Genomic DNA, 142,847 nt, shown 5'->3' with positions numbered 1-142,847 from the left:
TGAGGTAATGAAAAGGATAAATATAACTTCCAATCACTTCGTTTCAGAAGTCACTGTGGTCCAGTTGCAAAGACAAACGGTCAGAACTTCTGGTGGACTCAAGTTCAAATCAGGAGTGAATTCAATTCCACTCTTTGCATTCTCAAATTGTTTATTGAGGTAATGAAAAGGATAAATATAACTTCCAATCACTTCATTTCAGAAGTCACTGTGGTCCAGTTGCAAAGACAAATGGTCAGAACTTCTGGTGGACTCAAGTTCAAATCAGGAGTGAGTTCAATTCCACTCTTTGCAATTCTCAAATTGTTTATTGAGGTAATGCAAAGGATCGATATAACTTCCAATCACATCATTTCAGAAGTCACTGTGGTCCAGTGGCAAAGACAATGGGTCAGAACTTCAGGTGGACTCAAGTTCAAATCAGGAATGAGTTCAATTCCACTCTGCAATTCTCAAATTGTTTAGCGAGGTAATGAAAAGGATAGATATAACTTCCAATCTCATCATTTCAGAAGTCACTGTGGTCCAGTGGCAAAGACAATGGGTCAGAACTTCAGGTGGACTCAAGTTCAAATCAGGAATGAGTTCAATTCCTCTCTTTGCAATTCTCAAATTGTTTATTTAGGTAATGAAAAGGATAGATATAACTTCCAATCACATCATTTCAGAAGTCACTGTGGTCCAGTGGCAAGTACAATGAGTCAGAACTTCAGGTGGACTCAAGTTCAAATCAGGAATGAGTTCAATTCCACTCTTTGCAATTCTCAATTTGTTTATTTAGGTAATGAAAAGGATAAATATAACTTCCAATCATGTATAGGCGGGCCGCCTCGTGGTGTAGTGGGTAAGTCACCTGCCTGCGACGTGGGTGTCGAGGGTTCACGTCCTGGTGTCGCCAGTCAACGACTGTATGGTGTCGGCAGTCGGCCGAAGGCCGACTGTCGAACACCACCAGGAACCCCCCCCTCCCAACTGTCTTCCGGTCAGCCGAAGGCTGACCGGAAATATTGTTTTGCTGAAAAAAATGACTAAGTCTTTATTTGAATGAAAAAAGGATTACCCATTTACTGAACTACTAGTGTAGTGATTAGTCAAACAAGAGCGGGGTTCGAACCCCATTTCCCACATGGCAGTCAAATCCACTAACTTGAGGTCTGTCTGACCCATTGTCTTTGCCACTGGACCACAGTGACTTCTGAAATGAGGTGATTGGAAGTTATATCTATCCTTTTCATTACCTAAATAAACAATTTGAGATTTGCAAAGAGTGGACTTGAACTCACTCCAGATTTGAACTTGTGTCCAACTTCAATTTCAACCCATTGTTCTTGCCACTGGACCACAGTGTCTTCTGAAATGATGTGATGTGATTGGAAGTTATATTTATCCTTTTCATTACCTCAATAAACAATTTGAGAATTGCAAAGAGTGGAATCAAACTCACTTCTGATTTGAACTTGAGTCCACCTGAAATTCTGACCCATTGTCTTTGCCACTGCACCACAGTACAGTTGGAAGTTGTATTTATCCTTTTCATTACCTCAATAAACAATTTGAGAACGGCAACGAGTGGAATTGAACTCACTCCTGATTTCCGCCTCATGTTCTGACCCAATGAGTTTGCCAGTGGACCACAACAAAAACTAGAAGGTGAAGAATCAGAAGTCAGATTTATTCTCCGACTCTCTTAGCCTTACTTGCTATGTCATTTTTTAAAGGAAAAAAAGCCTTACTATACTATGTCGTTTTTTAAGAAAAGAAGCCTTACTATACAATATCGTTTTTTAAGAAAAAAAGGCTTCCTCTACTATGTCGTTTTTCAAGAAAAAAAGCCATGCTATACTATGTCGTTTTTTAGGAAAAAAAGCCTTACTATACTATGTCGTTTTTTAAAGGAAAAAAGCCATACTATAGTATGTCGTTTTTTAGGGGGGAAAGCCATACTATACTATGTCGTTTTTTAGGGAAAAAGCCTTCCTCTACTATGTCGTTTTTCAAGAAAAAAAGCCATGCTATACTATGTCGTTTTTTAGGGGGGAAAAGCCATACTATACTATGTCGTTTTTTAAGAAAAAAAGCCTTACTATACTATGTCGTTTTTTAAGAAAAAAAGCCATATTATACTGTGTCGTTTTTTAAAGGAAAAAAGCCATACTATACCATGTCGTTTTTTAGGGGGAAAAGCCATACTATACTATGTCGTTTTTAGGGAAAAAGCCTTCCTCTACTATGTCGTTTTTCAAGAAAAAAAGCCACGCTATACTATGTCGTTTTTTTAGGGGAAAAAAGCCATACTATACTATGTCGTTTTTTTAGGAAAAAAAGCCTTACTATACATGGTCTTTTTTATACAAAAAAGCCTTACTATACATGGTCATTTTTTAAGAAAAAAGCCGTACTATACATGGTCTTTTTTGTAAATAAAAAGCCTTACTATACTATGTCGTTTTTAAAGACAAAAAAGCCTTACTATACTGTGTCGTTTTTAAAGAAAATAAGCCTTACTATACTATGTTGTCTTTAAAGAAAAAAGCCTATACTATGTTGTTTTTTTAAGAAAAAAGCCTTACAATACTATGTCATTTTTTAAGAAAAAAAGCCTTACTATACTATGTCGTCTTTTAAGAAAAACGCTTTACTGTACATGGTCGTTTTTTTTTAATAAAAAAGCCTTACTATACATGGTCATTTTTTAATAAAAACCCTTAATATACATGGTCATTTTTAAAGAAAAAAGCCTGACTATATATACATAGTATTTATTTTTTAAACAAATAAAAGCTTTACTTTACATAGACCACTTTTTTTTTAAAGAAAAAGCCTTACGATGTCCAGCCATTCAAGTCATTTTGCATGCCAGCTTTACGTTTGTACCAAATCTCGGGGTATTCTTTGCTCAGTTATGAAGCATGTCTAATAAGATGAATAAATATTTGACATTATCGTCGACAAGGAAAAAGAGTATCGCTAAACTTTCGTCAAAACATATACGTATATACATATACATATATATATATATATATATATATACACACACATATATACACATACATATATATATACACACACATATATATATACACATACATATATACATATATATATATATACATACATATATACATATATATATATATACATATACACATATATATATATACACATATACATATATATACACACACATACATATATATATATATATACATACATATATATATATATATATATACACATACATATATATATACACACATATATACACATACATATATATACATACATATATGTGTATATGTATATACACACACACACATGTATACATATATTCACACACATACATACATATGTATAAATACGGTTGGTCTTAACATTCAGACATTTCTTTTGTTAAAGAGCCTGATAGCTGAATGATGAAAAGAACTTTTGATTATAACGACACACTACTACGTTCACTTATACTAACTCTTTTCGTTAATTGTCAGTGGCTGCCTATTAAAAACTGAATATGTGAGGACAATCAACAAGTGTGTTTATAGTACCTCGTTCCTAAGTTCTTGCGGGAGGTCCGCAGCCCGGTCGAGGGGGAAGCCACTCACCAGGGTGGTGGTGAGCACGTGACGGCCACTCAACTCGTCAATCACATCGGGAACGTAGAAGAACGGGTGCTCCTTAAGAAGCTCTCTGATAAAAAGATATTTTATATATACTAAAGGAATGATTATAAAATTCACAGCATTTTTACAATATAAGAGGTGATTAAATGATAGGGTAATGTGGTCACATGCTAGAAAAAGAATTTTGGGATAACTTAAAATAGATTAGCTTCTTGAATTTGCAGGATAGGTGATATGATGACGAAAAAGAGTGATGAAATTAGCAAGATCGAGGAAAGCAAGAGTCCAGCCTACCAGGTATGGCAGTGCTTTGTATGTCTGACTTCTTGGGCAGAGGGTTTGCTCTGGCAGAATCTTCCTCTACATATTTTGTCAAATACTTTTAATATTTAACCATACATTGCCACTAATAATGTATTTTCCAACATAATAATGCATTGAAGTAGTACATCAAGTGACTTGATAGCAGACTATATTTTGAATGCAAATCCATCTAAAAAGTAACCAATAGATGAATAAAGAAATTAGAACCTAATCTCCCTTTCTCTTGGCCCCTCCCACTCCATAATCTCCAAACAGAAGATTATGTCACACCAAAAATCAGATGCAGATTTTTGCAGTCTGATAGCATTCTAGCCATAGGCATGCTATTCTCTTGTTATAGTGTGACTTATGTCAATATGTACTAGTGAATACAGCATTAGAGAACTAGATAAAATCATCAATTCTGGTTGTCATCTCACAACCAGGATTGGTTAAAAAAAGGGGGGTGGGAGCGTTTCCTGATCATTGTTTTGATTAGAATAACTATGAAATATTAAAAAAAGAATAGCCAGATATGAATGCCAAATTCCTTTTCAAAATATAAAATTACCATATTTTCTCGCATATAAGCCTTATTTGTAAAAAAAAAATGACGAGTGAATCAAGGGCATGGCTCACATGCGCACAAGATTTACAGCGTTGCTATACTCCTTTTCACCAGTAGATGTCGGCAAATTAACATTTGTTTTTGTTGGTTATTTTTGTTTTGCAGAAAGAAAACAACCATTACTGGATGAATTACTAACTGGCTTATGATATTGAGGATGATTTTTATTAAAGATTTTCCCTTAAAAGTAACATTTGTACTCCCCATTAAAACCATGAATATGGACGTGAAAAATGTGAATCGGGGGCGGCTTATATGCGAGAAATTGTAAAATTCAACGATTTTAAGGCAAATTTAAGGCTGCGCCTCATATGTGAGAAAATACGGTAGATGAGTGCAGTTTCCTTTTTTTACATGGTCACGATTTTATGGCGCCTATAAAACTCTTCACGAAAAAAACATTTCTTATGATGGAATTGAAATCCAACAAATATGGTAATTTTACTACTTTTTAATTTAAAAAAATGGTGTTAGACGTCCAATCCATTTGAACTGAGAGGGGCTGGCTATAAGGGTTTAATCGCTGCCATGAATCCCACTGAAACTTGGAAGTGGACTAAGCATCTAGCTATCATGGTGAATGAGATGAGAATAAAAATGAGGAACAAGAAACAGAAATAACGGCAAAATCTAATAAGATTAATCGCCCATTTTAAGGCCTTCAGTCAATCAGTTGCAGAGGTGAAGCAAACGGAGTAGATATGAAATGACATGACGTGGCCACATATACAGACAGAACAAATAGCCGGGCTATTTTTTTTTCAGTGACTCACTGAAACTTTTTGCAGCATTTGGACTCTTTGACGTAATCACATTCCAGCGCCAGCTCTCTGCTCATGACTTCCATCAGATGCTCAGGGAACAGACCTGCAAACCATGCACAAAAGGAATCCAATTATTTAAAAAAAAGGATAAGACAACTTTTGTTTAGATACGAGTGGACATCACAGTCGCGTTGACAAGCCTGGTGACTCTCACCTTCTGGCAGTGCTTTGCTTAAACTCAAAGCTGTCATGATGTTGTTAACGTCGCTAGCAATACTCTTGGACACCCCAGGATACTATATGGGATCAAACAAAACAATCAAATGACTTAAAACATTGGTGGAGGGCAATGTTCCCTCTAAGCTGCGCGTGTGTGCAATTGCGCACTACTCTCGTCTTCTCTGCGCACAGCAAATCATATGGAGCGCACAAAATAAAATCCCAATTATTATTTTTTTTAGCTGGGAGGCCGACATCATTTATGTGTAGTAGACATACACCTGCTTATGGCAGGTGTGATACTGGTGTGTGCCCATAGCGAGCAATGATGATGTTGCTCACACCGTTACTCAGTGTGCTCAGGGAGGTTGTCTTTCTGCCTAGACAAACAAAAAATTAGAGGGAACATTGGTGGAGACTTTAATTCTCTCTTGCACTAATTTGATGGCCTACTTTGGGAGTTTTTACCTCTAAACCTTTTACTTTTCACAGCCATGTGCCAATGTGGTAAACACTGCTTTGAAAGGGTTGATTTATAACCATCAGTTTTTCCAGCTAAAAATATTTTTTTAAAACACAAGATGTTTATGCGTATTCAAACCATTATTTTTCTTTGCCTTTTGTCTGAAAAAAATATTAGTTAATAGTAAAATAATTTCTTGTCAGTCATGTAAAGAACTAAATTGTTCAAAATTTGAAGCAATAAATTAGATTAGAAGGAAAACAATTACATTTTTCTTATACGAAATTAAGTATATCAGAGACTTACCTTTCATTTTTTTCCTAGTTGATAATACAAAGTAAAGCATAAACACTTTGTATTCTAATGAATATTGCTTTGAAGAGCATTTAAATTGTTTTTCTCCCCAAAAAATACAAATAATGAATACTCACCACCAAAAAAAATTACCCATGGCTCTGCAGTGTTTCATTTTTCAGATTTATTTATTTAAAAATATTCCAAATCAACTACAGAGAATATACATCTTTCCTAAATTATATCTTTAAAAGTTTCATGGCAATTCCCATATTGACCATTAAGTCCAATGAACTTTTACATGCAGTCTGTGTATATTTTAGTAAAAAAAAAGCTGAGTTAAATGTCAGGTTATATACTGGTTTTGTATTACCTGAACCTTCATGGCGACATTTCTGCCATCTTTCAGCCTTCCCAGATGCACTTGACCAATGGAGGCTGCTGCAAATGGTTTCTCCTCAAAGTATTCCAGTCGTTCACGCCAGTACGGGCCCAGATCGCCGCCGATCACTTTCTGCACATGATGACGACATTTCACAAATCAGACCACAAACTACACATTAACTGATAAGTTTACCAGCATCTGTTTGGTAGGCATGAAGTCAGCGCTCTGTCGAACCCGTTCGAAAATTTTGGCCAGCTGAGGGTTCATGAAGGCGTCATCTACAAGGAGACAACTTGTATGATAAATTTACAGTGGATGAAAGTTTCAGTGCCACAAACGGCAAAAGACCTCGAATTAGCGTCAATGGCATGAACTGTCAGCAAAAGAGTTTTAAAATTATATATATGTCAATGACAATGCACCCACCTTGAATACTAAGCATCTGCCCAATTTTAAGTGCAGCGCCCCGAACTTTGCACAGCGTGCGCACTATTCTCTCAGCATTCGCTTCGGACAGGAAGGTACTTGAGTCCAAGACTGACTTTTTATGGCCTGGAGAAAAAACAAAAACAAAGAAAAAACAAATGGAAAAAAACCCTCACATTTTCAATGCCTTGGAAGTTAAATGTAACAAATTATTGTATTCATTTGAGTATAACGCACACCCGTGTGTAACGCGCACCCATAATTTGTGTAAAGTTTTCTTTTCACTTTTTATCAGCTCACACCAAGGATTGCAACTGTAACTGGCAAATGCTGAACACATGTCGCCATGACAAAACATATATTCACAACATATGGTACCATATGTAAAAAATGAAGAATTTTGAAAACAAACCTCAAATTAGGTGAGATGAGACAAATTAAGCCATGAGAAATAAAATAAATTTGAATACTTCTAGATATAATAACATTTTAAAATGTAAACTTAAAAAAAAAAGTGATAAACTGGGAAGAAAAAATATATACATTAAATAAGTCTTACCCATGTGTAGGGTAAGGGGAATTTTTGTTTTTATGCTTGTTTAATAAATTTTTGGTGACCTCGCATCTTTTGCTGATCGAACAATCGCTTCTAGCCCTTTCCAATTGAAATGGATTGGACCCTTGCTGTCAAGGGTGTTTTTGAAATTAATATCCCTCATTTACCAACATTTTTTTGTGAAAATGTCGAGGATTTTTAGGCCATATTGCAACTCTTAGTTATAGAAAAACTGTGATGAAAACATGATTGTCACCAAAATTCCTCTTTTTTGTACCTTGTTGCCGTTGGGGTTTGAACGTCTTTTTGGCTACTTCGGCAATGGCGCCGATTCCAAGTCCAACAGCAAGGCCTTTCAAATAAAAGAAAATCAAATAAGTCCAGGTTAAATAAGTGCAAACATTTATTGTATACAGTGGACCACCAGGTTACGGCGGCCCTACGTTACTTTCATGTTATGAAGTGGCAGTGGCGGGCCGTCAGGGCCTTCAAGGCTTTCTCTGCTGGCCTAAGAAATATCTGAATCATATATTATATTTTCTCCATCAATACTTATTAAATAATTCCAAATTGTCTGTTAGCTTCCTTTCATTGCTTTTCCCCCTGGTTGCACTGCTTCCAGATGTGTGTTTTCATATTGAAGCATTTAACCAATCACATTTCAGCCATTATTTGTTGCCAGGGTCAGAAATCTGCCTCAAGGCCTTCACAATCAGTTCTGCAGGCTCTGCTGCATTAAACAAGCGTCGATAAGACTGTAATCCAAACATTTATGGATTTTTTCTCTCACGCAGCCAAAAAGGTTCAAAATTCAAAAGTGGCGGTCTGTTTGTGTCACTAAGTTGCCGGTCTGCTATTGGTCGGCGTCACTAAGATGGGTGAAAACTGGCAGAAATCCCTCCTATGATGCCTGAGATGCTGTCTCTCTCTCGCTCTCTCTCTCTGTTTATTGCTCGCTCAGTTAAGAATCTCGGATTCTTAATTCAAATTTTAATTCGATAGCTATAACAATAAATTCTATTGCCCGCCTTACGACCCAACTCCGGAACGGATTAATTTCGTAGTCCCGGGGTCCACTGTATATTCCATGAGAATTCATGTCTGATCACACTCGCATTGTTCAGTCAAGCCCCGCCTCTCTGAATTTAAGGTTTTTTTGCTAATCAATTAACTTCACCAACAAGTTCAAACCGCAAATTGCCGAAGCTTATTTGGAGAGGGCTGGCTTTTATAAAAGAAGGTAGATTATTGCCATCTGGCGGACAAAGACAGGTTCTACGTCTCCCATCAAAACGGCTGCGGATTGGACTTTTTAACTGGCGAAGGGCAGTTTTTCACCAGGATTTGATCATAAAAGCAAAGACCGTGTATAACGCGCGCCCAAACTTTGCGTCAGTTTTTTGGTACAAAATTTTGCGCGTTATACTATATAATAAATATGGTACTATGCTAAAATATGGCTAAAAATAGCGCAGTTTTATATTCATCAGCCACAGTGTGAGCATGAACACTGCACTTGGATTTTGGTGCAAAAAAAAATATCCGAGTTAAATTTTGTAACAATTAGGTGTCCCTAAAAATATGAAAATAAACAAGTTCTAAATATTAAATGTGAATCTTTTCTCGTCTAAACTTAACAGGACTGAACTCCACACTGTTGTGGATTGGAAAAAGATCATTTGAAAATTTAATTCAGTCTTTTTTTTTTTACATAGCATTTCTGGGAGCCCGCATAACACTGGTGTAACTCGTACCAATCTTTGGAAACCAGTAGTTAGTTTCATTTTGCTATTCAAAACACAGCTTTACCTCCAAAACTCATCAGGCGTCCAATACGAGTGATGGGCACTTTCCTCTCTCGCGCGTTCTCACTGAGCTGAAAGTAACGGAGAAAAAACTGAAGATGCATGTATAATATATCCTATTCATTAAAAATATACACCTACCACTTGCTTGTAGGATTCAAGGTGTGCTCTTTTGGCATGTCTCGCCTTTTCCATGTCTTCCGTTGTCAGTCTCCTCATTGACGAGTTGTCTTGAGCCAGCATTCTGCATGGAGCGCACGCCAAGCGCCAACTGCCCCACTTGGTACTGGTTGTGCGGGCCACACCGCCATGATTTGGCCTGGCAGCAAGGAAGTAATATCTGTGGAATTCCTTCTGTTTGCACAAAGTCTCCTGAAATAAGAAAATATTGTTAATTTTAAAAGGACGCATGTGCTTTTTGTGGTATTGGTTTGATGACATGATGGCTCGAGACCAAAATTGCCCCATTTTCTTGAAACAATATCATTGGCAGCCAAATACAAACCAGAGTTGCTTTAAAAAAAATAATAAATTATATCACGCACACAGGCATATTCAAATTTCCAACACTGAAATGAAAACAAAAAAACGTAGCAGTAAACTTTCTAGTGTTGCAATTGCTTCAATATTTCATAAATTAAGGTGTTTGCTCTCATTGATGGCTAAAAATGTCCAATTCATTTGGACTGGGAAGGGCTAGCATCATTTGAATGCTGATGAACCCTCCCAGTCAAAATGGATTAGACATCCGGCCGTCAATGGGACTGGAACATGATCATTTAATGTAAACTATCAACTAGTCCTGTTGATGGTGATCAATGAGTTAGAACATCATTCCATTATTTCACATCAATGAAAACAGATTTGGCGGCCCGGGGGCTTAAGTGGTTAGCACATCGGCCTCACAGCTCTGGGGTCCTGGGTTCAAATCCAGGTCGGTCCACATGTCTGGAGTTTGCATGTTCTCCCTGGGCCTCTGTGGGTTTTCTCCGAGTACTCTGGTTTCCTCCCACATTCCAAAAACATTCATTGTAGGTTGATTGGACACTCTAAATTGCCCCAAGATTTCAGTGTGAGTGTGAATGGTTGTCCGTCTGCTTGTGCCCTGCGTTCGGCTGGCCACCAATTTTGGGTGCCCCTCCCCGTCTGGTGCCTGAGTTAGGTGTGATAGGCTCCAGCATCTCCCACGACCCTAGTGAGGGTAAAGCGGTTCAGAAAATGAATGAATGAAAACAGATGGGAATGTCCAATGTAAAACTGCTTTATCTGCACTAGGATCAAGGCAATCACAGGGCACAAGGAGAAAAACATCCATCCACGCTCACACTCATACCTAGGGGCAATTTAGAGTGTCCAATCAGCCTACCATGCATGTCTTTAGAATGTGGGAGGAAACCAGAGTGCCCAGAAAAAAACCCCACAGGCCCTGGGCGAACATGCAAACTCCACACAGGTACCCCGACCTGGATTTGAACCCAGGTCCCTCACTGTGAGGCCGACGAATTAACCACTCATCACTCATATTTTAATTTAAAAAAAAACTATAAATTAACTATAACAAAATGTTCGCAAACTTTTTTTAACCAACAGAAGAATTCGTAATTATGTAATTTCAACCCCATCACTTCTTCAACTAGCAACAGCTGGCGGCGGTTGTCTCACCCTCACCAATCCGTGATGGAACCGTCCTCCGCCGGCCAGACGTCCCGCCGTACCCCGGGCCACGACCTGCGTGATCCAGGTCACACTCGCGCGCAACACCGCGTCGCTTTTCATGATTGACGTCCGCCACTCACACCTGGAACGCGCAAAAATTACTCCTAATTCTCCTCAAAAATACTTTTAAATCTAATAAAACCTGGATAAACTAATCGCCAATGTTCAGGGAAACTACCACACCTTCATTTGATTCGACGTCGTTATGGCTATGACTCGAACCCTGTCCCCCTTTGAGGCCGCTTTTCAAGCCGAGAAAGGGGCCAGATTCCAGGGTTGGATGTTGGGCAAGGGACAGGGGATCTCCGAGTGAGACACAGTCCGCTTTCGTCGGCGTCCTGATTGCGACTGCAGCCGTCAGCGATGGGCAATGTGCCGGTTTGACGTGTCCGGAGGAAGAGGTTGTCCCTGAAGTGGGTACGTGTGCTGCGTTCAAGACGTGCTCGTAAGCAAAGGATTATGCACTTCCACCTTTGCAATAGCATAAACTTTCCAATCCTGAGTTTTGCACAGAATAATTACCATTACGTGACGTACAGATTTCTGTGTATTGTGTGTAGTATTTATTCAACGTTTATTTTTGGGGTAGTCTGGAAAAATAAAGTTGTTGGGTGAAAAATCATGCAGGATGAAGATTCAAATGGAATCTATGAAGAGACATGAGATTTTGTCTGCTATTTATGTTAAGAACATTTTTTTCTGTCTTATAGTGTTGTTTAACCCGTTGGTTTCATTGACAGTGATAGACCAACCGGTGGTGCTGTAAAAATAAACAGTTTATAGATTGACCACTGAGTAACTCTGTATTATTATTGCCACTTACAACACGGAAACTAAGAAAACCAATCAACATCCTTACTACTGTTCTAATGTCTTTAATGTTATTCCATAAATGACCATTTGCCACCATTAACGACAGATGTCGGATGAATGGTAAGTGTGTCGGCCTCACAGCTCTGGGGTCCTGGGTTCGACTTCAAATCCAGGTCGGTCCACGATTGTGGAGTTTGCATGTTCTCACTGGGCCTTCGTGGGTTTTCTCCGGGTACTCCGGTTTCCTCCCACATTCCAAAAATATGCATGGTAGGATAAATTGCCCCTAGGTATGAGTGTGAGTGCCCGTCATGCCCTGCGATTGGCTGGCCACCAATTCAGGGCCCCGCCACTGGCCCGAAGTCAGCTGGGATAGGCTCCAGCACCCCCTGCGACCCTAGTGAAGATAAAGCAGTTCAGAAAATGAATGGAAAAAAAAGATGTCAAATCTTGAAAACTTTTTTAAAAACTCTTAAAACAATAAAAAGATAGAAAAACTGAGCCACAAGTCTGTTTAATTGTTTATATGAATGACTCGATCCTCCAGTGTCACAATTTGAGAACTGATTTCAACTTGGGAAAAAGTCGCAATGCGTTGCGCGTAGTCGTCTGCATCACCTCCTCCACTGGCACTCCTTTCACCATGCTGATGTACTTGGCCGAAATGACAATGTTCTTAGGCTCATTCCTGACCTGTGTGTTGAAAAAAAGAAATGACACATAAATTGTCATTTAATCTGCTATCCTGTCTATTTTCTTGAGCTTCTTGGTTCATTGTTTTCAACAACTTGGTTCTGATTCAAAAGAGATGTCATTTCACAACATTAAGCATGAAATTGCATGTTCTTGTCACAAGTATTAACTCATTCAATACCGAATTTGTGAACTCTTTCAGTGCCTGTGATGATAGATGCCAACACGCTGTAGGAGGCTCTTTTCAACCTTCTGTTGTGAATTCCAATTAGTTTTTCACTTATTTGACATCCAATCCATCAGCTCCGCCAGTACAAATGGATTAAATGTCTCCTCAAAGTCATAATCAATGGCAGTGTTAAGATGATCAAAACCCAATCATTCACTCCAATTGACATACTTTTTTCCCACACAGGAATTAGCTCATATAAGGTCCGGTGAATGAGTGGTTAGCAGTCGGCTTCACAGTTCTGGGGTACTGGTTTCGAATCCAGGTCGGTCCACCCGTGTGGAGTTTGCATGATCTCCCGGGCCAGTGTGGGTTTTCTCTGGGTACTCCGGTTTCCTCCCACATGCCAAAAAAACATGCATGGTAGGCTGATTGGACACTAAATTGCACCTATGTATGGGTGTGAGTGTGCATAGTTGTTTGTCTTCTTGTGCCCTGCGATTGGCTGGCCACCAATTCAGGGTATCCCCCGCCTCTGGCCCGGAGTCAGCTGGGATAGGCTCCAGCACCCCCCGAGGATAAAGCGGTTCAGAAAAGGAATGAAATAAGTTGTGATTTCATGAGTTTTTGATTTTTCTTCTTATTCTCTCTAAATGAATTAGTTCATTCATTCATTCATTTTCCAAACCGCTTATGCTGGAGCCTATCCGGCTAACTACGGGCAACAGGCGGGGGAGACCCTAACACAGGGGTGTCAGACTCGGGTTGGTTCGCGGGCCACTTTAACGTCAACTTGATTTCATGTGGGCCGGACCATTTTATATATAATATTTAGATTTTTTTTTTATAAATGGATTAAAAGAACTGTATTAAAATCCCTGAATATTCATTTTTTATAGATGTAAAACAATATTTATTTTAGCTTTTTAAATATATTTTTAGATTTTACAAAATGATTTTTCAACTAAAAACACAGAAAAAATGGATACAAAATTACAATTATTGATTTAAAAGGGGGAAAACCAGGACATTTAATATACATCTATACTCTTCATTTTAATTTGATCCTAAAACAGAAAGTCGGCACTCATGATTTACTTTCCTGGGCCACACAAAATGATGCGGCGGGCCAGATTTGGCCCACGGGCCGCCACTTTGACACACCTGGTTGCCAGCCAATCGCAGGGCACAAGGAGACAACCATACACGCTCACTCATACCTAGGGGCAATTTAGAGTGTTCAAAAAGCCTACCTTTCATGTTTTTGGGACGTGGGACAAAACCAAAGAACCCAGAGAAAACCCACCCAATTCCAGGGAGAACAAGCAAACGCCACACAGCAAGGTCCGGGATCAAACCGGGCCTGGAATCAAACTCTCACAACTGCGATGCCGACGCGCTAACCACGCGGTCAAAGGAAAAATTTCAATTCATCAAAATATATAATTGAAAATAAAAATAATAAAGAAAGGAAGACGGACAAAATGGCCACCATACAGTACATAGTAGAACTTGACCTGCTTCTCTGGGCCCAGTGCGGGTGAATCGGTTTCCAAACACATGTTTTCCAACGGCAACAGTTTCACAAGTTTCTGCTTCTTGGTAGACACAAACGAAGAAATTAATATATTAGTCCCCAGACGCAGACAAAATAGTGTCCAAATGGATCAATAAATAGGAATCATGAGTCATAGGTGTGTTAAATGTGTAGCAATGGGGCGTGAAAGGATCACGAAAAGTTGCTCCTTTCGCTCACGTCGTAATCTAACCCTTGATTAGTTTATCAAAAAACACACAAGCGGTTACAACTGCCTAGATTACAGTTGAAACTCAAGATGTCGAAAGGGAGGTTTAAGGACAAAATGTGAAAGAAACTTCTCCGAAATGATCAATGTGCCTTCTTATCTTATTCAAAATGAACTTTGTTTACATGGACTCATTGTCATATGAGCGTATTGTTGCACACCTGTTCACTACGCACGATGGACGGCGGGATGGAGAAGTAGTATCCCGCCTTGGCCCCCTCCAACGCCACGGAGGGCCTCCCGTCAAAAGCGTGAAGGAGCACTTTTTCCGCACCTGAAGAAACACCAGTGGCTGTTTTAACTCATTAGTTGCTAGCAGGGTTGGCTGACAAATGTATTTGGTGATCAAATGAAACATGAATTATTTAGTTTATAGGCGATTTAATCATTTTAAAAAAAATACTTAAAAATTGAGCTGAAAAGTTTGGAGCCTGACTCTTCGGATGCCATTGACGGAAATAAATGTCTAATTCCTTTGGAGTGGGGAGAAGGTGGGCAACGATTGAATTATCCAGTCCAAATGGCTTGAAAATGTATGTTTTTAATCAAAAAAACTTTTTTCATCTTTTAGCCACTTGGCTGGTCGTGAATCAGTTAATAGGACATTCATTCATTCTTAACCGCTTATCCTCACCAAGGCTGCGGGGGGTGTTGGAGCCTATCCCATCTGACTTCGAGCACCAGGTGGGGGACACGCTGAATTGGTGGCCACCAATCGCAGGGCACAAGGACACAAAGGACAACCAATCACACTCACAATCATACACAATTTAGAGTGTTCAGACAGCCTGACCTGCTTGTTTTTGGGATGTGAAAACCGGAGTACCCAGAGAAAACCCACGCTAGCCCGGGAGGTGAGGACACACCTGGGATTGAACCCTCGACCGCAGAACTGTGAGGGCGATGTGCTAACCACTTACTAACCTTAATATAGGGGTTCACGGGCCGCTTTAACGTCAACTTGAATTCACGTGGGCCGGACCATTTTAGATATAATAGTATTTGTTATAATATACTTATTTTTTATAAATGGATTAAAAGAACTGGATTCAAAATCCCTGAATATTCAGTTTTTTATAGCTCTAAAACAATGTTTATTTTAGCTTTTTTTATATATATTTTTAGATTTTACAAAATAATTTTTGAACTAAACACACAGAAAAACATGATTAAAAAATTACAATTATTGATTTAAAAGGCGGAAAATCAGGAAATGTGATATACATCTATACTCTTCATTTTAATTTGATCCTAAAACAGAAAATCGGCACTCATGATTTACTTTCCCGGGCCACACAAAATGATGCGGCGGGCCAGATTTTGCCCCCGGGCCGCCACTTTGACAGATGTGCCGTAATAGAACATTTATTTATTTATTTATTTGTTTTTTAAAGCATTTTTAAATGCCAATACTATTTTAGCCAAACAGATGCTAATATCTCAAATTGTTCCACTTCCTCGTCATCTATTGATTACCCTTTGGCTGCCGTCAATTGCCTACGCACTTTAATGGACCTTGGAATTGACCTTTCGCAAATTCCGCCTCCTTAACAACCATTGACCAATCATACATCATAGAGTAAAAAGACAATGGTCCATCAAGCTATACGCATGCCTGTATATTCTAATTGATGACTTTAAAATGCCATTATATATGAAGAGTATACAGTACATATGTAGTCATTAGTAACATAAGATATCACCTTGCTCTTTCAGGAGCTGGATTGTGGGTCTCCCTGCCGAACGTGAGTGAACATTTCTAACAAAAATGCAGAGAAAATTCTCTTAGCAGCATTTGGGGGCTTTTGGACATGTTTTTTTGACGTGAAGACTTACAGAGGGAGGTCTAGCTCTTTGGCTAGACGTGCCTGGTGGATCAAAACCTGCCTCTGGCTCTCTTTGTCTGACTCACTGGTCACGTACCTGGGTGTAAAATCCAAACCCACCTAGGAAAAATAGTTAAAATAGAAAATCTCCTAAGGTTTTTGTTTTGTTTTGTTTTTTTAAACCCAAGTGTTATTAACTACATTTAACTCAATTGCTGCCAATGACTGCGCAAGAGGTCCATTCCATTTTGACTGAGAAGACTGGCAGCGATCATTACGTGCCAACACTCCCAGTCAAAATGGATTAGACATCTAGAATAATTACCGCATGGCATCTAATAAGTTAACTTAGCTGTTGAATTTTTGGATTGTTTAAAATGTTTGGATTTTTTTCATAATAAAAACAAAAAGCAAGGGAAAATACGATAAGCTTTTAACATCGCTTGTCAAGTTAAATAAAAACACATTTAAAACAACAACAACATAGCGCATTTTTATTAATTCTGAAAATATTTAATAAAAAAATCAATATAACCCTATATATGAAAATAAAATGGACAAATATAATTATGAATGATAAAAACATATTTTAATTGAGACCTGGTATCCATGTGACATTACATTTTTGTTTGTATAGAACACACTTGTTAACCAAATGTTAATATTGTGGCCTACGTGATCTATAATCAGGTTTATAAACCCGGTTTGTATGGTATGAAGTTACTTTTTTAATCATAAATAGTCCCTTGACGTATAAAGTTATTCGTAAAATTATTCTGTTTGCATAATTTTGTCCTTTTATTTAGAGCCATGAGAAAATGCTCAGACGCATGCCAATTTTTATTTTAAAGATATACATGGCAAGGAATAAAATTATGAAGGAAATGTTATTTAACATTAACAGAGCATTAACCGTAAATGTTTTGCCAATTGCATTATTTTGCTTATTCTTACCTCTCCAATGGCCACAAGTTGGTCTTTGTATTTGTCAATTATGGGAAAAGCAGCATCCAGATCCTGTTTGAAAGACAAGATAAATATTTTATTAATGTTTGTAAATACGTACACTACTGCAAAGTTAAGTCTAACTTTGTCGATGAATTGAAATTATATGTTACATGTGAAAAAAATATATTAATGAGGCAGAGAAACTTGTTTTAAGTTACATGCAATTCATGATATCTTTATTTTTCAATTCTGTTATTTTATTTAAATTAACATCTGTTCCAAGCTTTGACTTTAGCAAAAATCCATGAAAATGTGTGCATTTTTTGGTCATTGCACCACTTTTAAAGTACAAAAAGTCTCTGAATTCTTTTGACAACATTGTTACGGTGTTGATTATCAATGAGTATCAATGAGAATACGCATGCAAAAGAGTGTAATGAATAAAAAGAATTATGATTAAAAAAGCCAAACAGATCGTATCTGTGCCCAAGTGCTGACGTGATGCTGCTATTGGTGCGTTCGGGACTCAGCTCTCTCACCAGTGGTTTCCATATTTTATCTCACAGGTTAGCGGAGAGCCATATGCATCCATCAAAAGAGCCACATATGGTTCCCTACCCCTGGAATAGGGGGTTTAAACCTGCAGATCAGGAGCCAATTGAGGCCGAATACCATCCCGAATACGGGATGAAATAAAGTTCTAACCTAACCTAACCTAATATTTTACAGGCCCTATTTGACATCCAATTTTAATATTAGTATTTTGTGATGAACAATTAAAAAAATATATATAAATGACTTCAAAGAAAATAACTACATTAATAGAATAGATGTTTGAGAAAAATCAAATAGTTACTATCAAAAAAAAGTTTAAAAAAAATAGAAAATTGAAAATGTATGATAAATTTAATCTAAAATAAACACTCCAACGCATTGTAATGAATTTAAAAAAAAAGAACAACTCAAAGAAGTGTAGAAGTCTCTTCAATTTGAAATAAATTGGATGACTTTTGCCAACAATGGGTGTTTTCAATTCCAATTTCACTCATTTACTAACTACCACAACGCATACTCTGTGTCCAGTGCAGGCAGCGAATGAGTTAAACTAATGACAACTTTTGAATAGATGTCCATTTGAGTGACCACTGTGGTTTAATCACGTTATTGAACATTTATTTGTGACTCATTCCAGTTTCTTAAAAACAGAGACAATTCCATATATGAAAATATTTGGGTTAAAATTCCAACCAATAATGAAGCACTCCTGTGTTCATCAGAGGACACTTCTTGAACAGGGTGGACTCCGAGGCAAGGGAAAACAAACCCTGGAAATCTAAAACAATCACAAAATTGTAAATGTAAGAATGGTCTATTAAGGCGAACAATGGCATCAAAATTGAAATTGAATGGAATGCCTTTATTGTCATTATACAAGCTTCACCATAAGGTGCACACATTATAAGTAGTCACCATAAATAGTAGTCAACATAAGTACAGTGGTACCTCGAGATACGAGCTTAATGTTCCGGGAGCTCGTATGTCGATATTCTCGTAACTCGAATGAACGTTTCCCATTGAAATGAAATAAAAACAAATTAATTCGTTCCAACGCTCTGAAAAAACAGTCTATGCAATTTCACGTAACATAACATAAACAAATTTAAATGAACTTGGATTACGATGCAGACACACTCAAAAATAAGTTTAATCTTACCTTACACTAAACTTCATTCTAATTTTGTATTAACGTTTGATACCTATCTTCAGCTCCTTGCTTCCGCTCTATTTGCCCCGCCTCCACCCTGACTTTCACTTTCTATGGGCTGTTTGCTTTTGTATTCCCTTCAAAATATTCCGAAAATGATGCACACAAATCTCCTCACAATAGGATAATGCACGACCACTTGCCAACGAGAAGTAATATATACTCCTCGTATGATAGCGATCGCTCCGCCATTCGCGCTGAGTATGGGAAAAAGCACCGCCCAGTGCTCCTAGATATCTGTTATACACGAAAGAGATGCGGCAAAAAAGACAGTGGGCTAAAATCATAAACAGCCTCTCATGTCTTGGCCACCTCGCTTTCTCGTATCTTGAAATTTGTGTCGTATCTAGAGATGATTATTTGCTCGAAATTTTGCTCGTATGTCAGGGTGCTCGTATGTCGAGTTACCACTGTACAGTAATCCCTCAAATATTGCGGTAAATGTAGACCAGACATGGCCGTGATAATTGAAAAATTGTGAAGTAGGATCACCCCTATTATAACTACCTTTTTTTCTAGAGAGAGAGAGATTTAAAAAAAAAAATTAATAGCAGAAAAAAATTGCGATAAGTGAAGTCGCGATAATTGAGGTAAGACTGTAATAAACAGTCAACATAGGTACAAAAGTAGTAACATAAGTAAGTAGTCAACATAAGTACATAAGTAAGTGGTCAGCATAAGTACATAAGTAATAGACATAAGTAAGTAGTCAACATAAATAGCCATAAATAAGTACATTGTCAGGTACAAAAAGTGATTAACAGCCTACGGAGTTTTAATGTTAAGAGTTACCTCTTTGACAATGCAATGATCTTGTCAAATTCCCCAGCATGCTCGGCCACGGCCAATAAAGCCAACAGTCCAGCCTGGAAATTGAAAACAATTGGCAAGTACTATTTCCAGTCTATATTTCAGACTGCGGTCAAGCCAGTGGATGTTCGCGGACGCTCAAAATAGTCTGTCCGCTTAGTCCAAGCATTACGGTAATTCCATTCAAAACAGAGGAGTGGTGTCACAGTGGTGATCTTCGTGTGTTTGTAGCGCTTTTAAACTCTCAAAAATACTCTCAACAGATTTTTTTCATAATTTCAAAACAAGGTGTGTCAATCCCAGCAGTACACATACTCAAAATTATGCAAATTCACAGATTACATTTGGAGAAAATTGGAAATGTAGTTGCTAAATGCGTACTTTGTCATCATTGCACTTCCCATTTTTGTGGTACTGTAATTCAGGATTTTTCCATAGTTCCCAGGCAAGATGGGTCAGTCTTAGTAGATGACATCTCTCACTACTCCAATATTTAAAATTATGCAAATTCAATAAATTACATTTGGAGAAAATTATAATTAAAGTTCCTGCATGCATAGTTCGGTCGTGGTTGCACTTCCCATTTTCGTAGTACATACTGTGATTTTTCCAGAGTTCCCAGGCAACGTGGGTCAGTGTTGGTAGGTGACATCTCTCATTACTCCAATAATTAAAATTATGCAATTTCACAAATTAAATTTGGAGAAAATTGACATTAAAGTTGCTGCATGGGTATTTTGGCTTGACCGGAGTACATTTTTGACACAAATAACCAGTGAGAAGACTCGAAAGAGCGATTGACCCACCGCTTTGGAGTCTTCGATAACAGTGTCTAGGTCCTGAAAGATAAAGGTTAGAACTTTAAGACGGAATAAAGATTAAAGCTTCCGATAAATGTTATGTATACCTTGTCAAAATCTCCCGAGGAGATGTGACAGTGGCAGTCGAGGTAGCCACGCATCTTGGTATCAAAACATCCGGGTAGCAAATACAAGTGAGCATGCGCAACACTTATTGACTGTTATCTCATACACAGTGACTCCCGCATGGGCGGTGCAACAAAGGACTGTTAGCTGAAACCACTTGACGCAAACTATTGGTATATAAATCAAACGTACTGATCTTTTACGTCATATATCCACGTTGACTTCCATGTTTATAAACAGAAATCTAGCGCTCAACGTTTCCTCTTTTTTTATTTTATTTTATCTTAACGAGTTTATTGGAGTGATTCGGACAGAAAATGACTGCATTAACTGCTAAGTTTGTCCTTCTTTGGCTGATATACCTACGGATCAACGAAGCCAAGTATGAACCAAACTGGGAGTCCATTGACTCGAGGCCACTTCCGGATTGGTACGACCAGGCCAAATTCGGAATTTTTATCCACTGGGGGGTCTTCTCTGTGCCCAGCTTCGGCAGTGAGTGGTTCTGGTAAAGCGTTTATTTTGGACAGTCTTTTAAATCAAGCAGTAAAAATTGAAATCAAATTAACTGACGGTGAGCGATGCTGACGCCAAGTTGCTTTTGAAACATTAATCTTGCAGGTGGTACTGGAAGGGCCAAAAGCTGCCGTCATATGAGGCCTTTATGCAAAGAAACTACCCTCCCGGGTTCAAATATCAAGACTTTGCACCCCAGTTCACCGCTGAGTTCTTTGACGCCAAGCAATGGGTGGACATCTTTTCTGCATCGGGAGCCAAGTACATTGTGCTGACCACCAAACATCATGAAGGTGCTGCATTCATCTCTCATCTCATTTTCTGAACCGCTTTATCCTCACTAGCCTCGCGGGGGGGTGCTGGAGTCTATACCAGCTGACGGGTCAGAGGCAGGGGACAAGGAGACAAACAACCATTCACGCTCACATTCATACCTTAGGGCAATTTTAGAGTGTCCAATCAGCCTCCCATGCATGTCTTTGGAATGTGGGAGGAAACCTCAATAATGAGGTAGAACAGTTGTTTTTGTATTGGAATTATGGTCTATTTATTCAATAAATATGTATGTAGTAAAATTTGATCTGAAATTGGGAATCAGCGACCTCCTACGTCCAAGCAAGATTCTTTCGAAGGAACACATGTTGACCACTTATTGGCAATTTCCACCAAAACATTTGTGTAACGATCGTTTCAGACAGTATTTGCATTAAGTCAATCTCTTATTGTACTGTGCCAAAATTACAAATTACAAAAATGACGGTTTACTGTACTGATGTCATTTGGCTGTTTGTACCCAGGCTTCACGCTGTGGGGCTCCGAGACCTCGTGGAACTGGAATGCGATAGATGTGGGCCCTAAGCGTGACCTGGTGGCGGAAGTGGCGAGCACCCTCCGTACCCACACTGATCTGCGCCTGGGACTATACCACTCACTCTTCGAGTGGTTTCATCCATTGTTCCTGCAGGACGCTGCCAACAACTTCTCCACCAATCGCTTCCCCCTCGCCAAAAGCCTGCCTGAACTCTACCAGCTGGTGATGACGTACAAGCCAGACGTGCTGTGGTCAGATGGAGATGGGGATGCACCCGAAAGTTACTGGAACAGTACTGGGTTTCTAGCCTGGCTCTATAACGACAGGTAAATATTGATTTTTTTAACCAATTCTGCAGAAGTTGCAGTCTGTAGTTTTTGTTGTTGTTTTTCTTGTCGTTTTTGTTACCCCACAGTCCAGTGCGGGACACGGTGGTGACGAACGACCGGTGGGGCTTGGGCTCCATCTGCAAACATGGCGGCTACTACACCTGCGCCGACCGCTACCAACCGGGTCACCTGTTGCCACACAAGTGGGAAAACTGCATGACCATTGACAAAAAGTCGTGGGGCTACAGGCGCAACGCCCCGCTGGCTGATTACCTCAGCATCGAGGAGATTGTGGAGGTGACTGTCTAGCCAAAGTTACCGTATTTTATCGCATATAAGCCACCCCCGCGTGTAAGCCGCACCCCTAAAATTGCCTTAAAATGATTGAATTTTACAATTTCTCGCGTATAAGCCGCCCCCTGATTCACAATTTTCACCTCCATATTCATGGTTTCAGAATGGAATACAAATGTGTTACTTTGAAGGGAAAATCTTGATAAAAATCATCACACGTGGTATTTCTTTGATACTGTATGAATCAAAAGCACATTATTAGGGTCAATATCATAAGGAAGTTAGTCATAAAAATGTGAAAATCCATGCTGGAACTCGTAAGCGGAAGCCACTCTTGCTACTAGGACTCGGCAATGAAGAAAAAAAATGGTTGTTATAATAGGGGTGACCCTACTTCGCGATTTTTCGATTATCGCGGCCATGTCTGGTCTACTACATTAACCGTGATATTCGAGGGATTACTGTCAGGGCATAATGTAATCAATTTTTCTAGCATTCGGTTTAAGATCTGTTCTTCTTTTTGGGACCTTTTGTAAATTTCCAAAATGGTCTTTCAAACCCAATTGGTAAGACTGTCTTTTTCTAGATGTTGGTGGAGACTGTGTCCTGCGGTGGCAATCTGCTGATGAACGTGGGTCCAACGGCAGATGGAACAATCGCACCAATCTTTGAGGAGCGCCTGCGTCAGATGGGTCAATGGCTTGGGGTCAATGGTGAAGCGGTTTATAACAGCAGCGCCTGGAGGGCCCAGAAGGATTCCGTTACGCCTGGCGTTTGGTACACAGCCAAATCGTGGCAGGACACCATCTTTGCCTTCTTCTTTGAGTGGCCAGCTAAAGGGACTTTGCTCCTTAGCGAACCTGGTTTTAAATCAGGACACACTCAGGTAAGTTTTGTTTTACAAGTGCAAAAAAAGTCTGTGTTTTGTTAGCTTTTTAGATTGACAGTTCCAGAAAATTTAAATTTTATCAACTGACCCATGAAAACGCCTTCATGGGGCTTAATTCGTGCTTATTCAGTATTTTGGGGTGGAATTTAAAGGAAAATAATATTTTTGGGTGTATTTTTTATATTTTCATTTAACTTTAAATGGGCATCAGCACAGTGCAACAATGTTAAAAAATCTATTGTTTAAGGTCTGACAGTTCTTTGTGCAGATTACAAAAGTGGTCGAAGTATTTCTCTTGTCATATCAATTAGTCTTTGTAAAAACATAATAGTAGTGTTAAATGAACTGGATTAGCAAAATTGAATAATAAATAAGGTGGCCAAGATTGTGACATTAAAGTCATTCTTAACGTTATAGTTAAAATTCCGAAATTAAAGTCAGTTGACTGACTTTGGAGTCAGATTCTTGGCCACCATTTTGTTCTTCAGTGTACCAAATTCTTTTCTGTACATATATGTACATGTCAATAATTGAGCATTTTAATGAAACAAAAAGTGCACAGGTTAAGTACAATGTTTTTTTTCTTCATATAAACAAAGACCTTATAGTTTAAAAAAATTGATGTGACAGTGAAAATAGATCAATTTTGGATTATGCATACAAAAAAAACTAATTCAGGCCTAAAACAACAAAACATTTCTTATACATGCATATTCAGGGTCGAGTGTGTTTTCTATAGTAGTATAGTCTATAATATAGTGTAGTTGTAGTTGTTACATAATGCACAGTTTAAACACTAAGATAAAAAAAATCCAAACAATCAAATGCAAAAGTATTTTTTTTAAAGAAAAAAAAGATTGAATCTAGTACTGCTCTGTATTACGTTCTTAAACACATTCACATTTTGAATGTAATCAATAATAATGACATTTTAAACCAAAAACTCCCGCTGGAAAAAGTTTCCCCAATTTTTTTCTTTGTTCTAAACTTAAACAAATACTAAAAAAGTGATCTTCTGCCTGTAATTCAAGTCAATTCATAGCTTTATTGATCAACAGATGAAGTTACCCTAAAAATAATTACTAGTCTTATTCGGTGACAGAAGACATTCATTCATCTACAAGAGCTTTGAAGGGTGCTGGAGCCTATCCCAGCTGACTTCGGGTACCAGGCGGGTGACACCCTGAATTGCTGGCCAGCCAATCGCAATGACCAAAGGCTAAAAACTGAATTGGCTTCAGCCTCAAAAACATCCCTTTCATTGAGTAATTCTATCACTTACCACGAGAGTGAGCCCTTGCAAAGGCTTTCAATTATGTTCAGTGCCCTTGATGCCAATAGACAATCAATGAAATTAAATAGATTGGACGTGTTTTGCCAACATAGCAGCCAATGAGTTGTAGTGTGTGAAAATGGACCACCTGACGCCACCTGCAGCGCCGCAGTGATTCATTTCAATGCCTTCTCGGGTTGCACAGTAGTTTTCCTGGAAGCGGTACTGATTGGTTGATATTTTTGTTCTCTGATCAGGAATTACATTTTAAAATTTGGTCTGTGGTTGTTTTGTTTTGGTCCAAAAACTACTTTAGGTGATGCTGTTGGGTCACGGACCCCTGCAATGGGAGCCCGCCGCCACCGGCGGTCTTTGGGTCTTCCTGCCTCAGCTGTCTATTAGACAGATGCCATGTCAGTGGGCTTGGACGCTCAAGCTGACAGGTGCCAAGTGACCAGGTAGAAGATGGTGCCTGACTTACGATGCACTGAAATGCTGAGAAGAACACAAGCTGCCAGAAAATCCAGTTTGGGTGAATGCAGTGGCGGGCCTTCTCTGCTGGCCTAAGAAATATCTGAATCATAGATTATATTTTGTCCATCAATACTTATTAAATAATTCCAAATTGTCTGTTAGCTTCCTTTCATTGCTTTTCCCCCTGGTTGCACTGCTTCCAGATGTGTGTTTTCATATTGAAGCATTTAACCAATCACATTTCAGCCATTATTTGTTGCCAGAGTCAGAAATCTGCCTCAAGGCCTTCACAATCCGTTCTGCAGGCTCTGCTGCATTAAACAAGCGTCGACAAGACTGTTGCTTTAAGCAATCAGATTTCGAGTTGGCAACACCACAATGCCTTGTCGCAGGCGTAGGGATACGTCATTGCCTTCTCGCAGGCGTAGGGATACGTCATTGCCTTCTCGCAGGCGTAGGGATACGTCATTGCTTTCTCGCAGGCGTAGGGATACGTCATCGCTTTCACCAATTATGAGGCTAGTCATTGGCCAGAGCTATCAAACTGTATTTGGAGCGGGCTGCACAAGCAAATATATTGTTGTGTTGATTTAAAGCCATTTTCAATATGGACTATGCCAGAAATACGACAGGACAGGCTCGACTTTCAGCATTATCTTCGGTGGCGATAGAAAAGAAGGAAGAAAGAAAGGAGGATGGCTATTGTGTACAGTTAAAAAGGATTTTTGGTGAGTAAAATATGGCTATATTCCTAAATAATATCTTAATTGTGGGCCCGGTTCTGATATCTGAAAAGCTCCAGTGTTTGTATTTAAGCTCCAGTGTTTGTATTTAATCAGTAAATGCTGCTAGGAAGTGGATTCTACCCCATTTTAGTGCAATTTTTGCCGTATTGCCATTGACGTCCATCGCTGTCTTTTCCCGGGAAAATCACCAATCACCATCATGCCTGAAAAGCTCCAGTATTTGTATTTAATCATTAAATGCTGCTAGGAAGTGGATTTTACCCGTTGAAGGCGCTACGAGAAAATGCACGGACCGCCACTGGGGGAATGCATTGCTTTTTACCTTTGCCGGAAGATGAAACCTTGAAAATTGTGAGATCATATTGTTGCAGAAGTCGGAAAAATACATTTAATATACTAAACAATGAATAAAAAATATTTTTTATCACACTTGCAGGATATTTTTGTAATAAGAAGACAGAAAAGGTGATTAAATGTTGTGTTCATTCGGTCACAAGTCAGAAAAAAATATTTGTGGTACTTAACAATGAATGAACATATTATGATCAAGCTTGCAGGATATATTTGTAATAAGAAAAGGAAGTATTTTGGAGTGGTAAAGTCAAAGGTCACAGATGCCAGGAGTCAAGAACAAAGACAGGGGTTATTACTAATATTTCATGGTTGTTATATGAAACAGAAGAAGTGATTCAATTTTGGAATCATAAGGACAAAGGTCAAAAGGAATCCCGTGATAATTTCTTACTTAAAGGGGGTGCTCACACTATCACATATTCCAGCGCATTGATTTTGACTCCTTAGACAAGGTGTTTTTAAGTGTGTGTGTGTGTGTGTGTGTGTGTGTGTGTGCCTCTTTAAATAGAAGATGTATGTCTGTTTTTATCTTAGTTTGATTTTTTTTCCCTTTCAAAATTATTCATTCATTTTCTGAACCGTTAATCCTTACAACGGTCATGGGGGATGCTGAAGCCTAACAGGCAAGGGACAGGGAATTGGTGGCTAGCCAATCACAAGGCACAAGGAAACAGAAAACCATTTGTACTCACACTCATACCTAGGGGCAATTTAGAGTGTTCAACCAGCCTACCCTGCATGGTTTTGGGATGTGGGAGGAAACCGGAGTACTCAGAGAAAACCCACGCAAGCCCGGGAGAACATGCAAACTCCACACAGCGATTGCTTGGCAACAAGTCTAGGATGGAGTTTGCCTTTCACCCAAAGTTGGCTCTTATAGAACCCAGCAATAATTTCATGGGAAATGCAAACTTTTCCTTTAAATTTTTTTACAGCAATAATTACATTTTTTTTTATAACTTTGACTTTGGTCTTCTTAAAATCAATTTATCTAGAAAATTAAAACTTCCCTTTCTCAATAATGTATGATTTCATTTTTGAGTTTGATTTATTATATAAAGGGGCATCACATATTCATAAACATACATATTCATGTTAATAAACATGTAAATATGGAAGATTTTGTAGTAATACAACTTCAATCCTAATGACGTATAACTGTTTTGCTCAAAAGTACATTTTTGCTTTTATTTTAAATATTTATTTCTTTAAATACGATTAAGCTAATATGCAAATTCAAATAATCGATAACCGGAAGTAACAAAATAAAAGCTGGAGGAGCTCGCACTGTTTACGTTACTGGACTGGATAGTAAACTAACTCAATGGCGGCAATGTGACAAAATGTTGCCGTCCTTTTCACTAAGTGCTGCTTTGTAAACGATAACCACGGGATAAAATGTTTAAGTAATGCTTCCAACAACCAACACATTTATAGGGGTGGCCATCGCCACAATTAATCGTCAACAGCTTCGCCTAGTTAAAATGGAATGGATGTCTATCTATCAGTGGGGATGAGAGGAGATTGGGGAAAAAATCATGCATTTGTGTATATAATTTGTTGGTTTCTCTTTGGAAGGCGGGGGTGCGACTTTTGGAAAACAGTCTTTTGGACTCCGAGGCTGTGCGTATCTTTTGCTATCCTCTGGTGGCGCTAGCCAGAATTGCAATTTGGAGGAGGCGTCAGGACACGTTCCCGCTCATCTCGGACGACCCCGTAAAGAAAGCGACCCCCCACGGACACTACCCTCACCACCACCCTCTCCTGTCTCGTGCGTCTATAGAACCGGGGTGGTCCAATGACGTTTTTGGGGTGCCGTCTAATATCTGGTAAGCCTCTATCTTCTTTATTTATTTTTTTATTTGTTTTTACCCCTGCTGTTTTTTTTTCTTTGGCGCATCGCTTCTTCCGAGCCGAATTTAGGCTTGTTGTGCTGGGGTCTTTCAACCCGTGGGGTGGGGGGGGGTCTGTCACCTGAGAGGGTGACCACCGTGCGGGGGACGTTGTGTCTACTCCCTCCCCACTGCAGCCCGCTTTTGAAGGGGGGGAGGTCCCTTTTCTGCAAATGTTCCATGACATGCAGATGCGGGGGGCGACCAAGGGGGTTCTCGGGTCCATGCATTTCCCCCCTCCACAACATCAACAACAACGCACACGCACACATTTACAGTGAGCCGGATATCCCCACATACCTCAGCACGTGACAGCTGATCCAACAAAACAAAGCGAAAGACGCCATGTTTAAAAATGAAAATTATGATTCCATCATAGCTTCATGTCTATTTTATGTCTATTGATAAAATTCTACACAATTAAAAGCTGAGCTGATACATTATATATATATATATATATATATATATATATATATATATATATATATATATATATATATATACATATATACATATATACATATATATATATATACATATATATACATATATATACATATATATATATATATATATATATATATATATATATATACATATATACATATATACATATATACATATATATATATATATATACATATATATACATATATATACATATATATATATATATATATATATATATATATATATATATATATATATACATGTATATATATATATATATATATATATATATATATATATATCAGTGGTGGGCCGCCAGGGCCTTCAAGGCCTTCTCTGCTGGCCTAAGAAATATCTGAATCAGATTATATTTTGTCCATCAATACTTATTCCAAATGGTCTGTTAGCTTCCTTTCTTTGCTTTTCCCCCTGGTTGCACTGCTTCCAGATGTGTGTTTTCATATTGAAGCATTTAACCAATCACATTTCAGCCATTATTTGTTGCCAGATCAGATCTGCCTCAAAGCCTTCACAATCAGTTCTGCGGGCTCTGCTGCATTAAACTAGACTGTTGCTTTTAACCAATCAGATTTCGAGTTGGCAACCCCACAATGCTTTTTCATATGCATTAGCATTTTGCTGGCTGGGATACGTCATTGCATTCACCAACTGCCAACCAATTGCTGTGAGTCGGCCATTGTGGGTGGAGTTTGCGATCTCTGGCTGCCTCACTATGGCTTTGGCCCGCCTACTAGCCAATCATAGTTGGTGAAAGCAATGACGTATCCCAGCCAGCAAAATGCTAATGCATATGAAAAAGCATTGTGGGGTTGCCAACTCGAAATCTGATTGGTTAAAAGCAACAGGTCTAAGGTCCTGTGTTCAAATCCAGGTCAGTCCACCTGTGTGGAGTTTGTATGTTCTCCCTGGGCCTTCGTGGGTTTCCTCTGGGTACTCTGGTTTCCTCCCAAATTCCAAAAATGGCATTGTAGGCTGATTGGACACTCTAAAATGCCCCTAGGTATGGGTGTGAGTGTGCATGGTTGTCCGTCTCCCGGTGCTCTGCGATCGGCTGGCCACCGATTCAGGGTGTCCCCCGCCTCTGGCTCTGAGTCAACTGGGATAGGCTCCAGCACCCCCGGCTACCCGACTGAGGATAAGGTGGTTCAGAAAATGAGATGAGATGAGACAAATCTGTATATTCAATGTTATTCCCTTATATCTACATCTGAACACATTTTACAAGGTGATCTTTTGGAAACATGCGTTCTGTATTGACAGATTTTTCAAAAGAATGTAGTATATATGCATCAATTGTATGTAATAAAATAAATATACGTCTCAATCAGTCACATTTATCAGTACATTTTCCACGATGTATACTAAATGTCATTTTAAATAATAGGGTATGAAATCAACCAGTCCTTTTTTACACACAATTTTCAGGATAAAAGATTATTTTCTTTATACCACCATCATAGCAACATTCTTTCATTCCGTAGCATTATGTAATAGTACCACACTTCACTCTGGTCTATTTTTACCTTTTATGTACATGATTTATTTACATTGCCCCTCTATAATATGTACTGTATTTGATCATACATTTGGGTGTACGTATTGAACATCCCACAAACACAATTTCAAATTCTCTCATTGGATCATTATGAATATAATGTATGCCATTTGAAGGTCTATCTGCATCTCATATGACTCTTTCCTGCCACACGCTCACACGTAATTCCTACATTTGCTGGTAATTATATACGCCGACAGGAAGCGAGGCCATTGTGGCAGTCTCTGTTGCCATGGTGACGTGGCTCTAGGTGTCAAGCTTATTTTCTGATTTTAAAGAGACGGTAGCAGTGGATGAAGGATGAAGACGAATAATGCCGTTGATGTGTGTGAGAAACCCTCAAACTATCCATTCATGACCCCCCCACTGTGTTGTGATTGTGTGCTTATTCTCGATGGGAGGGGGCAACATGGAAGATCCCGCTCAGCTGTTCCCAGCAACCGTGAATCCTCGTGAGGGATCGTTTGTATTTATAGATGACGGCTGGCTCGTCCTTGACTGTATGTTAGCTGCTTCGACCCCACCCGATCTGGCCAATGTTCAGACTTGTTCAACACGCCAGGACTAAGAATAGTGCTCTGAGGTACTCCTCTTTCAACACACGCCAGGAGTGCAGATCTATCCCATAATACAGTGTTTCCCAACCTTTTTTGAGCTATGGTATACTTTTTACATTGCAAAATTTTCAAGGCACATACCACCATCTGAAAATCTTTTAATTTAAAGCGATGTCGCCTATAGTAACAATAGTCATTCTCAGCAGGAATCACATAAAGGAAATGTGGGGGGAAACCAGAGTACCCTCAGAAAACCCACGCAGTCTCGGGAGAACATGCAAACTCCACACAGAATGGTCCGGACCTGGATTTTCAGTATATACATAAAAAATTATGTGTTTCATTTTTGATACTGCGACTGGCTAGCGACCGGTTGAGGTTGTATGGTGCATCCTGCCTATTGTTAACTGGGAGCCACACTCAATTCTGTGCTTGAGAAGTTGAACCAATTACCTTATTTTCTTGCATATACAGTGGTACCTCGACCTACGATCAGCTCTACCTACGACATGCTCGAGGTACGATGAAAATTTCGATCGAATAATTCGCCCGAGATACGATCAAAATTTCGAGATGCGACCAAGCCAGGTGGCCATGACATGAGAGGCTGTTTATCATTGTAGCGCACTGTCTTTTTTGCCGCATCTCTTTTGTGTATAACAGATATCTAGGAGCACTGAACAATTTATTCAGACAAGTTTCTCCTAGCACCGACCAGGAAACGCACAACGTGCATGCGCGGGCAAAAAGAGGGCTTCCTGGGTAATGAAGTATACTAGTATACAATCAATACGTGGGTAGGCTGTTATTCCTTCCTTAGCCTGCTAGCTCCGCGATCGCTCATTCAAGACTACTTCTCGTTGGCAAGTGGTCGTGCGTTATCCTATTATGAGGACATTTGTGTGCATCATTTTCGGAATATTTTGAAGGGAATACAACAGCAAACAGCCCATCGATAGCGAACGTGAGGGTGGAGGCATGTCAAACAGCTAACCCAGCCAGAACGAAGGTAAAAAAAAATAGAATTCAGTTTTGTTTAAAGTTATATTAAACGTATGTTTGAGTGTGTCTGTATATATTAATCCAAGTTAATTTAAATTTGTTTGTTCGTTTGAGTGCATTGTTGCCGTGGATAAAGTCCCCCCAAACTGTTTACGTGCAGACAACACCCTTTCGGAATGTGCAATTCAGCAGACGATCCCACAGTATCTCAGTTTTCAATACCTTGTGCGATTAGTTTTCTTAAGCTTTTCCCTTCAAAGTACACATTTGTACTCCCTATTAAAAACATGAATATGGAGGTGAAAATTGTGAATCAGGGGGCGCCATATACAAGAGAAATTGTAAAATTCAACGATTTTAAGGCAATTTTAAGGATATGGCTTATACGCAGAGGTGGGTTATATACGAGAAAATACGGTAATGGTATTTGACGGTGGCATCACTATACTACCTTCTTGTTACCCCTCCTCTCCAATCAGGACTTGTCACCACAGCAATTGAGCTTGCTGATTTCTGAGCCATTAAAGATCAGTCTGAGCAAGTGATCTGCATGTAGGTTTTAAAATTCACACTGTCTAATGTGCTCGACTAGACTATTGACTCAGTCGTGTGCATGCTTGACTGCCACAGTCAGTTTCAATTTTCTTTTGGAGAAGATCGAGAGTACAGTGACATCACATCCAATAGGCAAGTCGTACATGCATAACTTTTACAGTCGTTTTCTGTTATTATTTATTTATTTTCTTAAATGGTGGGGACGGGGGTCCCAGCGGGTGAGTGGTTAGCGTGTCAGCATCACAGGGGCGGACCTGGGTTCAAATTCAGGTCGGTCCACCTGTGTGGAGTTTGCATGTTCTCTCTGGACCTGCGTGGGTTTTATCCGGGTACTCCGGTTTCCTCCCACATACCAAACATGCATGGTAGGCTCATTGGATACTCTAAATTGCCCCTAGGTATTAGTGTGAGCATCAATGGTTGTTTGTCTCCTTGTGACCTGCAATTGGCTCGCCACCAATCCAGGGTGTCCCCTGCCTTTGACCCGAAGTCAGCTGGGATAGGTTCCAGCACCCCCTGCAAACTTAGCAGTTCATAAAATGAGATGAGAAAATGAGATGAGAAAAAACTTAAAATATACTAGATGTTTTTACAATGAAAAAAAAAACGGTATATATTCTAATATCCATAGTGGGCAGTATTTTACATAAATATTTTTTAATTTTTGCCCTTTTTTTCTTCCTGCTTTATTTAACCAAGCACGTTCCCCGTTTCCTGTTTCGAACTTAAGTACTAAAGCACACACATACTTTAAATGAATATAGCAACGATGACGTTATGTGTCTTTCACTGTACCAGCGTTGAGCACCTGTGGCACGCCGTCTCCAGCTGCACATCATCAGGCGACATTGTTTTGGTCACGACGTCGCCGTTCTGCGTCTTTGTGAATGGAGGCCGAGGACGTCGTGACGGGAAGCTCCGAGTGCCTTACAATTATTTATTTATTTATTTTCACCCCCTCCCCCTACTTCCGCCATGTCAATGGTCTCTTTTGAAGGGAGCTTCTCACTTTTTTTGATGAATGAAGAGCAGCTTTTGACAATGACGATGACATCTGACTCCCTCTCTCTAGCTCCGCCCCCTCCCCAGCGCCGGAGAGGAAAAGCGCCCTGAAACGTGGGCCGTTGTGTAATCCCTTTCAGGGCCCCTTTGCTATTTTTGTGCCGGGGTCTGCGCGTCACGCTTGGGTATTTTCTCCGGTGACTGGTTCACATCAATACAACGCTCCGAATGTGCGCCTCCGCCGCCACCACCGCTGCTCCGGACTGATGGGACGTTTACCCCCCCGCGTTTTTTTTCTCCTATCCCCTGTGCGGCGGGGTGAGGATGCTGGACGCGGGAGGAGACGAGGGACTTGAAATGTCAGGTTCGTATGAGGATTCTGGTTGAGCCGCATACGCGTGAATGTCATTGTGGTATTTATGGATACTGTCGTTTTAAAAGGGACGCCGTTTTTAAGGTTTTTTTTCCCCCTCACCCCCCACCTCGCACCGCTGCTGTGTCACGCAATTGTTGCACAGGTGCAACGCTATATAGAAACACGCGGCCGCGTCTTTGTGTGCGGGATTCATCCGCGGTGCACCGCAGTCGTCTTTTCTGGACCTCGCTGGGATGGAAACTAAGCAATGAGGTCAGATCGACCTTGAGGAGGGAGCTTCCAAAGCACCCCCCCACCCCCCGGTTGAATGTTATGTTAACCCGCTTTTTTTACCGCACGATACGCACTCAGCTTTGCTTAGTCGGTTCAGTCAGGGTTGCCTTGTTATTTAAGTGGTGTCTCCAGATATTTTTCATCGTGGTTGCCAGGTTGGGATATACTTCAAATACTGCGCACTCCAAAACGAAAATACGGAATTCCGTGATATCATGGGTAACATAGTAAACCTGCCAGTAGAAAACTAAACAAAAGGATTGATTATAGGGACAGACGTGCATTGTTGTGGGATGTTGAAAAAAGTGAATTGTATTATTATTCCAACAAGGTAAACAAAACACAATATTTCCAATGGCCAGTCGAAGTGGGGACAGCCATTCAATCTTTTTTTTTCATTTTCTGAACCGCTTTATCCTCACCCGTGTTGCGGGGGGTGCTGGAGCCTATTCCAGCTGACTTCAGGCCAGAGGTGGGGGACACCCTGAATTGGTGGCCAGCCAATCGCAGGGCACAAAAAGACAAACGAACATTTGCGCTCACACTCACAGGGGCAATTTAGAGTGTCCAATCAGCCTACCATGCATGTCTTTGGAATGTGGAAGGAAACCGGGGTACCCGGGGAAAACCCATGCAGACCCAATGAAAACACAAGTGGAGCGAGCTGGATTTGAACCCAGGTCCCCCACTGTGAGGCCGATGCACAATCCACTCATACGCCATGCCGTCCTGATCTTATGTTACATGTAGAAAATGTATTTGCCACTCAGTTTTTCCTTTTTAACCATTTTGTAGTTATTCCATCCAAAGGAATGTATCAGGGGACATCCACATTTTTTTCAGGAACTCTGGTTGTTACATCACAAGCAAAATTGGTGATCATATCTAGTTCTTCTAGCGCTCCACTGGCTTGTGCTTGTTGAAATAATGGTGGTAACAAGAGAAAAGCACGTCTTTGGATAGCATGCTGGCAGACAGCAAAAAATCTGCAGCTCGTTCTAGGTATGACATCCTCTTCTGTTTTCACATTTTTAGTGAGCGGGCAGCTGAGAAAGGAAGCATAAATAGGATCTAATTTCAAAAGTAAGCCTTTTCTGTTACCTTTTTTGCATTGATTTGTGTCCAAAATATGGTCTGCTATCATTTTAAAGTCACTTGCTGTAGTATTTCATTGCATCGTTAAGACCATTGTATGTTTCGGCCATTACATCTTGACACCCTCCCACTCAAAGAAGGTTCTCGCACAAAATTCAACATATCGATCAGAATAGAATACATGGCTTAATAAAGTCATCTTTTAGATATGCCATTCAAAAGAAGGGTTTTCATTAAAATGTCTGAAGTGTTTATCATCAAAATTGTCAGAATATCAAAATTGCTTCATATTTTTATCAGTTTATGTGAAATGTAACCGTGTACATAATTGTTTCAAATTGAGCTAAGGGGACAGCCTTTTTAATAATGTTAAGTAATGTATAATATTCCAAAGAATTGATATCAAATGTCATGAAATTGGTGATTTAAAACCTGGGTTATGGTAGGAAACTGCGATAAATTGAAACTGGATCAGTTTTGAAGATTGGCTATATTAAAAATTGATCTTGCCACAATTCAACGGGGAATTACTATTATTGTGAAATCACTTTATAAAGTTGAATCTCATTATAATGATCACAAACATCACTCCAGTCAGGTGACCCCCAATAGCCTTCCTTCTCACCTCCGTCATTTTCACGCGGGCGTCCGCATGCGGCGAGTCACCTTGGATTCGCATCCTCGGTCAATTGCGGTGGGATGAAGTGCATCCGAGCTTCACCAACAAAGGAGAGATGGCAAGAGAAGAGATGAAAAATATATATAGAGAGAGGATGTCCTAATTAAGGGGGAACTCGGAGGGTTTGAACCAGATAATCTTACATAACCTCGTTAGGGAGGAGGCAGCATTTGATACTGAGAGGATGAAGAGGAGGAGGAGGAGGAGGAGGAGGAGGAGAGGGGGGAGGTAGACGTGCCTTCCAGTGTTAAGGCTAAACCAATTCCCAGGATTCATGAGGGGAGGGAGTTTCTTTGCTGAGTGTGAGACGTGAGGGAATACCAGGTGATGTTGACCACTGTCTATGGAAGTGCATTACAATTCAACGCTTTTACGTCTGTTTAAAATGAGTTGGCCATTTATCACCGTAGCGAAAGAGTTAAGGGGAGCAGCTCGGCGTGATCACAATTATGAGCTTGTTTCCAAATTTTAAAAATCAGATGACAGCTGCACTTTTAACAGGAACATTTTGTGCAAACTACGTCAATGTCATTTAAACAAAGGGGGGAGGGTGACTGCAGTGGAAAGCAAACTGAAAAGACAACAGTAAATAAATCTAGGATTTGGAAGAGCGTCTGACCGCAAAGAAGGCGCCATCCCATCCCAACTCGCCCAAACTATTCCAGCAGAAGTTGCTTGAATAATCCACCTGGCAGAGATACAAATAAACCATTGCCAGACACACTTTTGACAAATGACCGCTGCACTGCTATTTCCCAACAGCACAGTGCATTAAAATGATACACTTTGATTGATTTTTCTATGTTATGTACATAGTTTGTTCTTTTGGCCTAAATAAAAAAAAAGGCTCTCACTTGAATAGTTTTAACCCACAGTCACCAGAGAGAGGTAATAAACTCTCAAAGGCTTGATTAGCTCATCTTATAGATAAACTATTATTTTTAATACAGTCGTATCTCTACTTATGAAATTAATTGGTTCCAGAACCTTTTTCGTAACTTGAAAATTTCGTAAGTAGAGGTGTACTTTATATGTAAATTCTCTCATTCGTTCCACGGTCCTCACACAACTACCAACTGAACTCTTTAACATTGGTCAAAGTGTCCCAATTTTGTATGAAAGATGTGAGGAAACACACAAAAATGAGAGAAAACTATAAGGAAATGATTTATTGATGTCTTAAAATAAATAAAGCATTTGAAAATGTGCCCTGCACCGCTGAAATAGTTCCCTCCGTGGCCGTTATTATGGAAGACCTAATACCCGTGTTTGTCCGTCAGATGGCGGCAAGGGCCCGTTCTACCAGGACCGAAAGCCATCCACTTTGTACTATATTTTAGACTTTTACCTGTGCCCTATGTGTGTGTGTGTGAAAATATATCCCGCGTTGCATTTGGACGGTTTTTAATCGCTTAATAAGGGGATTTGCAATAATTAATAAGGGGAGCATTTAATCGAGGTGGGCAGGTATGTAAGACAGACTCTTGAAACATGGATAGTGGTTGTTGTGAGACAGCCAATTGAATTGAATTGAATGCTTTTATTTTCATTATATGAGATAGAATGAGAGCGATGAAATGAGAGCCCAGTAGAGGATAGTGATTTTCCAAAGTGAGAATCAACGCATCCGGGACAATATTTTCGAAATAAAATGACGGATAAGGAAATACATTTACCCTTTGGGGGATTTCGTAACTTGGATCTTTTTCATATCTCGAGTCACTCATTTGGATATTAAAAATGTTGTAACCTGAAAATTTCATACCTCGAGGCATTTGTAAGTAGAGGTATGACTGTATAGATAATAGAGATAGAAATAGAGACAATAGGGACAAAACATTTCCTTATAACATGTCATTCACTCTAAATCAGGGGTCTCGAACTCAATTTACCTGGGGGCCGCTAGAGGCCGAGTCTGGGTGAGACTGGGCCGCATCAGGATTTCCACAAGAAAAGCACTGATAAAACTTTCCAACGTTATCAAATATCTTTATTTTTTAACAAAAAATAATGAATTAAATAAATTAACTTAAAGATGAATACAAAATAAATCAATCAGTAATATAAAACCAAATAATACTAATGAGCATACAGTAGATATACACTGGCTGGCTAAGTAGAGAAAATGAATTATTTTTATTCCGTTTCAAATGTTTGTATTAACAGCTCTTTAACCTTTAACTTTCTGAACTTGAATGGAACATTGAACATGAAATATTCTGAACACGGCTTCTTTTGCCTACTCCTTGCTGCTAGAGACCTGGCAGCGCTTCTTCTCACATAGTCACATTTGGCTTGAGGGAGGAAGCAGTGGAGACCCTCAGTAGAGCTTGAAGATGCTCATCAGTAAGTCTGGACCTGTACTTGGACTTATTGAAGTTCAAGGTGGAGAAGAGCTTCTCACACAAGTATGTGCTCCCAAAAAGGCACATGGTCCGCTTGAACCTTCGGGAAAGTTCAGGGAAGCTGGGGGTCAACTCTCTCAAAAATTGCCCAAGCTTGTCTGCTTCTCCACTCACCTCCCTGAACTTGGCTTTGAGTGCAGAGTTGCACTGCAGGTCAATGAGCTCCATTTGAAGCTCAGGAGGGGCATCTTGCACATCAAAGGAGAAGGGGTCCGCAAAAATTTGAAATGTGGCTTTGTGTGTCTTGAAGTCTGCAAATCTGTGATCAAATTCCTCCTGTAGCTTCGAAATGGCCTCAACATACTTCTCACCACCAAATGGTGTGCCTGCATCCACGAGAGCCTTGCATGCTGGGAAATGGCAAAGGTTTGTCTGAGAGAGCTGGGCTTTCCATAACACAAGTTTAGTGCAGAATGCTCTCACGTTGTCATAGGCAGCACTGACAAGTTGCCCCTGGCCTTGTAGCTTCTTGTTCAGTACATTAAGCTCATGTGTGATATCAACAAGAAAAGCCAAGTCCATGAGCCATTTGGGATCACTTGGCACAGGATCAATCAACTCACAAACGGCGTAGCTAGCTTTGACTGCTGCATTACTGTCTTTGGTAGCCTTCTTGAAGAGATCCTGTTGCCTCAGAAGACGTGTTATAAGACTGGCAACCTGCTTGGCTCTCTCATCTCCCTGGTATTTTTCGTACTCCTCAGCATGTCTCATAGTACAATTACGTTTCAAATTGTATTCCTTGTGCACCGCAACTTTTTCAGTGTAAATGAGACACGTCGGGGTGCCCCTGTGTTCAACAAAGAAATATTGCACTCCCCACTTTTCTTGAAACTGTCTGTGCTCATCACCGACCTTTCTCTTCACGGCAGGCTTTGAAAGAGACATCTCTGGGGCTCTGTAATATGTTTTTCCACTTGGAATGAGTCTCGGGTTGATCTTTCACATTCAGTCACGCGGGTTTGTGGCGCATGTGCACTTTCGCTCTCCGTTTCAATCGCGGAGATGGCTACAGACACTGACACAGGCTGGATCACGGATCATAGCGCCTCATTCAGTTCTATGCTGAGAGCAGCGGAGGAGTGTGCGCGCCGAGCGGAGTGATCGGCCTCACGGCTTCTCCTCCGCCCAGCTGATTGGAGGAATGAATGAGTGAGTGAGCGAGGCACTGGACAGCCCGGCCGATGTCCCGCCCTCCAGAGCCGTATAACTCACCGTGATTGGTTCATTCAGCTCCGAACCAAAGTTCCCTCTAATTTTTTTGTTGGTCTGAGCAGAAAGACAACCTCCCTGAGCGCACTGAGTACCAGTGTGAGCGACATCATCGGTACTCGGATGATTCGCCTAAAGACGTTTCGCCGACGGACGTTTGACAGACGGGCAGGTCGCCGAATGGACGTTCCACCGAACGTTCATTCGGCCGAACGGAGGTTTCGCCGAAACGGGATTCGAACGCTCGCCCCGCCGGATCGTGTGTGTACAAGTTTTTCAACCTCGGCCCGCGGGCCATATACGGCCCGTTAGGATTTTTAATCCGGCCCGCCGCCGGTGTTGTCCAAATTATAGTAAAAATCAATGTTCGTCTACCATCAATGGCAGTCCGGGAATAAGCACTCTTGGGCAGGCAGATGTAGCAGAACCGAGCCGTAAAATGACAGCAATCGGGTCAATTCCATCCTAAAACAGCATTTAATGATTAAATACAAATACTGCATGATATCGCGATGGAGGCAAAAAAACGTCTATAGACGTCCATTCGCCAAACAGCTCAAAATGCTCTCAAATTCGGTCAAATCCAGCTGAAAACAGCGTTTAATGATTAAATACAAATACTAGCATTGCTCGCTATCAGCACACCAGTATCACACCTGCCACAAGCAGGTGCATGTCAATGTTCCCTCTAATTTTTCATGTAAAACATGCTGTAAAACAAGAAAAACATGAGTGGACAGAGCTACTGCCACTGGCTGCCACTTAAACGGCGCCATCATGGGGAAGGGGGTAAAAAAAAAAAAAAAAAAAAAAAAAAAAAAAAAAAAAAAAAAAAAAAAAAAAAAAAAAAAAAAAAAAAATCGATCTTTCACATTAAGACGGGGGCCGCAAATTATCGTCCCGCGGGCCGCAGTTGGCCCGCGGGCCGCAAGTTTGAGACCCCTGCTCTAAATAGTCTGTGGGAATACAGTTGTGTGCATGCTATGGGAATCACATTCCACCAATAATCACTCAAATATTCTTATTAGTATTATACTACAAATGTACAGCAATGAAAGAAATCATACCCTAAAAATACCATTTACCATTTTTATTTGAGATTAATTGGGTCGTTGAGAGGGTTTGGACTAGAGAAAAATGGCATTGAAAGGGGTCGTCTTGACCTATTTTCTAGGGTTCGTTAATGTTTTATATAATTTGTATGAGGACAAGTCAATTTTGTCAACGATGGAGGACGAGCAGGCGAGGAACAAGGGAAGTGGATGCAACATGTGATAAAAACCTTCAAATTTAATCCAATAATAATAATATAGTACAAAGAAAGTGCAGCATATCCAAGCTAAATAGCAAAATTTGTTGCAAAGCACACATAGTGAAATTATAGGGGAATGGAACATGAAGGAATGAACATAAAAACTGTAATTTAAATTCATAGGTTGAGTATGAAGCAGAGGGAAAGCTGATTGGTCAGAATACACCATGACAAGGCAACAACAGCTGACAGAATTGGGAATCAGTGAAATCAAACCAAAAATCACGACACAAAACCTAAACTGTGAGGCATTTACTCAGAAACTGCATGTATTTTTTATGTGGGTTATTTATAATTTTATTAAAAACCTGAAGGCTAGGAATTCAATACCGTCCAATTGTGTATCTGTACAGTGTACTTCATTAGATGAAAAAGTATACTGCAAAGTCAAGTGAATACAATGACTTTATTTGGTTCTCTTTCAGTGGTAAACACAATATTTAATGCCATACAAGATTAGGCTAAAGGTTTCCTAGCTGGGAATGCTCTTTAATCCTCATCAATCTCCACTTTTTTATCATTGCAGATGAGACATCACATGTGCATTGTAAACATTGCTACTGACACCCAAAGGATATCCTGAAAAAACGATTACATCGCTGGATTCATGGAGTCGCTCGAAACCGCCGCAGGCTCTCGGGAAGGTCAGGACAGAGATGCTGCTCCGAAAAAATGCTCACCTGAAGCGGGTTTTATAAGTATGAATCCATCGGTGGAAATGGAGGGCAAAGGTTTGCACCATAAGCACCTGCAGGAAGGTCCGGCCAGAGAGACATGCGGTTCTAAAAAAATACATGACTCAGGGAAGCCACCGACAATCGAGGATTCAAATTCCTTGATTCAAGACACCGAAGTGTCGTCGTTTTCACCGCAAACTCCCAAAGCCGCCGTCAGGCAAAGGAAGTCGCACGGTTCGACTGAGCAAGAGACAGGGATGGAGCTACAATCAGACGCCGTTAGTAAGACTGACCCCAAACCGCAGAAGCCTGGCAAGTATGTTTGCAATTACTGTGGACGGGCATGCGCCAAACCCAGCGTGCTTAAGAAACACATCCGCTCGCACACCGGCGAGCGGCCCTACCCATGCGTTCCTTGCGGGTTCTCCTTCAAAACCAAGAGCAATTTGTACAAACACCGAAAGTCCCACGCACACTCTGTTAAAGCTGGAACATCACCATTCTCTCACGTCAGCGTGGATCAGGGGTCTTTCGAAGGCGAGCTGTTCTCTGACGCTGAGCAGAGCACGGATACGGACGAGGACACCTTCAGTGACCCACTGCTGCTGCTGGATTCCCCAGCGGAGGTGTCCGATCACACCGCCGTCAAAGTGCTCACCCTCATTTCTCACAAAAAGGCATTAACATCAGCTCAGGACGGCACGACCCAGCCAGCGGAAATCAACGCTGCCGAGGCAAACCGTGCAATTCAATCTTGCGCAGTTAAACAAAGGCTGGCGCTTCGGCTGTCGGAAAAAAGGAGCGGTGACTCCGAACACAATCTATCCCTTCCGAGTCAGTCCAGTAAAGGGAGCACGGATTCCGGCTACTTTTCGCGATCTGAAAGCGCTGAGCATCAAACCAGCCCACCGAACGCCAACGCCAAATCCTACCAGGAAATTATGTTTGGGAAATGTTACAGGCCCAGCCCCAAGCAGACCTCATCATCCCAGGCTTGCAGCATAGATTCTGAAGATGCTGCTAGTGGCCCAGAGAAAGGATTGTCCCGAGTTTTTACACAGGAAAAGGACACCGTCGAGTCAATCAGGATAAATACAAATTCCTTGATGAGAGAAGAGGTGAAAGAGGCGCAGTTCGAGGGTGCTTCTGACATGAGTACCCTCCTAAGGAGCAACAGCATGCCCACCTCCTCAGCGGTCAGCCTGACCATGCCCCAGGCCCTCCGCGGCAGCCACTCGTTTGACGAAAGAACGAGCAACGCCGGCATGAGGAGGCTCCGACGGCAAGCTGCTTTCGAAGTGCCGACTCACGAGGGCCACGCGGACAACGACGGTCATGCAAAAACAAACGAGCTGTCACCTACGGGACCAGAAATGGACAGTTACCCACCGAACGTGAACCTGCAGAGGCAAGCCATGGAGCTGGCAACACGGAAGCGCCGGAAAGAAAAACGGGAAGAGGAGGATTTTCCATCACATTACAACGTGCATCATGAGCAGTGCGAAGAAATGTGCGACGCTGGTAACGATTACGAGTCGAAGCCGGCCGCCGTCTTAAAAGGACGTTTGAGTAGTGACATGGATGTATCGGTCATCCCTGAAATGTGCACCCGAAAAACATTAGGACATGTAATTTCTGTTATCCAGCACACTAACTTCATCAACAGGCCTCACGGCGACCAGTCCGATTCCTACAAGAGTCTCAGGCAGAGGCAGGAGGCTTCCTCCGTTCAGCCCATGGAGCAGTCGTTTGAAATGGGAAGGGGTGATGGCGCACTTAGGCAGTCCTTTCAGTTGGGGGCCAAACTAGTGCGGCAACCCAACATACAAGTACCGGAGATCAGGGTCACCGTGGAGCCCGATAGTCCAGAAAAAGCTCTGGATGTGCCGGTAAAGGAACCGGAAAAGCACGTGGAAGAGTTTCAGTGGCCGCAGCGCAGTGAAACTTTAGCTCAGTTCCCCCCTGAAAAACTCCCCCCTAAGAAGAAAAGGCTGCGCTTGGCCGACATCGAGCACTCGTCAGGGGAATCCAGTTTCGAGTCGGCCTGCACCAGCCTCTCACGCAGCCCTAGTCAGGACAGCAACTTATCTTATAGCTCAGCCTTCTCCTTTGACAGGGAGGAGAGCCTGAAGCCAGTCTCGCCTGCCAGGCAGGATGAATTTGGCAAACCCCTGGAGCTCTTAGCTGTCCCAGGAAGTGGCCACTCGCTCTCTGTCCTCCATCAACGTCAGCAACATGAAATGCGACGCTCCTCTTCTGAGCAGGCACCGTGCAACTTGCGCAAGGAGTTCCCAGAAGCCCGAAGCGTATCATTTGACTACGGATGTCTCTCACCAACATCCAAAGTTAGACCTGGTGACCTGGCCAACGAGAGACGAAGAGGGAACTTAGTACGGCAAGAGTCACTGAGCATGGACACCGAGGCCTCGCACGTGCAAATGTTTTGTGGAAGCGCAACCATCTTTTCGAGTGGGAACACACTCCCTCAGCCGCCACATCCCGGCTTGTTGATCCCCGTCAGAATCCAGACTCACATGCCGAGCTACAGCAGCCTCACGTATACATCTGTGTCCCAGATTTTTGTTGACAATCACTATGACAGAGTTAGCCCCATGTTAGCTGCCTCTCAGACTCGACCTGCCACACACACCCTTTCGTTTGAAGCTTTGGATCTTTCCCCCTCTAAACTCAAGACCGGCTTCCCCCTCTCGCTCACTTCCCGGACCATCTCTACCACCAACGCATCCAGCGGCGGTGCCAACAAACGTATGCTCTCTCCTGCCAGCAGCCTAGACCTCTTCATGGAGGTCAAGCAGCAGAAGCGCGTGAAGGAGGAAAGGATGTTCGGGCAAATTGTGGAGGAACTGAGCGCGGTAGAACTGGGTAAGTGTCACTTGGAGGATGATTCGCACAGAAGCAAGTTCATCACACTTCAAAATCTGGCTAGCGACCAGGAATCCGCTATGGAAAGTAGCTCTTCAGATACCCGCTCGCCTCCGTATACAAAAGATACCTGCTCGGAGAAACGGTTGCAGCGGCAACAGCCGTCTCCCTTTCCTAGTCTTCGTACGGCGACGGGCGTGAGCTGGTGCTATCTCAGCTACACCAAGCCGAGCTGCTTTCACGATGGCGAAAGTGGCGGCGGTGCCCCTTTTTCCTCCGTCTACGCTACGTGGCCCGTCAGCTCCCGCAATCCCAATCCAGCAGAGCTGAGCACCGGCACCGCTCTGGCCCTCCTGCACTCCAGGCAGAAGGAATGCAAGTTCATCTACACAATGGCCGCCATGTGTCAGCCTGGCAACGGGAAACTGGTTTCCTCTCTCGTCCAGTGGCGGCAAACATTTGAACAGGTGAGGGTGTGAAATAGACAACATTAACAGGTAAATGCTATATTGAAGCTCTTAGCATCATTATAAATTTCTTTTACGCTTTTCTTCTTGTCCATGACCCCTTAACGTTCACAAACTGGGACTCCTAGTGGGTCTGGCTGAAACTTCCACCCCTGAAATATAGCAAATGCTGTCATTGCGTCTTGCTCATGTATGTGGAGGCCAGGACTTTTTGAGGTTTAGGGGCTTGGAGACCAAAAATCGTCACTTTCCCTTTAAAATGTTCTAATGGAAAAAATATAGCAGTCTTTCTAGAGTTTTGTTTTTCTTGTTTATATAGTGTATGTATCACTAAAACAGACCATTATAGACAAGTTCACAAAGAGCCCAGCTAGTTGCAAACCACAATGTTCCATGCAGTGGTGCTTTGCCAAGACCACGATAAAAAAAAATAAAACAAAGAAACAAAGACAGGGTTATTCCCAGCTGTGGAAATGCACTTGATGTTTGCCAACTTTGCCGTGTAAGACACAAGGAGTGCCTGGCCGAGTCACGTTACTGCCAACGTGTTAACAATACATTTGCTGGTCCCAAACAAATGCAGAGGAAACCGGAGCCCAAAGAGGCAGACGTCAACCTGGGCAAGAAAGTAAAAGACACCAGCTTCAGACTGAAGGCTGCCAAGGAGGAGTGGAAGGAGAGGGAAGCATCCAATACTCAAACTGTGCCGACTCGCGTCAAGATCTTTGAGGGAGGGTCAGTAAATCGGTGTTTGTCCCTCTGAAAGATGACTCCTCACTCACTATATTTTCGTCTTTTTAGGTACAAATCCAACGAGGACTACGTCTATGTCCGTGGCCGCGGTCGAGGGAAATACATTTGCGAGGAATGCGGAATCCGCTGTAAAAAGCCCAGCATGCTTAAGAAACACATCCGAACTCATACAGACGTGAGGCCGTACATCTGCAAGGTCTGCAACTTTGCATTCAAAACCAAAGGTAAGCGCTGAAATTCATTCAAGTCTAAAGTTTTCTGCGTAGTTTCTGGAAAGTAGTCCAAAAATGTGCGTGACAATCACAATGTGGAAATGCAGCTCCAGCGGAACAACATCGGGTCTATTTCCAGCTTCTACAGTATCAGCTGATTTGTTTTGGCATGTCATTTTTCTTCCTGCCGAGTCTTTGTTTGCTCACACGCGCCAGAAATTGAGGCCGATCCCTTCTGCTTTTTTTGTGTGGAAAGGGAACTTGACCAAACACATGAAGTCAAAGGCGCACATGAAGAAGTGTCTCGAGCTCGGTGTGTCAGTTTCAATGGATGACACGGAGATTCAGGAACTTGGTAAGATCACATCAGGTGTATTTAAAGGAGGTTGTTTGATGTCCTACCTTTCAAATTTTAAATATATATATATATATGTATATATATATATGTATATATATATGTATATATATGTGTATATATATATATATATATATATATATATATATATATATATATATATATATATATACATACATATATATATATATATGTATATATATACATATATATACATATATATATATATATATATATATATATATATATATATAATAATTTGAAAAATCAAATGTAAAAAATAAACACTACATTCCTCTCACTAAAGTAACGTCTTTTCAAGCAGACGAGGTGCCGCAGGAATCCAAGGCAGAGGTGGCGACGACGGCCAAACATCAGTTCTCTGACGCCGAATACTCAGACGGAATGGACGAAGACGCGGATGACGTGGACGAGGACGAGGAGGAGGAAGACGACTACGAGGGTGACTCAACACCCAAGCTGCACTCCAGGAGCACCAGTCCGCAGCCGGGCGGAGTCATCACGTCCCTGCCGGTCACCGTCACGGTCTCCGGCAGGTGGCAGGGCTCCGAGCAGAGAGAGGACGACTCGCTGAGTGCTTTGTCACCGGATCAGGCCGGCTTCCTCTTCGACCCTTATTCTTCATGTCTCCTCTCACCTGGCTGGGAGTCCCCCATCAGGGAACCGTCCCCCTCCCGTCTGCGGTACCCTTCCCCGAGGCGGGAGCTCTCGCCACGTGGTCGCTGTTCCCCCAGATGGGACGCCTCACCGCTGAGGCCTGGCTCACCTGGATTCTCCCCCGTTCAGCATCTCTCTCCTCCCGTGGCGCCGGAACGACCCGCTTCCGCCGGAGGGGTGGAGATAGCTGGGAAGCGGGAGTCGGCTATGCGAGGCAGGCAACGGGTCGTTCTCAGGGCCGTGTCGCCACGGCGAGGTGGTTGCCATCAGCAGCGTTGCAGCACCGACAAGGGCAGACAGCACGCAAAGATGGATATCACTCAGCAACAAGGGGCTGTTGAGGTGGATCTGGTAAGTGTGATATCTTTTTCTTCCTTTAACATTTCTTTCGGAATTTTTCTTGCATTTGTCGATAGCCAAGGTTTTTACCAGTGCTTTATAACCCTGGTGGGTCTCCAGTCTTCTCTTGTGCCTCTACCAGTCTAAGACGGTGCCACTGAAGAATAATGTGTCCATATTTTAACTACAACTACTGATACAGCACATTAGCGACATCTTATGATCAATATATGAACAGATATGCACTGAATTTGATTAGATTCTATTGATTTTTTTTTAAATATTTGAAGATTGTGCCTTTTTGGAAAACTCTGTGTTGAAATATTGTTAACTAATGACTTACAATAACACAGCACTCATCTTTTCAAAAGTTTTGTCAACTTAACATTTGTATTCATTTTTTTTTCTCAAAAACATGGTGGACTACTGGCGGGCTTCTCTACCAACAGGTTGGGGGATGTCCAACACATTTGTCACCGGCCACCTTGTAGGGTTGCAGCCACCAATGATTGATTTATGGTCAACTAATCGATTAATCTTATTCATTCATTAATTTTCCTCACAAAAGCCGCGTAGAGTGATGAAACCTATCCAAGCAAACTATGGGCACAGGCAGGCACCCTGAATTTGTGGCTAGCCAATCGTAGGGCACAAAGAGACAGACAACCATTCACGCTCACACTCATACTTGCGCAATTTAGAGCGTCCAACCAGCCTACCATGTATGTCTTTGGGATGTGGGGGGACACCGGAGTAGATGGAGAAAACCCACACGGGGGAGAACATGCAAACTCCACACAGACTCCAAACACCTGGAATCGAATCCTGGACCCCAGAACTGTGGGGCCGACGTGCTAACCACTCTCCCCTGGGCCACTAAAACTATTATTTCCCATTTATTTATGTATTTATTGATCTATTTGTGTATTTATTTGTTTGTTTATTCATATATTTATTTATTGATTGATTTATTGCTTTGTTATTCATTTGTTCATTTATTTATATATTTCAAAAATTAAATATTGTCTTTCCATTTCATTTATATTTCCAATCATTATTGCCTGATTATTATCCTCGGTCTTTTATTAAGAATTACAGGAATGTGACTTTTAAGGCAAACAAATCAAAGCAAATTATTTGTTTTCGCTGCCCATACAAAATAATGCGTCGGCCTCGGGCCGAGTTTGACATCTTTTGCTTTGAGGTGACAGGTCCGATTTGTTTGCCCAACTGTTATTTAATGTATTCTGACCACCATAACGTTTCTTTCAGGAACAGAAGAACATCTCCATCGCCGGTGGAGGACCCCACCAGAACCTCCTGAGCCACCTGCCTCTCCACTCTCAGCAGCAGGCCTTCAGCTTGCTTCCCGTCCTGCCCGTCGGAGGAACCCGGCAGGTTTCGTCGCCGTCCCTCCCTTCCTCCGACGTTCCCCCAAGCTCACCTGTCGAGGAAGGGGAGGAGCGCGGTGGGAGTTTGGAATCGGCCGTCAGGGACGGCGGACAGGAAGAGAACGTCCAAACGTGCTTGAAAGCCATCGCCTCGCTTAACATCAACACGGAGGACCCGCATTAAAGACGACAGAGCTTCTCTTTGGACCGCCACAACGTGGAAGGACCCTCATTTTGCGCGGCAACATGACAAGGATTTCTTGGTTTCGGACTAGACGAGAAAATCGAATTATTATTATCATCATTGGGTGCAGGTGCAATATGAAGAAGAGATATTCTGTATTACGCTAAAATGCCTTTTGTTTGACATAGCAGTTTGCATACGATTGCACATAAATTATATTTATAGATTACTGTACAAACCCCTCCCCCTTTGACTATTACACTCCCTCCTTCTAGACGCAATGTATTTTAACGTACGTGTATTTTGCGAATAGACTGTTGTTTCATGTATTCATATCGAGGTGTGATGCAGTAGTGCGGTAATTATTTATATTTAAAAATAAAAAGGCCGGGGGCGCGTATGACGAGACGGTCCAAATGTTGCCCGAAAAGGATCTGTGCCTTTATTTTTTGCTTTGTTTTAAAAAGTTTGGGAAAGAGCTTGCCGAGTTTAATTCATTGGCTGCTATTGACGGTAATAGACGAACCAGAGTTGCTTGAAAAATAAATTTATACCTTAACCACTCAGTAACTTTGGTAAATTTCCATTCACAATACTGAAACTAAAGGAACAGGCCAACAAAATTTCTACTGTACTACAAGGCTACATTATTTCATAAATTAACTCATTGGCCGCCATTGGGTGTCCAATTCATATATACTGAGAGGGGCTGGCTGTGAACGCACGATTGGACGTCTATCTAGTGATGAGGAAACATTCACATCTGATTGGACGTCCATTATTGTCAGTGGGATTGAAAGAGTTAAAAAAAAATCCAACAAGAACCAAGATTTTGTTTTCATGATATCATATTGTCTTTTTAACTTGCATGGGATTTGCTATTGCACAAAAAGTACAGGAAGTCAACATGTAATTACTGTAAGATGTATTTATATATTAGGACTTAAGCACTTATTGATACGGTTAAATTTGACTACTATTTATATTATATATATATATGTATATATATATACATATATATATATATATATATATATATATATATATATATATATATATATATATATATATATCATATATTATATATATATATATATATATATATATATATATATATATATATATCATATATAATATATATTTATTATGCAGCAAGTTATGCAGTGAGCCACCAAGCTGGTGTTGCTTTTGATAAGTTTTTGCTTTGTGTTTTTTCCTCTCCTGTACTGACCATCAGAACAAGTAGTTGCCATGTTCCCACAATGCACTTTGTCAAAGCGGGGAACATGTTGTTTTAGGGCGCTTTTTCAAACATTCCATTTCTTTTTGATACAATGACATAAAAGAGAAATGCGAATGCAAAACGTGTTTAGGGATGGGCATGACGTAACAATTGTGTCAAAATGTGACACCGATTAATGGCATAACTGCTATTAATTGTGATTCAAATGTGAGATCATTGGCCAACTTTATTATGTTAAATATTATATATAATACTGGTCAACAATTGTTTTTCATTATCTGTTGCATGATTTTTTTAACTGAGTCTATACAATTGTTCGCTCACTGGTTTCAAATCTGCCATTGTTTTTTTTTACATGCTTCAGTTTTTCTGCAATTGGAATTTTTGGTATTCATATGTTAGTGGTATTTTACACAGAATATTCAGATATTTCCACCCAGTACCACTTTAATATTTCAGTTCTTTGCATACATTTTTCGGAATGATTGTCAACATTAGCTTGTGATAGATTTTGACCTATTGGAGCACATGCGCAGCATTATCGCGTTGTCCTTATGTGTATTGTTGTTTTCCCCATTTTCCAACATAACAAGTATTATTTTGTTACATATTCAAAAAAAAGGTTTGCGTTGTTTTTTCCAGTATCAGCGACAGACCCACTTTATTAAAAAGATCTCTTCCAATAATTTTTCAATGCATGCACGCACACACAACATGCAATTGCCCGTCAAAAATTGAAATTACAGGAAAAAAATGGTCAGGTTTTGAATCATCCCACCAAAGTTATGCATCAAAATTTGATTGAATCAATGCAAAAAAGGGAAACCGTAATATCCAGAGAAAACCCACATAAGGCCATGGAGAACATGCAAACTCCACACAGGAAGCCCCGAACCTGGGATTGAACCCTCAATCTCATAACTGCGAGGCATACGTGCTAACCACTCAGTCACTGGGCCACCTAAAAAAAAATAATAATATTTTTTTTTATTAAGTGGCAAAAAGGGTGACTGCTAGGGTGTCGCTGAATGATTCTAATTTGATTTTGTATTTTATATATTTCACATTAACCAGTACTAAATACTAATTCATCTTCAAATGTTGAAAACAATTAAATAAATAAAAACTTTTGCATTCATTTCCACATCATCCATATCCATCCAACATATTATAATATGCTTTGTTTATCTCTTCCTCTTTTCTTCTTATATTCCTTTCCAATAGTTTTCTGTCTCCTTGTTATATCATCTTACAAGGCATATTTAAAATTGATATAGTACATATATAAAAAGTCAAATGCCCATCCCTACTCACATTGCACATGCGCTGGTTATCGATATTTACTGGAAATTGTAAGCGATGGTTCACCAGAAGCTTCTCTGTACATACATTTCGTGTTTGATTTCAGTGTCGGAACTCTGAAAACTTTTAACGTGGATTGTTTGTATTAACGCTAAACGACCGCAACGCGGTGGAGCTTTTTATTGGAGCGTTGCCGCGTCTGCTTAGGAAAGGATTGATAAATGCCGTTCATGTTTACATAAATCATATTTAAGAGGTGCACTGCTTTAACGACGCGTCTTGCAGATTTTGATCACTTTTTCGTCAAAGCGGGTGCGAAGGGAAAAGCTTATGCACCCGGATTGTGTTTGTGTTTGTTTTTTATTCTGTATTCATGAATATATATATTAATATATATACATATAGACATCATATATATATACTGAAGTGCATTGTGCCTCTCATATGTGGAAGAGGAGAAATCATTTACCTCTCAGCTGAGATTTATTGATGGCAAAAGGCCTCAGTAGCCAATCCATCCTTTGACTAGTTTGCGTTAAATTTGCACAGTCGGGATGGAGTGCCTCTGATGCGTTTGAGGTTCTATTATTATCATTTGGTGCTCACGTTCAATTCAAAATTGTTTTAATAGAATATACTTCTAACCCAGGAATGTGTGCGTGTTGCAATTTATTTCACACTTTGTTCCAAAAGGGCACTGGAAACTAAAAAAAAAAAGGTTTCAAAAATAGTGGTACAGTTCAAAGGAAAACTACTAAGTGAACCGTAGACGTGACATTTTAAGAGCAAATAATGCAGAAATAAGGAAGGGTTCACATACTTTTTTAAAGAATAGCCAAACATGGTTTCCCTCAACTCATACATACCCCACCTGGACTACTTTATGTTTCCATGTTTTTACTGAACTCAAGTAAAAATCACAATTCAGGGTGGATAAAGTATGTGAACTTGATTCTTTATAGGGCAAAAAAATAACTCCACAAATCCACATCACTTTTTGGGTCATGTAGGCCATAATATTAACATTTCGTACAATTGCTTGTTTATCCTCACTCCCTGTCATTGATAGCAATGGACGTCCAATTCATTTAAACTGGGTGGACTGGCTGTTAATGTTCAAAATTCAGTACCAATGACTACCCTAAATTTCAGTCCACTGCTAGCCTTCCCCAGTCACAATAGATTTGGAGGTCTAGCGCTGTCAAGGGCAACCAATGAGTTAAATGAGTGCCCTAAAATGTTTTATTGAATTATTTTCTAAAGATAAATGGAAAAAGTAAGCTCGACTCGCTCCTAAATGCAAGCATTCACATACTTACCCCCCCAACCCCCTTTGTCCTGTGAATATTGACCTGTTATTTTCAATAAAAATATGAAAACATATTGTGAGATTTTGGAAAGCAGTTCTCTGAATGTGTTGTTTTTTCATATTGAGGGTCAGATTAAATTTTATGCAATTTATGCAAAAAAAATTAAGAAATTCGAAAGTTGACCGCACCCAGTCAACCTGATCGCTGCCTTTGACCAGTTTAGATAGATGTCCGGTCCACTATGAACATTCACAAGGTCGAACACAAATAAAGCACACCGAGACAGATGAGTGAGATTTTGAAGCTTCTGCAGAAGGAGAGTACGGAGGTGGTGGGTCCGACGACTCTACTTCTATAGAAAATATTTTACTTAGGGCAAGATTTCATGACATACAAATTCTCTGTTACAAAGATGCATCGCGACAGTGACACCGATGATGGTGGTGATACTGATGATGTTAAAGGCTACATATAAACATATAAACAAAGGACATACCCTATTACAAAGATGCATGGTTTTGAAACCGATGGTTGTGATGTGGATGGTTTCTATGACATGGGCATGACACGGATTGAAGGTGATGTCATAGATGTGAAACATTATTTGATTACTTTTCAAGATTATTTCACATTTCCCCCCTTAAGTAACTAAAATAATTTTTATTAATCACATCAATTTGTATCCCTCCTCTACGGGTTTTAAAATACAAACATCATCATCAGTTACTCTTCGCAGGGTATGGAAAATAACAAAATCACTTGTCAGGGCACCATCTTAATAGTCAAAACAAACACATTTACACACATTTACACACATTTACTGTATGTTGCTGTAAGCTACTAGCGTGTGCTGGATTCAAGGCATGCATCGCTTTACGGTGAGATGGGGTTGCGATAACAATGTAGCTGTTATGGAACGACATTTTTGTTTGTGTTATCAGTAGATCAGCAGTCCGCTGGCTGTAGGAGTCTGATGTGACCACGACTCCTCGCTTCTGGTCTCCAGGAATCACACCATGTGTCCTAGGTCCTTCTAGGGCCTGTGGGGTTTTCTCTTTATGGACACGTGGGGTGTTATCCCAAACTGTAGGAGTTTTTCCACTTGAGGTGGCAAGTCCACTGAGGTGGCTGCATCTCCCTCTGTCATGGTGTACAGGTACTCCAATCGAACTAGTTGGGGTCCCAGTCGCTCGAACTGTTTAACAAATTCTGTTTCTGGCTTCGGCTGTCTTTGTCCCGGAGGGTGGACATGATTTCGGTTAAGTCTAACACTTCTGCTGGCGAGCAAGGGGTTTCTTTGTCCTCCTCATCATTTTCAGTTTCCTCCTCTGTGTTAGGCTTCTGTTTCTCTTCCCTCTGGCGTCATTCTTGATGTTGATGTTCAAGGTTGAACGGTGGGGGTCTCTGGTTCCCCCTGTCTGGATTTTTGCAGTCTCGAGCAAAGTGTCCTCTCTGTCCACAATTGTAACACTTGCCTTCTGAGTTTGCTCTTCTTGGTGGGCCGGGTCTTACTCGGCCTCTTCCTCTTCCACGTCCTTGTTGGTAGAATACTTCTGGTGACCCTTGGTTCATCAAGGACGCCATGGCTTGGGTCAGAGTATTGACTCCTGCGCTTGTCTGCTTTTGGCGGTGTCTCTCCTCAGCATGAATCACCCACTCCATTAGTTGATTCATTGGCATGGTTCGGTATGTGGCACAGTACTTCTTTACGAACCTTTTGATTGGGGCCTGGAGCCCTTCCAGGAACCCTTGTCTCAGTTGGGCTTGGTACACACCTTGGTCACTTTGGCCTTCCATGATCCCACTGTGAGTTTTGAACACTTCCTCAAATCTTGCTCTGAATTTATGAACTCCTTCACCTGGTTTCTGTTTTGTGGCCCTGATCTTGCCATAGCTTGGTGTGGGGCGCCACATGTCTATGGGAGGTCAAGGTTAGGTGGTTGTGCAGGTGAGTAGACGTCAGATGAGTGTTTCACGGACAAAGGTTTGGGAACCGTCCGACTTCCAGTCTGCTCAGAGTCACCTATGTCTCCAAATACCTTGACCTGGGATTGGTGAATCCACGTCCACCTTTCAGCGATCCTTACTGCTGTGGGGGTGGTGAGTTGAACCACGAATGGGCCTTCCCAGTGTGGCAAGGACCAGGACTTCCTTTTTATGACTCGGATCGGGATGCCCTCGTTTGGGCCTGAGGTTATGTCTGTAAACAAAAATTTTAAAGTGGGTATTTACACCAACTTACACCAACCTCTGGGCATGTCCATTTGTCCATCATCCCCCCAGTTGAGACATGGCTCCTCCCATGGCTCAATTTTGGAATATATTTTTTTTAACTAATCATAATAAAAATAGGAAAAATACAAAAAGCAAACAGGCTGCTTTCTCCTCAGGAAAACAGCTTTCCAGTTCTCTGCAACAGTTACATTCACATCAATTAATATCCAGAAACAAATGCACACATTTATAATTCTGAAAAGAATTGAACCCACTAAAATGTAATCACCCCTTGTTTGTCAAGGTTAATATTTTTAGCATAACTGTCCTTTAGAGCAATTAAAACTCATTACTTATAAAATGCACATTAATCAAGTCCCAATTCATTCAATAATGTGTATCGTGTTGCATATTAAACTCAGTTGTTTGAAATTCAAAATATCCCAATTTAGTAGTCTTTTTTTTATCAAATGTAACATTCCATTGTCTATGGAGTTTGTCTATCGTCTCCCATAAAACTTTCTTAATCAATATTTTCCTAATATTTTCTTAATTTTTCAATAGTCAGACATGAAATTAAAATCTAGTTACATTTCTATCCATTGTAGTTTCTTAATTCTTTCTGATCATATACTCTCTGTAACAAGGTTTAGTCTCAATTGAAACGCTTTCACCCCTTTTTTATGGAGACAACAAAACCAATACAAAAAGTTCCCTATGGTTATGGCATTGATCCTTGAGCAATAATCTATAGCAGGGGTCTCGAACTCAATTTACCTGGGGGCCGCTAGAGGCCGAGTCTGGGTGAGACTGGGCCGCATCAGGATTTCCACAAGAAAAGCACTGATAAAACATTCCAACGTTATCAAATACCTTTATTTTTTAACAAAAAATAATGAATTAAATAAATTAACTTAAAGATGAATAAAAAATAAATCAATCAGTAATATAAAACCAAATAATACTAATGAGCATACAGTAGATATACACTGGCTGGCTAAGTAGAGAAAATGAATTATTTTTATTCCGTTTCAAATGTCTGTATTAACAGCTCTTTAACCTTTAACTTTCTGAACTTGAATGGAACATTGAACATGAAATATTCTGAACACGGCTTCTTTTGCCTACTCCTTGCTGCTAGAGACCTGGCAGCGCTTCTTCTCACATAGTCACATTTGGCTTGAGGGAGGAAGCAGTGGAGACCCTCAGTAGAGCTTGAAGATGCTCATCAGTAAGTCTGGACCTGTACTTGGACTTATTGAAGTTCAAGGTGGAGAAGAGCTTCTCACACAAGTATGTGCTCCCAAAAAGGCACATGGTCCGCTTGAACCTTCGGGAAAGTTCAGGGAAGCTGGGGGTCAACTCTCTCAAAAATTGCCCAAGCTTGTCTGCTTCTCCACTCACCTCCCTGAACTTGGCTTTGAGTGCAGAGTTGCACTGCAGGTCAATGAGCTCCATTTGAAGCTCAGGAGGGGCATCTTGCACATCAAAGGAGAAGGGGTCCGCAAAAATTTGAAATGTGGCTTTGTGTGTCTTGAAGTCTGCAAATCTGTGATCAAATTCCTCCTGTAGCTTCGAAATGGCCTCAACATACTTCTCACCACTGAATGGTGTGCCTGCATCCACGAGAGCCTTGCATGCTGGGAAATGGCAAAGGTTTGTCTGAGAGAGCTGGGCTTTCCATAACACAAGTTTAGTGCAGAATGCTCTCACGTTGTCATAGGCAGCACTGACAAGTTGCCCCTGGCCTTGTAGCTTCTTGTTCAGTACATTAAGCTCATGTGTGATATCAACAAGAAAAGCCAAGTCCATGAGCCATTTGGGATCACTTAGCACAGGATCAATCAACTCACAAACGGCGTAGCTAGCTTTGACTGCTGCATTACTGTCTTTGGTAGCCTTCTTGAAGAGATCCTGTTGCCTCAGAAGACGTGTTTTAAGACTGGCAACCTGGTTGGCTCTCTCATCTCCCTGGTATTTTTCGTACTCCACAGCATGTCTCGTAGTACAATTACGTTTCAAATTGTATTCCTTGTGCACCGCAACTTTTTCAGTGTAAATGAGACACGTCGGGGTGCCCCTGTGTTCAACAAAGAAATATTGCACTCCCCACTTTTCTTGAAACTGTCTGTGCTCATCACCGACCTTTCTCTTCACGGCAGGCTTTGAAAGAGACATCTCTGGGGCTCTGTAATATGTTTTTCCACTTGGAATGAGTCTCGGGTTGATCTTTCACATTCAGTCGCGCGGGTTTGTGGCGCATGTGCACTTTCGCTCTCCGTTTCAATCGCGGAGATGGCTACAGACACTGACACAGGCTGGATCACGGATCATAGCGCCTCATTCAGTTCTATGGTGAGAGCAGCGGAGGAGTGTGCGCGCCGAGCGGAGTGATCGGCCTCACGGCTTCTCCTCCGCCCAGCTGATTGGAGGAATGAATGAGTGAGTGAGCGAGGCACTGGACAGCCCGGCCGATGTCCCGCCCTCCAGAGCCGTATACCTCACCGTGATTGGTTCATTCAGCTCCGAACCAAAGTTCCCTCTAATTTTTTGTTGGTCTGAGCAGAAAGACAACCTCCCCGAGCGCACTGAGTACCAGTGTGAGCGACATCATCGGTACTCGGATGATTCGCCTAAAGACGTTTCGCCGACGGACGTTTGACAGACGGGCAGGTCGCCGAATGGACGTTCCACCGAACGTTCATTCGGCCGAACGGAGGTTCCGCCGAAACGGGATTCGAACGCTCGCCCCGCCGGATCGTGTGTGTACAAGTTTTTCAACCTCGGCCCGCGGGCCATATACGGCCCGTTAGGATTTTTAATCCGGCCCGCCGCCGGTGTTGTCCAAATTATAGTAAAAATCAATGTTCGTCTACCATCAATGGCAGTCCGGGAATAAGCACTCTTGGGCAGGCAGATGTAGCAGAACCGAGCCGTAAAATGACAGCAATCGGGTCAAATCCATCCTAAAACAGCATTTAATGATTAAATACAAATACTGGATGATATCGCGATGGAGGCAAAAAAACGTCTATAGACGTCCATTCGCCAAACGGCTCAAAATGCTCTCAAATTCGGTCAAATCCAGCTGAAAACAGCGTTTAATGATTAAATACAAATACTAGTATTTGTATTTAATCATTAAACTAACAAATACTAGTACGACCTGTCCGTCTGTCAAACCTCCGTCGGCGAAACGTCTTTAGGCGAATCATCCGGTCACGACATCATCATTGCTCGCTATCGGCACACCAGTATCACACCTGCCACAAGCAGGTGCATGTCAATGTTCCCTCTAATTTTTCATGTAAAACATGCTGTAAAACAAGAAAAACATGAGTGGACAGAGCTACTGCCACTGGCTGCCACTTAAACGGCGCCATCATGAGGAAAGGGGTAAAAAAAAAATAAAAAAAAAAAAATAAAAAAAAAATAAAAAATAAAAAAAAAAATAAAAATAAAAATAAAATTGATCTTTCATATTAAGCCGGGGGCCGCAAATTATCGTCCCGCGGGCCGCAGTTGGCCCGCGGGCCGCATGTTTGAGACCCCTGATCTATAGCATTGCTCCCCGAACAATAATCTCTCCAATCAATATTGGAGTGCTTGCCATCAACGTCTGATCATGTCAAAAAGTTTATCTTACCTGTCTCCTCAAACGTTTCAACTGAGAGGACCTTCTTACAGTGCAAAGGTGGATCCGCATCCTCCTTTCCAGCTTGTTTTGGCCAGTTCCAATCGTGAAGTGAATAATGGCGATTTATATGGTCTACCAAATAGGATTTGAACTTGTTATGTACGCGCAGTGATTTCATAACGAAATATGGAACCTTTTGCCAATCCCGTCAATTACTTTGTTAACACAATTTGGGTGCCATTATTACTATAAATCAATGGTTCTTTGGAATTCCATATCATGATATCTGCTCAATTGATTATATCTTGGTGGCCAGCCAATCAAAAACACAAAAAGACAGACAACCATTCACGCTCAGACTCATAATCAGACATCGGTGGTCTGCAAATTTTCATCACCGGTGAAGACCGCAATCCCAAGTTTGGGCGTCTTGGCAGCTCTCCTCCTTTTGCTGACCTATCAGCACCAATCATTCTCAAAAGAAATAGGTTAACATCATTTGGTTGACATCAATTGTTTGATGCTAATACAATACGTGATATTCTAATAGTCATTAATATGACCTACGCTAAAGCATATTTCATCTGCTGATGGGCAAAACAAGATGTACATCCCGTGCACTGAACATACATGATGTTTATTTCATCCCAGGGAAATCATGCCTATCCTAAATTAATTATTTTACCTAAACCTGCTATTTACCTAATAATTTGGATAAATGCCATTTCTGCATTGTCTTCATGTTTGATATCATTAATGTTCAAAATTATTCTTAATACTTAAGTCTAAACCGCAAATCACTCTCATTTTGCTAAAATAGCTAAATTTTGCTATCTGAATTCCTATTGAATTTCTCATCCGTTTTGTTTACTCAAGATAAGAGCCATTTTCTGTAGCTCACTATTAACACAATTAAAATGTACAATAAGTAAATTAGAGAAAATAACCTTCTATGTCATAATAATGTCAATTTTCTCATCCCTTTTTTTTTCTCTAACCAGCTCTCTATGACTTTGTCTCTTAGCGGAGTCCCTAACTCAATTAACACGCCAAGACCACTTTGTCTTATCTTATGGCTGTATTTTACGCTATTTCTCTCTAGGGACGTCCCATCCTAATTTATTATCTCTTTAATACTTATTTTGTTATCTTATTTATCCGCCCAAGTAGCCTCTTTAGTCATTTGTTTTCTTATTTTGCGCGGAAATCATTGTTTTATAAGTGCGTCGCAACGCACCTGGTTTTATCTATTTCCCCCTATGAGGATTACGCATGCTATCAGTTATTATTCTATTTTTCTTATATTGAGCTCTGTTTTACTCACTCTTTTGGCACGGTATTTCTATACTTTTACTCTATTTAAACACAATCTTTGAAATCTGTATACCTCTACGTATTTCTCCGACCACACAGAGACGTTTCTCCGACCACACAGAGACGTTTCTCCGACCACACAGAGACGTTTCTCCGACCACACAGAGACGTTTCTCCGACCACACAGAGACGTTTCGACACACAGACGTTTCGAATTAATTTTAACCAGTGCCTTACCGTCTCAGGTGCTTATTCCTGGTTCGATGAGATTCGTCACTGGACCTCGGGGCGACGGGGTACCAATCCCTAATGGCCCCTTCCCTCAATGGGGGATGGCTGACGTCAGTTGTGCTTGGCCTCTCGATTCCCCGTCGTCCCGATGACACAGATCTTGAATCCCGGGTATTGTCGGCACCAAAATGTCCGGTCCACTATGAACATTCACAAGGTCGAACACAAATAAAGCACACCGAGACAGATGAGTGAGATTTTGAAGCTTCTGCAGAAGGAGAGTACGGAGGTGGTGGGTCCGACGACTCTACTTCTATAGAAAATATTTTACTTAGGGCAAGATTTCATGACATACAAATTCTCTGTTACAAAGATGCATCGCGACAGTGACACCGATGATGGTGGTGATACTGATGATGTTAAAGGCTACATATAAACATATAAACAAAGGACATACCCTATTACAAAGATGCATGGTTTTGAAACCGATGGTTGTGATGTGGATGGTTTCTATGACATGGGCATGACACGGATTGAAGGTGATGTCATAGATGTGAAACATTATTTGATTACTTTTCAAGATTATTTCACAATAGATTTGACATCTATTTCCAGCAATGGCAAGCCACAATTTAACAGTCCTGGTATAAGTGAAGTATTTCGAGCACATGTGTCAAAGTGGCGGCGCAGGGGCCAAATCTGGCCCGCCGCATCATTTTGTGAGGCCCGGGAAAGTAAATCCTGAGTGCTAACTTTCTGTTTTAGGATCAAATTAAAATGAAGAGTATAGATGCATATTAAATATCCTGATTTTCCCCCTTTTAAATCAATAATTGTACATTTTTAATCATTTTTTTCTGTGTTTTTAGTTCAAAAATCATTTTTGTAAAATCTAAAAATATATTAAAAAAGCTAAAATAAACATTGTTTTGGATCTATAAAAAACGGAATATTCAGGGCTTTTAATCCAGTTCTTTTAATCCATTTATATCTAAATATTATATCTAAAATGGTCCGGCCCACGTGAAATCAAGTTGGCGTTAAAGCGGCCCGCGAACCAAACCGAGTCTGACACCCCTGATTTAGAGTAGGTATGTGTTGTGTGTGGTAGGCCACCCGATGGTGCAGTTGTTTTCCCGCCTGACTTTGGTGCGGGCAGTCTGGGTTCGATTCGGTGGTGTGAATATGAGCGTGAATGGTTGTTTGTGCCCTGCGATTGGCTGGCAACCAATTCAGGTTGTCCCTCGCTTGTTGCCCGCGGTTGGCTGGGATAGGCTCCAGCATCCCCCATGAACCTTTGTGGGGATAGGCAGTTTGGATGAGTGGGTGTGTTTTTGTAGTTAGTAAAAGAATAAAACATGTTAACTTTATTACCATTACTATTATTACCAGACATATTCACTCTAGGGAGGCCTGGTGGCGCGAGTGATTAGCACGTCGGCCTCACAGCTCTGGGGTCCTGGGTTCAAATTCAGGTCACGTCCACCTGTGTGGAGTTTGCATGTTCTTCCCGGGCCTGCGTGGGTTTCCTCCGGGTATTAAAAAAACATGCATGGTAGGCTGATTAGACACTCTAAATTGCCCCTAGGTATGGGTGTGAGTGTGCATGGTTGTCTGACTCCTTGTGGCCTGCGATCAACTGACCAACTCTTCAGGGTGTCCTCTGCCTCTGGCTCGAAGTCAGCTGGGATAGGCTCCAGGACCCCTAGCCACACTAGTGAGGATAAAGCGGTTCAGAAAATGAATGAATGAATGAATGAATGAATATTTGCCCGCTGCCTGATGTTGTAGTGGTTCACTTGCCTGACTTCAGTGTGGGCTTGTGCGGTCTGATTATGAGTGTAAATGGTCTCTATGTGTGCTCCCGTGTGCGGTCGATTGGTCGCCGGTCTTTTGGTCGCCCGCTGTCGCGGTCCGGGCGACCAAAAGACTGACGACAAAACAAGGTAAAACAACACGGTCTACGCATCAATAAAAGCCAACAATGGCCATGAGCAGTTTCACTGAGCCGACGTGTGAGTGTATAAGAGTTTGTATGTACATGAGTTGTCCCTTTAAGAAGCTACGTCAGTCAGGGTCTTAACAAGTTTTCCAACAAAAAAACAATAAAAGTCCGGGAAATTTGGAGCTTTTCTTTAGCCTAATAATTACTAGGGCATTAAGTATGACTAAATAGTAATTTGCAGTTTGTATTTAGGCAATTTGAGCAACGATTTAAATGGTAATTATCAATAACCTTCCGGGCGACCAAAAGACCGGCGACCAAAAGATCGGCGACCAAAAGACCGGCGACCAATCGACCGTGTACCGTGTGCTTCATGGCTGACTGGCGACCAGTCTAGGGTGTAGTCTGCCTTTCGTGTGAATTTAGCTGGGAAAGGCCCCGCAGCCCTTACAAGGATGTGCGGTATGCAAGATGAATGAATGAGTGATTTATACGTATTAGCCCTTTCTAAGGCAAGTGGCTAAGACAAAAAAAGGCGTTCACAATTGTGGACATTTAGGGTCGTGTTGGCAAGATGTGTGACCTAAATGAGATAAGATCGAGAGTTCAATTCCTGGTGGGTTCTGACCTATTCTGTGTGGAGTTTGCATGCTCTCCCCGTGCCTCAGTGAGTTTTCCCCGGGTACTTTGATCAACCTGTGAGGAGTTTGCATGTTTTCCCTGTAAAGTTTTTTTTTTTATCTAAACATTTTGAAAATCATTAAAAGAGAAATAATTATAATTAAAAAGTATTGATTTTTCATTTTTCAGAATATAAAATAGTAGATATAAGAGGAGTAAAAGCTAAAATGGAGCATTTGTGCTGTTAACTCTTTGGATGCCATTGAAGGCGGATCGCTGTTAGGCATCCCATTCAAATTGACTAGAAATCTATCGTTGTCAATATCAGATAATGAATTTAGTGAATGTCCTATAAAGGCTTAACATGAAATAAGTAGTAATCAGGAATACTCGAGATAACAAGTAACTTCGGAGAATGTGAAAATGAACATTCTCTCCTGTCCTATCCTCATGTCTCCCTCTAGTTGGGGGGTGGTCTATTTTGAGGTGGTCTTATCACAGCTGTTGCATCTGTGGTGGCAGGCAGCCTTTTCAAGCACCTCCAAGCATTTTCTTTCCCCTTGCGGCCCTCGATCCCGGTAAGACCCCTCGCGTTTGGCTAGCTTCAGCCCATTTGTATTGAAAATAATTCACCTTAAATAGTTTTAAAAATGTTCTTTTCTCTGTAAAAGTGTTTGTTTGATGCATGTTTGCATTGTTTGACATTGACACATTCAATGGTGACTTTACAGTCTTAGACTACCCACAAGGTCTGTTATCTGTTTTTAAAGAATTTCTTTTTTTCATTCCTCAATTTTTTCTCCCAAGCAAACCACTGCTGCTTTTCTGATACCGCCAACCATCAATAGCGTGGGTTTGGGAGGAAATAAATAAATGTCTTGTCCATATAAAGAGGATCTAAAAATAGCCATGGCTCGGGAACAGGTGCCATGTGCTCAGCTTGTGAGAGCAGTGTGAAGGCCGTGCTAATTTTATGCACGTAAACATTTTCCAACTGGGATTCTGCACAATATAGTTAGTACTTGTTTTTGATCCTTCTTTCTCAAATGCTCATTTTTAATGTCTTTTCTGACCAGTTGTTCAAGTGTGAGTGCATGTTTCACACCATTTTAGCATAAAATGGTACATAGATATTTGTTGGCACATATTTACAAAACTGTGACTTATAAATGGAATCTCGTACAAAGAATGATAATATTAAGGATATAATGATGACTCAATCTAGACTGATAACATCAATTGTTCAAGCAATGATACAAGTGAATCAATAGAAAGGCAAAACATGGATTAATAGTCATATGCCATTTTGTTCAAAAGCATCTTTCATTCAAATATCTGAAATGTTTAGTATTAAAATTTTACAAAAATAGCTTTTTGGCTATTTAGCTAAAATGTTGTGCATTGTGTTAAATGCTAAATAATATTAGATCGATCGGAGGCTCTGAAATTAAATTGTATCAGATTTTGCAATGTTGACAAATGTCGCATTGTCGTTCAAACTATTGATATCACATTGCATTGTCATGAAATTGGGGATTAAAACGTCTAGAACAGGGGTGTCAGACTCGGGTTGGTTCGCGGGCCGCGTTAACGTCAATTCGATTTCATATGGGCCGGACCATTTTAGATATAATATTTAGATTTTTTTTAATGGATGTATTAAAAGAACTGGATTAAAATCCCTTAATATTCAATTTTTTATAGCTCTAAAACAATGTTTATTTTAGCTTTTTTATATATATTTATTTTTTTAGATTTTACAAAATGATTTTTGAACTAAAAACACAGAAAAAAAAGATTAAAAAATTACAATTATTGATTTAAAAGGGGGAAAAGCAGGAATTTTAATATACATCTATACTCTTCATTTTAATTTGATCCTAAAACAGAAACTCGGCACTCATGATTTACTTTCCAAAATGATGCGGCGGGCCAGATTTGGCCCCCGGGCCGCCACTTTGACACATGTGGTCTAGAGCATATGATTTTCCCGAGACTATTCGTTTTTGAGTAAAGTATTTGGAAGAGATCCTACAAAATTTTAAATGCCGGTCAACCTCGAATTTGTTACAATTTCGTTCAAATCTAAAAAAAAATCAGGCGAAGTTCCATCAATGTTCTTCTAAATCCTTTTAAAAAATATTATTTTTCGTTTTTACAAGAAATCCCAGATCAGGAGTGTTCAAACGTTTTTACTCCAAGGTCTACTTTTCAAGGAGTTAACCTTCCACGATCTACATTTATTTTCAAGGTCACCGACAAAGCTCAGCAATCATTTATGTTGATATACCTCACATTAGACTCTATCAACATGTATGATAGAGGTAGGGACGGGGGTGAAAATCCACTCTCGATTCATGCTAAAGCTCAAAGCGGACATGCCAAATTCGTAAGAGCCTAGCTAAGGAAAACGACAGAGGCGAGGGATCAAAATGTTATTGTCATGCGATCTACCAGTTGTACCTTGGTGATCTACCAGTTGTACCTTGGTGATCTACCGATAGTTCCTTGGCGATCTACCGGTAGATCATTGTTGGAATAATCCTTAGGTATTTCCAAATTTACAATAAAAGAGGCATCTTAAGTCTCATCGTTGTTTAATTCTTGCAAGAAGAGAATACATCCATCCGTGACTCCGGTCAGGATAATTCTAACAACTCGAGGTCTCTCTCGCTAATTTATTCATAAGATTTTAACGCCATGCCCCACAGAAGTCTAAAACAACTTTAGAGTCTCATAACAATTTATCACAGTTCTCAAAGCAATTGTAGGTCTGTCGAATCCTCCCAAGAGCGCTTGTTGTGGACCCATCCTGCGAAGCCAAAACAGTCCACAGTTCCCAAGGGCGCTTGTTGTGGACCCATCCTGCCCAAGGCCATTCACAGTCCTCATCATGCGAACCACAGTCCTTACTTTTGCAAGAGATGCATTAAAATGGCCTTTGTATTAATGTCAATAACTCTTCGTTGCAAGTACATATGATATAATATTGATACATATCTATAATAATGATAAACCTAACATTCCCCCCTAATATTATATGTGTAGGCAATCCCATAATCATTTTTTTATTTATGACAAATACAAATACACTTGGGGGAAGTCCGTTGTCTCGATCTTTACCAGAATTCACCTTACTTGCATGTCTGGCCTGAAAAAGGAAGAACAAAATCATTCTCGTTCAACTCATTTTCATAATTTGCATAATCCTGGACATCAATGTTATCACCAGTAGGCTATCTAATAAGCAGATACAATCCTTGTAATTCGGAATTTGTTAGAGCTACTGTATCAACCCTAAGTCGGTCTAGCAAAAAGCATAAGCAGGGAATAAGACAATACCCACACATTGTCAAAGTATTAGCCAAAACAGCTATTGATATCACCTCGGTGAAGGCCAATTTTTTACATTTGGCGAAGGCCTTATCCCACCAGTCTGCCAGAAGGTGGATCGTTTCACTCCAGAGTGCCTCTTCGTTTCCGGTTCAGGGTCTGCAGGCCTTCAACGGCCCAGGTTAGGGACCCATTGGGGGACGTGTTGTTGAGTACAACATTTTCAAACATTGCATACGCCCCCTGCTCCCTCAAGAGCACATCAACCGTCAGAAGCATATCAACCGCTTTGCGGTCCTGGAAAGTCATGAGACTGGTGGCTGCCAGCTGTTCCTTCATTGCAAATCCATTTTTTTGACATTGTAATGGCTGTTGTTCATCCTATTCATATTTTTATTTGGCATAACCCAAAGAAAAATAGACTCCTGTTGCAATTTGGCAAACCAACCCATAAGTTGGATCGCCATCCCTCGATGAGGCTCAACGTCGTTGAGAGAGGCCAGTCGCCGCACCGAAATTCCGAGCCGCCAATTGTATCTCCTTCACTCTAAAACAGATACTGGTAAAAACAGTGAAACCGAAGCACATAGTCCTGTTTCTTTTTTTTTTTCACAGGAGTTATATAATTTATTTGCCCCACTTCACCACCATAAGCCAAAACGTGGAATCAGTGAGACCGTTAATCTTGGACAATGGCCACACCATGTCTCACCCAGATTCAGACCATGCCTGTAAGGTTCAAACAGGTAAAGTTAGCACAGTGGAAAAATTGACTTGTCATTCACTGCTTCTGTAACAGGATAGACACCGTTTCAATATTTTTTCTTTTCTTTACAAGCAGGACACTTTTTTCTTTTGTAAAAACACTTTCCCCAAAGAATGGTGATTGAGGGAGATGTTATATCCGATCACATTTTCCCTCGTCTGGTCGTTTGTTTTAACCCTTTGTAAGAAGGTTTAGTCTCAATTGAAACGTTTGAACCATTGAAACCATATGGAGACAATAAAACCAATATACAAAGTTCTTTCCAATTAATATTGGAGTGTTTGCATTTTATTGTGTCAGAACGTTTATCTTACCCGTCTCCTCAACCGTTTCAACTGAGGGTACCTTCTTACAATGCAAAAGGTGGCTCCACATCCCCTTCTCGGCGTGCTAGTGCTTCTTCTTTATACTGCAGGTTGAGCACCTCCGTTGCTCCAGTCCGTTTCCTGTTGAGAAGCACAGTTTCCTTCTGCTAACCCAATTTAAATGCATTTTCTTAAAGATTTTTTCAGTTCCAATCGTGCAGTGAATAATGGCGATTTGTATGGTCTACTAAATAGGATTTCCCTATGTTGTTGTCCTGTTGAACTCGTTATGTAGGCAGTGATTTCATAACGAGATATGAAACCTTCTGTACATCCAGCCAACAATTTTGTTAACACAATTTGGGTGCCATTATCACTATAAATCTTTGGAATTTCAAATTGTGCACTGATATGCCGAGCACAGGTTAAGCATGCTCTGCCACCAACTTAACCCTATAAGTTGTGTAGTGGCACCGTACAGAGGCCACCCCCCTGTCGAGACACAGGACCTCCCATGACTCAAGCTAGCTTTGTTAAAAGCAGCTCACCCAAGTAAGCTGAGGTACCAATTTGTTTTTGTTTGTTTTTGTTATTATCTCAGTGATCCCAAATCTCACATATCGCAGAGCAGATTATTTGTTTCTCCACGTCAAGTTTCAAATGTGGAGTATTGCTGCTGCATTCCTGTCAAAAATTTCATTTGGTGATTTTTTTTCTTTCTTTTTGTTTTTGTTTTTGTACTAACCTGCCGCTGCCATCCTCGAAAGGCTTATTGGCGATTTCAGAAATCAATATCCAATTTCCAAATCCTTTTCCACCTTGATTATATCTTGGTGGCTAGCCAATCAAAAACACAAAAAGACAGACCATCATCCACGCTCACACTCATAATCAGGGGAAATTAGTGATCAACCAGTCTAGCATCCATAATTTTGGTTTGTTGGAGTAAACTGGAGTACCTGGAGAAAACCCACGAATTCTTGAGGACACCAGGAATACTCCACACTCTGGAAGGTCTGGATCCACCCCGCTTCCATTATTTTGGTAGATCCTCGAACCGCAAGGTTGATGCGTTAATTACTAGTCAATCAATTTGGGTCGTTTACCCATACATCAGTGGCCTGTAAATTTTCATCACAGGTGTAAACCACCATCCCCAGTGAGCCTTTTTGGTAGTTCACCCAATTTTTTCTGCCCCGTCAGCAATAATCATTCCAGAAGGAACTGGGTAAGTAATGTACTAGATTCGCGTGTCACACATCTACAAATAGAAATTTTTTTTGGAAGTCCAATCGCCGCCGTTCGTCGCCCTAGTCAGCCAGGATGAGCAACTGGAGTGGCTCTGATTAACTCTTTGTTTGCCAATAATGCAATAACGGAAAAGTTGTGACATATCGAAACACACACACACACAAGTATATTAACCATTTGTAAAAATGTACCTCCATATTTCGCATTAAGTTATACCCTCTTTCAATGCTATCAGTTTAGCTGTTTGTACGCAGAATTGAGGCAGCAATAGTTTCACCTCTAAGGTTTGTTTTAGTAGTTGTCAATGTATTTCGCATTCTGTTCGAATTTTGCCCGTTTCATTTTATTCCTAGACAACCCATCTACTTAAAGCATTACTCAAAGGTTGATACTTTATAACTTGGAGATGCTTGGAGATTTTCATCTGTTAACCAAAATATTCCCGCTAGCGGACGGGCTCAAAACCAGGATAAGCCGCAATAAGCCATTTCATTCCAGTAAATTGACAGTACATTTAGTTACTATTAACAAAGTATGCCTAGCACTTGGAAATAACCATTCTAATTGCCATTTTACAAGCTTCAGCATCACACAAAAATTCCATTTGAATTCCATTCACAAAAAATTTGATCTCTGGTTTAACCAAATCAAATGCCAGTGTTTCCATTAAATTTAGCTCAACATCCTCATATTCAAAATCCTCATTCAAAACATTTTGAGCAGGCATGCCTTGTTTTTAGAGACCCTCTTGTCCAGGCAATCACACGATATATGCCCCAATTTTCCACAAACCCAGCACATAGCATTTTTGAAACCCCGATTTCTGTTTAACCTCCTTATTTGTTTTTTCCCAATCTCTTGGCTAACATTTCTATTCTCTTGCCACCTATCTCGGTAAATATTTTCCCCGTCAGCCGAGGAGGCCGCGCTATTTTTTTATTTTATATTTTTTTACACAACGGACCCGTTTTATCACTCTTCTTTATGTGGAACAAGCCGTCTCGCTTGTATCTCCATTCACATATTATATATAGATTACTTTTATGCTTAGTGCGTATTTTATCCTGCAGGTTTTAATATTTCATGCATATTTAAGCTGGCCAGCAAACCCATATTTGTTTATGCATAAATTTAGGTGTTTAACCCTTGTAGCGGTTTGATTTTCAACAAACTTCCAATCTTTACACGGCAGACGCTGTTTCGGATCGTCATCCCTAGCCGCTTTGTTATTCGAGCTGCCCATTTTAAAGTTTTAGTTCGCGTGCACTCAGTTATCAGTTAGTTAACTTTCTTTTCCGCCTTTTATTATCGGAACTACACACGTTACACACGTAACACAAATGTATACCCTAGCCTGATATACCGTCGGAGTTATATTTGTACTTTTCACAGTACAGGACACCCCGAACTGCCCTAACACACGTAACACAAATGTATACCCTAGCCTGATATACCGTCTGAGTTATATTTGTACTTTTCCGGACCACAGTACAGGACACCCCGAACTGCCCTAAGTTTTATAGACTCATGCTCTGTCTCTTCACCTGGTAGAGACTAGGATGCCCAGGGTTTTATTGTCTCATTTCTCAAAATGGACCTACACATGCAATGCCCCTTTGCGCATTTGGCAACCGTCAGCAAATGCAGACATTCATGTGGACTTACCAGAGATGTACTCAGATGTCTCTTTCAGTAGGATTAGTCGTCAACCGTCGAGAATCCAGGGCGCTCCTTCGAGTAATCCAGCATTTAGATGCCGTGGCCACGGTCTTTCCAGATATCGAACGGAAGCGTCCTGGATTCTGTTTCGGTATCTTGACCACAGGCTCGAAGGACCAAACTGTTGGAATAATCCTTAGGTATTTCCAAATTCACAATAAAAGAGGCATCTGAAGTCACATCTTTGTTTAATTCTTGCAAGAAGAGAATACATCCATCCATGACTCCAGTCAGGATAATTCTAACAACTCGAGGTCTCTCTCGCTAATTTATTCATAAGATTTTAATGCCATGCCCCACAGAAGTCTAAAACAACTTTAGAGTCTCATAACAATTTATCACAGTCATCAAAACAATTGTAGGTCTGCCGAATCTTCCCAAGAGCGCTTGTTGTGGACCCATCCTGCAAAGCCAAAACAGTCCACAGCTCCCAAGGGCGCTTGTTGTGGACCCATCCTGCCCAAGGCCATTCACAGTCCTCTTGATGCGAATCACAGTCCTTACTTTTGCAAGAGATGCATTAAAATGGCTTTTATTAATGCCAATAACTCTAACATAAAAGAAAAGCGTCCGAGCACATATATATATATATATATATATATATATATATATATATATATACATATATATATATAATATGGATACACATCTATAATAATGATAAACCTAACACCCGGGCCGCACAAAATGATGCGGCGGGCCAGATTTGGCCCCCGGGCCGCCACTTTGACACCTGTGCATTAGACTCTATCAACATGTATGGTAGCGGTAGAGACGGGGGTGAAAATCCACTCTCGATTCATGCTAAAGCTTAAAGTGGACATGCCAAATTCGCAAGAGCCTAGCTAAGGAAAACGACCGAGGGGAGGGATCAAAATGTTATTGTCATGCGATCTACCAATCGTACCTTGGTGATCTACCGATAGTTCCTTGGCAATCTACCGGTAGATCATGATCTACATAATGCGCCCCCCTGTCTTTGATCATAAGAAATGCAGTAGAACCTTCAAAAACAGTTCAAAAACAATCTGGTCAACTCTTCAGTTTGTGTGGCTTTCCATATTGGCCTAGCTACAAAATAAATACAAACACACCAATACAAATGAAAATATGATTACCCTGTAGGAAAGTAAATTACAGATGGAGCCCTGTCTGGAGAAGAGCACCAATGCTGAGACTAAGCCAGCAGTCCCGGTTGGAGACCCTGACCCCGACCTGATCGAAGACCTGGGCAAACAACTGGATGACATCATCAGCACCTACCAGACAGACGAGGTTCCAGAGGAGTCGGAAGAGAAGGAAGCGGTCCGGCCCAACACCCGACGGGACCAGAAATTGGAGAAAAAGATGCTGAAAAACTTGGGTAGGGTTTTTTTGGGGGGGGGGGGCACGGACGGCCCTGGGCGACTAGATGCCATCGGCGAACGAAAGTAGAGCTAGGAGCTATATATAGTATATTTTTCAAATATGGTCTATTTTGTAAATATTGCATTTTCACTTTAAAGGGTGGGTGTCGGTCACTGTTGATGGTTCACCTGAAACGATTGATGAGTAAGTTACGCCCTGTGCACTTTACCTCATATTCATGTGTATATATTTAATCAGTGGCGGTCCGTGCATTTTCTCGTAGGGCCTTCAACGGGTAAAATACACTTCCTAACAACATTTAAATACTGGAGCTTTTCAGACATTACAACCGGGCCGGGGGGTGATTTTCCCGGGAAAATACAGCGATGGACGTCAATGGGGAAACGGCAAAAATCCTTTTTAACTGTACACAACATCCATCCTCCTTTCTTTCTTCCTTCTTTTCGAAGCTAATGCTGAAAGTCGAGCCTCTCCTGTCGTATTTCTGGCATAGTCCACCTTGAAAATGGCTTTAAATCAACACAACAATATATTTGCCTGTGCAGCTCGCTACAGATACAGTTTGGTAGCTCTGGCTAATCACTAGCCAATCATAGTTGGTGAAAGCTATGACGTATCCCTACGCCTGCGAGAAGGCATTGTGGTGTTGCCAACTCGAAATCTGATTGGTTAAAGCAACAGTCTTATCAACGCTTGTTTAATGCAGCAGAGCCTGCAGAACTGATTGTGAAGGCCTTGAGGCAGATTTCTGACCCTGGCAACAAATAATGGCTGAAATATGATTGGTTAAATGCTTCAATATGAAAACACACAACCAGGGGGAAAAGCAATGAAAGGAAGCTAACAGACAATTTGGAATTATTTAATAAGTATTGATGGACAAAATATAACATATGATTCAAATATTTCTCAGGCCACAAGCAGAGAGGCCCGGCTTCGCCGGTCCCAGCTGCGACAAAGCCTCTCCACTTTTGGAGCAGCCGTTGAAGTAACAGATGCTGGATCCCTCTGCTTGTTGGATGTAAAATGCAGCCGTAAAATGTGCCGATCTTAGTAATAGGTTGTTTTCGTGAATGCACTCGAGTCTCCAAAATCGAGGGTTTTTATCAATTCTTAGCTACGTGCATCCATTGACCTGGAAAAAGATAGGCTTAAAATGTTCTTCATGGTGCTTTAAATAAACAACGTCATTTTTGTCTAAAAAATGCGTTTGTACCGAAATAATAAGCCCAAAGTTGCACTTTTTGACCTTAAAAATGAGACTCCCAGATAGAAAAAAATATTTTTTGAAAAACTGGGGCCCAAATTCAAAAACGGACAAACACACTAACGCGCGCACACACACGCCCCCCCCCCCCCCTCACACACACACACACACACACACACACACACACACACACACAGGGGCATACCCTGGATTGGTTGCCAGCCAATTGGGGGTCACATGGTAATCTATATTTGTGTTGTATGTGTAGAATATTGACATGGACTTGATATGTTAGAAAAGATGAGTAACCATGAATATTATTTTTTTTTCCCTGAGTATCCCCCCTTATCCCCAAGGCAATATGATGCTAAGATGGCATCCTCGGCAACCACCTGACTCGCAAATATTGGGTGACACATACAGATTTTGATGAAATGTCGTTTGTACCTTCCATCATAAATCTGGATTAATTCATGTGGATTGGAATGAATTCTGATTTAAGACTACCCGTGTAAATTATTTGGATCTGTCATGTGGATTACAAAAGTATTTTTATTAGAAATACCTTTTTTCATTTTTAATGGATTTCTGTTGCATTCGTACAACCTTACAACTCATTGGTTGACTTTATTTGGGGAGCACGATCTTGAAGCGGGAAGGATATAGAATCTGAATTCGGAAGATTTTTTTAAGCGCACTATAATGCATGGTATGGTATGAACCAATAAGACTTAGTATCTTTTCTCGGTTTGGAATTCCAAAAATCTTGATCTTAATCATGGTCTCAGCAATTTCTGGTTTGGGGCAAGTTTTGGATGTGTTGTTCAGCGTGACCGGATGTTTCGTCGAAAGATGTTTGGTCGCCGGACGTTTGGTCCCCGGACGTTTGGTCGACCGGACGTTTGGTAGAACGGACGTTTGGTAGAACGGACGTTTGGTAGAACGGGTTCGCATGAAATTGATAGATTTTAACATTGGGTGAATAGGGATTTAATGACTATTATTTAACATTGAGTGAATAGGGTTAGGGTTAAACAAATGAAAGTCTTGTGACTCAAACCTCGGGACTCGCGAACCCGTTCTACCAAACGTCCGTTCTGCCAAACGTCCGTTCTGCCAAACGTCCGTTCTGCCAAACGTCCGTTCTGCCAAAAGTCCGTTCTGCCAAACGTCCGTTCTGCCAAACGTCCGTTCTGCCAAACGTCCGTTCTGCCAAACGTCCGTTCTGCCAAACGTCCGTTCTGCCAAACGTCCGTTCTGCCAAACGTCCGTTCTGCCAAACGTCCGTTCTGCCAAACGTCCGTTCTACCAAACGTCCGTTCTACCAAACGTCCGTTCTACCAAACGTCCGTTCTACCAAACGTCCGTTCTACCAAACGTCCGTTCTACCAAACGTCCGTTCTACCAAACATCCGGTCGACCAAACGTCCGGGGACCAAACGTCCGGGGACCAAACGTCTTTCGACGAAACGTCCGAGTACTGTTGTTCAGTATTACAGTTTATGATTTCTTGTAACCTGACCATTGCTCACGAACACCAGTGCAGTGGTTGGGAAACCCTGCCATGGACTGGTCGCCAGTCATCCGCAGGGCACACAGAAAGACAGACAACCATTGTATGGCCAATCATAAAAGCACCAAGCTTGAATTGAACACTAAATGGGAGTTTCTCTGTCACCACTCAGGGAAAGACGCCATGCTCCTGATGCAAAGTCTGAACAAACTTGACACTCCCGAGCAGAAACTAGAGGCCACCATAAAGAAGCACGCCGAACTGGTGAGTGTTTTTTTCAGGCACGGGAGTGTTTAATCCGGTTTAAGATGTCTGGACTGTGGGTGTAGTTGGAGGAACATCGGAGCGACCAGAAGCAGTTGAAACTTCTGCAGAAGAAGCTTCTGCAGATCATGAAAGAGAAAGACCAGCTGCAAAGTGAGCATAGTCGTGCTGTCCTCGCTCGCAGCAAACTGGAGGGGCTCTGTCGGGAACTGCAGCGGCACAACAAGACGCTAAAGGTAAACCCTTACTTGAATAGGGTGTCAAAATGGGGTGGAAAGGGAGGGTCGTACTCATATAAATTTAATGGCTGGTATCAGGTAGTTTACTGATTTTATAACTTTACTATTATTGTTATTGTTGATACATTAAAGTAAAAAGTATAAAGTACAAAGTAAAGTAAAAAGGGATGTATTAAGAAATATTAAAATGCAACTTAATATAACTGATACAAATTTATCATTTACGTCCCAGCAGAAAGAATCTTTGAAAAAAATATTATTTTCATTCCTATGTTCTTTGATAGTGGAAAAAAAAAATTAAAACTTGACCCATCGTGAGTAGTGGCAGGCAGTTTTAACAGTGCTAAAAAATATTTCAAGTTAAAACACATTGCTACGCGAAGGCCTTTGACTAATACATTTTCCTTTTTTTGTGGAATCCAGGCCCCGATGTTTAAACAATTTCTCATCTCATCTCATTCTCTGAACCGCTTTATCCTCACTAGGGTCGCAGGAGGTGCTGGAGCCTATACCAGCTGACTTCGGGCCAGAAGCGAGCGACACCCTGAATCGGTGGCCAGCCAATCGCAGGGCACAAGGAGACAAACAACCATTCACGCTCACACTCATACCTAAGGGCAATTTAGAGTGTCCAATCAGTCTACCATGCACATCTTTGGAATGTGGGAAAAAAACGGAGTGCCCAGAGAAAACCCACACAGGCCCAGGGAGAACATGCAAACTCCACACAGGTGGACCAACCTGGATTTGAACCCAGGTCCCCCAATGTGCTAACCACTCATCCGCCGGGCCGCCCGTTTAAGCAATGTATAATTCGCATAATTAAACACATGGGTTGGTTAGTGTGTCGGCCTCACAGTTCTGGGGTTTGAACCCAGCTCGGTCCTCCTGTGTGGAGTTTGCATGTTCTCCCTGGTGTGGGTTTTCACCGGGTACTTTGGTTTCCTCCCACATTCCCAAAAAATGCATGATAGGCTGGTTAATTTTGGCCCTAGGTATGAGTCCAGCAATTGGCTGGCCACCAATTCACGGGGTCGCCTGCCTCGTGCCTGAAGTCAGCTAGGATACCTCCTGCGATCCTTGAGGATAAGCGGTTCAGAAAATGAATAATTAAATACCTTTAGATTTAAGATGATTAATACGAGCTATTGCCAGTCTTTTTAAGTCTTTGTGAGAGTTTTCTTAAGGCATAATGATATTCTGAACTGATGACTTCTATATGACCTAAGATTCTACGTGTCCCCGTCTGGGAACCTCCTCGAAAGATTTCTGGAGAGGCCACTCCAGATGGAAATAATGCAAATGTCATCGGCAGGAGGAGACTCTTCAGAGATGCCGTGAAGACGACCTAAAGAGGAAGGAGATCACCACCCACTTCCAGGGAACCTTGAGTGACATACAGGCTCAGATCGAGGAGCACAGCAACCGCAACACCAAACTGTGCCAGGAGAACAGCGGCCTGGCCGACAAACTCAAGGGTCTCGTCACGCAGTATGACCAGCGAGAGGCCGTATGTAGTCTTAGTTGAGAGACTGCAATTTTTAGATTGAGGTTGTCCTTTTTACACTGAATGCACATTTTGATTTTGAGAATTTCAAGACATTCTCAAGACCATTTAAAACTAAATTTAATCATAATTCTGTGGTAAAGCTCAATGGCAACCTAGCAAAAAAACACAAAAAACAAAAAAACAAAAAACTCTAATTTCAAAATTGTCAGAAGACATCTTCAGCTAGTCAGCCTCACTGTTCTGAGAACGAAGGTTCAACCCCAGGTGCGTTCAGACCTTTCTGTGTGGAGTTTGCATGTTCTGCCCGGCTTGCATAGTTTTTCTCTGGGTACTTCGGTTCCCTTCCACATCTCCCAAAAAATGCATGTACCCCGGATATTGTCCATATTGTGCTGGGAGAGGCTGCAGCATGGAAAATCAATGAATAGAGATAGAGCGAGAGAAAACATAGGCATTTTGGGTCTTGACCACACTGGATCACCAAATGTAATTATTGTGGCCCACATGACTCAAAATGTTGATGTATGTGGATGGCAGGTTTTTTTTCCCAAGATTATTTTTAGATTAGGGAAAATGTAAGTCTTTTAAGAGACTTTATCAAGATTAAAAGAAATTCAGAAGTTGTTCTTTGTTTATTCCCAAAATATGAATTTCCTGATTCAAGATCAAAATGTTATTTTGTTATAAAACAAAACGTTCAAACTAAGGAAGACTATAACTAAAGAACACAAATTTACTGACATGCAAGCTCCACACCGCTAAGTCCGAATCTGAGATTGAACCCTCAAACTCAGAACCGTGAGGCAGACACACAAACAACTCGATCACTGGGCCGCCATTAAAAAAAAGTGCTCTTAAACATTTTGTGTAGTACATATGGATGTATGTCACCAATTTTATGATGACATATTAAAATATTTGCCAATATTGCAAAGTCTCCCACAAATTTGGATCGGAGGGGTTTGGTGAATTTAAAACATGAACAAAATCAGTTACATTTCACCTTTAAAAAGATAAATTATTTCAAACGTTTGAACGAAGACCTACATTACACACAACAAAATAATGTTGATGTTTATTTTGCGGTTTGGTTTAATTTTTGCAACTGTCTTCTGCCAGAACCTAGAGAAAGTATTCAAGCACCGTGACCTGAAGGAGAAGCTTCTGGATACCAAACTGACTCAGGCCAATATGTTGCTGAAGGAGTCCAACGAAAAGCACAAGCTGGAGAGGGAACTGGTATGTGCTCATACATTTTTCTTTGGTGCCCAACCCCCATTGCCGACTTTCTTCATGTCCCAACAGCTGCTACAAAAGGCCGCCGAGTACAAGTCGCAGGCAAAGCTCTTGAAGGACAGTGAGGTTGACCTGAAGGCGCAGGTATGCTCAAAGAGAAATAAAAAACATGATTCAAAACTTTCATGAAAAGTATTTTGTGTGATGTGGCCCCTTTTATGACCCTTTACTGAGTAAGTGATTATTTTTGTTGGTCTAATAAAAAAATAACTCCTTAAAGGAGCATTATCTACCACTGTTGGTCAATAATGGTACTGCAACCAGAGTCAAATAACTTCATATTACAGTGGCACCTCTACTTACAAAATTAATTGGATCCAGAACTTGTTTCATAACTTGGATTTTTTGTAAGCAGAGTAGTATTGTTATATGTATTAATTCCCTAATTCGTTCCACAGTCCTAAAAAAAACTACCAACTAAATCCTTTAAAATTGAAAAAGTGTTTTTTTATGAAAGATGTGAGAATACGCAAAATGAGATGACAGTAAAATGATTTATTAGTGTATTAAAATGAATATGACAATTTTCTACTCGTGCAGGTGCATAGGTGTAGTAAGGAGAACGCTAACCTAGTCAATAGACAAAGAAAATAAACACATCTTAACAACTTGAAATTTTAAATTCAAAACAACTTAGCATTAAATAGAAATTAACATTTTTCAGTTTTATCATTTGATTAGCATTTAATATTTAACCTGAATCCACCACTCCTTCTTACCTGCTTGGGTTCCATCCCTGTATCTCAAGGGTGTCAGACTCGGGTTGGTTTGCGGGCCGCTTTAACGTCAACTTGATTTTTTTAAATAAATGAATTAAAAGAACTGGATTAAAAGCCCTGAATATTCAGTTTTTTATAGATCTAAAACAATGTTTATTTTAGCTTTTTTATATATATTTGTAGATTTAAAAAAATAATTTTTGAACTAAAAGCACAGAAAAAATGGATTAAAAAATTACAATTATTGATTTAAAAGGGGGAAAATCAGGAAATGTAATATACATCTATACTCTTCATTTTAATTTGATCCTAAAACAGAAAGTCGGCACTCATGATTTACTTTCCCAGGCCACACAAAATGATGCGGCGGGCCAGATTTGGCCCCCGGGCCGCCACTTTGATGCCTGTGCTGTATCTCCTGCGATGTCTTTCTCTGCTATCCAAAGGAGTAATTGTCTCACCATCTCCTCCCTCAGTGACGACCTCTTCTTTGAAATTACATAGAGGCCATGCCAAAGAGTCGTCCCCTTAATGCTTCATTCTTCTTCAATATGATAGCGGTAGTAGGTGGATTACGGCCATATTAGCTTGCAATATCAGTCCTCTGTTTTTCTTCGAAGGACAACCAGGCCCACTTCTTCGTTTCATTCGCACCAGTAATTTTAAATAAAGAACAAAGTTGCTTTAACCACTCCCCCCCAAAAAAGTTAGAACTCTGTGACGACGAAGGGCGGTAAAAAAAGAGAGTTGTTGTTGTGAGACAGCCAATTGAAGGCCAGCAGAGTGTAGAGAGATTGTCAAGCAGAACGCAACGCTACAGCGACAATTTCAAAATAAAGATTCAGCTACAAGAAATGTATTTATTATTTTGTGGGATTTCGTAACTTGGATCTTGTTTTTGTATTGTGAAACAGTAATTTGCAAAACAGAGGGCCACGTAAAGTGAAAATGCTGCATATCACAGCACGTTTGTAAGTATTTAATGTTAGCAAGAACTTTGTTTCTATCCTTATTGTCAATTCGCCATACAGGACAGTAATATAGTAAAAAGCAAAATTCTTTCTTCTCGAGGAGCAGTGGTGCAAATTTGGGGTCTGTCGTAAATATATTTTCCTCCTAATCAGTTCTTGTTAAGTCTCCAGTGGATCTCCTTGTTTTGTTTCTGAATTTGTCATGACTCATTTGAAATTTGGGACGAGATATTTTTGCTGTATTGGTAAACGACATGTGATTCTGACTGTAATCGTGGCAGCAACCTTAGTTTACGTAGCCTACAGAGCTGTGGGAAACCAAATGAAGACTGCAAAATGACTTCACAATTGGCTGATTAGTGGAGGGCGGGACATCTCTTGTGAACACAGAATTAAAACAATACAATTGGAAAATCTCGGCTTAACCATGGAGAACTGTTTTACAAGTATTTACAAAAAGCATGTTTCTTTAATGGCTACCATTTAGTATACAAGTGGGGATGCCAGGTCTCAATTTTATGTAGCGTATACATATTAAAGGTGTTGGAGGCCTGGTGGTGGAGTGGTTGGTACATCGGCCTCACAGTTCTGGGCTAAATGGTTCATCTTTTAAGATGTTTTTTTTTAATACTTAGAATCTTGCACTTAAGCAGGTTTCAATCAAAGCTGGTCTGCACTAAAAGCTTGAGAAAATAATACAATGAAGGCCATATGTTGTTCAAACAACACATTTACTTTAATGCTGAATGAGGTTTCCGAAATAAATTAAGATAAATGAACTATTATGTCCATTTAGATTATCTTTTGATTGTGTTTGATCCTTTACTGCCAGACTCTCCCAGACAAAATGAATGTAATGTCTAACGCTGTCAATGGCAGCCAATTAGGTCAATGTGTGCCCTATAATATACTATTTTTAAACAATAAGACTTATCTATTCTCCTCAGCTTGACATGTACTCCAAGAAGTTTGATGAATTCCAGGGCACCATTTCAAAAAGTAACAGCATCTACAGCAGCTTCAAACAGGACATGGACAAAGTAAGAATGGCGGCTTTTGAAGGTGACTGAAAAAAAGAGCGAGATATTTTTAGGTGCTTAACATGTTTGTTGTGTTGCAAGATGGCCAAGAAGATGAGGAAGCTGGACAAGGAGTGTCAATCATGGAAGAGTCGCTTCGATGGCTGCAACATGAGCCTCATTAACATGGTGGCGGATGTAAGGCGACTTTTCTCTTTGTTCTTCCCTAATCATGTGATGGAGTGCACGTGTGACGCTCATTATAGCTCAAAAGGAGCGGGAGGCGGGAGGTGTCAGCCTGACCGAATATACTGTACACACTTTGATTTATGACAAATAGATAACAACCTGTATGCAAAAATGAGATTATTCAGGAAAAAAGAATTTGCCTGCTGAGGTATGTGTAGTTTTTGCAATTCTGGTGTTCTTAAGCAAATGATGGTGGATGAGTGATTAGGGCGTCCTCCTCACAGTTATGGTGTTGAGGGTTTGATTCCATGACGGTCCTCACGGTGTGGAGCTTGCATGTTCTCCCCGGGGTTGCGTGGGTTTTCTCCGGGTACTCTGGTTTCCTCCCACATCCCACAGACATGCATGGTAGGCTGGTTGAACACTCTAAATTGCCCTTAGGTATGAGCGTGAGAGTGAATTGTTGTCCGTCTCCTTGTGCCCTGCGATTGGCTGGTCACTAATTTAGGGTGTCTCACTGCCAGGTGTCCCTGTCTTGTTCATATATCTATCTATCTATCTATCTATCTATATATATATATATATATATATATATATATATATATATATATATATATATATATATATATATACATATCTATATATACATATATGTGTATATGTGTATATATATATATATATATATATATATATGTGTGTATATATATAAATATATATATATATATATATATATATATATATATATATATATATATATATATATATATATATATATATATATATATATATATATATATATATATATATATATATATACACTCATGTTTGTGTGCTGTGCAGAAAGCAGTACGGGACAAGGAGCTGGAGTTGCTCACCATCAAAAACCAAAAGCTGGAGAGTCTATGCAGGGCTTTGCAAGACGAGAGGAAAAATCTCTTCGAGAAAGCGCAAGCGGCCAAAAAGGAGGTCCTGCAGAAGGAGGAGCCAGGGGATGAGCCGACAACTGTCAGCTCCCCAGAAGCCCCCATGGGCCAGGAGCAGGCCCTCTCGAAAGAAACTGACAACACAACAACACCCGCGCCCTCAGGAGGCGCCCCTGAACTGGTGGACAACCACACAGAAGGCAGCAAACAATGCCAAGAACATTTGGAACTGAAGCCTGCTGATTAACACAGCAAATGTTCTGCTTTTTACTGGGTAGCAATAAAATAAGTAAGAAAGAAAGAAAAAAGTTGGATTTTTTTAAAGGCAAGGATGTATTTCTAAACTTAGGGGAAAAAAGTATGATTATGTTTCATGATTATGTTTAATGATTAAAAAAGCTGTTTAGATATCCATCACTGATCACGTTGTTCTTTTAATTAAAAATTAACTGATTTACATTGACTATACAGCGGTGGCCCAGCAGTTGAGTGGTTAGCGGGTCGGTCTCACAGCTCTGAGGTCCTGGGTTCAAATCCAGGTCGGTTCATGTGTGTGTAGTTTGCATGTTGTCCCCGGGCCTGCCTGGGTTTCCTCCGGGTACTCCGATTTCCTCTCACATTCCAAAAACATGCCGATTGGACCCTAGGCATGGTTGTCCGTCTCCTTGTGATTTCAATATCTATACAAATATCAACAGAGCATTGTCTTTGGACTTGTCTTAAGAACAAAATGATTCCAAGCCTTTTAATGGAAATGAACGTTTTCAGCCTACAGAGGGCTCAATTGTGTAGCTCCGCTAAAATCAGAGTGAAATGAAGATGTGGCAGGCTAGTCCAGGCTAGTGTATCCGCGTGATATATTTGTTTTTATGCCAGCTGCCCATCCTGACACAACGCTTAAAACACTGAAACTAAGCAAACGCATCAACAACCTTCCAAATGGTATAGCTGCTTCGATATTATGTAATAAATTAGCTTATCTCCATGATGGTATCATCATAGGCACTGAAACATAATCAGTCATCTCAGTTCAATTAGATTTGATGTCTACCGTGGTCAAAGAAAGTGAATGAGTTAAAAGTGAGGTCATTTGCAGGGGTTGGGGAACGTTAGTAACCTGAAAACGCATTTTTGGAGTTGAAACGGTGGTCTATAAAAAAAATAAAAAAATAAAAAAAAAACCTGAGTCCACATAGACGATCCGAGATCAGGACAAGATCAAGACAGTCAAAATGTAGTCTCAAAACTAAGACCTGTCTTAAGTATTATAACACTACCGGATACCGTGCCATGTTTTTTATCACCATGACAACATGAGCCTGAATACCCAAGCTGTCAGGCCAGTGTAAATTCACTTTACAAGACAGCACTGACTAAACAACGTCTAGGTCGAGGTGTTGACACCGATAAGGGTTGCCATACATTTAGCAAGCCTCATTTTGAAGATGTCATAATGGACAAAGAAGATGATGTAACAAGGCTCTTTGTCGCTTTCATCTGAAGTTCAGAGGGAAGAAATCATGCAGAACTATAAACCAATCCCAGACTGATTTCAAGCAATCAATGCTACAATTTAATTTAACCGCATCAAATAATGTTGAAAAAAAATCTGACAACAATTAAAATCCATTCCAAAATTATTATCATAAGATTCTATTTTTTCCAGAATAATACAATTTAAAACGGAATTATTTCTTAATATGAACAGATAAATAATAATAATAAGTAATGGGGGGCGTGGCGGCTGGGTGGTTAACACGTCAGACGCACAGTGACGGACCTGGGTTCAAATCCAGGTTGGTCCACATGTGTGGAGTTTGCATGTTCTCCCGGGGTCTGCGTGGGTTTTCTCTGGGTACTCCGATTTCCTCCCACATTCCAAAGACATGCATGGTAGGGCGATTGGACACTCTAAATTGCCCCTAGGTATGAGTGTGAGCGCGAATGGTTGTTTGTCTCCTTGTGCCCTGCGATTGGCTGGCCACTAATTCAGGGTGTCCCCTGCTTCTGGCCCGGAGTCAGCTGGGTTAAGCTCCAGCACCCCCTGCAACCCTAGTGAGGATAAAACGGTTCAGAAAATGAGATAAGATGAGATAAACAAGTAATGAATAAATAAGTAGTCAACATAATAAATAAGTCATACTATGACGTTTTACTATGACTGTCATAGTCAACATGATGTGGTCACATAGATGTCCAAAACATTATGACTGGGATGGTCCATGTCTTGTTCTTTGTTCTTTTTTTATTTTTTTTATTTTTTATTTTTAAACTGAAAATGCTTTGTTGGTAGGGTTACGCAACCCAGCCGGACATCAACTGCTCTTATATAATTCCTTTTATGTTAATGGTAAGGTATTCAAGACGAAAAAAAGTGCGTTTACATCGGTGCCAGTTAGGATTGTCGCAGTTGCTTGCTTCAATAAACGCAACATCTCGAGGGATTGCCGAGACTTTGTTAATAGAGAAGTGACAGGCAAACAATATATACATAGTTGTCACCAAAAAGTGGAATCGTCACATAAAGAAGCAGAAGCTGCAGCTGCAAGAACCCAAGGCAACCAAAAAAGGCGATGGCGGACTTCAGCGAAATCCTCGTACAAATAGGAGACTTTGGGCGATTTCAGAAGAAACTGGTGTTGCTCTGTTCTGTATCGCTAATCCCCTTTTCGTTTGCCGTGGCCGGTCCAATTTTCCTCAGTCAGACTCCGGATCACTGGTGCGCCGTCCCGGAGGCCAAACGCCTTTTGAATGAGTGCGTCTGGACGCAGGCACAATTGATGGAACACACCGTCCCCCGTTCGGGAGGATATTTCCACCGATGCGAGAGGTTCGAGTGGAACCTGAGTCGGAGGACTTGCGAGGATTTGGACCAGCCATCGTTCTTCGACGGGACTCAGGTGGTACCTTGTAATGGCGACTGGGAATTCGATTCAACATATTCCACGATTGTATCGGAGGTACTTCTCTCTCTTTTCGCCTGATTTTTGTGATATCAAATCACATAAGGAACTTTTTTGTTTTTTCAATATTTGTACAGTTTCTGTCCAGGAGATTTGGACTGAATCACAAGCACAATATTTATTCATTCATTCAATTTTAATTATGAGTTCTATTTAGGCATTATGAATACGTGTTATCAATATAAATATTTGTCATTGCTAACTACCACAGCACATGTTCTGTAAAACTATACAGTGGTACCTCGACATACGATCTTAATCATTCCGGGACTGAGTTCGTAATGTCGAGGTTCTCGTAACTCGAGCGAACGTTTCCCATTGAAATGAACTAAAAACCCTCTGAAAAAACACCAAAAACAGGATACTATTGGATTGGAAAAACATTTTTATTTGTTCTAATTCGCCATATATTGACAAAGTAATAAATAACGAGTGGTTTAATAGTACTAAAATGTGTTTAATAGAAGTAAAATTGGGTGGATTTCGTGGAAGTTACAGAGAGGGACAGAAAAAGAGGGAACGGGGGCTATCTTTCCATGATAACACACTCGTAACGGAACAAACAAATTTAAATTAACTTGGATTAATATATACAGACACACTCAAACATACGTTTAATGTAACTTTACACAAAACTGAATTCTAATTTTGTTTTAATGTTTTTACCTTTGTAACGGGTTGACTCCACCCGCACGTTCAGCCGGAGTCTTCAAAACGAACGCATCAAGAGTTGTTTGTTTTTGCCTTCCCTTCAAAATAATTCAAAAATGACGCGCACACATGTCATCACAATACGATAACGTGCGACCACTTGCCAGCTTGTCAGGGTGCCTCTTTTCTACAAAATCCGAAAACTCTTGCCACCTCGTTGTAACTTTCCTGGGGGATAATTGAGGCAAATGTCTTGATAAATTCCACCGCGGCTTTCGAATTGGAACTATCTTTTATCCACAATAAAAAAAGGCTCTCCATCTCGTCATGAATGTCACTGTGCCGGTGGGAAATTATAGTTAGGCCTTTGGAAGGCCTCTTCTCCTTAATTGTGTCCTTCTGCTTAAGGATGGTGGATATGGTTGACGTATTCCTCTCGTATTGCCGAGCAAGCTCGGTGACACGTACACCACTCTCATATTTTTCAATTATTTCGCGCTTAATGTTGATTGTCAACGGTCGCCTTTTCTTTGCAAAACTCTGGCGATCCATTGTTATTTACTTTGTATGTAAATGTACTAGTATGCATTGACCAACGAATGCAGAGCTCCGCCGCGTGCTTGTAGATATATTTTACACACGAAAGAGATGCGGCAAGACAGTGCCATGGCCACCTGGCTTGGTCGCATCTCGAAATTTTGATCGTATCTAGGGCGAATTATTCGATCGAAATTTTCATCGTATCTCGAGCATCTCGTAGGTAGCGCTGATTGTAGGTCGAGGTACCACTGTACATACCTGGTGTATTAATCAATAGCTGCCATCGGCCCCAAGAGGATGCACACATCTTTCATTGCAAATTGTCAATGTCACCCAATAATTGTCTATTGTCACAATACATATGAATTTTTTTAATGAGTTACAACAACACTTCTATAAATATAATGAATACATTTAGGCAGTTGACTTCCACCTTAAAGGGATTGGACTATTTGTGTTTTTTTTGGCAATTGGAGCCATTTTTTCCCCGGCTATTCCAGTTTCCTCCCACATTCCAAAAACATGCATGGTAGGCTGATTGGACACTCTAAATTGCCGCTAGGTATGAGTGTGAGCATCAATGGTTGTCCAGCTCTTTGTGCCCTGCGATTGGCTGGCCACCAAGTCAGGGTGTCCCCCGCCTTGTGCCCGAAGTCATCTGGGATAGGCTGCAGCAACCCCCGCGACCCTCGTGAGGATAGGCGGTTGAGAAAATTAATGAATATTTATAAATATATACATACATACAAAGCATACAGACAGACCTAGGTCCTTATCTGAGAACTGATTGGCTGCCTTTAGAGTTACAGATGTTAATATAGTTAATATACAAATTGTGAATACTGCCCCTTGTTGAATAGAGAATAAGATCTTAAACTTTTAGTGGCTAAATGACTATTTTTGATATTCAAAAAGCTCATGAAGACCTGATCTCAACATATGTGGAGATGTCATTTTAGAACATATCAATAACATTTCAATATTTGGAGAAAAGTCATAAAATTATGCAACTCAAAACATTACATTACCTATTTTTGCAGCACTCGAACCGGAAGTTGTTCAGGGTCCGCAGACATCAACTTTTGTGACATTAGGTCAATGTGAAAAAATAGATTTTGGAATAATTTTGGAGGTTAATGTGATTCCTGCCGATAAAACTTGACTTGTTAATATAGGAGACATCGTTTTAAATCAAAAGATTTCAGATGGTGGTGTCCCTTGAGATTTTTTCAATGCAAAAAGTGTACCGCAACTTAAAAGGTCGGGAAACACTGCCCTAAAAGGGTTGAACCTCAATGCACAAAGAAATATTTTACATCGTTTATTATTTTATGCATTATTCATTAAAAAACTAATCTTTTCCCTCACAGTTTTCCTTGGTTTGCGGTATGTCATGGATGGCTGGTCTCAATCAGATCATGCTGGTGTCCGGACTCGTCATCAGCGCATTCATCACTGGTTACATGTCAGACAGGTTTGCCTACCGGCCAGAATTTTATTTTGGAAAACAGTAAATAGGGTAACAAAAACTGAAATGGAATTTCCTCCTCACAGATTTGGCAGGAAGCCGTGTTTTATCGGCTTCATGGTTTTACTTGGTGTCGTTGGCGTGGGCATCATGCTGTCGCCGTGGTATCCACTGCTGCTGATGTTTAGTTTCCTTCAAGGATTTTTGGAAAAAGGAGCTTGGACATCATGCTATATTCTGTGTAGGTTGAATTGAATTGAATTGAATTGAATGCTTTAATAGTGCTTATGAATAACAAGTGATTTTATTTCTTAAGAAGGGTACACCCAACCAACCGTTTTAAAACATACAATGCCATCATGTCTCAGTTCCATAGACGTTGCTAGATGTCCAATCCATTTTAACGTCTATCGCCCTTAATAGCAGCCAATTTGTTAATTTATGTTAAAGTTCGAGTGGCGGCCCAAATAATTAATATTAATATAAAAATACAATGGTGGCACGGCGGCTGAGTGGTTAGTGCGTCGGCCACACTGTGGGGGTCCTGGGTTCAAATCCAGGTCGGTCCACCTGTGTGGAGTTTGCATGTTCTCCCCGAGCGTGTGTGGGTTTTCTCCAAGTACTCTGGATTCCTCCCACATTCCAAAGACATGCATTGGACACTCTAAATTGCCCTTAGGTATGAGTGTGAGGGTGAATGGTTGCTTGTCTCCTTGTGCCCTGCGATTGGCTGGCCACCAATTCATGGTGTCCCCCCTGCCCCCTCTGGCCCGTAGTCAGTGGGGATAGGCTCCAGCATCCCCTGCAACCCTAGAGAAGATAAAGCAGTTCAGAAAATGAAATGAAAAAAATGAACGCTTCGATTGGAGAGGTGATCGGAGGGATGGAAAGAAGCAAAGACACATGGGAATGGGGTGCACTCATGAATTAGGCTCCAGCACCCCCCGCAACCTTAGTGAGGATAAAGCGGTTAAGAAAATAAGATGAAATGAGATGTTCACTAACAACAAACCTCAATACAAAAACCAGAGTGACAACATATCCAAAACTTACAGGGGAAAACAAGAGGCACGTGACGAGGACTGAACTGGCATACATAAACAGACGAGTCCACCAGGGCTGAAAAAGATTAAGGGTTTAAATCAGGGGCGTCAAACCGGACCTCAAAGGGCCGCAGATGGTGAAGGTTTTCATTCAAACCAAACAAGAGAATTCCTTTTGCAAGTGTAATCAGTTGATTGCAGTCAGGTGCTACTTATTTTACAAGACAGCTCATTGGTTAAACTGTCGGCATTGGTTCGGTTGTGACAAAGTGGCAATCGGTGTAACTAGACAGACAGGAGTTGAGGAGACAATCACAAACAGCTGGGTGACACAAATAATGAGAAACACCAAGGGTGAAATAACAAGTAAAATGAATGGGTAATCACAAGGATATGCCACATTTCATCCTTATTAGGGTCGCGGGGGGTGCTGGAGCCTATCCCAGCTGACTTCGGGCCAGAGGCGGGGGACACCCTGAATCGTTGGCCAGCCAATCGCAGGGCACAAGGAGACAAACAGCCATTCACGCCCACACACATACCTAGGGGCCATTTAGAGTGTCCAATCAGCCTACCATGCATGTCTTTAGAATGTGGGAGGAAACCGGAGTACCTGGAGAAATCCCACGCAGGCCCAGGGAGAACATGCAAACTCCATTAAAATACAACTGATCTCATCCACTACAGATTTTGAATGCATCTGTTGGTCGGCGATTGCCAGTATGCTGAGTTTCGCACACATAATTGGGAATGTATTTTTAGAGTGAGAGTTTTTCTATTTTTCTTAATTTTTCCTGTAGTTGCAATTCATATTGATATTGCGGCCAAATAAACTGCATAGCTCAGTTATTTTTGGGAAAGTCCACACACATTGCAAGATTTCAACCAAAATCGCTCATTGTATAGCAACCATAACATAAACATGTCCCTTCCATGGTCCTTGTAGCCCAAAACTGAACGGTATGAGTGTTCCCGCGAAACGTTGTCTCCTTCTGCCTTGTGATTGGCTGCCAACCAAATCAGGGTGTAGCCCACCTACTGAATTTAGTTAGCTGTGATAGGCTATCGCACTGTTACGACCCTGGTGAGAATAAACACCATGGAAGCTGATTGAATAATGATTGTTTTTTAATATTTTTTCTAACTTTGTGAATATAAAATTTACATAAACAGCTTTAATAAAATTACATTTAATCAAAACGGAAATAAATGCCTTACAATTTACATAAACAGCTTTAATAAAATTACATTTAATCAAAATGGAAATTAATGTCTTACAATTTACATTTAGTCAGTTTAAGTCTACAGCATGATTTTGTTTTGGTAAAAAAAGTACAATCTTTCATAGACGTCTGTGAATTGAGCATTTGATTTAAAGTGAGGAGAAATAATCGTGTGTACCCCGGTTGAGGTCAAAAATTGGTTTGGCTTCAACTAATCTCTGTCGAACTATTTTAAATGTCTTCAAAATGCAGTGGTAGAGTTTTTTACACCAGACAACCGAAAATATGTGGCCATGATGACCAGCTCATTCTTCGTCATTGGCATGGTAATGCTGCCTGGCTTGGCGTACTTAGTATCCTCTTGGAGGACTCTGCAACTCATTCTGACGCTACCCTGGTTCCTCTTTATCCCTTATTACTGGTAAGTAGATCGACTCTCTATATTATAATCATGGTCACATTGAAGATTCATTGTCCAGGTTGGTTCCTGAGTCGCCATGTTGGCTCTTGGCTCAAAGGAAGAACTCAGAGGCCATAAGGATCATGGCCAATGTTGCCAAACAAAATGGGAGAAATTTGCCTCGAAACTTGAAAAAGGTAACCTGGGGTCCAGGCTGTCCCCTGCCTGAGGGGCATAATTGGCTGGGATAGGCTTGAGTACCCCTCTTGTGAAGATAAGTGGTCTGAAAAATGAAGGAACTTAACATTGTAGGCTCGTCAGCAAAACCTGAAAATTCAACTGGTTTAGGCTGTTTGGCCCTTTACTTTATTGGTAACCGATTGTATCATTGGTCCATTATTGCAAGAACTATGATCCAAATACAGCTAAAAATTCATTTGCATCAGGTTATTCACCTGCAGAACAGGAGTGAAACCCATCGCTTATCATTTCTGGACTTGTTTAAGACACCCTTCATCAGACGGAACACGCTCATCTTAAGTTATATTTGGCAAGTCATTTTGATGATCCTCTCCGTGTTGTATTAGATCCTGTCCAATATTAAAGTTTTGCCGTATTTTCCCTCTAGGTTTTCAAACGGTTTTGTGTTCCATGGCCTGGTTTTGTGGCTGACGGTGCCCGAAGACCACTTTTTTGAATTCTTAGTGGCTGCGGCAGTCATACTCCCTGTGGGCATTATTGTGTACATGCTGGTCGACAGAGTGGGCCGCCGCTACTTGTTGGCTGGGACCAGTTTAGTTGGGAGCGTCTTAAACTTCGCCGCACACTTTATTTTCCCAGGTAAGTTCACGGCAAGCCCCAGCACACTCAAATCACATAATCTGCTTTGCTATAACCGAACCTTCTTGACAGATTATACCTTGGTGAAGAAAGCTTCGAAGAATATCGGTAACCTGGCTATTGCTATGATGCTAGAGACGCTCTTTTTTGCGAACGCGGAGCTATATCCCACCAGGCTGAGGTATGAAAATCAACAGTTTTTACATTGACCACACAAAAACTTTGGCAATTACCACACTGAAACTAAGATATCAGATCAAAAATTTACTTAGTGTTCTAACTAGGGATGTACCGATCACATATTTTTGCATGTGACTCCGAGTCCAAGTCGCCGGATTTTGAGAGTCCCAATCCGATAAGCAGGAAATGTATAGTAGAGGGAAAAGTAATATATCCAAATGTCATTAGTCTACCTAATTTGAATAGAGCTATCGCAAGTTTATAATCCTACAAATGGGTGATTTGAACAAAGCAGAAAACAAATTCCTTTTCTCAGTCCTGCATTAACAAAATAAGGTTGCAAACAAATGGTTTAAACATTGTATCTTGCATAAATAAACTTATATAGCGAATAAACCTCGTCAACAAATGCGATAAATTGAGCTACTTTAGTTGTGATTTGTTGTAATTTAAAATTTATTTTTTACTGCAAGGTTTGTTTCAATAGTATCAATACAAATAAAGAAATATTAACAAATATGCTCCATCGCTATACATTTTTGCACTATGATAATTATGAATCATTTTGTTACTTCTTATCTTGCCTCATTAACTGCCATTGCAAGTGATCCTATTTCATTCCCATTGCTGGCAGGAGGGGTCCAATCCAATTTGAATGGGGGGCTCGCAATCAAAATAGATTGGACGTCTTCGCATTCAATGGCAGCTAATGAGTTAATTCCTAAAAATGTAAAACAAAAACGATCTTTTTTTTTAACCATCACATCCATTTTAACCATCATGTTCTAACAGTTGTAATGTTATTTCATGAATATACTATATAATTGTCATTAGATGTCAATTCGTTTTGCCATTTTGAGTCCAAAAGGTTTGGATGTTTATGACCATCAACGGCAATGAAATGTAATTTAATGTCAGGCATCCCTGTCAAAATAGATGGCTATTCTAATAGTTAAAATAGAAATCTATCGTTGTCAGTGACAGGGAATGAGTGAACTGCCATTAATCTTCATTTTATCTCATTTTCTGAACCGCTTTATCCTCACTAGGGTTGTGGGGGTGCTGGAGCCTATTCCAGCTGACTTTGGGCCAGAGACAGGGCAGCCAATCGCGGGGCACAAGAAGACAAACAACCATTCACGGTCACACTCATACATAGGGGCAATTTAGAGTATCCAGTCAGGCTACCATGCATGTCTTTGGAATGTGGTAGGAAACCAGAGTACCCGGAGAAAACCCACGCAGAGAACATGCAAACTCCACACAGGTGGACCTGGATTTGAAACCACTTTGAGGCCCACACGCTAACCACTTCCTTTAAGCAAAATGTCACCCGTGAAAACCCTAAATAACATTTTGCAATGACTCTATTATGGGTATCAATAAATGAAATCTTTTTGCTTAGAAATCTGGGCCTGAGTGTTTGTTCATCAGCCTTTGAAGCTGCAGTCATGATGTCTCCTTTGCTGCTCCAATGGCTGAAAGGCATCTGGCACGAGCTTCCCTTTTGCATCTATGGTACTTTTGAAAACGTTGTACCAAATTGATACCACATTCAAGTCAGGTAACATGCCATGAATGTGAATCCACTTGAAATCCTTTGTTCTTTTGTTGTTTAAGGGCTTCTGACAGTTGTCAACTGCGGTTTGGTAACATTGTTGCCAGAAACGATGGGAGTTGTGCTACCTGACACCATCAGCGAAATGGAGGATCAAAGACGGTACGGGGTTTAATGTTCTACAGCCGCTCGCTCTGTGAAAACCTGCCTCAACTCCCTGTTTCTCGTGAAAATAAATGTTAAATATAATCAGACAGATTAATGACTACAAAAATCAGAATATTCAATTTTGTTCATTTTTCAAAATTTAAAAGAAAGTAACAACTAATTTTACAATAATTTAAAAAAAATACAATACGGATTTTTTTGTCTTTTGCTTTTAAAAAAATGTATAGTTTCCCTTCATATTTAAAATAGAAATAAAAAAGCTCAACATTTAAACACAGAATATTTACCCTTTTTTCATACATTTGTAAAAAATTATTGGAAATAAATGTTGATCAATGCAAAAAAATGATGATAATGACACTGATGATGCTGATGATGCTGATGATGCTGATGCTGATGATATTTTCTGTTAAAAGGCTCAAAAACGATGAAAACGACTATTCTCCGGTCAACATGATTCGACTATCAAAATAATTGTTCATACATTTGATAATTGATTAATTGTTGATTACCAATGACATCCTTAGTTGGCAAACGGCCCTCTGAAAGAAATCATAAATATGACATGGCCCATGAGAATGAGTTTGACTCGCCTCACTATTCTGTAAGAGAAAAAGAATGGTGTTTTGCTTCCCTCTGGTGGCAATGTCGGATCAATCACCTTATCCCAAAGGTTGGAATTAACATATGTGCATATAATCAATCACCAACGCACTAATACCTGTTAAAAATATGAACAAAATAACAATAGATGAGATTCTTCATTGAATTTTCCAGCAGTTTGAGTGCCATGTGTTCTGCCTCACTGGTCAATCGAAGTACTACGACTGATGGCATCATATGTGCTTGTGTTGCTTTAGAAAATAGGTTCAGATGTTAGAAATACTACCTATTCGAAGTACTACGACTGATGGCATCAAATAAGCTTGTGTTGCTTTAGAAACTAAGTTCAGATGTTGAAAATATTCCCTAGTGCTTTTCATTACGCCTAGAATGTCCTCTCATACATTTTTGTTTCCTTGTAGAAAAACAAAACACCCCACTGAAAGAAGCAACTCGCTGATTTGAGCGGTGGGAGTCACACGATATCTGCGTCCTTCTGTTTGAACATTCCAAGGATAAAATAAAAATAGGACAGTTACAGATCCTTCATCAGCACGTGGACTTGAATTCAGTGTTCCCACCACTACTCATAAGAACCAAATGCTTTCTAATACACCCATGTTTGACATCATCTTTTATTACTTTGCCCTTATTTTACATTTACCCATTCTCAAGATGTCAATAAATGAATTGTGATACTAAGCCCATCCTTTTAGAGCATTTCTTTTTTGCCTTTCAAACATCCAGACAACAATATCAGCGATTGTTAAGTCTATTTATACATTGTATATCTAATTGATGCAGGTTTGTGCACAAGCTTTTGTCCTGCTGACCGTTAAACCAGAAAGGGCTGATGGCTGCCAACAAAAGCTGCCCCACATACAGACAACCTGTACACATCAGCTGTGCCAAAGACGACTAGTATGCGTGAGAAGTAGATTTCCACAGAGGCCATTTGAAAAATACATTTGCTGGTGACTGAGAAAAATGACAATCCCAGAATCCCATGATTCACACAAAGTCGGTTTTGAGATTGAAACTACAATCAACATTGGAGATTTACTGTCAATTGCAGAAATTACACTGCTCTGATGGATGTAAATTCAGGATAAAGTTTCCCACACATAACGAAGCTCCACTGACCCGTTAAATGAGACGAGGGGGCATGGAAAGGGGCTTCACAGAGGGGATGAATTATAGGCAATTATGGTATGACCTCACTTGAGGGGATGCAGTGAGTTAAAAGCACAAGGAGAAGGATTAGGACAGTAGGGAGTATTTCTGTCGACTCCAACGGTAATCTTGAAGCAACGTTCATTTGTGAAAAATGCCAACAGAAGAAGAACGGGAAAAGCTGGCCCACGTCATCAGACAGTGGAACAACAACAGACTGGACTTATTTGAAATAAGCCAACCGGACGCAGTGAGTAATAACAAATAATAATATTTATTTATGTAAATAATATTTTTAATCACAGAAGATGTGGAAGATGACGTGCTTTTACATTTTTTTTTTATTTCAATGCAAGTGGCTAAGGTAATTTGATAAACAGACATGTTTAATTGCTATTTTGGTCAAGTTGACCAGCTTTTAACTCTTCATAGGGGTTGTGACTGTTTGTAACAATTTCTGATGCCATGGAATTTTTTGGGCAAAGGATGTTTTTAATCCAAATCTTCTTGTTCTTTTGCTTACTACCACGACACATATTTTGTCAACACTTTCCACATACCTGGGCTGGCAGTGAATGAGTTCGAAAAATGTGTCCTGGTGTCCAAGTACTGTATAAGAATAACCCAAATAACTCATTAAAACGTTAGTAACACCACAATTAATACATTTTAATGAACAAACCCACACAGGACATCTGCTTATGGCCCCTAATAATACTCAATTCTATATATACATATTTTTTTTACAATTTCATAGTTATTCATCATCTGACACTGACGGTCCATTAAGACCAACCGTATATATACATGTACATCTATGTGTATATATATGTATATATATACACGCATATACATATATATATACGCATATATATATATATATATATATATATATATATATATATATATATATATTATATATATGTATATGCGTATATATTATATATATATATACACAGGAAAAAGACATTTTAGACTATATATAAATATATATATATATATATAGTTATAGTTATAGTCTAAAATGTCTTTTTCCTGTGTCTGCATTCTCTCATGCTACTGTGACAATGAAATTTCGCGAATACTGGATGAATAAAATTATCTAATCTAATCTAATTCAACTGGGCTAGTGGCTGTGAATATTGTTCTTTCAGTACCATTGACGGCGCGAGATGTCTACTATTTTGACTGGGAGGAACTGGCAATGCAATTAGCCCAAACAACTTGCTAATGACGTCCCCCCCCCCGTTGTTAGAATCTGGTGTTTCAGGGCGTGATGCGCTTCTACTTAGAAGATTGCAGTGGAGGAAATATCGCCACCAAGTGTGTGCGGTTTTGCAGCAACGCTTCGACCAGCGAAGTGGTTGAAACTCTTGCCGAGAAATTCCGGCCCGATATGAAGATGCTGAGCACTTGCTATTCCCTTTTTGAGATTCATGGCAATAAAGGTAATACATTGAGTCACGGTCAAACTTTAAAGTTCCTGCAACTTCAACCTCTGGTATCTTTTCTGTACGTACCAAAAGAACGTAAACTAGACCAAGATGAGAGGCCTTTGGTGGTTCAGTTAAACTGGAACACAGACAACCGAGAAGGAAGGTTTGTGCTCAAGAAAAGCAAGGAAACACTGGAGGTATATGTAGTATCATTCGTCTACTACAACCTTTAAGAACACACAAAAAGTATATTTATTAATGTTAACATCCATGTGATCAATTAAGGAAAGCTGTCATGACCAGGAAAAGGTGGGCATAATTCAAACCTTCAAGAGGACTTTGTCAAGAAAAGAAAAGAAGAACAAAAACAAAGTTTTTGACAATCCTACAGCGTATGAAAATGGTTTAAAGAAAAAAATAGTACCATCATACCAATCCTCATCCTGATAATACCTTTTTTTTCTTTCAACTACAATCTAGGGCATGTGAAAACCCATCAAATATCAAGCTCGAAGCAGAACAGTCCATGGGAAAGAAAACACAAGGAGAGGTACAGGTGGACACAAGTAGGTCATCTATCTAAACAAAGATTGAGGCTCCAGGTTATTGCTTCGTTTTCTTCGTTAAATGATTATTCCACCACACAGACAGTCCCCGGCATGATTTTTTTGATCAGTTTGGTCTACCACTTGGAATTCAGCTCTGCGATCACTGTGAGTATAGGCAGGATTTTCAGTACAATGTGTCTTACTGGTATAGTTGGGATGGTTCTCCACATCTTCTAATGCCCTCATGTGACGTTTCAGCTGAAGAAGCCTTCCTGACAGCGGTCGTAAATTATGCCAACAGTTCCACGATTCACTTCAAGCTCTCGCCAGCTTACGCACTCTATGCAGCAAGCCGCTTTGCGCTGCAATGTCCGGATGCCTTGATCGGCGGCATGTCTTCCATTGCAGACAAAATGGTGTTTGTGATGAGCAAAATTATTCAAGCAAGTCCAAAATTATACTTTTCACACGTTTTGAGTGCTCCCAGTGTTAGAGGCAGACAGGGTGACTTGGGGACGTAGCTTTAGAGTTAGCATTTTGAAGACTTAAGACGTGATTTGACAAAAAACGAACCCAAAAAAACATTATTGGTGACTGTTGTGCTAAATACCAAGACCAGATCATGGCTTGCCCAAAAACAAAATCACTGAGAGAATGTAAAGACATGGACTTTTTAGAATCAAGACCCCAATCATGACCAGAAACCTGCCCTGAAATTACTGCGAGTACATCGAGATGGAAAAAATTAAAACACTACGCAGTCATGAGCACAAACAACACTAGCAGAAGACTTGGCTGAAACCAGATTTAACTGAACTGAAGTATAGATCAAGACTTTGGGGAGGTAAGCTCATAACCAACTTGGATTTAAAATGGTCAGAAACCACTGTAACTCAGTCTAGATCAGGGGTCTCAGACCGATTCCGCAAAGGACCGCAGTGGGTCCTGGTCTTTGTTTCAACCGATCCAGTGTCGACACTTAAACCAATGACGGGTCTTCTAAAACAAGTAGCACCTGGCTGCAATCAACTGATTACAGTTGCAAAAGGTGTCCGCTTGTTCGGTTTGAATGAAAACCTGCACCCCCTGCGGCCCTTTGAGGACCGGTTTTAGACCGCTGGTCTAGATCAAAACCAGTGAAAATCATGAACAAGACCAGATCCAGAGTTGTCCGAAACCAGAAAACATTGCGACCAATTCAATACTGTCTCAAAAGTCAGAGACAAGTCCAAGACATAGAAAATGTCATCGATCCGGTCACAATTGTGGCATGACGTTGGTTTTGGGAATGGGTTAAGTCAGGTATGCACAACCTATTACTGATAAACTGTGATTTGAGTTGACCAATAATAAAAAGTGTTAATTGAGCCTTCAGACTTAAAACTTGGACTTGTGACTTGATCCCATCTCTGGACAGATAGGTTAAGAATGGTGCAAATACAACATGTTTTATTTGTTTCACAGAGGCAACAGGATGTCCCCGGAGCTCTGGCCTTCTGGATGGCCAACATTTCGGAACTTCTAAACTTCTTCAAACACGACAAGGACCTCAGCAGACTCACACAGCAGAGTCAGCTGGATCTGTCTTGCCTGGTGCACAAGGCTTACAGGTCGGCGGTCCTGTCTCTTAGGAAAGATTTTATACAACCCATCAATTCAGCTGTTGATTCCCTCTGTTTTTTTCACCCTAGTCTCCTGATTCAGTGTGTACAGATTGAGCTAGGCAAGAATTTGCCAACATTTCTGATTGATCCTGAGCAACATGGTTCTCTTCCAACTGGCATCGGTAAGAGGATTGTTGTGTTTCGGAGTTGCACAATTTCTAGGTCTCTTCATAAAATGCTGAAAAACAACTGTATTGAGCTTTGTACGGCAAGTAAGTTCATAAAGGTTCGGTTTCTGTCTTTCACTGGTTCCAGAGAGGGTTTTGAATACCTTGATGAACACCATGTCACTCTTACGACACTACCAGGTCAACCCCGCCCTTGCCATTCAGCTTTTCTCCCAGGTATTTCACTTCATCAGCACCTGGCTCTTCAACCACCTCATGAACCCCGACACCAGCACCCCAGGCTTGCGTTCCCACTACTGGGGGGCAGCTCTCCACCAAAGGTTGAGCGGCATTGAAGCTTGGGCGGAGAGACAGGGCCTGGAACTGGCTGCTGACTGCCACCTGGGACATGTCATCCAGGTCAGCCTTTGCTCCAAAGCAAATAGGATATAAACTTGCATTTATATTAATTTTTTTCTGTGGTTGCTGGGGGTAAGAGTAGTGATCTCACAGTTCAGGAGTCAAGGGTTTGATCCCAGGTCGGTCCAAACTGTGTGGAGTTTGCATGTTCTCCCGGGCTTGTGTGTTTTCTCTAGGAACTTCCTTCCACATTTTGAGTGTTCAACCAGCCTACCATGCATGTTTGTGAGAGGAAACTAGGTACCTGGAGAAACCCATGTATTATTGTTTTTTTAAGACATTTTTTGGTGGGGTTGCACAATATTATTTCTTGCCCCTGTGATTTTTTTTTCCGGCAAAGATTATTTTTGCGAGTGCACACTGTTTTCAGGAGTGACCAAAAGCTTACAGCACCTGGTATTCCCTGGGTTCAACTTCAGGTCACGTCCACCTGTGAGGATTTTGCATCTTCTCCTCGGGCCTGTGTGGGTTTCCTCCCACATTCCAAAAACATGCATGGTAGGCTGATTGGACACTCTAAATTGCCCCTCGCTATGTGCATGGTTGTCCGTCATCTCTGCGATCGGCTGATTCAGGGTGTCCCCCGCCTCTTGCCCGTAGACCGCTGGGATTGGCTCCAGCACCCCTCGCGACCCTAATGAGGATATAGTGGTTCAGAAATGACATGAGGTACAAGGGGAGCAGCGTCGGTTTACGTAGCGTGAGGGTTGATAGGCGAGAGGTCTGTAGAGGGATCCAAAGTGAAAAAAAATCGGAAGCATTTCACTCTATTGATTTTATATATTTCATTCATTATTATTTAAATAAATATATATATTTTTTACAGGCAACAGCACTCCTGACCATGAATAAGTACACGATAAATGATGCAATTGAGATCCAGAACACTTGTTTCAAGTTGAATTCACTGCAACTTCGTGCTTTGTTGTGTGGATACTTTTACGCGCCCAATGAGCCTCGAATCCCAACGGTTTGTATTAAAATTAATATGTTAGCTTATATATTATATCTTGTTGATGTGACGTGTAAAATGCCCTTTGCCTCTTTACAGGATTTGATTGAAACTGCTGTCGCGGCTGCACAGGCTTCTGTGGATAAAGCCATTTGTCAGGAAGGCCGAAACATCGACTTAGAAGAGAACCTAGACCTTCATCTCCCCTTCCTGCTACCAGATGGGGGATACTCCTGCGACAATGTGAAAGGAATCCCTTCTGGCTTTCTGGAGTTTCTGGAGCCAATGCGTCAAAGAGGTAATGGACAACTCACATTTTAAATTGTACAAAATAGAAGCATGAATCTTCTGTGATGCTTCTTTCGTAGGTCTCTGCTATTTAACCTCCCAGCCAAACCCAAACAGTGATTGGACCATCTTTTTCACTGAACCAGGAACTCCATACTCGGTATGCTTTTCCTGGAATCTTGGTGCATGTAGTATTTATGTAGCATCCGTCACTCATCCTCTATTTGATAACATTTCTGCCTGTCAGGCTCTTTAATAAAAAAAATGGCTGAGTGTTAAGACCTACCGTATGCATGCATGTACATCTATGTGTATGTATGTATATATGTGCTTATATATATATATATATATATATATATATATATATATATGTATTTGTATGTATGTATATATGTGCTTATGTATGTGTATTTGTATATATATATATATATATATGTATTTGTATGTATGTATATATGTGCATGTGTATGTGTATTTGTGTATATATATATATATATATATATATATATATATATATATTTCTGCAACACGCTTATTTATTTATGTATTTATTTATTAACTTACTTATTACCTATCTATTTATGTCTAAAATGCCTTACCTATTTCTGCATCCTCACCCTCTTGCTACTGTGACAACGAAATTTCCCGAATACGGGATGAATAAAGTTATCCAATCCAAAATTTGAGGGGATTTCAATAAAAGAGCGGGCATTCGTATTTCATTAGAACTTTTTCCCTTTAGTGGAAACTCACTCACAACTCAAATTTTGATTCATTGACACAACAAAATCATTTATTTTCTGTACCGCTTATCTTCACAAGTCGTGGGGGGTGCTGGAGCCTATCCCAACCAACTAAGGGCACTAGGCAGGGGACACCCTGAATCTCTGGCCAGCCAATCTCCAGGGCACAAGATCACGGACAACCAATCACGCTCACACTCATACCTAGGGGGAATTTAGAGTGTTTAACTAGCCTACCCTGCATGTTTTTGGAATGTGGGAGAAAACCTGGAGAAAACCCATGCTGGCCATGCAAACTCCACACAGTGAGGACCGGCATGGGACCAAATCCTCGATCTGAGAACTGTGAGGCCGATGACCTAACCACCTAATGCCTCTTTTAGACATAACGTTGGGAAATATAACCTAACATTGTTAGTTTAAGTTCGCTCATCTAGGTGGTCTATTAGTTAATTCAAACTTGTTTCTCATCAATAGGACAACCAGGGAAAGCCAGAAGCTGTCACGGTTACTCTGAAGAAACCTCTTAACAGTGGAATTGGGGTTAGCATTGTAGCTGCCAAGGTAACTGTGTTAACACTGACAAAACCCTATTCTCGCCGCTATCTCGACGAACGGCTGTTTTGATTATCATTAGTGACGGTAGACGTCCAATTCATCCCAAAACTTTCTCTGTAAAAAAAAACTCAGCTAATCATCAACCACTTCTTGTATGCCTCAGGGCGCAGGCCAAGACAACCTTGGGATTTACATCAAATCCATTGTCAAGGGAGGACCAGCTGAGAAGGTTTGTGTTGACAAAGCTGAAAAACTCCGTCTGTGAGGGCATGGGGGGCCTATTGTAAGATGCTTCCACTTGTTCCAGAATGGTCTACTGACTGCAGGGGACCAGCTGCTCAGTGTGGATGGTCAAAGATTGCTGGGCCTCAGCCAGGAAAGGTAGCTTTTCTTGCTCACCCTGGATTCTGAGAATTTCAAGGGTCCTTTTCCACATTTTGGCATTCTGTCTGGTTCAGGGCCGCGGCGATCATGATGCAAACCGGTTCGATTGTGACCTTGCAAGTGGCTAAGTTCGGAGCCAGCTACCACGGTCTTGACGCGCTGTTGGACGATCCCGCCAGCTCTGGGACTGCGGGTAATCACAATCGCCGTAAACAATATTGTTGCAAAATTCTGATCCCAATTTTCTCCTCCTGAAGGAGGGGCTAACACTCAAGAGATTCTTCTGTACCCCCTTGAGGGTCAGAGCATCAGTGGGAAAAACAAAGTAGAGACCATGCAGAAGAAGAGACAATTTTATTGCTCCAACCCTAATGTGGCCAGTGGGTGATGTTCATTATGATGAGTGTGAAAAATTCTGTGGGTGTCACTTCATATTTTTAGTATTTAGCCTATTGTTCCTCCATATTCTGACAGATTTTGCCCCAGAGGAATTAGAAGAGTCTACCAACCGAGACTTGCGAGTGAACAAGTCACTTTCCAACCTTGTGAAGGAGGTAGGCTTGTCAGCAACTCTACCTTCCTAATTTTTCAATCAGCACAATGCAATCTGTTTGTTTTTCTTAGACATTTCATCGAGAATATCTGACACTCCCAACCCCGAAATCTCAGGATAGGAGCACATCTGCATCCAGTCAACAAAACAGCAGTCGGCCGCAGCAAATATTTCAGGTGTCTTTAAGGCCTTTGACAGGACAACATTACGTCAACCAAAGGACTTTCATGGTAAATGATCATTTCACTTCTATTAATGATCTGAAATGAATGCCGGGAAATTCTGTCCACCTCGTTTAATTTTTGGGGGAAATAATGCAATGAAACTTGATAAAATTTCCAATTGCAGCTTGTCAAAAACACTGGCCATTCCACCAAAACCAGAGAAATTATGTAAGAATAAACTTTTACTTTAGATATGGTCATGTGAGTGTTTGCATTTTGAAGTTGTGTTTGAACACCCACTAATCAAAAGCATTATGACAAATGAAAATAAATATAAATGAACAAAGTTGCCAGTTGGAGGAGTTTTTACAGCTGCTACATGCCCAGGGAGGCAGAGAGTAATATTTTTTTTTTTATAAATTATAAAAATTAGGGGCAATAGTAGGTTTCAAATAATGGATGGCTATTAAGAACATATGAAAACCAGGCATGCCTAAATGCTATTTTGATCAAATATCGGCCACAATATTAAATTTAGGTCCGCAAAAGCACCTTACATAACCCAAAATGTGATGCATGTGAACTCCTGGTCTCAATAATATTGATATAACTATTAGATTTTCAATCATAATAGCCTTTTCTTATGAATGCATAAATTGTTCATCCATTAATTTCTGACCCCTAAGCTATGAGGCCGACGTGCTAACGCTGGGCCGCCCTACGCAAATTAACATATAAAAATAAATAACAAATATTTAACAAACGAAATGTAAAAAAAAGAAAGATAATCAAAGTCCCTCATTTACACTCCAAAGTTTTTTCCCCAACTTTAATTATGCTCTGTAATTGATTGATGACCAATTCGGGGTGCCCCCTGCTTGCTGCCCATTGTTTGCTGGAATAGGCTCTCTTGGAGAAAACAAGTGGGAGCACCCCTAATCCCAGGCGTCCAATGAGCCCACAAAAAGCGAAATATGATCACACGAAAATGCAAAATATGACCCAAACATTGAAGTTGAGACAGGTGATCTACGTCATGGTTTTTCGGTTATCGTGGCCAGGTCTAGTCGACAGAATCCGCAAAATTTGAGGGAAGACTGTAAAGGATTAAAGAAAAAAAAGTAAACCTCATTTATCGTGGGTAGCAATACCTGCCTCAATAGATGAATAAATGTGCAGTGTTTGTATGCTGTCTATTTAATATTATTTTCTAAAACCCTGTCTATACTATTATTTAACTCCCAAAGGTTGACACTGATCCATTGTGGGGAATGAAATATTCTCCATAGGTGACCTTTTCCGCATTTTATGTTTGTATTGTTATATCTAGACTAAAACATTTTCATATATTTGGTGGATGGATCCGCAAGAGTCAATCCACGATGTAGTGAGGTAACTCTGGTTTAGGTGAAATGGCTCAAAATATTCACCAAAATTGTAATTTTATTTGATGAATAGGGGTTCCTCTCGTCGAGACTTTCTTAATTTCTTTTTTAGTTCAATAGATGATCATATTTTTAGACAAATGAGCATCTTAATTTCCCAAGGAGGCATTTTACAGTTGGTGGGAGAAACAATATGACACTATTTTTATATGAAGTGGCAATATGCTTTGTTCATGCTGAAAAAATACTCCTATTTTTTTTTTAGCGCCAAGCTCTTTCCCAGGAGAACTTGTCTATGGACACAGTAGGCCTTTTACTGGACAAAAGTCAGACAGTCACTACCAAGCAAAACCATCAGTCGCACCTTCCCATTCGCTCAAGCTTCTCCACCCAAAACATCCTCGTGGAAAACCGTGGTCCAGTCAAAGAACGAGAAACCCGTGCTGGAGTGTGGCGGACACCTTTTTCACAACAGCTCACGCCGATGCCTTCCATCCAACCCATACGCATTGACGTCCCCATTACCAGGCCGGCGGTTTCTCATACCAATCCTCCTCTTACTACATTCCAACACAGTTCCTATTTCCTGGCACCAAGGTCAAGTCAAGCTCTCCAAATAAACGGACACTCCCATCCAAAATGTCCTGTTCATGCCGGACCCTCGCGGCTAGCACCGCAAACTGTGGCGAAACCTCAAGTTAGCATCACCCCGACAAAGCACGTATCTTTCCAAGAACCGCTGAGCCAGGAGAAGCAAAACGCCACTACGGCGGAGCCCGAAGACTTCCGGGAACGGGACGAAAAGATGAAACTGCATGAGGTTGAGCGGCGGTTTCAGCAGAAACTGCGAGAGGTTCAGCAACAGGTGGATGAGGGTGAGGACGAACAAGACTTGGACATGATGGTGATAATACAAGAGTTAGAGAAACGAGCACAAGTAAGTCTAGTTTGCGTAAACCTTAACTACTGTATTTTCTCTTATATAAGCCCCTGTATAAGCCGCACCCCTAAAATTGCCTTTAAATTGTTGAATTTTACAATTTCTCGCGTATAAGCCGCCCCCTGATACACAATTTTCCCCTCCATATTCATGGTTTTAATAGGAGTAGAAATTTGTTACTTTGAAGGAAAAATCATCGTATATGGTATTTCTGAGGTACTCTATGAATCAAAAGCACATTATTAGGGTCAATATCATAAGGAAGTAGGTAATTCATCCAGTAATGGTTGTTTTCTTACTGCAAAACAGAAAATAACCAAAAAATAGTAAATGAATTACAAATACGGCTTATATGTGAGAAAATGCGGTAAACCACTGCAAACATGAGACAAAACCCAGAGCAGAACGCAGAACGTATTCCTGATCACGTCAATGCGAACCTTGAGAAAACAACAAATGATCAGATTTGATTTCCAAACTTGTGTTAAACACTTTAATGGGACAAAACATAAGGGGATAGTTTTCCGGTTAACATTTTTGAATTTAGAAACGGAAGACCATTAATTTCCTGTTTTGTGTTGACGGACGTAAAGAAAAAACGGAAATAGCCTTGTGTCTTAAGTTTTTCCGAATTCATAAGAAAGTAAAATACATTGCCATTTTTTTCTTGTAGAAAATGAGAAACCCACCAGGGAATGCAAATGGCAATTTGAAAGAGCAGTCTAAAACTCTTTCCACTCCAAAAGGTAAAAACAAGGGTACTTTTGTTTCCACACTATTGATTTAAAACACTTGGTGTTCTTGCTTTTGAGTCAGGATTTGATTTTATTGTTTCTTTGTTTGGAGCAGATTACATCTCAAGTGGACAGCATCAAAAGGACGTGGCGTTTACAGAGTGAGTACAAAGAAAAAACATTAATTACTGTTTGCTTCTAGTAATATAAATATCATATACACCAAAACAGAGAACCAGGACACTTAATCCCAGAGGATCTGTGCTTATGTCTTATGTTCCCCAAAATGAAAAGTTATGTATTTTCTAAAAACAGTCTTGATCCACAGGCACCGCGACGACAAAATGCGGAGGATGTCGGCTCCAGAGAAGCTACCTTTCAAGGAGCGCCAACGTCTCTTTTCTCTGGCATCAAATGCATAAATTTAGGCAGAAATGTCCATATGAAGCTATGACATGTCAATAGAACATAGCGTTTAACCTAGTTTGGTTTAGGCCTACGGGTTAGGGTAACACATTAATTTGATCTTAGTATACTTTGACGTCATTTATCTTTTTGTCATCTCATCTCGTCTTTCAATCTCCAAGGTATACTCAAATCATTAAAAAAAATGCATTTTTGTACATCATTGTTGATTTCTTTTCCTGCTGTTCTAAAGATTTTTACTGTAAACTATCCTTTGCCAAAGCAGTATAATATAGAAGGAACTGTACCATTGGCGTTCGTGTGAAGTTTCTTACATTGAATTTTGCCACCATTGAAATTCAGTTGAAACAATGTAGAAAGTGAAACATTCTGCTGTGAAAAATTCAGTCGCCAAAATGTAATTGCAAAAAATTCAGTCAAACATATCCAACCGAGAAAATGTAGTACTTTCAAAACATTTGGTCGTAAAAATTCAGTCCCACAAATGAAAATATTCAGTTGCAAAAATGCAGTCACAAAAAAAGGTATCATGAAAAAATCTGAGAGAAAATAATTTTGGTCACAAACTTTTAGTTGTGACATCCAGGTAACTGAGGAGTGAGAAATTGATCCCCGGCTAATTACAGTCAAACAGATTACACTACGATCGTCACATAAAAAGCGAATCGATTGCTCCTTTGTTACCCAAAATTTTCACGTCTGAATTTTTGTGAATGATTTTTTTGCGACCGAATTCTTGCTATTAAATTTTTTGGCCAGTGATTTTTTTTTGCAAACGAATTATTATGACTGAACTTCAATGCTGACAGTGTTAAACTCTGATGACACAGATTTACTTTAATAGGATGTGATTTTCACATTCACTCTTTCTATTTAATACGTTGATAAAACTGTACCACTGCCTTTTCTTGGTCATGGGTTTCGATGGAGCCTGAGCGCAGTCGTCGGATCTCCTGAATGGCGTCGATGCCAGGCATTTTCTTTGTCTTGACCAGGTAGCAGGCCAACATGGTGCCTGTTCGTCCGTGACCGTGCATACAGTGAACAGCCACGCCCTAGAAAGGTAACACCAGTGTCAAACGGTACTCGGACGTTTCGTCGAAAGACGTTTGGTCCCCAGACGTTTGGTACCCGGACGTTTGGTCGACCGGACGTTTGGTCGACCGGACGTTTGGTCGACCGGACGTTTGGTAGAACGGACGTTTGGTAAAACGGACGTTTGGTAGAACGGACGTTTGGTCGCCGGGTTGTTACTGTTGAAACCAGCTCTCAAAATTATAAGCATGAGAGAGAGAGTTTAATATCTAAATATCAAAATATCAACAATAAACTCTGTCATAATTTGACAGCGTGCGAACCCGGCGACCAAACATCCGTTCTACCAAACGTCCGGTCGACCAAACGTCCGGGGACCAAACGTCTTTCGACGAAACGTCTGGTCACGGTGTCAATCCCACACAAAAGAAGGCTAAAGCGGAGCCCTCCTCCATCTTGCGTGGTCTAGTACCTCTCCCTTGGCGTTGGCCTCTTCCACTATAGTGAGGAACTGATCAATCTGCTCCTGTGATGGTGGCGTGAAGTCGGTGATCTTGATGTGATGCAAGCTTAGTTCAGGACACGTGTCATAATTGGGCGGCTTACGCTCGCACAGACACACTAGGTGTCGGATGCCGTGGTCCAGCAGGAACTGGTACTCCGCCGTCATCCGTGGGAGGGCCAGTCCGGCCACTTTGCCCTGGTCCACCCAAGAGAAGTTGCTGGGGGGAGTGGAGGCCATTTCTAGGGAAAACACTTGTTTTCACTTAAAATGCCATTGTCTTGTAAACAAAACAATAACTATTTCACCTTTTTTGCTAATGTAGCGTAGTTACAGATTATTTGGAAGGAACTGAACTCTTCATCACAGAAATACATGGTATACATTTTTTTCAGTTTTTCTCAGCTCACACCAGGGATTGCACCGGTACTGGTAAATGGCAAATGCTCAACATATGTCGCCATGACAAAACATTTATTCACAACATATGGTACGGAAACCTGGTAAAGCAAACTATTACCAATGTGAACACAATTCTCAAATGGAATTTACAATTCATCAGCATAATATTTAAAATTTTTCAAAGTCCGATTTGTCCGATCCACTATGAACATTCACAAGGTCAAACACAAATTAAGCACGCCGAGACAGATGGGGTGAGATTTTGAAGCTTCTGCAGAAGGAGAGTACGGAGGTGGTGGGTCCGACGACTCTACTTCCACAGCCGATATTTTACTTAGGGCAAGATTGCATGACATACAAATTCTCTATGACAAGGGACATACAAATTCCCTATTACAAAGATGCAGCGGAACAGTGACACCGATGATGGTGGTGACACTGATGATGTTAAAGGCTACATATAAACATAAACAAAGGACATACCCTATTACAAAGATGCATGGTTTTGAAACCGATGGTTGTGATGTGGATGGAAGGTCTCTGTGACATGGCCATGACACGGTTTGAAGGTGATGTCATAGATTGAAACATTATTTGATTACTTTCAAGATTATTTCACATTTCCCCCTATAGTAACTAAAATATTTTTTATTAATCACATCAATTTGTATCCCTCCTCTCCGGGTTTAGAATACAAACACCATCATCAGTTACTCTTCGCAGGGTATGGAAAATAACAAAATCACTTGTCAGGGCACCATCTTAATAGTCAAAACAAACACATTTACACAGAGGAGACGGCATCCTGGGATTCGTCACACTTCAAAGGAGTGCGAGAATCTCCAGCGTGGTTTGACGTGCGGTGGTACTGTATGTCACTGTAAGCTACTAGCGTGTGCTGGATTCAAGGTATTGCATCGCTTTACGGTGAGATGGGGTTGCGATAACAATGTAGCTGTTATGGCCAGGTGTCTTGCTGGTGACAGGAACAACATTTTTGTTTGTGTTATCAGTAGATCATCAGTCCGCTGGCTGTAGGAGTCTGATGTGACCACGACTCCTCGCTTCTGGTCTCCAGGAATCGCACCATGCGTCCTAGGTGCTTCCAGGGCCTGTGGGGTTTTCTCTTTATGGACACGTGGGGTGTTATCCCAAACTGTAGGAGTTTTTCCGCTTGAGGTGGCAAGTCCACTGAGGTGGCCGCATCTCCCTCTGTCATGGTGTACAGGTACTCCAATCGAACTAGTTGGGGTCCTAGTCGCTCGAACTGTTTAACAAATTCTGTTCTGGCTTCGGCTGTCTTTGACCCGGAGGGTGGACATGATTTCGGTTAAGTCTAACACTTCTGCTGGCGAGCAAGGGGTTTCTTCGTCCTCCCCATCACTTTCTTCAGTTTCCTCCTCTGTGTTAGGCTTCTGTTTCTCTTCCCTCTGGCGTCATTCTTGATGTTGATGTTCAAGGTTGAACGGTGGGGGTCCTTCGTCCCCTTGGGTGTACCTCTGCAGTCTCGAGCAAGGTGTCCTCTCTTTCCATAGTTGTAACACTTGCCTTCTGGGTTTGCTTTTCTTGGTGGGCCGGGTCTTACTCGGCCTCTTCCTCTTCCTCTTCCACGTCCTTGTTGGTAGAATACTTCTGATGACCCTTGGTTCACCAATGAGGCCATGGCTTGGGTCAGAATATTGACTCCTGCGCTTGTCTGCTTTTGGCGGTGTCTGAGAGGACCTTCTTACAGTGCAAAGGTGGATCTGCATCCTCCTTTCCAGCTTGTTTTGGTCAGTTCTAATCGTGAAGTGAATAATGGCGATTTATATGGTCTTTCCAAAAAGGATTTGAACTCATTATGTACGCGCAGTGATTTCATAACCAAATATGGAACCTTTTGCCAATCCCGTCAATTATTTTGTTAACACAATTTGGGTGCCATTATTACTATAAATCAATGGTTCTTTAGAATTCCATATCGTGCACTGTCTTTGTTTTTTCCATCCCAGTGCTCTCAAATTCCGCATTTCGCATAGCAGATTTGTTCCTCCACTTCAAGTCTAACATTTGGAGTACTGCTGCTGCATTTTCATCAAAAAATTAATTTGGCGAAATCTATTTTTTCCATAATTTGTCGCTGCCATCCCTGAAAGGGCTTATTGGCGATTTCAGAAATCGATTCCAAGTTTCTAAATCATTTTCCACTTTGACATCTAATCGATTGATCATATGTTGGTGGTCAGCCAATAAAAAACACAAAAAGACAGACAACCATTCACGCTCAGACTCATAATCAGACATCGGTGGTCTGCAAATTTTCATCACCAGTGAAGACCGCAATCCCAAGTCTGGGCTTCTTGGCAACTCACCTCCTTTTGCTGACCTATCAGCACCAATCATTCTCAAAAGAAATAGGTTAACATCATTTGGTTGACATCAATTGTTTGATGCTAATACAATACGTTATTTTATATAAACCTGCTAGGTACAATGTACCTAATAATTTGGATGAATGCCATTTTTGCATTATTGTCGTCATGTTTGATATCATTAATATTCAAAATTATTCTTAATACTTAAGTCTAAATCGCAAATCACTCTCATTTTGCTAAAATAGCTAAATTGTGCTATCTGAATTCCTATTGAATTTCTCATCCGTTTTGTTTACTCAAGATAAGAGGCATTTTCTGTAGCTCACTATTACCACAATTAAAATCTACAATAAGGAAATTAGAGAAAATAACCTTCTATGTCATAATAATGTCAATTTTCTCATCCCCTTTTTCTCTAACCAGCTCTCTCTCTCTCTATGACTTTGTCTTTTAGCGGAGTCCCTGACTCCATTAACACGCCAAGACCACTTTGTCTTATCTTACGGCTGTATTTTACGCTATTTCTCTCTAGGGACGTCTCGTCCTAATATATTATCTCCAATACTTATTTTGTTATCTTATTTATCCGCCCAATTAGCCTCTTTAGTCATTTGTTTTCTTATTTTGCGCGGAAATCATTGTTTTTTAAGTGCGTCGCAACGCACCTCCTGGTTTTATCTATTTCCCCCTATGAGGATTATGCATGCTATCAGTTATTATTCTATTTTTCTTATATTGAGCTCTGTTTTACTCACTCTCTTGGCACGGTATTTCTATACTTTTACTTTATTTTTTAACAATCTCCGAAAATCCCAGCCGGGGTTGCGACCCCCCCTCAATACGATCTTAAGAATCCCAGATTCCTTTACCTACTACAGGTATCATGAAATCCCTGATTTCATATATAATCCCGAAAATGTTCCCTGAACAATTACTCAGACTATATAAGTGAAATTTCTACTGTGACTTCTCAATAATTTAAACAATCCAATAGCAGAATTTTGACATTATAGAAACAGGAATTCTGCTCACCTTTAGTTGATTTCAGGCATGTTTTAAGAAGTCGCCGAAGAAGTTTCTGGGCAGTCCCGGACTGCCCCCCTGTGTAGTCTCAAGTCCCCGACTTGAGTAATTATCACGTCCCAGACGTGAGTCGTATTTCTCATAGGGAAACGGTGCCTTATGCTAGATTGATTTTACGAATTAATTTTAACCGCGCCTTACTGTCTCAGGTGCTTGTCCTGGTTCGATGAGATTCGTCACTGGACCTCGGGGTGACGGGGGACCAATCCCTAATGGCCCCTTCGCTAAATGGGGGATGGCTGACATTATCTTGGCCTCTCGATTTCCCGTCGTCCCGATGCCACAGATCTTGAATCCCGGGTATTATCGGCACCAAATGTCCAATCCACTTTGAACATTCACAAGGTCAAACACAAGTTAAGCACGCTGAGACAGATGAGTGAGATTTTGAAGCTTCTGCAGAAGGAGAGTACGGAGGTGGTGGGTCCGACGACTCTACTTCCACAGCCGATATTTTACTAAGGGCAAGATTTCATGACATACAAATTCTCTATGACAAGGGACATACAAATTCCCTATTACAAAGATGCAGCGGAACAGTGACACCGATGATGGTGGTGACACTGATGATGTTAAAGGTTACATATAAACAAAGGACATACCCTATTACAAAGATGCATGGTTTTGAAACCGATGGTTGTGATGTGGATGGAAGGTCTCTATGACATGGCCACGACACAGATTGAAGGTGATGTCATAGATTGAAACATTATTTGATTACTTTCAAGATTATTTCACACGATTCATCATCATCATCATCATCATCAGATTCACCAAACAATTGAGCCAGGATATCGCTCCCTGGGCGGAGTCGTGTGAGCAGGTGCCCCGCTAATGTTTCTGTTGGAATAATCCCTATATACTTCCAAATTCACAATAAAAGGCATCTGAAGTCACATCTTCGTTTAATTCTTGCAAGAAGAGAATACTACATCCATTCCCGTACCCGGTCAGGATAATTCTAACAACTCCAGGTCTCCCTCGCTAATTTATTCATACGATTTTAACGCCATGCCCAACAGAAGTCTAAACAACTTTAGAGTCTCATAACAATTTATCACAGTCATCAAAACAATTGTAGGTCTGCCGAATCTTCCCAAGAGCGCTTGTTGTGGACCCATCCTGCAAAGCCAAAACAGTCCACAGTTCCCAAGGGCGGTTGTTGTGAACCCATCCTGCCCAAGGCCATTCCCATTCCTCTTGATGCGAACCACAGTCCTTACTTTTGCAAGAGATGCAATGAAATGGCTTTTATTAATGCCAATAACTCTAACATAAAAGAAAAGCGTTCAAGCACATATATATAATAATATTGATACACATCTATAATAATGATAAACCTAACATTCCCCCCTAATATATATGTGTACGCAATCCCATAATCATTTTTTTTATTTATGACAAATACAAATACACTTGGGAGAAGTCCGTTGTCTCGATCTTTACCAGAATTCACCTTACTTGTATATCTGGCCTGAAAAAGGAAGAACAAAATCATTCTCGTTCAACTCATTTTCATAATTTGCATCATCCTGGACATCAATGCTATCACCAGTAGGCTGTCTAATAAGCAGATACAATCCTTGTAATTCGGAATTTGTTAGAGCTACTGTATCAACCCTAAGTCGGTGTTGGATTTATTATGGGATGTTTCTATATGTTTTGTAAGCATTTTTAATAATTAATAAGGCTATAAATTATTCATGATTTACGTTGGGACCACGCTTGAGGACGCTTTCCCCCACAGCTGCTTTCGAAGGCCAGTTCATTGTTTTCAGGACTATTGACGGCAACAAACCCCGTGTTTCTGCTGATCGGCAAGAAACTCTTACCGTGTTTGGACTGGACTCTGGCAGATGGTGATAATCACATTATTGTTTAAGAATACGGCTGCTTTGTATACCTTATAATGAAAATATTATGCAATTTCTTACACCGTTGTTTTGGTTTCCCATCCGCTCGGGTCACCTTGTATGCAATTGTTTTGAATCAGATTACATGAAATGTTTTCCGTTTGCCGCGACTAAATACAATGAACAATATACTGCACGTCAGAAGTGCTCAGGAATGAAGGTGCATTATGAGTGTGGCTCCTTGCAAGTTGTAGCCAGTTATGTTGAAAGATGTCTTCCAATTTTAATTAAATATTACTAATAATGATTTAAGGGTATTAATCATTATTCCAACAGTCGGTCTAGCAAAAAGCATAAGCAGGGAATAAGACAATACCCACACATTGTCAAAGTATTAGCCAAAAAAGCTATTGATATCACCTCGGTGAATGCCAATTTTTTACATTTGGCGAAGGCCTTATCCCGCCAGTCTGCCAGAAGGTGGATCATTCCACTCCAGAGTGCCTCTTCGTTTCCGGTTCAGGGTCTGCAGGCTTTCAACGGCCCAGGTTAGGGACCCATTGGGGGACGTGTTGTCGAGTGCAACATTTTCAAACATTGCATACGCCCCCTGCTCCCTCAAGAGCACATCAACCGTCAGAAGCATATAAACCGCTTTGCGGTCCTGGAAAGTCATGAGACTGGTGGCTGCCAGCTGTTCCAATTTCTTTTTTTTGACATTGTAATGGCTGTTGTTCATCCTATTCATATTTTTATTTGGCTTAACCCAAAGAAAGACTCCTGCTGCAATTTGGCAAACCAACCCATAAGTCGGATCGCCATCCCTCTATGAGGCTACGTTGTCGAGAGAGTCCAGTCGCTGCACCGAAATTCCGAGCCGCCAATTGTATCTCCTCCACTCTAAAACAGATACTGGTAAAAACAGTGAAACCAAAGCACATAGTTCTGTTTCTTTTTTTTACAGGAGTTATATAATTTATTTGCCCCACTTTACCACCATAAGCCAAAACATGGAATCAGTGAGACCGTTAATCTTGGACAATGGGCACACCATGTCTCACCCAGATTCAGACCATGCCTGTAAGGTTCAAACAGGTAAAGTTAGCACAGTGGAAAAATTGACTTGCCATTCACTGTTTCTGTAACAGGATAGACACCGTTTCAATATTTTTCCTTTTCTTTACAAGCAGGACACTTTTGTCTTTTGTAAAAACACTTTCCCCAAAGAATGGTGATTGAGGGAGATGTTATATCCGATCGCATTTTCCCTCGTCTGGTCGTTTGTTTTAACCCTTTGTAAGAGGGTTTAGTCTCAATTGAAACATTTGAACCATTGAAGCCATATGGAGACAATAAAATCAATATACAAAGTTATTTCCAATTAATATTTGAGTGTTTGCATTTTATTGGGTCAGAAAGTTTATCTTACCCGTCTCCTCAACCGTTTCAACTGAGGGTACCTTCTTACAATGCAAAAGGTGGCTACACATCCCCTTCTCGGCGTGCTAGTGCTTCTTCTTTATACTGCAGGTTGAGCACCTCCGTTGGTCCAGTCCGTTTCCTGTTGAGAGGCACAGTTTCCTTCTGCTAACCCAATTTGAATGCATTTTCTTAAAGATTTCAGTTCCAATCGTGCAGTGAATAAGGGCGATTTGTATGGTCTACTAAATAGGATTTCCCTATGTTGTTGTCCTGTTGAACTGGTTATGTAGGCAGTGATTTCATAACGAGATATGGAACCTTCTGTCCATCCAGCCAACAATTTTGTTAACACAATTTGTGTGCCATTATCACTATAAATCTTTGGAATTTCACATTGTGCACTGATATGCCAAGTACAGGTTAAGCATGCTCTGCCACCAACTTAACCCTATAAGTTGTGTAGTGGCACCGTACAAAAGCCACCCTCCCCCCTGTCGAGACACAGGACTTCCCATGACTCAAGCTAGCTTGTTAAAAGCAGCTCACCCAAGTAAGCTGAGGTACCAATTTGTTTTTGTTTGTTTTTTGTTATTACCTAAGTGATCCCAAATCTCACATTTCGCAGAGCAGATTATTTGTTTCTCCACGTCAAGTTTCAAATGTGGAGTATTGCTGCTGCATTCCTGTCAAAAATTTCATTTGGTGAATTTTTTTCTTTCTTTTTGTTTTTATTTTTGTACTAACCTGCCGCCGCCATCCTCGAAAGGCTTATTGGCGATTTCAGAAATCAATATCAAATTTCCAAATCCTTTTCCACCTTGATTATATCTTGGTGGCTAGCCAATCAAAACACAAAAAGACAGACCATCATCCACGCTCACACTCATAATCTGGGGAATTTAGAGTGTTCAACCAGTCTAGCATCCATAATTTTGGTTTGTTGGAGTAAACTGGAGTGCCCGCAGAAAACCCACGAATTCTCAAGGACACCAGGAATACTCCACACTCTGCAAGGTCTGGATCCACCCCGCTTCCATTAGTAGATCCTCGAACCGCAAGGTTAATGCGTTAATTACTAGTCAATCAATTTGGGTCGTTTACCCATACATCAGTGGCCTGTAAATTTTCATCACAGGTGTAAACCACCATCCCCAGTGGGGCTTGTTGGTAGTTCACCCAATTTTTCCTGCCCCGTCAGCAATAATCATTCCAGAAGGAACTAGGTAATTTATGTACTAGATTCGCATGTCACACATCTACAAATAGAAATTTGTTTTGGAAGTTCAATAGCCGCCGTTCGTCGCCCTAGTCAGCCAGGATGAGCGACTGGAGTGGCTCTGATTAACTCTTTGTTTGCCAATAATGCAATAACGGAAAAGTTGTGACACATTGAAACACCCACACACACACCCAAGTATATTAACCGTTTGTAAAAATGTAGCTCCATATTTCGCATTAAGTTATACCCTCTGTGAATGCTATCAGTTTAGCTGTTTGTACGCAGAATTGAGGCGGCAATAGTTTCACCTCTAAGGTTTGTTTTAGTAATTGTCAATGCATCCTGCATTCCGTTCGAATTCTGCCGATTTCATTTTATTCCTAGACCACCCATCTACTTAAAGCATTACTCAAAGGTTGATACTTTATAATTTGGAGATGCTATTTTTGAACATAGACATTATTTCATCACTCTTTCCATACCATGAAAGGCCCCACCAGAATTTGGGCATCCAGTGCCAAAATAGAGCCTATTTCTAAATTTCCCCCTAATTTTGCTGTAGATATGGGATTCCCATTCCCCAAATACCCCAGAATTCATGCGCCAACGCATTTTGTCAAAACCCAAAGCGACAAAGCTAATCTGCTTCTTTAGCCAGATTTCCCCCTTATCTAAGCTTGTTCTTGCCAATTGTTATCTCCGTAACATTTAGGTGCATTAACCCCATAATAGCAATGCTGTAAGTTTTAAGCTAAAGTTCTCTTAATTTGTATGCCCTTAAAGCAATAGAAAGCAACGTCATTTGGTTGTATTAATTTGATCAATGCTTATCCAATCCGTAATATCAACATGCCCCACGCCCAAGCATATTTCACCCGCTCAGGACAAACAGGGAATGTTCTTCTGTGCACTTGAAAAACACCCCATGTTTCTCAGTCCCAGGGAAATTATGCCTATCCTACATCAAATATTTTATCTACCCCAGCCAGGTACAATTTACCTAATAATTTGGACAAATTCCATTAATTTTCTCATGCCATTTCTGCATTGTTAATTTCATGTCTGATCTCTTTGACAACCAAATAACTCTTAATACCTAAGACATAATTTGCAAATCACCTCATACTATGTTTACTTAAGATAAGAGCTATTTCCTATAGCTCTCTGTTACCACAATCAAAATCTACAATAATTAAATTAGAGAAATCAACCTTTTACTAGGCATTTCCTTATTACAATTTTCAATGTTTAATATAGGACCCACAAATTGTCACCAATATGCCATAATATTGTATTTTTTTTCCCCATTCATTTTTCTTTAACCAGCCAACCTCCTATATTAAAGTATTTTGAACAATTCAACCATTAAAAAACAGTATTAATATTCTTTTATCCTCCAAAAACTAGCACTCTTTAATTAAGAGCCCTTTGAAATCCACAAATTGGTCAAAAATGGCTATTTTGCTCTATTCCCAATTCCAAAGCTTTTACCAAATCAATCTTTGCCAAACAGATTTTCTATCACCTCGAAAAACATTCCTGATTAAATCCAAAGAATAAATGCGAAGGTAATTGCGGAAACCCTGCTTCTTTTATTATGAAATGTTTAACGGAAGCACGCTCTTAGCCGCTAACTGTGACCTTCACGCTCGCTGCGAAGCAGCATTCTTATCTTGTTGACATTCCTAAGCGCTCTCGTTTTCTTTTTGTGCACAATGCTTCCCCTCCGGTGCACAGTTATAACGCTTTTTAGAGAAGACTAAATTAATTCCTCTCCCGATATCCAACTATATCACAATATTTTGCCAAGACCCCATAATCACAATATGCTGCAAGCATGACTATATCATAGCAAAACCCATTTCTGCCCTCAAGTTTGCTTCAGCACCCCCAAGGCCAATTATTGTAATGTCTTCACGGAAGGGGTCCCAAAAAAATTTAGTCGCTTGTGCGGTCCACGCGCATACTGAATGCCTAACACCGCCAAATCAGTCGCCCCGCGGCCCACATGTTTCTCCGCGTTCAAATCAGCAGCCACACCAAAACAGAGCGCTTCCCCCGCAGTCGACGCATTATTTGGCAAGTTTAGAGTATGACAAAAAATGCAGGTTTGGCAACCCTGCTAAACATTTAATTGGCCGTTTTGCATTTCTTTTCGTCTGTTAACCAAAATATTCCCGCTAGCGGACAGGATCAAAACCAGGATGAGCTGCAATAAGCCATTTCATTCTTCAACATCACACAAAAATTCCAATTGAGTTCCATTCACAAAAAAATGTGATCTCTGGTTTAACCCAATCAAATGGCAGTGTTTCCATTAAATTTAGCTCGACCTCCCCATATTCAAAATCCTCATTCAAATCATTTTGAGCAGGCATGCCTTGTTTTTAGAGACCCTCTTGTCCAGGCAATCACGCGATATATGCCCCAATTTTCCACAAACCCAGCACATAGCATTTTTGAAAACCCGATTTCTGTTTAACCTCCTTATTTGTTTTTTCAAATCTCTTGGCTAACATTCCTATTCTCTCGCCACCTATCTCGGTAAATATTTTCCCCGTCAGCCGAGGAGGCCGCGCTATTTTTTTTTACACAACTGACCCGTTTTATCACTCTTCTTTCTGTGGAACAAGCCATCTCGCTTGTATCTCCATTCACATATTCCATATAGATATAGATTATCTCTATGCTTAGTGCGTATTTTATCTTGCAGGTTTTAATATTTCATGCATATTTAAGCTGGCCAGCAAACCCATACTCGTTTATCCATACGTTTAGGTGTTTAACCCCTGTAGAGCTTCGATTTTCAACAAACTTTCAATCTTTACGCGGCAGACACTGTTTCGGATCGTCATCCCTAGCCGCTTTGTTATTCGAGCTGCCCATTTTGAAGTTTGAGTTCGCGTGCACTCAGTTATCAGTTAGTTAAATTTCTTTTCCGCCTTTTATTATCGGAACTACACACGTAACACACGTAACACAAATGTATATCCTAGCCTGATATACCGTTGGAGTTATATTTGTACTTTTCACAGTGCAGGACACCCCGAACTGCCCTAACACACGTAACACACCTAACACAAATGTATACCCTAGCCTGATATACCGTCGGAGTTATATTTGTACTTTTCCGGACCACAGTACAGGACACCCCGAACTGCCCTAAGTTTTATAGACTCATGCTCTTTCTCTTTACCCGGTAGAGACTAGTATGCCCAGGGTTTTATTGTCTCATTTCTCAAAATGGACCTACACATGCAATGCCCCTTCGCGCATTTGGCAACCGTCAGCAAATGCAGACATTCATGTGGACTTACCAGAGATGTCCTCAGATGTCTCTTTCAGTAGGATTAGTCGTCAACCGTCGAGAATCCAGGGCGCTCCTTCGAGTAATCCAGCCCGCAAAGGGGATTTAGCTGCCGTGGCCACGGTCTTTCCAGATATCGAACGGAAGCGTCCTGGATTCTGCTTCGGTATCTTGACCACAGGCTCAAAGGACCAAAATGTTGGAATAATCCTTATGTATTTCCAAATTCACAATAAAAGAGGCATCTGAAGTCACATCTTCGTTTAATTCTTGCAAGAAGAGAATACATCCATCCGCGTACCCGGTCAGGATAATTCTAACAACTCCAGGTCTCCCTCGCTAATTTATTCATAAGATTTTAACGCCATGCCCCACAGAAGTCTAAACAACTTTAGAGTCTCATAACAATTTATCACAGTCATCAAAACAATTGTAGGTCTGCCGAATCTTCCCAAGAGAGCTTGTTGTGGACCCATCCTGCGAAGCCAAAACAGTCCACAGTTCCCAAGGGCACTTGTTGTGAACCCATCCTGCCCAAGGCCATTCCCAGTCCTCTTGATGCGAATCACAGTCCTTACTTTTGCAAGAGATACATTGAAATGGCTTTTATTAATTTTAGAAAAGCGTTCAAGCACATATATATATAATAATATTGATACACATCTATAATAATGATAAACCTAACAGTTTCCCTAAAACAACTTTTAATTTTAATTTTATTTTTCCCCTTTTACCCTATAAACTTGCCGATGGCTATTTGGAGAGGGTTGGCTTTTGTAATAATAATAATAATAATAATAATGATAATAATAATCGGACATGGGCCCTGTCGTCATCATCAACAACAAAAAGCCTACTTGTCATCACACCCAGAAACTGAGCATGACGAAATTGGTAGTGCTTCTCCACAAGGTGCGTTTACTCGGCAAAAGAACTAAATAAGTGATAGTTACGGTCACTTACCTCTCACTGTCTTTCACTTACCTTCAGTCAGCTAGTAGGAGGCAGATCACCACCCAAACATCTTTTCATATTACCCCAGAAGGGAATGTGTGTTGTGTTACCGCAAATTTAGAGTTCTGATGAATGTGGGGAAAAACTGTCCTTAAGCCTATTTGTCCGTACTTTGTGGGACCTATAGCGTCTGCCAGAGGGCAGCAGCTGGAACAGATTGTGACCAGGGTGGTATGGGTCCCCTATGATGTTCCTGGCTCTGCTGAGGTAACGAGGGCTGGCAATGTCTTCCAGTGAGAGCAGAGAGCAGCCGACGATCCTCTGGGCAGTGTTAATCACTTTCTGCATGGCCTTTTTGTCTGCCGCCGTGCTTCCAGCGTAACACACTGTGATGCAGTACGCCAGGATGCTCTCTACAGTGGTTCTATAGAAGGTTATCAGAAGCTTGGTGTCCAAGTTGTTCCTCCTAAGTACCCTGAGGAAATGGAGTCATTTCTGAGCCTTCTTCACTACTGCCGTGATGTTTGTAGACCATGAGAGCATGAGAGAAAGAAGGTAGATTATCGCCTTCTGGTGGACAATGACAGGTTTTACGTCTCCCATTATGACAGCTGCGGAGGGGATTTTTTCATCGGCGGAGGGCAGTTTTTCACCGGGATTCGTGTCTAATGTACACCCGTAATTTGCTTCAGTTTTTTGGAACAAAATTTTGCTCGTTATACTCAAATAAATACGGTACAGACGCTCCCCTACTTACGAACATTCGAGTTGCGAACAACGGTACATACGAACATGTCTGCGAATATGGCATATGTCGAAAAATGTTCGGAAAGAGATGCTGTAAGTTCGTAAGTTAGATTTTGTATTGCGCGCCTTTTTCCGAGTAGTGCTTCTTTCCGCTGCTAATACCGACGCTTGGCGCTGTGAGAGCGAGGAGACTCCGCAATGTGTCGAGGACGAGGAGGAGGAAGAAACAACTGTCCCCATGAAGAAATTCGCTCATAGATAAAGCCATCGCACTTTTCGAGGAGCAAGACCCAAATATTGAACGTTGCACAAAGGTTGCAAATCAATTGAATGATGCCATTCAGTGCTACCTCATCATTTATGATGAAAAAAAAGAAGAAAACTGTGCAATCGTCGTTAGATCGCTTCTTTCGGGCAGTTTCTAGTAAATCCTCCAAGGAAGATACTCATCAACCCTCATCTTCTTCTCCTCCTCGACCCTCAACTTCTTCCTACATTGAAGTTACGGAGGAGGAAGTAACTTTTAAAACCCATTCCAGCGACGACGAAGACCCTCTCATGATATAAAATCCTCCTCTTCCTCCTCCTCCTCCATCATCTCCTTAAGCATCGAGTACATCTTCCAAAAGTAAGTTAAACTTCATTTTATTTATCTTATTACGTACATGTAATGTACTTATATTGTACTGTGTGTTACTTATACAAGTCTTAAACATACTTATATGAAACTTCAATATACTTATATAGGCCTTAAACATAAATTATGATACAAAATATAGCTTCTTACGAACAATCGCTCGGAACGTAACTCGTTCGTAAGTAGGGGAGCGTGTGTATATGCTAATAGTGTGTTCTCTAAGGCTCAAATACCACACATGACAATTCTTAATTGATACTGCCAGTCTTGGGGGTTTCAGCTGAAGTCACACATGGAACAGCCTGGATTACCACCAAAGCGGTGTTGAAAATTAATGAATAAAATACCGCCATCGTGTGGCATTTTAGTGTCTAAGAATTAGGTTCATGCGTATAGAGGAGCTTCTATTCGACAATAATTCATTCATTCGTTTAGTCATTTTGTCATTCGAGACGCTCCAAACCAATTTTTTTAAAGGTTTGTTCTAAGGCTCCAAAATGAATTAAGATACCATTCTGCGTTACCTAAACAGCATAGCAAAATATTTTCGGACACATAGCACATTTCAACAAATCTGGGAATACTATGGCTAGAAACAATTCTAAAGGTCGGCATATAGTGTATATAAAGAAAGAGGCTACATGCTAGCTAGCTAACAACGGGTGCTCGCCCTGAACAAGGTATCGAACTCACGACTTTCGGAGAGAAGCCGGAAGTGTTGACATGTACTTTAGCCAACTGGCTCGCTTGTCCAAAATGCTGTTGTTACGTAACAGTACGTCTAAAAATATACACTAATAAGGAAATCTTCAGTTAAGTTTTTTTCTTATAGGCAAACTTCCGTCTTTCAAACAACTGTCAGGATGGCCGAGCGGTCTAAGGCGCTGCGTTCAGGTCGCAGTCTCCCCTGGAGGCGTGGGTTCGAATCCCACTTCTGACATAACTTTTTTTTTTTTTTTTTTATTGACGGAAATCTGAGGGAGATTCTACAAATAGTACTATATGTCACAATATTATAGTAACCTAAGGGGCAATTGTGCATAAATTCAACGACAGGACAAAAAAACCTTATATTGAACTATTCATAAGGTTTAATTTCAATATCAATATTATTTTCTTACAATAGACATCACATTTTTAAAAGATATTTTAAAAAGCTATTTAGTTTTAAAGTATTCAAAGTCTAGAATAAAACATATTTATTTTTGTATTTTTCATTCATTAATATACGTTCTTTCTAAAAAAAACGTAAGATTTTGTATTTTTTTAATTTTACTAGGAATTTTTAAAATTGAGTCTTTGCCAGATTTATCTTTAGTGTTTATGTTTAATATGCTGTATTTTAATTTACTGACATTTCAATTTTTTTTCATTAGACATTCATTAATAATTGTCAGTTTAAATATGATTTTAATTATTTTTTTCTATTTCATACCATAAGATACTGTAATACATTTTATACTTTGCGAATATTACTCTTTTAGTATGTCTCAATTTGACTAATTCAGCATTTTTTTTTATCATTTTCCAGATTAAATATTCATTCTTGATACAGCTGCTTCCATGTCTTTTGTTTTCTGTTCTAGTACTTCAAACAAGATTTATACTTTTTGTATTTGTATTATTTGTTTGGTGACTGTTTTTGTTTAAAAAAAAAGGAAGAGACACTCACTCTACACCACATAACATTTTTTACTCGCATATCATTTTGTTTTTGTACAAAGAGTAGAAAGAAAGTTTGCTTTGGGAAAAGGAGACAGATCAATCACATCTTCGTCAAACAAAATCCTTAGAATTGTTTTCCCCCATGAAGTTACTCACCACTGAATGTCGAGAAGAAATTCACACCGAGTTTTTTCAAAAACATTCCATTGAAAGGCTGTCGCTAACTTTACAGGTAAGTGGGGAAATACTAAACTGGAAAATAAACCACATAGAGTAATAGAAAGATATATCCAGGTAAGGGGAACCACTTAAATCATGGTTTAGGGGAAGCGAAGTTTAGTTTGCAGTCCTACTGTGTGCCACTGTAGCGCACTCACACTTCTAAACAAAAACCACGAAAATGTAACTAGTTCTGTACACGTCACAGCTTGAAGAGTCGTCCATCCTCATCATCATCCTCATCATCATCATCATCATCATCATCATCATCATCATCATCATCATCATCATCATCATCATCACCATCATCATCAATATCATTATCAGCAGCATCAGCATCATCATCATCATCATCATCATCATCATCATCATCATCATCATCATCATCATCATCATCAAAACGCCGACCTCAACATGCTTCACCCCGAAAAAAGCACACCTTCGACGCTTCCCATCCATAGATGATCTTCGAAGGTTTTGACATTTTTTTCCCCACCAATGTCTGCATTCTGAACTTTAAAAGCTTCGCCTTTGTTCATGTATTCCCAATCATTTTTGTATTTTTTTTTTACAAGATGGCGCAGAAGAACTTCTTCTCCCTGAAGGGGTTCTCCGAAGCGGGAACCGGCGACATCAGTGGATCCTCTTTGGCGTGCGCTTCGCAGTAGGACATCAGGTCTGCCGCTGCTTTCGACACCTGATATTGCACAAGAACGTTATGAGACCAAAAGGATGAGGTTATCGGACAGGCAATTCAGACAGTTGTTTGGTTCCTAGTCAATTAAGGACACCCTGAGGGTTGCCAAAAATCTCTGCACAGAAATGACAATAATTGGCTATTTTAGATAGCACCACAGTAGCAAACTCCGCCTTTTTAAAATCTATCCTCAATTGGGTCGCGGGGGGTGCTGGCGCCTATTCCAGCTGACTTCAGGCCAGAGGTGGGGGACACTGAATTGTTGGCCAGCCAATCGCAGAGCACAAGGAGACAAACAACCATTACCACTCATACTAAGGAGCAATTTTAGAGTGTCCAATCAGCCTACCATGGATGTCTTTGGAATGTGGGAGGAAACCGGAGTACCCGGAAAAAAAACCCACGCACACCCAGGGAGAACATGCAAACTCCTCACAGGTGGACCGACCTGGATTTGAACCCAGGTCGCACACTGTGAGGCCGACACGCTAACCACTCAGCCGCCGAGCTGCCAAATAATGATTAGTAATAATATACTTTGTATATTATTTGAACCTGGCATCCACATATGTGGACATCACATTTGGACTCATGTAGGCGGCATTTGTTTATATTAACAATGTATGTATGTAAATATGAATCTTGTGTCTCACCTTTATCCTATCGATGTTGGCCTCCATCTTGAGCTGCTCCACCAGCTTCCTGGCTTGCGCAATGCTGGCCGTGTTATTGCTCGCCATGGGCACAATCTGCGGGGGGTCGGGGGGACAGAACTTGGTCACATAACAGGATCGTCACACATGGCGTGCGGCGCACCCACACGCGCGCAATGATCACACACATGCGACCATTTTATTTATGGCCTCAGTTGCTAGGCAGCTGGAGGCGGGAGATTGGATGGGGGGAGGTAGGTTTGTATGGGGTTCAACTCCCTCTCAAATAGATCATTGTAGAGAAAGTTTCCATGTCGTGAACTTGACACAAGTTGATGTACATTTTCATGAGTCGCTATCCAATCATCTTTGCAGGATTTATTCGTTGGCCGATTAATCACTGATTATTTTTGAAATTCGTCGACTACTATTTGGCACACAGAGCAAATTTCATGTTTTACTGTTAGAGTGCTTTGGCCTTGGCAGATAAGTGGTTAGCGCATCGGCCTCACAGTTCTGGGTTCGATCCCAGGTGAGTCCTCACTGTGTGGAGTGTGCGTGTTCTTCCCGGGCTTGTGTGGGGTTTCTGCGGGTCCTCCGGTTTCCGCCCACATTCCAAAAACATACAGGATCAACAGGCTGAACACTCTAAATGGCCCCTATATATGAGTGAGTGTGAATGGTTGTCCGTCTCTGCGTGCCCTGCGATTGACTGGCCACTAATTCAGGGTGTCCCCCACATGGTGCCCAATGTCCACTGGGATAGGCTCCAGCACCCCCCGCGACTCTTGTGAGGATAAACGGTTCGGAAAATGAATGAATGAATATTTTCCCTTTTCTTTGTATATAAAAGACTGCTCAATTATTTAAAACAATATACATTTTTGTTTTTTTTCCTTATTTTTGTTGTTTAAATTTGAGGATTAATCTCAATAAAGAATAAATGAAAATAAATAAATGGAAAAAATTTGCTCGGCTCTAAAACGAGGTTTGGACAATCTTTGGGTCAACTAGATATCTCTTAATTCGATAATTATATGGTTACCACTGTCAATGGCACAAATCATGACCATTCTTCCAGATGCTCCTATTCAAAATGATTTGGACATCTAGCACCATAAGTGGGAGAAATATTTATTTAATTCATGTTGTGGTATTAGTCCTACACTATATTGAAAGCACCCATGAATCCATTGGCTACCATCAATGGCTACAAAAGTCCAATCCTTCGCATTTATTCATTTTCAATACTGCTCATTCTGGTTCTGCTCAATGGATCCCACACCAAAGTCCAGCAAGTGAACCACTACATCATCAGGTGGCAATACTTGGCAATGAATACTACTTTTACAATGTCATATATACAGCAATAGTTGGACTTCCCGTTAATGTATTATTCCGAAAGGCATCCCCACTTTTGGAAACTTTGTGAAAATGGTTTGGAGGTTTACTTCCAGAGCACAACTGATAAGTCGCAGTCATCGTTTGTATCATTCTTTCAAAACAGGCCAGCGCTTTCAGGTTTCTGGGCTGTCGGCACTAAACTAGGACTTTATTAACCCTCGAAGTGAAGTTGTCTGAGACGATAAAAGCTCACGAGAGGACTCAATTAGGGCTGAATAGCTAATTGTGGCAATTTTGTTCCCAAAGTGAAGCCAACTTCTTTTCGGGAACAAAACTGTTCCATAATTGTTTACCTGGTTCGCTCACGGCGCACTCCTCCTCAGTCACTGTCTGCAGCTCAAGTCAGTGTTCAGAGCTCACACCACTCTGTATTCAAGAGAAGTAAAACATTTAAAAACAGGTATAAATGCATCTAGCTCCAACCAACCCATAAAACTCCATGATTCTTGAACCTTGAAGGGAATGTTTCTGGGGTCAGAGTTTATGAAGGTGTGACATGCTAGAGTGTTAGATTTATTGGTGATCGCGTGTTGAGGATGTGCGGCTGGTTTGGATTGGATGTGTGTCGATGTTCGATTGTTGATGCCTTGATCCACATGGCAAGTGTGACGTGTTAAAGTGTATGTCGGTGTTCGATTATTGATGCCTTGTTGCACATAGCTTGAAACACAAAAGATTTTCCTCATAACAGTAGAGTTGGATTGAAGACGCAACAACGAATCACTGTTCTGATTATTTCTCCCTGTGTTTCAAGGTATGCTGGTTGTTGTAGAGGCCGGTTGAGTTTGTGGTTTGCAATATACACTGTTTAGCGTGTGAGAAAGAAGATAGTGTTCAGTAATGTTTATTTACTTTTGAATTGCGAGCGTGAATGTGCGAGTCTCGGGTCATGCACATGGATATAACATTAAGCACGCTACCTTCGGGCGCCATTATCCTGTAGAGTGTCTATGACTGTCATAGCAAGGAAGTTATGTTATTGATATTTCATTATTTGCCCTGTTGAATAGTTGAGAAGGACTTCTCGAAGTTGTAAAAAGAAAAGATAAAACAAGTTATGACCGTATATTGAACGGGTGTAATTGTACATTATGTTTTGGGTTCTAACGTGTTGCTTATATATATATATATATATATATATATATATATATATATATATATATATATATATATATATATATATATATATATATATATATATATATATATATATATATATATATATATATATATATATATATATATATGGGTGTAATTGTATATAATGGGTTTTTGTGTTGATAAATATAACAGTAAAGTTGGATTGAAGAAGCAACAACGAATCACTGTTCTGATTATTTCTCCCTGTTTCAAGATAAAATGCATGGTGCAACAAAGGCTCCTAAATTTGAACCAAATCTTTCTCTGTGTGACCCACACACTTTAGGTTGCACACCCCTGGATTATGTGGCTCATCCTACTTTCCCTGGGCCTTGGTGCATCATTGACTGCAGTCACGTGACCCTCGCTGTCTGCCGCTTCTGACAAATGGACCAATTACTCTGCATGAGTAGATCTGCAGAGGAAGGGAATTCCGCTTGTCGTAACTCTGCCATTGATGCGGTGTGGCAGAAAAGCATCCGTTTGCAAAAAAAAAAATGCCTGCCGGAAGCGCCAAACAGCAAAATTAACCTTCTCATCAAAGAAGTCAAGCCTTCTTGCAGTACAATGGGAAGAAGGTGTGGAAAATTTAGCATCTTTCTGAAGAGCTTGCCCACACACAGGAAACACACAAATTGTTGTTTGACAAACGCCAGAGTGCACACGAGCGCCAACCCGTAACTGTTTCTGTTCAAGAAACATTAAAGCAGTTTTAACAATAAAGAGATTGTTGATCTACCAAACAAGCTGAAACAGTGTGGGGTTCTTTTCGTAGTTGCAAAGTCACACCAGTCTAACACCGTCTTTTGAGTGCTGACATCCCGTTTTAGTGAAAGTAGATTAGATGTGTTGCTGTGCGATCAGGTGAAAACCATATTTAGAGAAAAGCTGGGTCATATTGGTCAATGGCAGCCAATGAGTTATGAGAAGAAAGTTATAACTAAAGCTTTCTGTTTACAAATTTAAGCAAAATGTATAGAAATTACATTTATAGAGTATAGACTTAGAAAGAAATATACATGAACGATGTCTAAGCAGAATTACCACAATTACTTTTGAATCGTAAATTGATTATGGGTTAAACATTCATCTTTTAATAAGTAATTTATCCTCATAAGTGTTGCGGGGGGTGCTGGAGCCTATCCCAGCTAACTCCGTGCACCAGGCGGGAAACACCCTAAATCGGTGGGGAGCCAATCGTAGGGAACAAGGCGACGTACAACTTTTCACGCTGACACTCATACCTAGGGGCAATTTAGAGTGTTTAATCACCCTACCCTGCATGTCTTTGGGATGTGGGAGGAAACCAGAGTACCTGGAGAAAATCAACCCAAGCCCAAGGAGAAGCCTCGTGGTGTAGAGGTTCACTCAGCAGAAAAGTCATTTGAATGAGAATGAGAAGTGAGAAGGACAGACATGAAAGATGAGGTAAAGTCAGATTTGTGCATATTCCAGTGACATTTATTGAGATGTTTTATTCATAGATATTAATCATTAAATTGTCTTGTGACTAGAACATTTATGGGTAGTAGACATGCACCTGCTTATGGCAGGTGTGATACTGGTGTGTGCCCATAGCGAGCAAGTATGATGTTGCTCACACTGGTCCTCAGTGTGTTATATCATTGTCTGCCCAGTCAAAATTGAACATCTAGAGACCTCAATAGCAACCTAATCTCATCGCATTTTGTGAACTGCTTTATCCTCATTAGGGTCACGGGGGCTGCTGGAGCCTATCTCGGCTGACTCCGGGCCAGAGGCGGGGTCAATAGCAACCAAACAGTTAAATGAGACCCCTTTAAAGGACTAAAACTTTGAGCAAGCATCTTTCACAAAATGTGTTTTCTTTCCTTTTAAGTAATGAGAACCAGAACAACTAGTTTGATGCACGAAATTCAGCATTTCTGCCCCAACAATCACATATGTGGAGCGAACCCAAGTGATTGGCAGAGGGGAAGGGCAGACAACAGCTGGTGGAAAAGGAAACTTATTAGAAAAGATTCAAAATAAAACACAATTTAAGTAACGAACAAAACTAAATGCCAAAGCAAAACACAGAAGAGAAAATGACCAATGATCAAAAGTTTTTTTTTTAGTTGAACAAGCTTAGATGATCCTTCTAGTTTATCATTAACCATTACACGTAGATGAAAATGATCTTGCATCACTTTTTAAAAGTATTTAATTTGTTTTTTAGGATGATCTGGCATCACGAGTGTGACGTTACTGGACTTGATATAGGTGCGGCGTCCTTGCTCAAGGCCAGAAGTTTGTACTGGATTACATGTCATAAGTCACTCGGCCAGTGTTGCGTTACAAAGCAACGCAAGACGATATCATCTTATCATCACTTTTGTCATCCTGTCACACTTCACTTCCTAGCTTCGACCTTCACTGTAGGTCTCTGTGTTGTTCAGTGTATGTTGTCTTGAATACCGGTGCCATTTTGCCCAATATATTGTGTTGTCCAAGCCGTTTTGGCTTCCATTGACAGTGATAAATAAGGAATGGCATAGGCCCAATCCGATTGGATGGGACATACGTTTGCTATTCTTGCGAGCAAAAATAACAGATGTCAACTTCATCTTTGTCACAGTATGGTGTCTGTCAGAATTGACTCACCGAGAACTAATCCTCTTCAAAGGAATTGACCATTATTTTCATAGATCCTGAATCATATAGAAAGGTTCTTGACCTATAAATGGTCCAATGGTTCTCGCATTGGTCGGCATTAACAGCAAAAGGTGAACAGATTTAAAAATGAGCTATTTTTATATTAATCATACAGTGTTCATTCATTCATTCATTCATATTCTGTACGGCACATCCGTAAGGGTTGCGGGGGTTTCTGGAGTCTATCCCAGCTGACTTCGGGCAAAAGGCAGACTACACTCTAGACTGGTTGTCAGTCACCCGTAGGGCACACAGAGAGATAGACGACCATTCGCACAGACAACCATACCACCACTAGTGCGAATCAAGCCTGCGCTTGCCCGTACTAAAGTCAGGCAAGTAAACCACCAATTCTGTAATATTATCATTGGAAGGGCTGTTAGCAATTGAATGGTCTGTATAACATTCATTCATATATATATATATATATATATATATATATATATATATATATATATATATATATATATACATATATATATATATATATATATATATATATATATATATATATATATATATTTCTGAACCGCTTTATCATCATTAGGGTCGCGGGGGGTGCTGGAGCCTATCCCAGCTGACTCCGGGCCAGAGGCGGGGGACACCCTGAATCGGTGGCCAGCCAATCGCAGGGCACAAGGAGACGGACAACCATGCACACTCACACCCATACCTTGGGGCAATTTAGAGTGTCTAATCAGCCTACCATGCATGTTTTTTGCATGTGGGAGGAAACAGGAGTACCAGGAAGAAACTCACGGAAGCCCGGGGAGAACACACAGGTGGACCGATCTGGATTTCAACCCAGGACCCCAGAGCTGTGAGGCCGACGCGGTAACTACTCACCCACCGGGCCGTGTATGTATATATATATACATATATCTTTTAAAAAACGGAAAGAAATATGGTGACCCCACAGCCAAGTGGTTGGCGCGTGGGATTCTGATGTCTATAGTCCCTGATCTTTCATTGAACACCAGAGAAACTGAACTTCATTTTTTTAAAACCAGAAAACATAAAGTCAATGCTCATGATTTCATGGGCCACACAAAATGATGTAGCAGTCCGGATCTCGCCCGCTAGCCTTGAGTTTGATACCTGGCACAGGTGCTTTAGGGCTTTCTCCCGCTGCCTCGCAGTTGGCCCACCACTACCCGTCTTCATTCCATTAGTCCGGACATCTGCGACACCCCTAGCAAGTCCTTCCCATTCTGCCATCGTATACAGTTTAGTGTGTGTGTTTATGTGTCTCGGACGGTAGTCGACGTCCCACCAGGATGAGCGGGGTGTGTGGTGGGGGAGGGATGTTGGCAGGAGGCAGTGGCCCAGGAAATGATGCATCTCCTGGGAGTTGAGGAGGCAGCAGGGGGAAGGCTTTTGCTCCAGGGAGTGCAAATGTGCTCTCTTATGTTTAGCAGATCAAACAAGAGCATCCCGCTATATCTCCTCTGTTGGATTCAAAGAGCGGCGGGCAATCATGAACAGCCCTGTCAGCGTGAAATGTTGATAAGAAAAAATTAGGCTAACACACTGAAGGGTTAAAACCTTGAAGTCGCACATTACGTAATAGCACAGCGGTAAATGGGGTAGAAACAATGCATGAGAGCGGCAACTACCGAGCACTAGATGCAAGTCGAGGCGTAGTACTTTTACATTTCCAAGGTAGAATCATTTCCACTGAAAAGATATGATGGCAGTTCCTGGGCTAAAGTAGGACTTGAAACTGTTTGGCTTAGATTGCATTGGAGATAAACATTAGTCTTCTCTGGAACCATTCAGCCAGCCAAGAATAACAGTGTCAGACTTCTGAGCTGTTAGCAATATGACAAACATCCGGCCTTGTTTGGATTGTGCTGAGAGTGCGGGGAGGGTTCTGCTAAGACTCTGGAGTTCAGAGAATGATCTTTCTGTAAAATGTTGACAAATGGGTAGGTTTGAAACTGCCAAAAAATACAACTCCGGTTTGGTGACAAATGATTTAACATAAAGAAAATCTCTGTTTTTTTCTGGGATTTTTTTCTTTCTGTAGTAATTTCTTAAGGAGGGCAGCCTGGCGGCTGACTGGTTAGCGTAGATTGGGCAAAATATTCCACAAAGGGCCGCAGTGGGTGTGGCTTTTCATTCCAACCCATAGAGAGGGCACCTTTTCACCAATCAGGTGTCCTACAAGTGCAATCAGTGGATTGCAGTCAGGTGCTTCTTGTTTTCTACAGAAATCTCATTGGCTAAACTGTCTGTGCTGGATCAGTTGGAACAAAAACCTGCACCCACATCGGCCCTCGAGAACCAACCCATCCCGGGGTTAGCGTGTCGACCTCACAGTGGGGGTCCTGGGTTCAAATCAGGGTGTGGCCTGCCCCTTAAAAATTGACATTCTCCCCTGTCCACACAAAAAATGCAGATAGGGCACTCACACAACACCACAGGCAAAAATAAATACAAAAAACGTTAAAAAAAAGAAAAAAGGAGATTTCAAATTGCATTAAACAAGTGGTCCAGTAAGCACAGTATGAACTGTGCTATGGAGCCCGGCCCAGTGTTGCCAGATTGGGCTATCTACTTTCAAGGACTTGGGAAGAGAAGCATGCATTGGTTGGGTTGATAAAAATCGGCCTTGATTTGAAATGAACCGTTTTAAATAATTTTAACAGTAAAACTTTCATATCGGGTGGCCCGGTGGGTGAGTGGTTAGTGCGTCGGCCTCACAATGGGGAGACCTGGGTTCAAATCCAGATTCGGATCTTTCATTGTGGTATTTGCATGTTCTCCTCAGGCCTGTGTGGGTGTTCTCCGGGTACTTCAATTTCCTCCCACATTCCAAAGACATGCATAGTAGGCTGATTGGACGCTCTAAATTACCCCTAGCTAAGGGTGTAACTGTGTATGGTTGTCCGTTTCCTTGTGCCCTCCGATCGGCTGGCCACCGATTCAGGGTGTCCCCCGCCTCTAGCCCAGAGTCAGCTGGGATTGGCTCCAGCACCCCCCGCAACCCTAATGACAATAAAATGGTTCAGAAAATGAGATGAGATATTTACACCCAAACTGTTTGAAGCAAAAAATAAACATTAAAGGGGGGTTTTCCGAAAAATAAATCCCCGTAAACACAACTGATTAGTGTGAGGAATTCTACATGTGAAGATGCAAAAGTGAATGCAAGTTTAAATTTGGCAATGTAGTATGCGCCAAGTGTGTTGGTGTCAGTACCACTAAATCTTGATTCCTGCTTACAACTCTTGCTCCAGTACTTTCTTTTCCGTTCCATGTCATGAATGTCCTGAAATGTTCTTCTTTGCTCTAAATGGCTCTTTGTGATGATCGTAGTCAATTGTTGAGGTGACTCCTGACCACTGCTAGGGAAAATACTTGGTTTCATAAGCCATGTTAGGAACTTTCTTGAGATTGTGTATCCTTTTACTGGCAAACTTATATTGGAGCATTACCACAACCAACTTTTCGGGAGTATTTTAAACGGATGCCACTAAAATTCCGAACATTGTGTAAGAAAATGTTATAGGAATGGTTGATTAGGAGTAGCACTTGATTCAAACTTACAGGCAAAACAAAACCTAAAATGTTTTTCTCAATGAAAAGTGGTGACGCTCAGTTGCTGAAAGACTCTTTAGAGCTGGTTGTGAAGAAAAATAACTCTGAGTTGGATCTTACCTGGACAAGACCACTTGAAAGAGTCCCAAAGATTAGAAGAAACATCCAAGATATGTATTTGTTGACTTTCTTAGCTGTTGTCCTGGAAAGATAAAACACATATGAAGCGACAAGGATAAAACCTTAAAAAAAGAGTAGAGCAAAAACAGACTTCAGTTTTTTGTTTTTTTTTACTTTTTGTGTAAAGATCTTTGAAAGACCCCAGTAAAGGGTGAACTTGAATTTGAGTCACACCCAAATTGGTCTATCCCTAGAACCCCTGATCTTTAGACCAGTGGTTTTGGTCTTGGTTTGTTGTTCTTTGAGCCAAATTGTGGCTTTAGTGACTCAGTTCCATAAAAACTTATTTGTTTACTGCTGTGTTTGAATTGTGATCCCGACTGCTATGCGCCTGTCAAACAAGCTCATCAAAAGCAAAAATCAACATTTGTGAAGAGTGAAAAAATGCATCTTGCAAACAAAAAACAGGTCATAGCCTTCATCTCCACATAGTCCTTCCAAGCTTATTAGCCCACAAGCCAGTTTAAACCCTGACAAACGCGCTTTCTCAGCCACTCCAGAGGGATCATCGATCCCCTCAACAATTCCCTTGTCATCCCGGTCTTATTTGTCGCTCTGATATTTTGCAACACTTGTTAACCTGCCGTGTTTTGTCTTGCCGGCGCCTCAGTGGCCTTGAGACATTGAATTCCAAACAGGCCATGATTGACTACACAAAGAGGACAACAGATTTATCTTAAGCACAACATGCTGCGTACAATTTTCTTGGGTATGCTTGATGAAAAAAAGCAGACCCTCCCCCCTCAAACCCTTTCTCCTCTGACCACGACATGACGCTCGAAGAAGGAAAACAGTTCAGAACGATGCAAGCTTTACCAACAGACCCACCCTCTTTTCATCATTGAAAATCTGGCAACCGGGCAAAGGGAATTTTTCATTCCACGAGCAGGGAGTGAGAAAGATTCCTGATTGTAAACCTACCGGCAGCATCACAATCAATCAAGTGAGAGCACACACTATGCTATTTAACAATGTTATGAGAGATCATTTAAAAAAAATATTTTCTTTTTTTTAAAAGACATACCTTTCTTATGCGTAGAGCCAAAACACATCCAGTTGAGCTTACATCTATGGTGTCCTGCTCTTCCCTGGCAAAGATCCCCCCGCTTCCCTCGCTCTCCTCGCCTGCCGCTCCCACAGTCTCCACCCTCCAGCCAGGCTGCAAGAATATACCCCCCCGCCCCATCTTCCTCCCCTTTCGTTTCTCTCTCCGTCTGCCATTTTCCACACGCTAAGCCCATCCTCACACACTGAACTTAATAAGTGGTAACCTATGTTGAAAAATTTCCAACAAGATTTGGGGCTTGTCAACATCCAGTTTGGCACATCCCCGTCTCAAAACCCAGAGTCGTCACAAATATATACAACCCCCTCTCTTTTGTGAAACATAGAGGATATTCGGTTTTGTTCTGGGTCTGCCCTGTTACCCTGATTAAGAACATGATACCATATGGATTAGTGGTGTTCCAATCACGTATTTTTACGATTTGTCACCTGATTTACGGGATCTGTCAATAGCGGCTCCAATCTGATATGTCAGGAACCTATTAAAAGTGGGGAGGGGGTTAGGCATCCAAATGTTAAAATATTTTGATTCCATACAAATTAATCATTTGTTTTACTGTGTTTTTTTAAGTATGTAAATGTTTACTGTTTGCTAGTAGGTATTCATATGTGAGGAATTTTGTGATCTTTTTTCATGATTTAGGCCTATTAAGCAATTTGACTTGACATTACCACTCTTGCATGATGCTATCTCACATTAGCTTCCTGTGACAGAACTTTCTCCAAACTGCGTTGTATATTTCCGCTTCTGCTGTTTGCAGCTGGATTTCCGCTTTGTTGTGTCGTGTAATAAATATTTTGGTAATATTTTGGGCATCTGGATTATTTAGTTGCTTTTTCGTCCCACTACAATAAAAATCCACTTCAAAAACATATTTTTTTCACCTGATTACGATCTTCCGATCAGGTAATCAAATCAGTAATTGAATCTCTAAATGATAATATTAGTATTATTATATTTGCAGATACGATTTGATGCAATGGCCTTCAATGGATATTTAACTTTATATAGAACATTCTTTTAAATACATGGAAATCCACACAATGAAAATAAACTCCACACATGAAGATCAGGATCTTGGCTCGAACCCTGGAACTCAGAACTGGGAGACCAATACGCTAACCACTCGTCCATGGGAGCACCTATATATAAATGTTCATTAATTCATTCGTTTTCTGAACCGCTGTATCCTCACTATGGTCGTGGGGAGTCCATCCCAGCTGACTTCAGGCCAAAGGGGGGGGGGACACCCTGAAGCCGGTGACCGGCCCATCGCAGAGCACGAGGAGACGGACAACCATTCACTGACACACCTAGAGGCGGAAACCGGAGTACCCAGAGAAAACCCATTTAGGCCCAGGGAGAACATGCAAACTCCCCACAGGTGAACTGACCTGGATTTGAACCAAGGACCTCAAAGCTGTGAGGCTGAGATAATTTCAGAATTATTCTCTCATTTCATCTCATTTTCGGAACTGCCTATCCCAGCTGATAGGCTCCAGCACCCCCCGCGACCCTAATGAGGATAAAGTGGTTCAGAAAATGAGGAGATGAGAGAACAATTCCGAAATTATCTCAACCTGACAGCTCTGGGGTCCTTGGTTCAAATCCAGGTCCACCTGTTTAGAATTATCCATGTTGTGTGGGTTTTCTCTGTTTACTCTGGTTTCCTCCCATATTTTTCCAAAATCATGCTTGGTAGGCTGATTGGAAACTCTAAATTGCCCCTAAATTTAAGTGAATGTGTTGTCCTTCTCCTCATGCTCTGCGATTGGCGGGCCACTAATTCATGGTGTACCCCTCCTCTGGCTCGAAGTCAGCTGAGATAAGATCCAGCACCCCCCGCAACCCCAGTGAGGATAAAGCGTGTTCACTAACATTGATGATGATCATGAGAATGAACATTTATTCAACTAGACCAGGGGTGGGTGCAGGTTTTTCCTTCAACCAATTCAACACAACACTTTAACCAATGAGGTTTTTGCTGAAACAACAAGCACCTGACTGTAATCCACTGATTGCACTTCTAAGATACCAGCCTGGTGGAAAGGTTACCTCTTATAGGTTGGAACGTAAACGCGCACCCACTGCGGCCCTTTCTGGAATAGTTTGCCCACCTCTGGACTAGACAATCCATTTCAAGTAAGTGGGCTGACATTAATTGATCATGTTTCAGTGGCATTTTATCTAAATCAAGAAAAACAAAACAATTGAGACATTTATTTTTATTTCATTGGCTCGTTCCTTAGACAATCAATCTATCAATCCAGATCCCTGTATGATTGCACCCCTAATCAATACTAATATACACTATAAGATGTATGCTAAGTTGGCCTCTCCCTCCCCTGATAGTGCGAACAGCTGTACTCGAATTCAGTCATGCTCCATCCAGCGCTGTCGCCAGGCAACACAGAGAGGGGAAATCCATTCTCTGATTCTCCCAGAGTCGTCACCAATGACAACAACGTCCCCAACCATGCTCCTTGCTTTTGTCTATTTGAATTTGCTTAAGCTGCTTTTGTGATGTTTACATATTCAAAACTGCTTCCCCCTCAAAAATGTAATTAGTTGATTTTTATTGGACTACACATTGTGTGTGTGTGTTTGCGTGTGTGTGTGTGGTAGTGTTAGGAGTCTGTGCGATTGTGTAGCTTGGCTAAATCCCATGAGGCATTGGGGCAGGGCAGCAGCTGCCTGCTTGGATGGATGAGAGGGGCATAGGGAGGGGTCCAGATGGCCACAAATCAGTTTAGTCACGTGTCTGCGTAAGTAAACAGTGCCTGTACGCTTTCACCTTGACTTACGAATTTAATTTGTTCCTCGATCAAGCTTGTGACGCAATTGTAGGTATACGAGTCAAGAAATTAATATTTACATGAATATTTTTATAGTATTTCAAAGCTTAACTTATTGTCTGCCATTGAAGATGAAGGCCAGTCAGATTGATCAGGGTTAGAGTTAGGGTTTTAGTTAATTCATTTTCAGATTCATCATTTTAAGAGGGGCGGCCCGGCGGTTGAGCGGTTAGTGCGTCGGCCTTACAGTGGGGACCTGGGTTCAAATCCAGGTCGGTCCACCTGTGTGGAGTTTGCATGTTCTCCCTGGGCCTGCGTGCGTTTTCTCCGGGTACTCCAGTTTCCTCTCACATTCTAAAGACATGCATGGTAGGCTGATTGCACACTCTAAAATTGCCCCTTCGTATGAGTGTGAGCGTGAATGGTTATTTGTCTCCTTGTGCCCTGCGATTGGCTAGCCACCATTTCAGGGTGTCCCCCGCCTCTGGCCTGAAATCAGCTGGGATAGGCTCCAGCACCCCCCGTGACCCTAGTGAGGATATAAAGCGGTTCAGACAAATGAAATGAGATGAGATCATTTTTAGAAAAAGAAACAAGATATATTGCAATTAACATGAATTGACAAACTAATTATATTTTTACCCTCCCCTGTGACCTACCTGTGCCTTTATTACAACATTTGGAGAAACAAGAAGGCAACATGCCAATGATCAAGCTGGAAGGATAGCATCACGCTAGCATTTTGCTCATGGAGTGCACACAAAATCTAAAATATCTAACAATAAAAAAATTGTGATATTATTCAATGACACTTCAGCTCTAGCCAAATGAAGCCCGCTAACTTAAATTGACTTATAATTCTCAAATTATTACAGAAGGTTTTGCCCACAGATATATGCAACATCTCACTTCCTGAGTGAATCCGTTAAGAGTTTCGATTCGTTCCCACAACCCCTTGCTGCAAATGCTTATGCAGTTACATGAATGGCATATTTGACTCAATTTCCCAAGATTGTAAGAACCTCTTCTAACAATGTTATAGTTGCTACTAGAGGTGAGATCCTAAGCGCGAGCTCGACCCCGACCCAACCCAAAATCCGTCGTCGGGTCGGGTCGGGCCGGGCTTCTCTCCCGCTGAAAAAAAAAAGTATACTAAAACGATGTGTGGTCTCTCTTGCTGACTTAAAAAAATAAAAATAAAAATATGTTTATAAAAAATGTATACTAAAACGATTTGTGGATACTAAACTAAGGAATACTTGTTATAAAATAAATAATTTGGACAAAACAGAGCCAGAGCATGCTCTGCGCACACCACGTTAACGCCGCCCTCTTAATAATCTTCCCCTCCGGAAGTCCCCATCTATTTTGACATTGTATCCCCAATATGGAGGAGTAAGAAGTTAAGGATAAACTAAAGACTGGAGAACTGAAAAGACAAACACGCACCAGTAAGAGTGAGGTGTGGGAAAGCTTCAAATTGATTGTTGAATACGCGACAGAAACTTGCATTGGCTTTATTGAATGTAGTCAATGTGGCGCTTTGCTTTCATAGAAGAGCAAAAAGACTGGCACCTCGATGCTGAGCAGGCATTTGAACAGTTGTACTGGCAAAAATGATGATCGTCAAACATCTATATTATCATATAAAAGATGTAAATGTGTATTCAGTCTTGTCTAACTTAATATGGAGATGTCGACTTACCACCACATTCAGGACTGTCAGATCGGGTGGAAAGTGATCTGTTCCTATGTTGATCCATGTTGTGGATATTGTATTGTACATTTGTGTTTTTGCATTGCAATTGAGGTTTTTGCCTTATCTAAAAGAAAATAAAGGAGCGGTTTCATCTCCTGATTTGCTTTTTAAGATTCACTGCAAACAACTGTCGTACGCAACACTTGTTCACTGTCATGAATCATGCTTCCGAACTTTTGCGGTTGCAAAGTCGAACAGACATAAGTCACATAGATTGTAACTTGATGACTGCCTGTATCTCTGAGTGCAGAGGTCAGATAATCAAAAACAACACCTAGGTTGGGGGTCAGCAACTTGCGCCCTAGTGGCTCCCTCATTCTTTTTAAAAAAAATTTAAAATGGAAAAAGATGGTGGAGGGAAATATGTTATTTCCTCGAATATGGTTTCTGTAGGCAGACAAACATGATATAATTTTTTTTACGTTTTCCAATGCTGTAAAAATGTGTAGAATGAATATAAAAGGAGGAAAGGGGAAAAGAGAAAAAATACTGACAAAAACCGAGAATTCAAAGTATCTTGCACCGAATCATTTGCCTTCATTGCCAATGTGGAAGGATTGCTTGAAAATTCATTTTGTAGCGAGAAGTTAGAGAAAATGAAATCTACTGTTGTGAAAATGCAAATTCATAGAATGAATATCGTGTTGATCTTCTGAAAACTTTTCCCTCTTTTTTTTTTATGCCTGAGGTGTCTGTCATGTGACTGAACCAGTCCACCACATGCATTTTTGTAAAAACGTAAAAATATGACTGTTGGTCAGTTTTGGTGGGCAGGTTGCACCCTGAGCACTCATAGTGGCCTCACCGGCCCTCTAACTGCATTTTTGTCCAAAAAAGTTAGATCAGATCGGTCGGTAATTCTATCGTACATTTGTGTTTCCGTATTGCAATTGAGGTTATCATTTGCGAGACTGTAATGTTGCCTTATCAAAAGGGAAATAAAATAGATAAATAATCTACTGATTTGCTTTTTAGGATTCATTGCACACAAAAGTAGTACGCCACACTCGGACTGCACTGTCAAGAATCATGCTTCAGAAGTTTTGCGGTCGTAAAGTCGAACAGGCCTAACTAGCATAGCTTGTAAGTCGATGAATGCCTGTATCTTGAAGTACAGAGGTCAGATAATCAATAACATTTCGGACAACGCCTCGGCTGGGGGTCAGCAACCCGCGCTCTAGTGGGCCCCTGGTGTTTTTTTTAAATACATTTTTAAAATAGAAAAAGATGGTGGAGGGAAATTTGTTATTTCCTCTAATATGGTGTCTGTAGGCAGAAAAACATGACATAAACATTTTTTACATTTTCCAATGCTGTAAAAATGTGTACAATAAATATAAAATCTCAACTTTTCATTCAACGAACAAAAACACATTTCTATCAGTAGGGTGGGATGCCATGCAGGTGGCTGTAGTAAATAAACTGCTGGCCGTGTGATGGGCTATGGATCTCAAGAGAAAAATAACTGACAAAAATTGAGAAATCAAAGTATCTTGCACCGAATCCTTTGCATTCATTGCCAATGTGGAAGGATTGCTTGAATATTCTCTTTGTAGCGAGAAGTTAGAGAAAATGAAATTTACTGTTGTGAAAATGCGAATGCATTGAATGAATATCGTTTATCGTGTTGATCTTCTGAAAACTTTTCCTTGTTTTTTTCTATGCCTGAGGTGTCTGTCATGTGACTGAACCAGTCCACCACAGGCATTTTTGTAAAAACGTAAAAATGGGACTGTTGGTCAGTTTTGGTGGGCAGGCTGCATCCTAAGCACTCATAGTGGCCTCACCGGTCCTATAACTGCATTTTTGTGCAAAAAAGTTAGATACAGGCAGTTGTCAATTTACCACCACATTCAGGACCGTCAGATCGGTCGGACATTCTATCATACATTTGTGTTTCCGTATTGCAATTGAGGTTATCGTTTGCGAGACTGTAATGTTGCCTTATCAAAAGGGAAATAAAATAGATAAATCATCTACTGATTTGCTTTTTAGGATTCATTGCACACAAAAGTAGTACGCCACACTCGGACTGCACTGTCAAGAATCATGCTTCAGAAGTTTTGCGGTCGTAAAGTCGAACAGGCCTAACTAGCATAGCTTGTAAGTCGATGAATGCCTGCATCTTGAAGTACAGAGGTCAGATAATCAATAACACTTCGGACAACGCCTTGGCTGGGGGTCAACAACCAGCGCTCTAGTGGCCCCCTGGTGTTTTCTTTCAATAAAATTTTAAAATAGAAAAAGATGGTGGAAGGAAATATATTATTTATTCAAGTATATTAATTCAAGTGTGTGACCCAAGTCTAATATTTGAAGTGAAAAACATAGACATGAAAATATGCCAATTTAGGCAATCATGACAAAGCTTCCAATTTTCTCGTTTTTTTAATATTTGTGACATGTTCAGAGTTTATTGTTTTGTCAGCAGGTAACCTAATGGAACAAACATGCTTAGACAGAATTTGTATTTCTATTTATTCCAAATAGTAGGAAATGCAGAGAGTGCAAGTGTTTTAAGCACTGATAATATCCCTAAGGCAAGCGGTCGGGAACTTTCCTAAAAGTCCAACTGTCACATTCTTACATTCTGACACAGAAATGCAGCTAGGGGACTGGTGTGGCTACCTTAAAAACCATTAAAGACACCCCAGGCAAAATAAAAAATAAAAAATATGGAGCAGCAACAACTCATGATTTGGCTTAATGTAACCAATCTGGTGATGACGGAACAATGGTCCATCTGTTGTTGACCTTGGGTTCGAACTTTCAATTTCAGTCAGAATTTTAGTCGGAAATTTATATAATTTTCTCTTAGAAAGAGAAGATTTTTTGATGATTTATGATTGATGTCACATTTAAGGCACAGTTTGTAATGAAAAAACAAACATGGTGGGACAGGCAGCTTAGCTAGTTTCCACTTTCCACTTCATGTATTTTAATCTTCTCCTTTAGCAGGAACATCAAATCAACTGTTTTTAAACAGGGAAATCTAATCTAAAATCCACGTTATTGTCAGAAAACATTTGAATTTGGACTAAATACAAATCACAGTTGTGTCGAAAGTGTTTCTAGGACCTATGTGAAATGTAAGGCATGTGGTCAAGGTGCGGCCTGCGGCCCTCAAAAAGGACCACCTGACACTTAATCACTTTATGACCCCAAAGAGTGCAATTAGGAAACCGGTGGGGCTGCAGTAGTGGTCAGGGTGTGGCCCACCCCTTTATTCCCACCTGTCCACACAAAAAATGCGGACAGGTCACTCACACAACACCACAGGCAAAAATTTAAAAATTTCGACTACTGGAGAAACATTTTACCAAACATTATTTTATCACATCACAAAATGGGGCTGTGAACCGTATGTAATTTCTGATTTGTAGGTAGGTACAAGGTAAAATTCAGCAATAATAAAAACAACAATTCCCCCCAAAATGATATAACACTGAAAAGTGTTAGTTAGGTTTACTAGGTTTTGCCTCATATTCTGCTTTTGAGACCCATCGTAATAGAAATACCTTTCCCATTATGCACTTTGGAAACAGTTCTGGAAAATATTGTCAGAGCTGTAATTTGATGATGAATTTTATAGACCTGTTGTATTTTATTTTGTTTATTGAGGAATAAAAATGCAATTCATTGTCGGCATTGCTTATGCTTACAAGTATTGCAATGGATCTGGAGCTTATCCCAGACTACCATGGGCAGTAAACACACTCACAATCATACCTGAATGATAACAAACGTGCAAAAATATCTTCTATTTGTGTTAAAGGTCAGGTGCACAAGTTTAAGAAGAAGCTAAAGTTAGGCAAAAGACAAAGCACATGTATGCATGCACATAAACACAGGTCTTTACAACTTAAAAATAGGAATTCAAAATGCATTGAATCACAGGTGTCAAAGTGCTGGCCCAGCGCATCATGTTGTGTGGCCCGGGAAAGTAAATCATGAGTGCCGACTTTCTGTTTTAAGATAAAATTTAAGTGAAGAGTATAGATGTAAATTAAATTTCCTAATTGTCCCCCTTTTAAATCAATAATTGTAATTTTTAATTAAAAAAATTGTTCATGGC

At 40.7% G+C, this 142,847-nt stretch overlaps 9 protein-coding genes and 1 non-coding gene across 17 annotated transcripts in view; 6 read left to right on the top strand and 4 right to left on the bottom strand.

Annotated features, from left to right (window-relative positions):
- The window catches only part of coq8ab (coenzyme Q8A, genome duplicate b), a 14,415-nt gene extending 3,115 nt beyond the window's left edge, over positions 1–11,300 (bottom strand). Inside the window, exons 1-10 of one of the 2 annotated variants that reach the window (XM_077621733.1) lie at positions 11,129–11,300; positions 9,602–9,832; positions 9,465–9,531; positions 7,933–8,007; positions 7,100–7,225; positions 6,866–6,951; positions 6,662–6,802; positions 5,527–5,608; positions 5,322–5,415; positions 3,543–3,684 (exon numbers count right to left, since the gene is read on the bottom strand). In XM_077621733.1, the coding sequence (XP_077477859.1) occupies positions 3,543–3,684; positions 5,322–5,415; positions 5,527–5,608; positions 6,662–6,802; positions 6,866–6,951; positions 7,100–7,225; positions 7,933–8,007; positions 9,465–9,531; positions 9,602–9,832; positions 11,129–11,236 (1,152 nt within the window). In that variant the 5' untranslated portion in view covers positions 11,237–11,300. Of the gene's footprint in view, positions 1–3,542; positions 3,685–5,321; positions 5,416–5,526; positions 5,609–6,661; positions 6,803–6,865; positions 6,952–7,099; positions 7,226–7,932; positions 8,008–9,464; positions 9,532–9,601; positions 9,833–11,122 lie in introns of both variants that reach the window. The other variant, XM_077621732.1, reaches the window with a different exon arrangement.
- Positions 11,301–12,487: 1,187 nt separating this feature from the next.
- On the bottom strand, positions 12,488–21,033 carry LOC144090035 (putative deoxyribonuclease TATDN3). Of its 2 annotated transcripts, none has more exons than XM_077621330.1 (10): positions 20,913–21,033; positions 20,812–20,844; positions 19,988–20,061; positions 18,679–18,763; positions 17,437–17,499; positions 16,493–16,602; positions 16,360–16,415; positions 14,818–14,930; positions 14,369–14,449; positions 12,488–12,682 (listed from the first exon to the last, which is right to left on the bottom strand). In XM_077621330.1, exons 1-10 carry the CDS (start codon positions 20,964–20,966, stop codon positions 12,539–12,541), a joined length of 813 nt encoding a protein of 270 aa, XP_077477456.1. In that variant the 5' UTR covers positions 20,967–21,033; the 3' UTR covers positions 12,488–12,538. The 2 variants fall into 2 exon arrangements, with proteins under 2 accessions (XP_077477456.1, XP_077477457.1); XM_077621331.1 differs by having other exon boundaries at positions 14,369–14,446.
- Positions 21,034–21,127: 94 nt separating this feature from the next.
- fuca2 (alpha-L-fucosidase 2) lies at positions 21,128–25,673 on the top strand. The gene is made up of 6 exons (XM_077621329.1): positions 21,128–21,439; positions 21,553–21,740; positions 22,245–22,584; positions 22,674–22,884; positions 23,468–23,767; positions 25,360–25,673. The coding sequence occupies exons 1-6, from the start codon at positions 21,249–21,251 to the stop codon at positions 25,495–25,497; spliced, it is 1,368 nt and encodes a 455-aa protein (XP_077477455.1). The 5' UTR covers positions 21,128–21,248; the 3' UTR covers positions 25,498–25,673.
- Positions 25,674–28,269: 2,596 nt separating this feature from the next.
- Positions 28,270–49,948, top strand: hivep2b (HIVEP zinc finger 2b). 3 transcript variants are annotated; one of them, XM_077621401.1, is made up of 8 exons: positions 33,754–34,015; positions 35,336–35,383; positions 41,530–45,030; positions 45,614–45,765; positions 45,832–46,007; positions 46,252–46,350; positions 46,676–47,379; positions 48,640–49,948. In XM_077621401.1, the coding sequence occupies exons 3-8, from the start codon at positions 41,611–41,613 to the stop codon at positions 48,940–48,942; spliced, it is 4,854 nt and encodes a 1,617-aa protein (XP_077477527.1). In that variant the 5' UTR covers positions 33,754–34,015; positions 35,336–35,383; positions 41,530–41,610; the 3' UTR covers positions 48,943–49,948. The 3 variants fall into 3 exon arrangements, with proteins under 3 accessions (XP_077477526.1, XP_077477527.1, XP_077477525.1); XM_077621400.1 differs by lacking the exons at positions 33,754–34,015; positions 35,336–35,383 and adding an exon at positions 28,270–28,446; XM_077621399.1 differs by lacking the exon at positions 35,336–35,383.
- Positions 49,949–63,285: 13,337 nt separating this feature from the next.
- Positions 63,286–81,694, top strand: txlnbb (taxilin beta b). 2 transcript variants are annotated; one of them, XM_077621096.1, is made up of 10 exons: positions 63,291–63,337; positions 71,259–71,496; positions 74,394–74,485; positions 74,551–74,721; positions 76,040–76,234; positions 77,354–77,473; positions 77,540–77,614; positions 80,168–80,260; positions 80,342–80,437; positions 81,269–81,694. In XM_077621096.1, the coding sequence occupies exons 2-10, from the start codon at positions 71,274–71,276 to the stop codon at positions 81,596–81,598; spliced, it is 1,395 nt and encodes a 464-aa protein (XP_077477222.1). In that variant the 5' UTR covers positions 63,291–63,337; positions 71,259–71,273; the 3' UTR covers positions 81,599–81,694. The 2 variants fall into 2 exon arrangements, with proteins under 2 accessions (XP_077477223.1, XP_077477222.1); XM_077621097.1 differs by lacking the exon at positions 71,259–71,496 and having other exon boundaries at positions 63,286–63,337.
- A 2,023-nt stretch (positions 81,695–83,717) lies between these two features.
- On the top strand, positions 83,718–93,695 carry slc22a3 (solute carrier family 22 member 3). The gene is made up of 11 exons (XM_077621858.1): positions 83,718–84,311; positions 86,876–86,979; positions 87,060–87,214; positions 89,492–89,660; positions 89,719–89,836; positions 90,086–90,189; positions 90,268–90,479; positions 90,552–90,660; positions 92,065–92,177; positions 92,280–92,379; positions 93,411–93,695. The coding sequence occupies exons 1-11, from the start codon at positions 83,925–83,927 to the stop codon at positions 93,451–93,453; spliced, it is 1,614 nt and encodes a 537-aa protein (XP_077477984.1). The 5' UTR covers positions 83,718–83,924; the 3' UTR covers positions 93,454–93,695.
- Positions 93,696–94,209: 514 nt separating this feature from the next.
- On the top strand, positions 94,210–105,749 carry afdnb (afadin, adherens junction formation factor b). The gene is made up of 24 exons (XM_077620773.1): positions 94,210–94,411; positions 95,417–95,609; positions 95,688–95,794; positions 95,883–95,989; positions 96,078–96,163; positions 96,245–96,310; positions 96,404–96,588; positions 97,610–97,755; positions 97,837–97,931; positions 98,065–98,336; positions 99,163–99,306; positions 99,388–99,586; positions 99,657–99,736; positions 100,797–100,883; positions 101,041–101,106; positions 101,185–101,258; positions 101,336–101,454; positions 101,519–101,641; positions 101,736–101,815; positions 101,886–102,044; positions 103,629–104,300; positions 104,977–105,049; positions 105,153–105,198; positions 105,366–105,749. The coding sequence occupies exons 1-24, from the start codon at positions 94,316–94,318 to the stop codon at positions 105,457–105,459; spliced, it is 3,369 nt and encodes a 1,122-aa protein (XP_077476899.1). The 5' UTR covers positions 94,210–94,315; the 3' UTR covers positions 105,460–105,749.
- A 531-nt stretch (positions 105,750–106,280) lies between these two features.
- On the bottom strand, positions 106,281–111,315 carry dusp23b (dual specificity phosphatase 23b). 2 transcript variants are annotated; one of them, XM_077620774.1, is made up of 3 exons: positions 110,789–111,315; positions 106,971–107,242; positions 106,281–106,518 (listed from the first exon to the last, which is right to left on the bottom strand). In XM_077620774.1, the coding sequence occupies exons 2-3, from the start codon at positions 107,238–107,240 to the stop codon at positions 106,333–106,335; spliced, it is 456 nt and encodes a 151-aa protein (XP_077476900.1). In that variant the 5' UTR covers positions 107,241–107,242; positions 110,789–111,315; the 3' UTR covers positions 106,281–106,332. The 2 variants fall into 2 exon arrangements, with proteins under 2 accessions (XP_077476900.1, XP_077476901.1); XM_077620775.1 differs by lacking the exon at positions 110,789–111,315 and adding an exon at positions 107,309–108,024.
- Positions 111,316–121,835: 10,520 nt separating this feature from the next.
- Positions 121,836–121,918, top strand: trnal-cag (transfer RNA leucine (anticodon CAG)). The gene has a single exon. It is a non-coding gene; the product is annotated as a tRNA-Leu (tRNA).
- Positions 121,919–123,195: 1,277 nt separating this feature from the next.
- LOC144090029 (guanine nucleotide-binding protein G(I)/G(S)/G(O) subunit gamma-2) lies at positions 123,196–134,310 on the bottom strand. Of its 2 annotated transcripts, XM_077621322.1 has the most exons (5): positions 134,177–134,310; positions 133,093–133,174; positions 125,910–125,982; positions 124,213–124,308; positions 123,196–123,559 (listed from the first exon to the last, which is right to left on the bottom strand). In XM_077621322.1, the coding sequence occupies exons 4-5, from the start codon at positions 124,297–124,299 to the stop codon at positions 123,431–123,433; spliced, it is 216 nt and encodes a 71-aa protein (XP_077477448.1). In that variant the 5' UTR covers positions 124,300–124,308; positions 125,910–125,982; positions 133,093–133,174; positions 134,177–134,310; the 3' UTR covers positions 123,196–123,430. The 2 variants fall into 2 exon arrangements, with proteins under 2 accessions (XP_077477448.1, XP_077477449.1); XM_077621323.1 differs by lacking the exons at positions 133,093–133,174; positions 134,177–134,310 and adding an exon at positions 128,072–129,826.
- Between the last annotated feature and the right edge of the window lie 8,537 nt (positions 134,311–142,847).

This window comes from Stigmatopora argus, chromosome 15, assembly GCF_051989625.1.
Source record: "Stigmatopora argus isolate UIUO_Sarg chromosome 15, RoL_Sarg_1.0, whole genome shotgun sequence".
Classification (NCBI taxonomy): Eukaryota; Metazoa; Chordata; class Actinopteri; order Syngnathiformes; family Syngnathidae; genus Stigmatopora; species Stigmatopora argus.
The sequence above is the reverse complement of the archived record's forward strand: the minus strand, read 5'-3'. Positions and strand labels throughout refer to the sequence as shown.

Excerpts from the sequence above, each read along its gene's own strand:
- LOC144090035 (XM_077621330.1), bottom strand. The coding sequence starts at position 20,966 with ATGCGTGGCTACCTCGACTGCCACTGTCACATCTCCTCGGGAGATTTT. Across the intron at positions 18,764-19,987 it reads ATCATTGCATTGTCAAAGAG|ATTTCCAGGGTTTGTTTTCC; the intron begins GTAACTCTTAAC and ends TGATTGTTTTAG. Across the intron at positions 14,931-16,359 it reads CCAGCTCCTGAAAGAGCAAG|GTGCGGAAAAAGTGCTCCTT; the intron begins GTGATATCTTAT and ends GTGTTTCTTCAG.
- fuca2 (XM_077621329.1), top strand. The coding sequence starts at position 21,249 with ATGACTGCATTAACTGCTAAGTTTGTCCTTCTTTGGCTGATATACCTA. Across the intron at positions 21,440-21,552 it reads TTCGGCAGTGAGTGGTTCTG|GTGGTACTGGAAGGGCCAAA; the intron begins GTAAAGCGTTTA and ends TTAATCTTGCAG. Across the intron at positions 23,768-25,359 it reads TTAAATCAGGACACACTCAG|GTGATGCTGTTGGGTCACGG; the intron begins GTAAGTTTTGTT and ends AAACTACTTTAG.
- hivep2b (XM_077621400.1), top strand. The coding sequence starts at position 41,611 with ATGGAGTCGCTCGAAACCGCCGCAGGCTCTCGGGAAGGTCAGGACAGA. Across the intron at positions 46,351-46,675 it reads CACGGAGATTCAGGAACTTG|ACGAGGTGCCGCAGGAATCC; the intron begins GTAAGATCACAT and ends CTTTTCAAGCAG. Across the intron at positions 47,380-48,639 it reads GGGCTGTTGAGGTGGATCTG|GAACAGAAGAACATCTCCAT; the intron begins GTAAGTGTGATA and ends CGTTTCTTTCAG.
- txlnbb (XM_077621096.1), top strand. The coding sequence starts at position 71,274 with ATGGAGCCCTGTCTGGAGAAGAGCACCAATGCTGAGACTAAGCCAGCA. Across the intron at positions 77,615-80,167 it reads AGGTTGACCTGAAGGCGCAG|CTTGACATGTACTCCAAGAA; the intron begins GTATGCTCAAAG and ends TATTCTCCTCAG. Across the intron at positions 80,261-80,341 it reads TCAAACAGGACATGGACAAA|ATGGCCAAGAAGATGAGGAA; the intron begins GTAAGAATGGCG and ends TTGTGTTGCAAG.
- slc22a3 (XM_077621858.1), top strand. The coding sequence starts at position 83,925 with ATGGCGGACTTCAGCGAAATCCTCGTACAAATAGGAGACTTTGGGCGA. Across the intron at positions 87,215-89,491 it reads GACATCATGCTATATTCTGT|TGGTAGAGTTTTTTACACCA; the intron begins GTAGGTTGAATT and ends TTCAAAATGCAG. Across the intron at positions 89,837-90,085 it reads TGCCTCGAAACTTGAAAAAG|GTTATTCACCTGCAGAACAG; the intron begins GTAACCTGGGGT and ends CATTTGCATCAG.
- afdnb (XM_077620773.1), top strand. The coding sequence starts at position 94,316 with ATGCCAACAGAAGAAGAACGGGAAAAGCTGGCCCACGTCATCAGACAG. Across the intron at positions 95,610-95,687 it reads TGAGATTCATGGCAATAAAG|AACGTAAACTAGACCAAGAT; the intron begins GTAATACATTGA and ends ACGTACCAAAAG. Across the intron at positions 104,301-104,976 it reads AGTTAGAGAAACGAGCACAA|AAAATGAGAAACCCACCAGG; the intron begins GTAAGTCTAGTT and ends TTTTTCTTGTAG.
- dusp23b (XM_077620774.1), bottom strand. The coding sequence starts at position 107,240 with ATGGCCTCCACTCCCCCCAGCAACTTCTCTTGGGTGGACCAGGGCAAA. Across the intron at positions 106,519-106,970 it reads AGGCCAACGCCAAGGGAGAG|GGCGTGGCTGTTCACTGTAT; the intron begins GTACTAGACCAC and ends TTACCTTTCTAG.
- LOC144090029 (XM_077621322.1), bottom strand. The coding sequence starts at position 124,299 with ATGGCGAGCAATAACACGGCCAGCATTGCGCAAGCCAGGAAGCTGGTG. Across the intron at positions 123,560-124,212 it reads CCAACATCGATAGGATAAAG|GTGTCGAAAGCAGCGGCAGA; the intron begins GTGAGACACAAG and ends GTGCAATATCAG.